We start from the raw sequence: 144,179 nt of genomic DNA, 5'->3' as shown, positions 1-144,179 counted from the left end.
CCCATGCGACTGGAAAAAAAGCACAGGTGCCTCCAATGTATAAGAAGGGTAAGAGAACGTATCCGCAAAATTACACACCAATATCCCTAACTTCTATTTGCTGCAGAATCCTTGAATATTCTCAGTTCCAATATAATAAGCTCTCTTGGGACTGAGAAGCTTATGTCAACGAATGAGCATGGTTTTAGAAAGCATCGCTCGTGCGAAACTCAGTTTGTCCTTTTCTCACATGGTATACTGAGAACTATTTTGATAAAGGGCATCATGCGGACTCCATATTTCTATATTTCTGGAAAGTATTTGGCATGGTGCCCCACAGCAGGCTGTTAACGAAAGTACGACCATAAGGAATAAGGTCACGGGCATGTGAGCGGTTCGAAGACTTCTTAAATAATGGAACCCAGTGTGCTGTCCTCAGTGGTGACTGTCCATCAGAGACAACGGTATCATCAGGAGTGCCCCAGGTAAGTGTGATAGGCTGATTTGGCGGACAGAGTGGGTAGCAATCTGCGGTTGTTTGATGATGATGCCGTGGTGTGCGGTAAGGTGTCGAAGTTGGGTGACTGTAGGAAGATACGAGACGACGAAGACAAGATCTCCAGTTGGTGTGATAAATGGCGGCTAGTCCTAAATGTGGAAAAATGTAAGTTAATGCGGATGAGTAGGAAGATCAAATCTGTAATATTCGGATGCAGTATTACTAGTCTCCTGCCTGATACGGTCACGTCCTTTAAGAATCTGGGTGTAACGTTGCCTTCCCTACCACAGTTCTCACATGCTAGTTCCGTGTCATATCGCTTTGCAGATTGTCGATTTCGGCTTACTGGGAGAATTTTAGGAAAGAGTTGTTCACCTGTAAAGGAAACAGCATATAGGACGCTGGTGCGACCTATTCTTCAGTACTGCTCGTGTGTCTCGGGTCCGTGCCAAGTCGGAATGAACGAAGGTATCGAAGCAGTTCAGCGGCGGGCTGCTAGATTTGTTACCGGTAGCTTTGAACAACATGCAAGTTTTACGGAGATGCTTCGGGAACTCAAATGAGAATCACCGGATGGATGGCGACGCTATTTTCGAGAAACACTATTGGGAAACTTTAGAGAATCGGCATTTGAAGCTGACTGCCGAACGATACTATTGCCGCCGACATACATTGCGCGTAACGACCACGAAGATAAGACACGAGTATTTAGGGCTCACACGGAGGCATGTACACTGAAGCGCCAAAGAAACTGGTATAGGCATGCGTATTCAAATGCAGAGATATGAAAACAGGCAGAATACGGCTCTGTGGTCGGCAATGTGTCTGACATAGTTGTTAGATCGATTACTGCTGCTACAATGGCAGGTTATCAAGATTTAAGTGAATTTGAACGTGGTGTTATAGTCGGCGCGTTAGCGATTGGACACAACATCTCCGAGGTAGTGGTGAAGTGGAGATTTCCCCATACGACCATTTCACGAGTGTACCGTGAATATCAGGAATTCGGTAAAACATTTAATCACCGACTTCGCTGCGGCCGGAGAAAGACGCAGCAAATACGGAACCAACGACTACTGAATAGGATCGTTCAACGTGACGGAAGTGCAACCCTTCTTCAAACTGCTGCAGATTTTAGAGCTGGGCCATCAACAAGTGTCAGCGTGCCAACCATTCAACGAAACATCATCGATATGGGCTTTCGGAGCCGAAGGCCCACTCGTGTACCCTTGATGACTGCACAACACAAAGCTTTACGGCTCGCCTGGGACAGTCATCACCGATATTGGACTGTTGATGACTGGAAACATGTTGCCTGGTCGGACGAGTCTCGTTTCAAATTGTATCGAGCGGATGAACGTGTACGGGTATGGAGACAACCTCATGAATCCAAGGACCCTGCATATCAGCAGGGGACAGTTCAAGCTCGTGGAGGCTCTGTAATGGTGTGGGACTTGTGCAGTTAGAGTGGTATGGGTCCCCTGAGACGTCTAGGTACGACTCTGACAGGAGACACGTTCTAAGCATCCTGTCTGATCACCTGCATTCATTCATGTTCTTTGTGCATTCCGACGGACTTGGAAAATTCCAGGAAGACAATGCACACCCCACACGTCCAGAATTGCTACAGAGTGGCTCCAGGAGCATTCTTTTGACTTTAGACAATTCCGCTGGCCACCAGACTCCACAGACAGGAACATTATTGAGCATATCTGGTATGTCTTGCAACGTGCTGTTCGGAAGAGATCTCCACCCCCTCGTACTCTTACGGTTTTATGGACAGCCCTGTAGGATTCATGGTGTCAGTTCCCTCCAGCACTACTTCAGAAATTAGTCAAGTCCACGCTACGTTGTGTTCCGGCACATCTGGGTGCTTCCGGGGTCGTGTTCCGGCACATCTGTGTGCTTCAGGGGGCCCTGCACGATATTAGGCAGGTGTACCAGTTTCTTTGGCTCTTCCTCGCTCTATTTGTGTGTGGCCCAGGAAAGGAAATGACAGGTAGTGGTACAGCATACCCTGCGCCACGCACCGTACGGTGGCTTGCGGAATGTCTTTGTAGATGTAAATGTAGACTGTAAGCAGTTATGAACTTCTGGAAGTACAGCTTTTAATCCTGCGAGCGCACAATTTTTTTGTTATTCGTTGCCGCCCCACTGCTGTTGCGTTGGGTGTGTCAGAGAGCTCGATTTGTAACCTCTAGCTGGTGCCACAGATGTCTTTGCTTCGAACATTTTTATGTTGCGATTCACACAAGTGCGGTGTAATTAAATGAGACAACTGAGTGTATCATTAAGGAAGTAGTGTAGCGCTGTTTAATTATTGACATCACTGTGGTACGTTATTATCTTTGGATTTTGACGCTAGCACTGTAAAAGTGAAGTAAATTTATAGAAGATGCGCCATTCTTCAACCGTGATGAAATTGTAAATCGAAGATCACTAAGTTCATTTTATAATAAATCTTCACTCGCTCCAGTTTATTCATGAGGGTGAGATATTAAGAACTCGTATTATTTACTATGTTTCAGGCAGAGTGACATGAGTTGTGGAACAAGATTTTAAAACACGCTGGGCAGATGAGTCCAGCTCCCTCCTCCACTTCCCTCGTCTTCAACATCATGCTAATACGAATGCTCTGGTTGTCACCACGACGTACCGCACATCGCGACCGGGCCTTAGGCGGCTGCTGTGGGGCGGAACGAGTGACAAACTACCTGTGCGTGCGAATGTTTCAAACCTGTCCTTTCGGAAGGTCGCAACTGTGCACTCTAATAATTACGCCCTAAATATTTACGTGGTGTCGATTGCTGGGGTCGATATCATGCAAGTGTGCCTTTTTGTCATTAAAATATGACGTCAAGTTGGTGACATTTCCTCATTAGACGACTTAGAAGATGTGTTGAACGGAAAGGATGACAGTATCATGAAAAAAATTATAAGACGAATATCAAGAAATGTAAAACAAAGTTAATGGAGTGTAGTTGAAATGAAGCTGGTGCTACTGAGCGAATTAGCTTAGCAAATGAGACACTGAGCGCAATAGGCGAGTTTTGCTATCTAGGTACCATAGCAAGTAAGGAGAGCGGAAGAGGATATATAGAATGCGGACTTGCAATAGAAAGAGAAGTTTTTCTTAAAATTCAACGTAAACGTTGGGAAGTATCTTCTGAAAGTATTTGTCGGGACTGTAGCCATGTTTGCGAGTAAACATGAACGACAATCAGTGCAGGCGTGAAGTGAATAGAAGCTTTTGAAATGTAGTATTGGAAAAGAATGAGGGATATGTCAGATAACCAACCTAATGGGCGAGAAGAGAGCTTTGAAGCCGTACTTGATTAAAAGAACGGATAGGTGGACATGCAGCAGGTAAAGGGTTCGACACTGGGTCGAGGCATATTTGATTTTATTTGCCAGTTTCATTCTGCCATTTAATACTGTAGTATAGACCGGTTCTTAAACCACATGCATCCGACATTTACATAGCAGCCGTTTGCAAATTATTTGCAAAGAATGTTGATGACGTAAGGCCTTAACGAAATGTAATGCACCTGAACGTGGCAAGAATAATAATTGGTACCAATCGATGGGATCTTAGGTGTAGGGTACACAGAAAACAGGGTCGGAATCTAGTAGATGCAGTGGTCTGAAACAATTCGCGAACAGGAGGTGCAAGAGGCTTACCAATAGAAACGGTTGTACATCCTACTTTTGTGTTCGTATTATTTAAGCGCAAATGTTTTGTAGAAGAGCCACTATAATAGTTGTATGACGATCAACACGACAGACACTGTGCCACGGTGACTACATTTAGCAAATAAAATCAAATACGTCCCGACTCAGAATCGAACCCTTGACCTCCTGCATGTTAACCCAAAACGCTATCCACTGCACCACCTGCATAGAACTGCTAACGTCCCCTGAGAGTATAATTAGCACACGTGTGATTACCGCGTTGTCAGATTGCCAAGTCCGGTTACTGCCGAAAATACGTGCAGGACGAAAACAGACACCGCACATTAATACAACTATTCACCTCGATGGGCAATGAATCCTACCACCTTCAGAGGCGGATTTACAATCACGTTCAGCCTCCTGAGTGAATCACAAAGTAGTGAGCATGGGGACATGGACATGCTGGTCTTTGGGAGGCGTACAGAAATAGTTCTCGCGGCCGCCAGAAATACTGTGTTCATGTGGCGCAGTCCTGTGCGTCACTGTGTAACAAACAGTGGATCGTGGGTTCGAATCTCAGTGTGGCACGCATTTTAACGCTTCGCCACTGAGTCACATAAAGTCCCGATGCAGCTGACATCAACAGTTCCTTTCCTTTCAATCCCCTGCACCTTTAGTTTACATTATGTCTCGTTGTGTTTCCCTAAAGACAAGAATGCTGGATTATTTTGTATATTGTCACTTCCTGTTGTCTTACGGAATTATATTTCAGGGAAGTGTACCTGAAGTAAATATACGACCAGTAAAAATATATTGTCTGAAATACGGAACTGCATATGTTGAGAAACCTTTTAATGAGCTTCAAATCCTTACAATTATTTCCCAATACATTTACTCATTAATTGTTTACGCACCTGAGATATATATCGGCTTCAGCTCTACCGTGATCTACACAATTACAATAAACGACAACAGAATAATTTTCATGTAGACTTTGCTTCCTTGTCTACATTTCAGATTGGAGTTAGGTTCTCTGGTTCAAAAATACCCAACAAGCTCCCGTCTGATATAAAGGAAGGAAACTGGAAATCCCACTTGGTTTATAAGAAAAATAAAAACATACCTCGTGAGCTACTGTTTCTGCAAATCACCAATTATGTAGATTCATAGATTGAAACTTTTTCTGAATTATATGGGAAGTAGCAGAGTTTGTTGTAAAGCAACGTGACAAGTATTGGCGTCTGTAAATAGGACTCACTGTACAGATGTAGATGAGTTTTCATAGCAATGTAATGAACATATTTAGGAACCAATAGTAGGCAAACAGAAACTGCTCAGTATTACTGAGGAGGCTGCAGCTTTTTCAAGCTAGCACTATTTTTCCTAATTTAGTTGATTAAATGTAGCTAGTACAACCACGGATACCATTAAGCACTGCAGTGATAGTTTATTATCGCTAATGCAGTATACAGTATACACATTATGTTACTACGATTTGTCTGTTTTTGTTAGTGAATACCTTGACTCATTTCAGAGTATTTAGCCCTTTGATACCCCAGCGTTAAACTTGGAACGGATATTTCGAAAGAGTGTTTCTTTACAACAATAAAATTCATAGAATGGTATATTAATGGTAAGAAATATTTATTTCATTTTTACAAAAATTTAAGATCCGCACCGTTGTGTCAGTCTTACAGCGATACTCGTGCAAGTAAATATTTTTTTATCACAAACGGGATAGATATTAAGTTTCACACACCTTGTTCTTGTCCTCTTCTAGCAATGAGCAGAGTGCATATCATCAACAGTAGGCCAGCGCTCGTACTGTGTAGCTTTTTATGATCACATGGTGCATTTATTGGTTTGAATAGACTGTTCGGTGGGCGTTCATCAGATACACTTAATCACTACAAGATGAAGAAGTTAGGGCTGCTCCAGTCAGCTGTCGGAAGACCGCTGAAGTCGTCAACTTTGTGATTCATCTAATAGAGCTACAATTTCCTCATTAGTAGCGCTAAAAATAAAAAAGAAACTAACGCACATTGACAGTAAAAATAAATAAATATGACAACATATTCCGTAATCTGCTGCGCATCCGAGTGGTTTGAGTAGTTTCACTTAATGCGAGAGCGCCAGCTGTTACTTCTGTCGGTTACTTCGGTTATATGAAAGTTTTTACTCACTTTCTGGGTTTGAGCTGTGTCATTTAAATACTTTCTCTGAAACTTTTCGTGGGGGCTTACGATGGAGGGTTGTTTGGTGAGGGGCGCGTGGCGCCTCCGCAGCACGTAGATTCACCCCGCTGCTGCCAGAGCAAGGGTAGCAGCCGGCGCGAGGAGGTGGCGAGATAGCCGGCGCGATTGCAGCGCGCGCCACCTCCTCGCTCCGGCTGCTACCCTGTCCCTCTCAGCACCGAGACGCTGACGTAGAGCGTGCGGGACGACGCAGGCGCATCATCAATCTATCACTCTTCTTGTAGTAAAACAGAATGGAAACAATTGCAAAAGTTGGAAAATGTACCTTTCTTCTTGTTTACAATGCCCTAAGGGAAATTTCTAAGTTGGTTGCTCAATTTATTAGTTACACATTGCACCTGGAACAAATTAAAAGCACAGCAGCAAGCAATCAGTTTTAAATGGTGAAGAGAATTGGTCTTTCATTACATAATTAAATGAATATGTATATTTCTTGTGTTAACTCCGGCGTACACACTGAAATATCTCTGCGTGCACCTGAGAGTCGGGCTACCCTCTGGGGGTATGTTTTGTATCCTACAGCCTTACATCACTTAGTGAAAAAGTACTAAAGACTGTTTTCTCTCAGAAGAATAACTGCATAGCTCCCTCAGGTAAACACAAAGAATTACAGACATTTTCTACAATTGGGCATTGATGTAAAATCAACAGGAAAAGTTAAAAATTTGTACCACACTGAGACGGGAACCCAGGTCTACTGCTTACTTAGGACATCAATGCTCTAATCACTAAGCTAGCCAGGAAATGGTCGGTTGTGGTGCACTGCTGCTAGTACAGCTAGTTCATTAGCTTCTTCATCAACACGTTTCCTTCGTGTCCTTTTGCCAGTCCATAACTTGCCATCCGACATAAAAGCCTACACAACCTCGTTAAAAGAACGAACGGCAGCTAGCTTTCTCTGGAAAACACCTACCATGCAAGGCAACAGCACCCTCAACATTTCTCCTACATTCTCCGTAAATCAGGATCATCTCAGTTTTTACTTCTGTGGTTGCTACATTCATCGTCCACTTGCACGTCGGTTCTCCAAATGATACCAGCACAGGAGTCAACGACATGGGGCAATAATATGACGCTACAACACAAATAAACCACACCCACACATTTGTGTGTACGAGATTCGAAAGGGTAGGAATCTATGGAACACGATGAGTGAATAAAAATAAATGAATGAACAACGATGTGGGAAAACTCTGAGCACAAGTCATTCCCTGCTCCAAGGGCTTCCTCAGTAGTGCTTGAAGGTAAACGCCTGACTGTAATGGTCATGCTGAGTTATGGAGTGGGGATTCAAGGTTGATTGATACTCTTCCGGAAAAAGTCATTCATAGAGTCTAGAGTTTGCGCTTAATTCACCCAGCCAGATCTTTAAATTACGGAATAACATTACGAGTTTCAAAGAGCTTTGATAAATGCAGAAAAAAGTAAAAATTGTTTTGAACCTGCCACTAAACAATAAAAAAATTGGACTTTAAAATAGGTCTACTTCAACGAGATATTAAATTATTCACTACCACAATGATATTTAGTGTTGCAAAATTCTAAATTTAGGAATCTGTGGTATAGCAATGAGTGAGAGTACTGTAGTATACTAGCAAGTAGGATGCTTTCTGGGTCCTACATCTGAATAATTGTCACAGGAACAGTCCATAGTTAGTAAACTAATTTCTTTTTGTAATAAGTAATTTACCTTATCTGTATTGTTTCTCTTAGATTCTAAATACTTTTCTTCGCAGATTTAACGTCCCACTGTGCCTTCCCGCACACCAACCCCTGATTAGTTAAAGAATGAATCTCCCATGTATAAAACATCTTCATCATTACTTTACAAATGAGTTAATATTTTCCATATTGTGCAAAATATTTAATGTAAGAATAGTGGTACATGCCTTAATGACTATATTATGGCAGCATTTTAAGTTACTTAAATATCTCAATAATTACACTAAATTTTCGTAATCAGTTTTTTGTGTATATTATGAGAATTTCCACGTGCAATGTACGTTGTATCTTAGAGCTAAAATAACTGACTAAAAATAATCAACAAATAAATAATGATAAGAGACTGCCATAACAATCGTTGCTCCTGCCATGTGACCCAATAACAGGTTCTTACTGCAGGCATTCAAAGTGCTAACTCCCTGTTACCTCTCTGCCCGAGAGTGTTTCACACATGACATGAATATGAGCCTATATGGTGATACATAATCTTTGGATAGTTAATTCCGATAGTAGGAAGCATAGTAAAGTATAATATTGACACCAAAGGGTTTTGAGAAAATACGAAGTTTTGAAGTATGCAAACAAAGAAATTATGGAGCAGAAAAAAAAATTGTGTGGGTTTAAGTCTTCTGTATTGATTCGACTATTCCTGCAGTGGCTGTTAAACTGACAGCCACCTTAAAAATATTACTTCCTTAAAATGTTACTTCCATCCTACGCTACATCAATTTCAGGCCATTTCATTTTTTATGTTTTGAACAATGTTTTTCTCGTTCATTACGAATCTTCAATTGTGAGACAGCCCAAACATTGTGCGTCATTTCTCCCAATCGCAATGTACATATCTGTCACCTCCGAGATGTTATTCCAGTGAGCACGAATACAGAGGAAGGCGCAATAAGAACTTTCAGACTGAAGTGCCGAGGCAAATGGACTACGTGTTCTTGTGAAATAGATTAGTGCTTCCATGGATAACAATATTCAATAACGAGTAGTAATGTGGCTTCTCCTCCTTTTTATAGTCTCTCGTGGGTGCTAAATTTGAGTTTACGTTTGCGGGCGACGATGTTTTGGTCAACTACAGCTTATCTCCGTCTGCTGAAGAGATAAAACGTAGTAGTCAAACAATTTTTTTTATTTACTAAAGCTCGAACACCAATCAACTGAAAGAACATAAGTCAATACAAAGAATACTTATAAGAATCAAAGAGTAAAGCAAATTGTCAGTGCACTCGTCGCCACAGAATAATGCTGAATTTCATTGTGCATTCACAGATGTGTTCTTCTGGCGACTCCTACAATGTCTTCGATCGCCAGGGACATGTTCAGTTTATTTTTATTTAAAACTGGGAGTACGTGTCAGAAAGTTCATTATAATCTGAAACTTCCTGGCAGATTAAAACTGTGTGCCAGACCGAGACTCGAACTCAGGAGCTTTGCCTTTCGTGGGCAAGTGCTCTACCAACTGAGCTACCCAAGCACGACTCACGCCCCGTCCTCGCAGCTTTACTTCCGCCAGTACCTCGTCTCCTACGTTCCCAGCTTTACAGATGCTCCCTGCGAACCTTGCAGAACTCTGCCGTGTCCTTTCTTTCAGGAGTGCTAGTTCTGCAAGGTTCGCAGGAGAGCATCTGTAAAGCTGGGAAGGTAGGAGACGAGGTACTGGCGGAAGTAAAGCTGTGAGGACGGGGCGTGAGTCGTGCTTGGGTTGCTCAGTTGGTAGAGCACTTGCCCACGAAAGGCAAAGTTCTCAAGTTCGAGTCTCGGTCGGGCACACAGTTTTAATCTGCCAGGAAGTTTCATATGAGCGCACACTCCGCTGCAGAGTGAAAATCTCATTCTGGCTTCATTATAATCTCTTGAAACAGTAATAGCAGACGTAAGGTAGCTTCAAATAAATGACAGTCAGCCGATCTCTGTGTGCTGCGATCGGAAGTTAACTTTTTCGTGAAACTTATTTAACTGCTGTTGAATTGAGAATGACTTCAAAATTATTGTAGATGAAGACTAGTATTTTTAAACCAAACAGCATCAGATGTAAAATCGTAGCACTTCAGTAAGGGCACATAATAAAATCCATAAACAACGAAGCTGAACCAGAGATTACTTTTGATTCTGTTTTATTTGTAACTCATACGCAACGAAACTGTCACAAATAACACTTTTCAACAACAAACTTAAATGTAACGGCAGTTCTAATTGGGAGAGAGCTAACAGAACAGAAGATATCGCCACAGCCTAAAACATACGCTTATACTACTAAAAACAAAACACTGAACAATGTAACACCTAATGGTTATTCTGAAGCCGTTAGCTTCGTTGAAAAATCTAAATTATTTTATTATATTAATAAACTTATTATGTCAATTTTTGTTTGGAATTTATAACTCATATAAGTAACTCACATTAAATGAAAATGAGTATTTCAGTTACTATACTATGAAACAGTGCCTTCAATAGCCCCCTTGAAGTAAGTGTTGCGAATTACATTAGCACACTTAGTTCAAGAGAGGCACAAAAAAATTAATATCACTAAGCGCTCTAAACTATATTACTCTAAAAATTCTGCTATTTGAAAATATTTAATATTATAAACTTTTAAGTAATTAATACCAATAACTATTTTTTGAAAGAAAATAAGTAAAATATTTTAGTGAAGAGCTGAACAGGAGGGCTCATTTATATAATTAAAAAATTATTCATGTAGTATTTTAAAGAAATTTGTGTAAGTAATTGCTCTGAACCTAACATAGTTGCTCAATTAATAAAATATCAAAATTTACATCATATCTTTTGACAAATTTTATTTTGTTGTCTTCAACATGACAGCTACAGCAGTCGAGCATGAAGGTGTTTTGATGCCACATGGCATGACCTACTAGGTTTGTAGCTGGTGGGTTGAAAAACCCTAATCCTAGCAGGACCATGTCTCGAGATTTGCCATGAAACATTATAAAGAACATATATAAGACACTTATTATAGACACATTGTTAATGGAAACACAAAGTAGGTGTTCATTAATTCCTCTGTGTTCCAGGTGTGTACTTCGCACTATTATGATTCGTCAAATTCATGTTTATATGACAATTGTTGTGTATCGTGAATTTATTTAATTTTTTTATATTACTATACTCAGTTTTGACAGACATTGTATCAATGTAATTACAGTTCATATATATCTGTCAATATAATAGTCCAATATTCTCTTTTGTGCAGATATTTCGACATTTTATCATCAGAGTTCCGTCACACAATCACGCTTCAAACATTAATTACAGTTCATTACATATCACGATTTCCTTGACATGATATCCATTATACATCAGTGGACACTTTTCACATAATCATATGGTGAGTACCCATTAGTAATAACGGTATTATAAGTATTTGATGAGAGCTTAGCAGTCACTGAAAATTGCGTCTGGCTCTTGCCTCAACCATGCAACAACCACTAATCTCGGTTTTTAAAAAGGAAATTTATTCCTGATGAAACCATGAGAGGCTGAAATATAACGCCTTTTTTTTTTTTTAGATAAGACTATTTCAACTTGATGTAATTGGGTCAGTTTACTGGATTTTCTGCCTTTTTTTAAAAAAACAGAACTAACTACATATGCGAATTTGGTGTTAATGCAACAATGGCTTTATGTGTGCACATATGGTTAATACTAAATCCAATAACACTATAATTACTAGCTACTTGAAGGAACAACATACAAGTGAAAAATTCCAGCACTCCAAGTAACTGCAACTGTTTAATAAATCTCGTTTCATTCTGCATATTGCAGCATTTTCGTTATGAATTGGTAAGAAAGATCTTTAACTGCGAGAATAATACCTCAATAATTGAAATTCTTAAATTGTTAGGAAATAAATCATTATAAGGAAGAATTTTAAATATTATTTAATCAGAAAAATTAAAAAATTAACTTCAAACAGCGTATTGCTGCCCTTTACGAATCCTGTTTTTCAACTGTGAGAATAACAACTTGCCAGACTATAACTTTAACTCACCGTGGAACATGACAAAATTGAAACATTACCTTACTTCTAACAGAACAAAACTTACATCTAATAAAACACATTAAAAGAAGACAAACTTAGATATTTATTACACACGAAAAACTAAACCCCCCACATAAAGATATTCACACAAAAATCTTCTATACTTTTACTGAATATAAAGCATCACTTATAGAACTTTTTCAGGTCGTTATGATAATATAAACCTTTCACGTTTCTATTTTCGGGGTGTTGCGATATATAGCTACCTCCATGTGGTATATTACTTATTATGTAAGACCCAAAATAAACTTCTTGACACTTCTTATTCTGTATCTTCATTAAAGATGAATTCAGGTCGTTTTTTAACATTATTTTATCCCAATACTATATACTAAAATGTTACCCATTTCAGTATTATCTTTTGCCTTTCTTTTTAGAGCAGCAGATCTTAATTTCTCTAAGACTAGTTGGGTAGTGTCTTCTTTGCGTCTTGCCACTTCAGGAACTACAGGTATGGGATTAATTCACTCTTTCTTTCCAGGTTCATTAAGCATCAGTTCAACAGGTGTATGATTTGTAAATAAATGCAGTAGGTTATTCAGTACGTTTTCGAATACAGACATGCTCTGTCCACTTATATTGTTGCCTGGGAGCATATGATCCAATAAATCGGTGATCTCTCTAAACACTCTCTAAACTCGGCTGGATTCTGAATGGAGTCAATTTATTAACATATGTTTGATCTTATTCCCTGTCATGCAGTGTTTCCATTTATTTCTAATGAAATATGAAGCATTATAAGATAATATTATGTGGAATAAGTGGTTTTCAGGAATACATGCCTACCATATCCTAATGTTGTTGTTCCTCTTATAATATAAGATATCATTATAAAACTTATATTTAACAGAGCAGCTTTCTCTTCATTTATCATTCGATCTCTTATTTGTTTCTAGTACGTGGCTCCCTTTTGTAACAGCCATAGATTTTTGCATATAGACAGATATTGACTTTTGAATGGAGAATTTTTAACTATCGCTATTCTAAAAGCAGATGATTGTTCAACAAGTTCATTTAAACCATTTAGGCCCTGTGGCACTCACGATAGAGGATCAGCCACTACATTATCTTTTCTGCTAAGGTGTATTAATTCTTTATCATAACTCTGAAGCACTAACGCCCATCTTGGAAGTCTAGCATGTAGTAATTTGCAGATCAATAGAACGCATACTGACTGGTGGTGTGTATATACTTTGCAATTATTTCATTTATAGAAATTACTTTACTTTTCCAATGCCCATTTTACAGCCAACACCTCCAGCTCTGTTACGGTATAATTATGTTCGCTGGATGATAAAACTTAACTCACAAATTCAATTACTCTAATTTCATTTTCATCCCCTATTTCCCAGAATAAAGATGCGCCTAACCCAGCTAAAGCTGCATCAGTGAATAAACTAAAGTCTTCAGTTATATTATGGTGGTACAAAATACGAGAGGTAGCCAAAACGTTTTTGATCTGTTTATATATTTCTGAACAATTTGTTTACCAGTACCAAGGAGTATTTTTCTGAAACAAATTTAATAAATTATCGTTATTGCCAGAACGAGGTCTTAAGTCTACGAAACTTAATCATTTTATACTATGAAATTTTTGTAATAACTCTTCTAAGTTCTCTAGTAATTTTCTAACAGGCACCATAATGTTATATATATCTCATACATCCATCATGAGTCTAATGCTACAGTCTGGTTTGCTACAGCTAACAAAGGACGGCTGTAAAGGGAATTTGATGGTTCTACAATATTCCATTCAAACATCTTACGAATTTCCTTGGATATAGCTTCTTTCTTAGACCAAGGTATGGAATATGATGACCTACAAAATGTTTTATAATATATTTCTAGATGACAAACATAACCTTTTATTACACATGATGTATTATGAACAAATCCTGGTAGACCTCATTAATAAATGACTTAACTAGATCTGTTGGTGTTCTGTAAGATAAGTAGACTCAGTGAACATATTAATAAAAAAGTAGCTGAGCTCTGTGTTCATTACATTAATGGGCTGAGTATGCATTTCATCACACCAATCTACACTATTAGGGATGATATATCTTATATTTATACAAATGCCATACTTTAAAAGATGATCCACATTGCTTACCAGATTTAATGTAATAATGTTACCACTATTATCTAATGTAATAGTATCGAAATATAGGTCTGTCACTGTTTTCATTTTATATAAGACTTCCGATACCCAGATTCACTGTACTGATAATTTCTTCATGACCAGGAAGTTTCACTGTAGTTCATACTTCTAGACTTTAATATCGACCATGATTTGGAACTTGATTAATTGAATTTGCCCCCCAAACGCCCTGGTAACATAACATTTCTAAATAGGCAATACTGGAATCTTTCTTAGCATATTCAATTGTTTCTATAGCTTATAATCTATCATGGACATAGTGGCACCGGTATGAACAGTAATGGCAACAGGTATATCATATATATGAGCTTTAATTGCACCTTGGATTGTCTTATTATCAGATTCATTCTCAACAGACTCTTTACCTAATCATCTTCAATTTTCTTGCCGGCATCTGTCTGACCACTAGCAACATGTTTTGTGAATTGCCTCCCTCTTTCTGTGCAGACAGCCTCAGATGGCTACGATTGGTCGTTATAACATTTGCAATTTGTTAGTACATTTGTTAGTTCATCGTTAATGTCTGTTATTCAAATAGAATGGTTTTGTCCTGACCACACCTATGATGTGATTCCCTTCAAATTTTGTACACCTGCATTTTTTCTTCTAGTTATTCCAGTCATTTATGTAGTGAATGAGGTTGATGATACTGGGGACTGCTTGTAGCTATAAATACGGAATCATGATTTGGACAGCATTGGGAATAAAGTTAGAAGAAAAAAGATTTTCCATACTTATGAGGGAAGAAACTAATTTTTAGTATTTAAGAACTGGAAGGTATTTAAGTAATATTTCAGTTCTGCAGGAAGAGAATCATTTTGAGACTTCACTTGTCATGTGATGAGTGTGTTACTTTAAAGTTTAAAATATGGATAGGTTTCTGGGACTATTTTATGCTTTGGGACATGGTGATTATTAAAACTCAACCAGGACAAGGAGGTTTTGTATTGAGTTAAGAAAATGTTGTGGCAGCAGGTTTGTTGGTACTGGGGTTGACTGACATAAACTGAACAACAGAGAAATTCTTTGTTTACACATTGCTGGGAAAGTAGCAAGCGCAAATGTCCATCATTAGCCCTACTGGCATTAGAGAAGACAAATTATCTTTCCAGACAGATTTACGTCAAGTGACTAGTGTTTATCATTAGCTAACATGACAACTGTTTTTTCACACAGCTTACATACACTGAGTTCTTAGCACATGTCAGACATTAGCCAGTAACATATATAATCTTGTGGCAATAAGCACATAGATTTGGTTGTTGTGTAATTTTCAATGGTGGTGTGCTTTACATACAAAGATAGTGATTAACTTTGCTATATCACAGACTATATAATTTCAAACCCAAATAATGCTATCTATGTTAACACATTATCTCGAGAAAGGAAAGTATTTCAACATGAAGCATGTAGAATAACATACGTGAAATTTACAATGAATATTTCTGGTTTGACCAGTTCGTTCAAAATAATGTATGGATGTTTCATCATATATATGAAACTTCCTATTTCATGTAAAATATTTAGCACATATCTTTTTTTATTGGTGGGTGGAACTGACAGACATTGTGTAATTTTACTAAACTTGTTGTTTTAACTGTTAGAAGATGAAGATAATTTCATGCCACTGAGATTCAGGTGTGGTATAAATATTGCTTTGGCAATTGCTTATGTCTGTTCTAATGTATATTTGCTTTTATCCCCCATATGTTAACTTATAAACACTCAGTCGAGTAAATTTACAGGACTGACCTAGAGAATGGCAAATTTGTGATCACATTATGTTGTGTATAACGATGTTTTTCTCTGACTTGTTTTTTTTTTTTTTTTGAGCTGTAAGTTTAATTTGCACTGCTATTTTTCCTCCACATAGGAAATATTTTCACTGGTCGACATAAAATTGGAACTTTAAATAAGAAGTGGAATATGGCAGGGACATGTCCAAAAAAGACTGTATGAAAAGAACGCTAAGGTTATTTGGCATAAAACACCATCCACATAGAAAGCTACCCAGAAAGTCTACTCCATTTTATTTGAAAAATGAACTTAAAGGAACATGTTGAATCCATCTTTACTTAAACTGTGGACCCAACCAAAAATAGATATGGAAGCAGCCCTATCAAACCCAAAGTAAAAAACGCATTAAACTTGCATTACTACCAAGTTTTATGTATGTTATTTTTGGTGTTTGCTTTCGGTGACAGAGTTGATTGTGTAAGCTAGGGTACACCATGTTTAGGGTTCCTCTTGTGAAACCACAGAACCCCATTTACTTATCTTTGTTTAAGGGTAATGATGGGCATGATAATTTAGCGCCATTAAGGTGAACATTTTCTAATTTCTCTGGGCACAAGTAGCCATACACCACAGCTGTAGAATCTATTTGTTCTGAGTGTAGGCGAGTTTGTCATCTCGATAGAAACTGTACTTAGTGCAACTCGTAGATGATTCGCTGGAAGAATTAATTTGTGGCTAGAGTCTGGTGTCTGGGATGGTTAAACGAGAATGTATGTTGTTGTGTACATAGTTACGCGTAGTCAGTGCGTACACAACTTTCTCAATAGAGTGCGTCCCGCTAAACACAACAGCACAGGCGCAGCGCTCGTCCATCTCCGCACTACAAGATGGCGCTGTCTTAGAGACGGACCAAATTCTGCTTCCGCCGATCCGCGTATTCATATGTAACGCAGCCAATGAGATTGCTGCTAACGTAGAACCTTTCCTCCTCGCGGATCACACTCGCGCAGTGGTACCTGAACGCTCGAGGTAATATAACGTGTGTACAGACCTCCGATTAGTCAGTCGGCATTAGTGTGCATTAGTCTGTAGTCAAGTTTCAGTCTGCGAATAATAAGATATTCACATTCCTGTACATAGCCATGAAGATAAATGTATAGGCACTTTTGTCAAGTATGAGAGATATGTGAGAATAAGATTAACGTACCAAGACCAAAGGAACTCCAGATAGTCAATTGTAAATAGCATCCAGAATCAAGTTAAGTAATTTTATGCTTGTTATTGTTTTAATAAATGTAAGTGAAAATTAATCACTTTCTGTTTATAGTTGGTCACCGTCAACCTGCTACTCTAAGCGTGCAAGTGGCATTTCTATCGCCTGACCTAACGGCAGAAGATAAACACGCCACGATAAGACCACGAGACACATTGCTGACACTCGCCTACTTCGTTAGAGCGACAAGTCAAATAATCTGATGGTGTGTGTACCGAAAGTCTTACAGTACGCACACCACATATGTGTTTTTCTAAACACTTGAATTAGGGTAGAAATACAGTACAAAAAATGACGGAAACACGAGCTACCACTAACACGAAAGCAGTTGTTACCTTAACTGAGCAAGTGCACACGTTAAGAGAGGAAATGGAGCACGAGAGGCAGAGAAATTTCGAACTTTATCGTGAGTTAGAAGCTGGGAACGCGATTCAGTTTCAATCGCAACTAGACAGAAACAGCTCCCAATTCTAAATTTAACGTATTTAAATAACACACTCACTCCACAACTCATGCACTCGTCAGATAAATTAATAGAGTCCCAGCATGGGAAATTTTCGATGGAACAAATGTGGCAACGTATTACGTTATTTCCCAGGTCTCGCGTCTGTCGGTCGTCGTAATTTAATATATTGTTTATTGGTAATGTTGATTGTTGCCGACTTACGTGGTGGGCCTTAATCAAAATAATACTTCACAAAATCGTTTAATTGTAAATCAAAATTGAATGAAGTTTGGCTCGCTGAATCTTAAAACAAGAGTTCAGGCCTAGCCTGCGATATCTGTAATTTTTGCATCTCGCCTGCTAAACTTTGCACAAGATCAGGTATTTCTTTGCAAGCGTCCCGCATCTCAGCAAGTTCGCTTTGGATACTGTCTAGTTTCCCTTGCTGCACTGCTCTTACTCACTGAGCTTAATTTTTTCTCATGTAGGATCTGAGTCAGTTTTTCGTCTCTTTGTTGCCCATGCTCATGGAGCATCTGAGCAAATTTCTGATCTCTCTTCCTATCTCTTTGTTCTAACCTGCGCAGAAATTCTGCAAATGGGTCTGCAATCGGTGAGCATGCCGGTCGATTGTGGCCGAGCGGTTCTAGGCGCTTCAGTCTGGAAGCGCGCGACCGCTACGTTCGCAGGTTCGAATCCTGCCTCGGGCATGGATGTGTGTGATGTCCTTAGGTTAGTTAGGTTTAAGTAGTTCTAAGTTCTAGGGGACTGATGAGCTGAGATGTTAAGTCCCATAGTGCTCAGAGCCAATCGGTGAGCACACTGGTGCCCCGCTTAATCTAGCACTCGATTGGCCCCCCTTCCCAGGCTGTGGAGCGTCATTCACTGTCCACAGATCTTCGCCCCCCACACTGGAAATTATGTTATCCGAGGCGGTGGCTTGGGATTCGTTTACGTTTTGCAAATGATCCTCACTTTCCATGTTAACAGAATTTTGTTCATCTGGTACAGATGCTTTAGGTTGTCTTATCTTACCCTTAATAAATTCACTTTAAGCCTCTGACAAATCTGTAACACTGACACACACGAATAATAATCCCCTCCAAAAACAAACACATAAATACACAAATACACGTAATTTAATTTGCACTCTACTTATTATTTTTTCACCGAAGGTATCTCATGTGCATATGGGTTCGATATTCCGCACAGAGCTACACAGGATACTTGCACAATAGGCCTTACCTTTGTTATTTCTCTTTCAGGTAATCCTTTCTCTTTCCTACACTTTTTCTTCTCCAGATCTCCTCAGGGTGTGGTTTTGTTGTTGTAGATGTAAAAGAATTCATATAGACATTAATATTTTACAAAAATTAGACACATACATAATTACATTCATTACAATAGAATCATATTCAATTCATCTCTCATTTCGTTGATCAGGCCCCAACGTTGCGGCGCCAATCTCGCGTCCGTCGGTCGTCGTAATTTAATATATTATTTATTGGATAATGTTGACTGTTGCGGACTTACGTGGTGTGCCTTAATCAAAATGATACGTCATTCAATTTTGATTTACAATTAAACGCTTTTGTGAAGTTCTCTTTTTTTAACAATATTGATCTACAGTGGAATTAGATACTCTTGTTTTAAGATTCAGCGAGCCTAAGTTGAACAATGGAATAAATTTTTCATATTAATTTCCTCGGCTAGTCAGTTCACTTTAGAGCAAAAAATCTTTAGTTATTAATTACAACTGCGGCCCACACACGCGCGAGAGTATTTTTTCTTACCTCCGTTAACCATTGCATTGTAGTCGCAGTCCTGGCTCTGGCCCTCGGCTGTGGTACTGGAAATAAGAATCTTAAAGCTACATATTTTCTGCAATGTCGGGCGGCTGTGGAGAAAAATATATATTATGTTAATAGCGGGCGAATTTTTCGCTTCCTCTATAAGTTAATATCGCCACGTAATGGCGTCGTTGGCTTCATCGGCCCCTACGATTGTTGCACTGTAAATTACTCGAATGCAGGAAGTCGGACATGAAATCGGGATCACCTCTTACAAATTAAAAGTGAACAGTAATATTAAATCAATATATTATCTGCTTAATTAGTACAACTATGATTACATTGGCCAGCACTTGCAAGATGTCCGTCTACACGCAACCAAGACAAGAGATGAAGTGAAGACGACAAAAAAATTAACAAAAGAGCCTATCTTGTGGTCTCTTTAGATCATTTTGTTATATTTCTTTGCCCTCTAAACTTACACAGAGAAATTAATATAATACGGATGCATGAGAAAAATGTATATTATTCAATTTTTAAATGTCTCTTCTTTATAAACACTGTTAAGTCTTTTCTTATTATTTTACTGGGGACGCTATACGGGACAACAGAAGCACGAAGTGCTAGTAGTAAGCCTTTCGACTGACATTTATGGCGTGTTTCTAGCAGGCCTTTGCGTAGTTCATTCCTGGATAATACGCAAGACGGCTTACTCTGAAGACACGCCAACACACTAATTACCTGAAGAATTGTTGACCAGCGTTGACTGGAGAAGCAGTTAGTTTTAAGCACTTATTAGTATGTAAGGGCATACTAGGGCTATTTGGCAGATAGTTAAGGATGGAATAGATGGGTGAGGAGGTGTTGAGTGTGGGGGACACTACACTGTAAATTGAGGAGGGTTGGTTCAAATGGCTCTGAGCACTATGCGATTTAACTTCTGAGGACATCAGTCACCTAGAACTTAGAACTAATTAAGCCTAACTAACCTATGGACATCACACACATCAATGCCCGAGGCAGGATTCGAACCTGCGACCGTAGCGGTCGGTCGGCTCCAGACTGTAGCGCCTAGAACCGGACGGCCAACTGGGGAGGGAATGTCCTCAACATATAAATAATTAGCTTTTAGGTAGTTTAGTGGCAGCCATTTGCTATATATTCGGGACGAATCTTCTCGGAAAGGACGAGGAATATTGCACCACGAATAAGTTTAGTCATGTATCTAGGGAGTTATTTAAAATTTGTGTCAGCCGTGGCCGGAAGGTATAGCTTACGGGAGCGACGGACACGTGAGGCAGGAGGCATTGGCAATGTTGTCATTAAGCAACCGGTTCTGCGAGACAGGTTTACGAGACCACTCACAGGCGAGGAAGCATTGTAGGCACTATAATCAAATGTGGAGGCAGGTGTGGAGTAATGAGGACCAACAAAATAAGAAACACACACGCATTCACACAAGCACAACCCATACAGACATGGCCACTGTCTCTAGGTGTTGGAGTACAGCTTAGCATTACTCAGGCCCCAGTCATCATGATTAGTGTTCTGTCAAAAGGCAGGTTTTCACATGGTAGTTCTCCAGGCTGTCTGGTTTTCTGTTATCCTCTTCAGGTCCGCATAATATCATCTTCCTTTATTGTCGTCTATCATCTTGTATCTGCTTCTTCCTCTCAGTCCTTCCAAAACATCGGCTAGCAAGCACTCCCTTCTCAGTGACTGTCCCAACCAGTTCTCTTTCCTCCAGCAGTCATCTTCTCTCACGAACCCTTTTCAAGACGCTTTCCTTACTGTTTCCATCCAGCTTCTCCTCTCCATTCTCCTCCAGATCCACATCTCAAATGCTTGTAACCTTTTTTCATCCTCTCGTCTTAGCGTGCATGTTTCTGCCCCATATAGTGCTATACTCCAGTCAAAACATTTGACAAGCATTTTCCTTAGACCTTTATCCAATTTGCCACGAAACAGTCTCCTCTTTCTGTTGAATTCCTCCTTCGCAATGGCAATTCACCTCCTGGTGACATCTCAAGTCTTCAGTTGTCGTGCTTCCAAGATGTTAATGGAACTTTCTTGGCTAATGGTAGTTTGTGCTATTTTAATACTGGACAGTCTGCGTCTTCTACTGATGACCATACTTTTTGTTTTTGCTGTGTTCATTTGCATCCCATATTCCACACAAGCTTCATTCAGATCTTTCAACATGTTATTCAGTGTCCGCTCACGTTCTGCAACAGTACCATGTCATCAGAAAATCGTATATATTCTACTCTTTTTCCAACAGTACATATTCCTCTTTTCCCATCTAAGCTTTTTCCAATAATCTCTTCAAGGTATTCACTAAACAACAGCGGGGACTAACACCTCGTCCAATGCTGCATCCTTCTGACAGTTGATTTCCAATCCTTATCTTTTTTTCTGGTATACGTAGAGATTCTGAATCAGTCGTCTCTCTTTCCTTTCTATTCCTTTCCTCTTCAATATATCCACCAACTTTTTCCACTGAAATCTGGCAAAAGCCTTTTCTAAATATGTAAAAACAGCAAAGATTTATCTACCTTTTTCCATATATCTTTCCCCTACAGTTCGTAACAGGCCAGTAGCATCTCTTGTTCCTTTTCCTCTTCTAAATCCGAACTGCTCCTCTGCAATCCCTCTATCCAGTGTGCCATATAGCCTTCTATTCTACACTCTCAGCAACACTTCAGTTGCATGAGAAATTAGACTGATGGTCCTATGCTCTTCACATTTTTTGGTGTTCCTCTTTCTCTCTGGTGGTATCAGAACCGTTGCCAGGTAGTCCTCAGGCCATTCCACTCCGTCATATATCTCATTACAGAGGTAGAATATTTCTTTTCCTGCATTGTTTCCCAGACTCTTCACCAGTTCCGCTGACTTATCGTCAATCCACATGCCTTCCTATTCTTCAACTCCTTCAGCGCCTTTTCTACTGCTGCTTCCAAGATGGTGAATCCCTTTCGATCTTCGGACACATATTGCTCCTCTTCAATTACGCTTCGCATTTCATCCCACTTATACAGACATTCAGTATATTCTTGCCATCTGTTCAAAAGCTCCTGTGGTTGTTCTGCTAGAGTACTATCCGCTCTTTCTATTTCCATGTTATTCCCCTTTCTTTTACGTTCATACACTATCTCACTAGCCAGCGTATACATCATTTCATAACTTCCCTCTTTCTCCATTTTCTCTCTTTCTGTTTCGTACATTTTCCCTCGCTTCTTTAGTTTCTCTTCTTAATTCATTATCCAGTTTCCTGGACCTCTTTTTGCCTTCTTCCGTTTCTACATTTTTGCACTTTCTCCGCTTTTGCATCTTCTTCAACATGTTTTCTGTTGAAACTTGTTTTTTGTTATCCACTCTTTCCTGGTACTTTGGGATACTCTAATTTCTAGTACTTCCTAGGCAGAGTTCATGAGTGCTTCCCTCATTTTTTTCCATTTGCCATTAACACTTTCATCAACACTACCTCATTCCCATTTTTCCATGGATGTGTTTTCCAAATCTGATGCCTTTCCTACCTCTTTGAGTCTTTCTATTTTTAGTCTATCTTTTGCTTTACCTCTCCAGACTTTTTTCGACTTTACTTCTATTTCACCCACTACTAGGCTGTGGTCTGGGTTTATATCCGCTCCTGGATAAGCTTTGGCATTCTTCCAGCAGTTCTTAAACCTTTTTTGTATCAGGACGTAGTCCAACTGATATCTTTCAATATTCAAATTTGATATCCAGGTGTAACGTCTCCTTTTGTGGTGTTCAAATAATGTGTTACCAATTGCTAATGAATTTTATTTGCAGGAAGTAATTAGTCATTCCCCTCTCTCATTTCCCCAGTGCCCAGAGTTAATGACCATGTCTGCGAGAGTTGTGCTTGTCTGAATACGTGTGAGGTTTCTATTTTGGAAGGAGGACTTTGTCTTATAGCTCAGCATTTAGGCTGGTTTTTCATTGAGCATGTACGAAGCTCAGTGCCTCCTCTATATGGTGAGTAGCAATCTGTTCTTCCCATATTGTTATTCCATTGTTTGAATTCACACAAAAATGTATTTACAATCGAGCTTGAACACCATAATAAAATACATATTTTCGTCTAACTTTCATAGCAAAAAATAGCAGAAAACGATTGCTACTATCCCACATTACACGAAACAACTTATATCAAACAGTTATACCTAAGTGGAAATAAAATAAAATAAAAGGCAGCATTACGTTAACATGGAAACATGACAACGGAAAAGCTCTGTCTACCGTCATCCCATATTGACAAAAAATTTTCCGACAAACTTTGAGTTACTAAACTCGTGTATGGTTGAAACGGAATATAAATTTCCATTTCGCCGCATGATTTAGATTTGCTTGGCTGAACTACATGATTGTCGACATTACTCCTTCAAGTGGCAATCATCACTTCTCTCTACAGCTGATTTCGTGCCCCCTCTGTAGCCGTCCCGGTAACGATCCAACATTTCCTCTTAACTTTTATTGTTTACTGCCTTATTTTTTTAATTTATTTTGTTTCTTTACCCAGAATGTTTAAATCTTTCTAGCTCTGTCTGAGATGTAAGCATGACTTCTTACAAATATTCGTAACAGTAAATTTTGCAATGAGCTTGATAGATGGCTTTTGCGAAGCAATAACAATGTTTGTAGTAATTAATTAATGTCTTATGGCAAGGTCAGATAACTCACTTTCTTAAATGAACATAAGAACTTATACGACCAAACAACCAAAATTTATCTACACATCATACTCAAAATTGAGAACTCGAATCACTCATAATTTCTTGACTATTCACGGTTTGTAGAGGTGTGGCAACTGTACTGGTTGGTCAAGTTCTGTTTTGTTATAATTGTTGCATCTTTGTACCGATTACAGATTTCGAAAAATAGAGGCTATGAAGGCGCTGTTTGATCATGCCTATGTTTACTCCGTGAATGAAGGAAAACTCTTTTGTCGTGGAAGTGCTATCCTGAGTGTACTCTGTTGATCAGTCACATGTCAATGTTTTCAGATTAATTCTCTTTCTAATGGAAGCGTCGTATTTGCTGTAAGTGGGGAAATTTTTTCTTTCATCACAGGTAACGAAGGTATCCTGGAGTTCCAGCCGATGTAGAAATGGCGAATAGAAGAGACCTCTTAAGATGAGTAGCACGATACCACGCCATCTGCAGGATTTTCGGGTTGACGCCGTTCACAGTGGACACTGAGAAGTGTGAGCTACAGAGGACACGTGCTGGTACACTGTACGCACCTGTTGTTCTCGTCATTAACGTGGCAATAACAGCACATGTGGTAAGCTGGTTGGAAGCTATAAACGCGAGAAAAACGGATTCCATCACCTTTGTGTGGTTGGTTGCCTATATGATGACATTTTATGCCACCACGGTGACGGCGGTCACCGCAGACGTGTTTCCAAACACCTAGAAGTACCAGAGGATCCTCAGTCTTTTGTCTTATCGGGACAGTGGTATCCTGGAGTCGCGCCATTTCTCCAGTGCGGCGGTGAGGATCTCCAGCAAAGTGGTGTTTGCAGGCTCTCTCGCGCTACGTGTAGCTGCTGTGACGTCGAAATTTCTGAGTTACGAAATGAAATGGACATACTTGTTAACGCTGCTTCCAAGTTGTATTGCACTTACCACTGTTGCCAGGTATGAGGCGCTCGTTTTTCTTGTCAAGAGTGAGTTACGCCAAGTCAACCAGTGTCTGAGAGCTACAGCGCAAGGGAGATGCCAGCGGCGACCACTTGCGGACCGCTACCGGAAGCTGAGCAGCGTCTACTCCGCACTGTGCAGCCTGTCCCAGGAGGTCCTATCGGCCCACCAGATATTCTTAGTTTTATTCATGGTGACAGCTCTGTGCAGTATATCTTGGAATACAGTTTCCGCTGTTTTATTACATCACCAGAAACGCCTAGTGGTGAGATATCTTTTGCTTATATCGTGGCAGTCGTCGCAGGCGTTAATGGTGTCAGCGGCTTCGCACGCGCCGTCCAGGGAGGAGGTGCAGACGGCTCCTGTCCTGTGCTGGCTACTCCCGGGTTCGTCTCTTCGCAGCTCAGAAACGGTAGAGCTGCGCCACTTCCGCCGACTCGCACGCAGCCAGACTCCCCCTCATCAACTTTACGGCGTCGTTCCTTTGGATACGTGGATGTTGGTGGCCTCCTTGCCATTCGTTACAACATGCATCGTGATTTTGTTAACTTTCTGGACAGTGTTCGAAAAGAGAAAATAAAAGAACAGTGAGCTGAATGTTATTACAACAGTATTGTGAACATGGGTTGTTCTGCAGTAAAATTCTATAACAGTTTTGCTATAATTACAAGCTTGTAGAATACATGCCTGTTACATGAATTTTTATCAGAATCTCCGGTAGTTATTAAAAGTGTGTAGTGTTGTAAATAAAGAAACCTTATTTGTTCAAAATTTTCCCTAGCTTCGTATTGCACAACACAGCACAGGGGTACAAAAATGGATGTTATCAAGTCTGTTATGCAGTATATCCAGGTATAGTGTCGCTACCTTCACTCAACCCAACATGTAGCATCCCATCGGTGGAAAGCATAGGAGACAAATCAAAACTGCTGCACTTTTTTCATTACAGTAGACTTATAGGTAATTGGTACTTATTAATAGCAAAACTGAAGTGATCTACTTAGACAAAGATATAAATTGCACCAATTTATAATTTTTCAATTACATAATGAGTTACCACATTTAACTGTAAAAGAAAAGTTCAGGAACTATAACTGGAATGTTTCTAGAGGGGAAAGAGTGTTGCAAGAGACGACAGAGAAGCTGTGTTCCTCAGACGAATACAGAAGATTAACAACGGGTTTCAAATGCTAAATGGAGGTTCAAAATGGGTCAACAGCAAAAGGCCACGATTAGTAGCTGACGTAGGTGAGTGTATACCATATTTCGTCACTGTCTTCAGATCGACGTCAAATATGGGTTGTTGCAGCTCGAATAACTTACCGCTTCAAAAATCATACTAGTGTTAATCGCGGACTACTAATTGCTTTGTTCCATAGAGAAACGGAACCAACACAATCTTAAACACCTCGTCAGTTGGAGAAACCGTAATTAAACATTATCAAGCAGCAGTGAAACTGAGTCCATATCGAGGCCTTAATCACAATTATTACTTCCTTTGATCCAACCCACCATGTCACACGCGACCCGAATGTATCATTGGAATGGAAGACAAAAGATGCACTGCCTCGTCAGGAGTGACCTTGACCTTGTTACACTCGTCATATGCTCAGTCAGTATAGGCCGCTGAGCGGTAAGATGGGAACCTCACTGCACATAAAATTCACTTTCATCCTCCAAACGTAGACTCTGTCTCAAATATCGAAGAAACGAGGCAAATAGCATCATATATGCATCTGACTCAGACGAAGAGACAACCATTGCAAATCAGAACTCACTTTTCAACATACTATGACAGAACCACTTCTTCATCCTGACAACTGTGGAATCCTACAGGTGTAATAGAAACTTTTGAAGAATATAAATATACACAACATGTCAGATCATGCCTGCACATATCTTCCATAAATACTGCTTTCTCTCAAAGAAGAATGTCACGCATTCAAGGAAACATCAAGTAAAATACCAAGTAAAGTCATAAATCCTAATACACATCATTCACAGCATGTACTGAACCTCAGAACATAGAAAATATACACTCATAATCAAATGACAGAGTTTCAGACTTACAACAACGCCAAGTTCTTATCTTGTATTTTCTCACTATACCATAGGTTATTCAGATAAATCCAGTATCACTACATCAAAACATTCACGAAAATCATATGATGAAGTTAGACAATCATCAAATATCATCACATATATCAAATTTTGTTACTCAATGACCATCTCTAATGACCTCAATATTAATGATGAGTTATTCAAGTCTTAGACCAAATATAATTTATCCAGGGTAAATCCAGACCTCAGTGTGTGGTACTTTGGACGTACCATATTTCCTGATGTTCAGGTGTCTAGTGTAACATATCTAGTGTTTGTGCTTATGTCCTAGTTAAGTTTCTTTGCGTAACCAGGCTGTTCTCTTTTGAGTATATTTTAACGTTTTAAAGGTTTCTTTGTATGAGTGAGGTATTAGTCAAGTGTCTAGATGGTTTCTTCCATATTGATAGCAATATATCCAACAGTCTTGCCACATTGGATCTCACGCAACCAACAAAGTTCAGCAATGTCAGGTCTCGTTAGTACTTGGGTGGGTTATTTTCTGGATATTCCAGGAGCTATTAGATTTGAAAGACTGGTATGTGGTTGTTGCACAATACGAGTATTATTACTGTAGTTGCAACATGTGATGAAGAATTTGGTACTCTTCAGTAATACTAGTGTTGAGTGTACTGTGATTTTCTTAATTATGAGGATGAGTGAGACAGTGTGCTGTGTTCTTACACATTATTTGATTGTAGATGTGGTAATCATATACAGGGTGGTGCATTGATCGTGATCGGGCCGAAATAAGCGTCAAACGAATAACCTACAAAGAACGAAACTCGTGTAACTTGAAGGGGGAAACCAAATGGTGCTATGGTTAGCCCGCTAGATCGCGCTGTCATCGGGCAAACGGATATCAACTGCGTTTTTTAAAATAGGAACCCCCATTTTTTATTACATATTCGTGTACTACTTAAAGAAATAGGAATGTTTTAGTTGGACCACTTTTTTCGCTTTGTGATAGATGACGCTGTAATAGTCACAAACATATGGCTCACAACCTTAGACGAACAGTTGGTTGCAGGTAGGTTTTTTAAATTAAAGTACAGAACGTAGGTACGTTTGAACATTTTATTTCGGTTGTACCTCTATGAACTTATCATTTCTATGAACGCATGCTGTTACAGCGTGATTACCTGTAAATACCACACTAATGCAACAAATGCTCAAAATGATGTCCGTCAACCTCAATGCATTTGGCAATACGTGTGACGACATTCCTCTCAACAGCGAGTAGTTCGCCTTCCGTAATGGTTCAAATGGCTCTGACCTCTATGGGACTTAACTTCTAAGGTCATCAGTCCCCTTGAACTTAGGTTAGTTACGTTTAAGTAGTTCTAAGGAAATCACACACATCCATGCCCGAGACAGGATTCGAACCTGCGACCGTAGCGGTCGCGCGGTTCCAGACTGTAGCGCCTAGAACCGCTCGGCTACTCGGGACGGCCTTCCGTAATGTTCGCGCACGCATTGACAATGCGCTGACGCATGTTGTCATGCGTTGTCGGTGAATCACAATAGCAAATATCCTTCAACTTTCCCCACAGAAAGAAATCCGAGGACGTCAGATCCGTTGAATGTGCTGGCCATGGTATGGTGCTTCGACGATCAATACACCTGTCATGAAATATGCTATTCAATACCGCTTCAACCGCACGCGAGCTATGTGCCGCACATCCATGATGTCGAAAGTACATCGCCATTCTGTCATGCAGTGAAACATCTTGTAGTAACATCGGTAGAACATTATGTAGGAAATCAGCATACATTGCACCATTTAGATTGCCATCGATAAAATGGGGGCCAATTATCCTTCCTCCCATAATGCCGGACCATACATTAACCCGCCAAAGTCTCTGATGTTCCACTTGTCGCAGCCATCGTGGATTTTTCATTGCCCAATAATGCATGTTATGTCGGTTTACGTTACAGCTGTTGAGGAATGCCGCTTCAGTGCTAAATAGAACGCGTGTAAAAAATCTGTCATCGTCCCGTAATTTCTCTTGTGCCCAGTGGCAGAACTGCACACGACGTTCAAAGTCGTCGCCATGCAATTCCTGGTGCATAGAAGTATGGTACGGGTGCAATCGATGTTGATGTAGCATTGTCAACGCCGAGGTTTCTGAAGTACCCGATTCTCGCGCAGTTTCTCTGCTACTGATGTGCGGATTAGCCGCGACAGCAGCTAAAACACCTACTTGGCCATCATCATTTGTTGCAGGTCGTGGTTGACGTTTCACATGTAGCTGAACACTTCCTGTTTCCTTAAATAACGTAACTATCCGGCGAACGGTCCGGACACTTGGATGATGTCGTCCAGGATACCGAGCAGCACACGTAGCACACGCCCGTTGGTCGTTTTGATCACAATAGCCATACATTAACACGATATCCATCATTGGTAAACGGTCTATTTTAACACAGGTAATGTTTCATGAAGCAAATACAGTCCGCACTGGCGGAATGTTACGTGATACCACGTTCTTATACGTTTGTGACTATTACAGCGCCATCTATCACAAAGCGAAAAAAGTGGTCCAACTAAAACATTCATATTTCTTTACGTACTACACGAATATGTAATAAAAAACGGGGGTTCCTATTTTAAAAAACGCAGTTGATATCCGTTTGACCCATGGTAGCGCCATCTAGCGGGCCAACCATAGCACCATCTGGTTTCCCCCTTCAAGTTAGACGAGTTTCGTGGTTTGTAGTTTTTTCTTTTGATGCTTATTTCGTGAGATATTTGGCCCAGTCACTATCAATGGACGATCCTGTATATCTGAGCTCTGCTTAAAACTAGCAGCCAGTTTGGCTGCAGCAGTAGAAAGTTCATCAAAATTCTCTGTTTCTTGAAACGTTATTTTCTGTACTGACTTTCAGTACATCTACTTCATGTTCAAGCTATTACAAAGATGTTGCATGACTACTTGTTTGTTAACCTGACTCACTATAGTCTGACTTGGAGCAGCTCCTAGCCAGTCATGTACCTCAGATTGTTCCCTTCTTCCACAAATATTGTCCTCCTGTTCTTGCACTTCTTTTAGACTAGTTATTGACAGTTATAATTGTCTAAGGTTTCCCTTCTCAAGTGCTATGAATCTTTTTAGTTTTATCATTTTCTTGTAATCCAGTGCAGTCTGTTGTTGTAACATGGAACTTTCATACCCTAAATATTTCCAAACAAACTTCTGAAGAGGGATAACTCAGGGAGTGAAGTAACATAAACCACACTAAGCTGAATGCTGTCCACTTACCCATAGCAAAACAATATCAGTTTCTCCGCAGGTGCACAGTAAAAGGCAGAGTAATAAATCAGCAAGACTTTAATATCAGACACACGCAGTATGCCATAAGTATTAGTAGTCTGAGACGCTTTGAATTTCTGACATTAATTGGCTCATTTGACAACACTTACAAAGTTCAGAATACAGTTCCTCTGGAGTAGAAAATTTAGTGAAGTCATTAAATCCATGTATCGCAATGTACGCATTTAGCATTCTTAAGAAATTTGAAAATTATGAAATCAACTTTTCAATATCACAGTTAATATCATCATGAGGCTGGGGAGGTGGGAGGGACAAATGATTGAAGGGTGGGGACTGGTCCAAATCTGCACTCTACTATGCTGAAACATTTACCACTGCAAAGTAAAACGATGAAATTGGCAGTCAGACTTACTCCTAGTGCTCAATTCTAATTACACTGGTGTGTTGCGACGGTCAACAGAAAGCTAGTAAAAAGTTTCATTACATGTACTAAAATCACCAACAGGCAACAGATGAACTGCAGCTCCATAAGAAAGCTCAGTGGCACAGACACACTTCCAGTGAATTAGGTTGGAAACTTTTTAGGATAGGATCCCATACAGTTGGGTACATCTCAGAGATAGCAATACTTCATACAATTTCGAGAAACAAGTTTTTGCACTCAGAACATCAATATAGAACTCCAATGAAGCGTGCGTTTCCTGAAATATTTACCAGAAACTTTTTCTTAATGTGGAACTAAGTTAGTAGTGAATTCACAAGTTCAGAAAGTATAATCCAATGTCAGTAGTATCATTCGGCGAGTTCCACCTACCGAAACATCACTATCTGACGAACTTCACCTGCCAGTATCACTAACTTTGCTAATCCTGATAAATTTCTTGAGCCATTCACAGTTCCAAAATGTCACTTTCGTACTAAACATTCAAAAAATCTTAAATTCCACCAACCTGACAAAGAATCTCTGCAGGACGTAGTGAGCTAGCAACTCACATGTGACCATTCAGTACAACTACAAGTTCCTTTTGCAGCAAGGCACAGTAACATTTGCCCATCACAACTGAACGCAAGTAGAAAGTATAAAAATATACCAGTACACACTTACCACTTCAATACTGTTATGCACAACCCTCGTTTCATGAAATCAACCTAACACATTAATATGTCAGCCCTACTGGACAGTAATTTTTCTATACATAAAAAATATGGTATCACAAAGGAAGAGAAAGACAGTACCTTAGCAATAAGCAACGCAATTGCACTTCGTCAAATGTGAATGTAACATTCCCCTTAGCGCGCACTCAAAAGACTCCTCTAACAACTTGATAACATGGGTCCATGCACATGTGTATCAGTCATTGTGTCAGTATTTAATAAGCAACATAGCAATAAAGACATAACTAACATGAGAAGTTGTGTAAGGGTCGAATTAAGATGCTTGAATGTAACAGTTATTGACTAGAGTATATTTCAAAATGTATAAATTACCTTTCATTAACACAGACCAACTAAAATGAAGTTCAAACATCAGATGGTAAAAGAATGCACTGTTAGAGAAAAGCTATATTGTAAACTATGTATTGCATCGAATAAACGGGACATGTTCTGCGATATTTTTTCACAAAAATTGTTCTGCTTCTAGGCACAGAATCATTGTATTTTAAAATATTATTACGCATGTTTAGTAGGTTACACTAATTGTTTAGCGAATAGATCGACGTCTACACTAGAGGCTGCAATCTTCCGATTATTATTTCTAACTCAAATTACAAGAAAAAAGAGAATGAATAACAACGGTAATCGTCAACTCGGCGAAATTGTATCACGCATTGTTATTCACGTAAATACATCCCCAATTTCAGAGACAAAAATTAGATAGAGTTACTTTGCTTTTACGTATAGGCTTTTAAATTTTATCACTAACAGTAAATTCCAAAGTATTCAAATAATTTAACAATAGCACGATGTTACTACAGTAAGTTCTACAAATTTTCTTTGTGTTATTATATGCCTTATATTTGTGATGTTCATGTTTCCTTGTCTGACGCAGTGGAAATATTGAGTGGAAAATACCAGATGATTATAACTAAAGTACAGCTGCCCGTAAAAGTGCAGTGTGGACTGTAATTATCGTACGGCAGTGAAACTTGGTAGGTATTTTAATGCGTTTACTTGGAAGTGACTGACGTCGGAAGAAATAATAGTTCCACTTTTCGTCTCCAGGTGCAAATCTGGGACTGTGAATACGAGAAAGACCTATAGAAACGTTTCCATATTTCATGGAGTAGTGAAACTGGCAATGCCTCACAACTCACAATTGCTAAATGGAATGACTGTGATTGGGACAGGTCAACACACAATACTGTGGAGTGGGAGGGTTAACCCAGCAACAGCATTATCATTGACAGTTTGCATGATGAAAATTTATTTGTACCAGTTTAACCAGTGAGTGCATGGACACAAAAAAAGCAAATTTCTTCCTGTGTGAAATACATGAATGAAATTCTAATTAGACAGTAAACATATTTTAGCTAAGAAAAATACGTCACGACACACTATAAAACAGATGTTAGTAAGAATTTCAGTAAACTTTAGATTTAAGAAGGCATGTAGATAGCGCTTACTGAACTATCTGTCACTAACAACTTACTTTTTTAAAACAGTGTGAATAATATTTTCAACTTAGAAAAAATTGCGCCTCGCGCTTAGCAAACTACTGATAACTTTGCAATTGTAATTAGGGATCATGTTCCAAAGCGCTCACTGAGTCTTTAATTGACAGCAACTCAGGTAACAAAGTATTTAAGATCAAAACGCGCCATGGCGCTCATTAAATGATTACTTCGCACAAACCTGTTGGTATTTAATCAATCTCCCAACTTAAAAGGCAACAGCCATTAGAATAAAGCCAGATGTGTTTAAGAAAGTGAGATACATACATAAAGTTATTACTGTTTTACAGCTCCGACCTCAAAGTGTGAGCAGACCGACATGAGGTGGTTCGGCCTTTTCCAACACCGACACGGCGGTCGGTCGGTCGCTAAGACGGCAGCGCCATACCCGCGGCCGACCAGGGCAGCGGAAACCTGGCCTGAACTCTCGCCTGTGAACTGGGGAGATGACACAGGAGAAAATTCTAAATCAACAAACTGTTAAACACAAGGATGAACAATTACAAATGGGCAGCAAACCAGTGGCACTTGATCTAAATGAGAGTGACGTTCCTTTGTTGGTCCGCATAAATAGTGTCAGTGCAGAACAGTAATGGTTTGAATTTAAGTTACAAGAAACTGAGAACTCAGCCACACGTCAGGCAGTTAATATTGTTTGCGGAACATCAATATCGCCCCTAAACTCAAGGGAGAATATGAGGCTTAGACGGTGCAGCATCTGGCTAACAGTACGAAATATATAACATTTTCGCTATCACATATTATACTGCTTCACATATTATACTACTTTAAGTGTCTCATTTCCTAATCTAATTCCCTCAGCATCACCCGATTTAATTCGACTACATTCCATTATCCTCGTTTTGCTTTTGTTGATGTTCATCTTATACCCTCCTTTCGAGACACTATCCATTCCATTCAACTGCTCTTCCAAGTCCCTTGCTGTCTCTGAGGTTCGACGATGACATTGTAATTCTGTCAAAGTTTTTATTTCTTCTCCATGGATTTTAATACCTACTCCGAATTTTCCTTTTGTTTCCTTCACTGCTTGCTAAATATAGAGATTGAATAACATCGGGGAGAGACTACAACCTTGTCTCACTCCCTTCCCAACCACTGCTTCCCTGTCATACCTCTCGACTCTTATAACTGCCATCTGATTTCTGTCCAAATTGTAAATAGCCTTTCGCTCCCTGTATTTTACCCCTGCCACCTTTAGAATTTGAAAGAGCGTATTCCAGTCAACATTGTCAAAAGCTTTCTCTAAGTCTACAAATGCTAGAAACGTAGGTTTGCCTTTCCTTAATCTAGCTTCTAAGATAAGTCGTAGGGTCAGTATTGCCTCACGTGTTCCAACATTTCTACGGAATCCAAACTGATCTTCCCCGAGGTCGGCTTCTACTAGTTTTTCCATTCGTCTGTAAAGAATCCACGTTAGTATTTTCAGCCGTGACTTATTAAACTGATAGTTCGGTAATTTTCACATATGTCAACACTTGCTTTCTATGGGATTGGAATTATTATATTCTTCTTGAAGTCTGAGGGTATTCCGCCTGTCTCATACATCTTGCTCACCGTATGGTAATGTTTCGTCAGGACTGGCTCTCCGAAGGCTGTCAGTAGTTCTAATGGAATGTTGTTTACTCCCGGGGCCTTGTTTCGACTCAGGTCTTTCAGTGCTCAGTCAAACTCTCCACGCAGTATTATATCTCCCATTTCATCTTCATCTACATCCTCTTTCATTTCCATAATGTCCTCAAGTGCATCGCCCTTGTATAGACCCTCTATATACTCCTTCCACCTTTCTACTTTCCCTTCTTCGCTTAGAACTGCGTTTCCATCTGAGCTTTTGATATTCATACAAGTGGCTCTCTTTTCTCCAAAGGTCTCTTTAATTTTCCTGTAGGCTGTATCTATCTTACCCCTAGTGAGATAAGCCTCTACATCCTTACATTTGTCCTCTAGCCAACGCAGCTTAGCCATTTTGCACTTCCTGTCGATCTCAATTTTGAGACGTTTGTATTCCTTTTTGCCTGCTTCATTTACTGCATTTTTATATTTTCTCCTTTCATCGATTGAATTCAGTATTTCTTCTGTCACCCAAGGGTTTCTACTAGCCCTCGTCTTTTTACCTATTTGATCCTCTGGGTAGCTTTGAGGGATGAAATAGTGATGGCAGCATTCTTCTTCTACTGTATTTCTTTCCCCCATTCCTGTCAATTGTTCCCTTATGCTGTCCCTGAAACTCTGTGCAATCTCTGGTTCTCTCAGTTTATCCAAGTCCCATCTCCTTAAATTCCCTCCTTTTTGCAGTTTCTTTAGTTTTAATCTACAGTTCATAACTAATAGATTGTCGGCAGAGTCCACATCTGCCCCTGGAAATGTCTTACAGTTTAAAACCTGGTTTCTGAATCTCTGTCTTACCATTATATAATCTATCTGAAACCTGTCAGTATCTCCTGGGTTCTTCTATGTATACAACCTTCTTTCATGATTCTTAAACGAAGTATTAGTTATGATTAAGTTATGCTCTGTGCAAAATTCTACCGGGTGGCTTCCTCTTTCATTTCTTAGCCCCAATCCATATTGACCCACTATGTTTCCTTCTCTCCCTTTTCCTACTGACGAATTCCAGTCACCCATGACTATTAAATTTTCGCCTGCCTTCACTACCTGAATAATTTTTTTTATATCATCATACATTTCTTCAATTTCTTCGGCATCTGCAGAGCTAGTTGGCATATAAACTTCTACTACTGTAGTAGGCGTGGGCTTCGTATCTATCTTTACCACAATAATGCGTTCACTATGCTATTTGTAGTAGCTTACCCACATTCCTATTTTCCTATTCATTATTAAACCTACTGGTGCATTACCCCTATTTGATTTTGTGTTTATAACCCTGTAGTCACCTGACCAGAAGTCTTGTTCCTCCTGCCACCGATCTTCACTAATTCCCACTACATCTAACTTTGCTTTCTCCTGATAACAACGTTCTGTTGAGTAGTCCCCGTCCGGAGATCCGAATGGGGGACTATTTTACCTCCGGAATATTTTACCCAAGAGGACGCCATCATCTTTTAATCATACAGTAAAGCTGCATGCCCTCGGGAAAAGTTGCGGCTGTAGTTTCCCCTTGGTTTCAGCCGTTCGCAGTACCACAACAGCAAGGCCATTTTGGGTAGTGTTACAAGGCCAGATCAGTCAATCATCCGGACTGTTGCCCCTGCAACTACTGAAAAGGCTGCTGCCCCTCTTCAGGAACCACACGTTTGTCTGGCCTCTCAACAGATACCCCTCCGTTGTGGTTGCACCTACGGTACGGCTATCTGTATCGTTGAGGCACGCAAGCCTCCCCACCAACGGCAAGGTCCATGGTTCATGGGGGGACGGGGGGACGTTATAATAAGTATATAAAGTATATATTAAAATAAGATAAATAGTAATAAATTATACCCAGAGCGGTGGACGGGCACTGCTCGATGAGTTCTGTCGGCCCTCGACGCTGGGTGTAACTGCTGGCTGTGTATGAATCACCACTCACCACACAGGAACTACAGAAAGAGAGACTAATACTGAAGCAGATTTCCAGTGTAAATGATTTCAATCCCAATGACATTGACTTCATGTTTAATAATATACAGGAAACACACAGTGCACCTGAATCCGGTCATCTAAAATACTCCAAAATTACATACATGGGGCATATCTCCGGTAAAATAAATAAATTATTTAAAAATACCGAGCTCACAATAGCATTCGGTACCAACAGTCAGCTTCAAAACAGACTCAGGCACAGTATTAATAAAAAACAACACTAAATATCAAAATTCAAGAGTGTATAAAATACAATGTGACGACTGCGAAAAACAATATATTGGACAAACTGTCCGTAACTTTTCTATTCGTTGTAAAGAACATGTGGCTGGTACCAGCCGTAGTAAATCCTTGTTTAGCCAACATTTGAATGACTGCAACCATTTCGAAGGATTAATTCATACGAATTTAAAAATCCTTCACTCTGCCCCAAAAGGACCGTTACTTAATGCATTAAGGAAAATTGAAATCTATGCGCATCGTAAAAGTAAACCCCTAGGACTACTCAATGAACAGATAGACTTTAGGGAAAAACATTTTTATAATCTTTTTGAAGACCTATTATAAAGAACTGCTCTTTCGTTTTCGTATTATTACGTTTTATATATTTTTATATTATGCTGACGCTTGCTTCATAATTGGTATTTTACAACTATGTTTTAACTATAATTACCATTTTTATATTGGTTCTTATTTTAAAAACGACAACACAACAACTTGTAATCTATCACTTCACACTTTTCTTATTTTTTATTTTGTTATCCATATTTTTCCATCAAAGGATGCTAGTCGTCCCTTGTTTTTGATATCCGCTTTGTACTTTGCCATAGCGGGATCAGGCACCTGGTTCCCATCAATCACCATACACGTGACTATACTATGTGCTACCTGACAGACAATTTCTTGTGAACAGATTTTAGAAGAAAACGTAATTTTAAGCTGATTATAAATCTATAATTTTATCCTATTATGACGTATAATTTTGTCATAATGACGTATACTACGCTAATAGTGAAAAAGGCGTCGGATCCCGGCAATTATAACCTTGTTACAGCACCATAGACTGTCGCAGTGAGAATAAGACACTATTTCCAAGGCAACCGCCGACATATCTATGCAAACACTGTTTACGTGGTCGAATTGTCAACCCTTGAGACATCTTTCGCAGTACCCAATAATCTGTGATCATCCGATGACTGCCTAATCGGGCTAGGAGGCCGTTTCCACGGCAACTATCGATGCACTTTAGTAACATCGTGCCGCTGTTACTACAGAAATGTTGGTGTGGCTCCGCCATAGTACAGTTATTTTCCATGGCGCTGACATCAGAAAAGAGCAAAAATCCACATAAACGCTGGGGCAACGACAATCTGTGGTGCAGATTTTGTAGTTCTGTGTTTAGAAGGCAGCATACTCGATGCCTTATTTCATACCAAAGATCCATTTTAATAGTATAATTTATATTCACTGACGATTAATGATCAATAATTGACATTACGATGTACTCCAACTGTAACTGTTTCTTTGTAGTTATCTTTTAAGTTATGTAATCATGAACGTGTTTTCTGATTGGCTACTTATGATGTCACACACAGAACTGCGGGTGTGACCAGCCCAATTAACACCCGTTCCCTCCATGCACAGTCAGCAGTTACACGAGCGTCGAGGGTCCACAGAACATATCGAGCAGTGTCCATCCACCGCTCTGGGTATAATTTATTATTATTTATCTTGTTTTTATATATATTTTTATATGCTTATTATAACGTCTGTACTACTTTGGCAATATACCTTTACAGAGTCTGAAGATGATTCTTTCATAGAGTCGAAATTGGTCACTCACTCCAATAAAAAAAAAAAATTAACAATATTGCAATCAATACTGTTGTAAATTTTAATTTTAACTACTTTTAAGATCGCTGCCTGTGTTTTCAAAAATCTTACCATGAATCTTGCAGGGATGTCCCTAAATCCGTAAGAGTAAGAGGGGATGGAGATGATCTCTGAACAGCACGTTGCAAGAATCCCAGATATGCTCAATAATGTTCTTGTCTGCCGTGTCTGGTGGGCAGTAGAAGTGTTTAAACTCACAAGACTGTTCCTGGAGCCACTCTGTAGTAATTCTGCAGATGTGGAATGTCGCATTGTCCTGTTGGAACTGAAGAAGTTCATGGGGATGCACAATGGACACGAATTGATGTAGGTGATCAGACAGGATGTTTACGTACGTTCCACCTATTAGAGACGTATCTTGACCGATCAGGTGTCCCATATCACTCAAACTACAGACGCCCCGCACCATTACAGACCCTCCAATAGTCTGAACAGTCCCTTGCTGACATGCAGGGTCCATGGATTGACGAGGTTGTCTCCATACCTGTACACATCCATTTGCTCGATGAAATTTGTAACGAGACTAGTCCGATTAGACAACATGTTTCCAGTCATCAACAGTCCAATATCAGTGCTGACGGTCCCAGGCGAGGCGTACAGCTTTGTGTTGTGCAGTCATCAAGGTACGACTGGACCTTCGACTCCGAATGCCCATATCGATGATGTTTCGTTGAGTGGTTCGCACTCTGACACTTCTTGATGGCCCAGCACTGAAATCTGCAGCAACATCCGGAAGGGTTGCACTTCTGTCACGTTGAACGAGTCTCTTCAGTCGTCGTCGTCCCATTCTTGCAAGATCTTTTTCCAGCCACAGCGATAACGAAGATTTGATATTTTACTACATTCCTGGTATTCACGGTACCCTCGTGAAATGGTCGTACGGGGAAATCCTCACTTCGTAGTTACCTCGGAGATGCTGTGTCCCATCGCTCGTGCGCCAACTATAATACCACGTTCAAACTCACTTAAATCTTGATAACCTGCCATTGCAGCAGCAGTAACAGATCTAACAACTGCGCCGGACACTTGTTCTCATATATAGCGTTGCCGACCACAGTGCAGTATTCTGCCTGTTTACATATCTCTGTAATTGAGTACAAATACCTACGCGAGTTTCTTTGGCGCTTCAGTGTGACATTCCTTAAGAGTATCGCCACTAATAGGTCGCTATAATGCAGCAGAGCATTTCGCAATGGTGGATGGAACACATTACATGCGGTAGCTTGGGGCATGTTGTGTCGAGTTAGTGGATTTTATTTTGGGGAGCACTATGGGACTTAACTGCTGAGGTCATCAGTCCCCTAGAACTTAGAACTACTTAAACCTACCTAATATAAGGACAACACATTCATCCATGTCCGAGTCAGGATTCGAACCTGCGACCGTAGCGGTCGCGCGATTCCAGACTGTAGCGCCTAGAACCGCTCCGCCACTCCGGCCGGCTGGAGAGCATAATTAAACAATTTAGTGAAATATGACTTCAGAACCGTCTCGTCAATAGGCGAGCGCTATCACCTAACTTCGGCATGGAACCCTGTAATGGCACCATCACGTCAAGAATGCATCCAGCAGTTTACGCCAGTCGAGTGTGGGCAAGACTGAACGCACAGAGGGTCGAATGGCGGGCCGCGCAACCCACCACGCGCCACACCTGGGGAGAGTCGACCACCTCTCAGGTATATACAGCATATAAGGGATGCAAGTGCAGATATCCCTACTGTTGACTGAGAACGGTGTATTGAACGACATTAAGTGAGTATTCACGTCATTTGCAGTCACATAATTGTAGCTGTCACTAGTCGTATGGTTGTAGTTTGGTTAATCTCTCCTAGTAAGTGTGGCACGAGCTAGCAATTAATGCTTATTTATCACTAGGCAGCAGCAGCTCAGATAATAAAATATGGACTTGTGGACGCAAAACGGTTAGTATATACCGAAATGTGTAGTTCACTCAGTGGTGTGGTTAAGACCGTGCAGAAAACATCAAGTCGCAAAGCTTGTTACATCTTTGTGAGAAGACAGTCGGATAGAGAGAAAAAACTAGCAACAAATTGACGAGTGTACTTATTGAGGTACCACTGCACTTACATCCACTACAACCTGTGTGTGAGACACCCATGAAATCTCGACGTGCCTGTAACGTACAGTCTTAGTCTCTGTGGCGGCGGTCAGTTTTTATGTCTAAGTCCGAGTCGTTCACTTAAGGTGGCCAATAAAACTGACCGCCCCTGACAACTCTAAGTCCGGCCATCTGCACAATCTGGGAACACTGTAAGATGCGGAAGTGTTAGGAGGAAGTTTTGCCTACTTCAGAGATACTGTCGGGTCTTGTGAGCACGTGGTCTAGTGGTAATCGTCGTGCATTCCAAATGCAAAGACGCGCGTTCGCGTCCAACTGTAAGGTTTTTTTTTTTTTTTTTACCACATTACGGTCTAAAGTGATGAGTCTGATTGAACATCGAAGATAATTCGCTTAACACTATACCCACCAGAAATAACAAGTATTCCAGAAACAATTCCGCAGGACAGCTCGTGGCTGCCTCGCAATCGTAACAGCTCACGCTCGAGCGTTTCCACGCGCTGCAGCGGCTACCGGCCATCGGCCAGACGCCACCTGCCGCTTGAAATCCGGCGACGCCCATGTGTGCTTTTGGGAAAAATCGCCAGAAAAAGATATTCTTTTTTTCAGCAAAGATCGTTCTGGCATGAATGATTTTCCACATTAATGAAGTCTCGACTACTGAAATATGTGATAGATTACCATTTTACCATCATGCGACATTTGAGTTCAACAGCAAAAGTTCAGAAGTCTGGCGTAGAAGTACTGCATGCTCCAATTCGAAGCAACAAAAATCAACGGAGTGACTATTATTGAACGTCATCAGGTCGCTCATTGAGCATTCCTATGCAGCACTGTTACTGGTGACGTGTTATGATGCCTTTATCGTTAACTTCTTATGAAGAAATGAATGGATGAGCCCCACCAAAAGACCAAAAGACGTAAACTCGAGCAAAGAGTAGTGTGAACATAATATTTTACGTCTGATAGCTCCAAAAGTGTGTTTTGGGCTACGAATTCTGCACCACGGGCTGTGTGCAACACAGCTGGAATTTGTTGCCAACAACTGAGACACCTATCGGTCACAGTGTAAGAAAATCGAGCAACAAAACTACATCACCTGTGCTACTGCATGATAACGCACTCTGTTGATTTGAGAAATAAAACTATCCAGGAGGTTGATAGGAAAGTCGTCTCTCAGACGCTTGTATTGATAGGGAAGTCCTCTCTCAAGCACTTGTCCCTCTCTTCATATATTCGTAAAATTTAACCTTTCCCGCTCTTGATCGATCAACCGTCAAGGCAATGCATTTCTAGACGAAACACTCTTAAAACTACTCTGGTTTAATGACATCGCTAGAACCAGTAGGTTTCTACTGGCGTAGAATTTGTAAACAACTTTAGCATTGTCAGATCGCTTTAGATATCGTGTAAGAATATTCTGCTGCAGATTAATTTCTCTTTGATGATTACTGTTGCGTTTAGCAAACTAATGGAAAATGTAACTAAGATATTCACTGTACTAATACAAATTAAATTCAGCTTACTACAGAAACATCACGACGCCAGTCTATCTTGATGAAGCATTAAGTGTCTGTAAGACGATTGAGCCTATTTTGACAAGAATTAGTAGGATATTACCGACTTTTGACTTGGAAAAGATCTGTTTTTACTTCATTTCCTGTATCATACGCAAGTATTACGAAAATGTGGCATTTCATGGATAAAATTACGTATTCACAACTACAAAACATATGTCGGCAGAAAACAAAAGTGGCATTATGAATCTGGCAGTACCATAAGGTTTTCGCTCTGACACTAAGGGTTTCTGAAAGTAGCAAGAAGAATTTTGCTCGAGTGTTGTCTTACGGTTCCCTCATTGAGTTTGTATCTATCTGAATGTAGCTCTGCTACAAAAGAATTAAAAATCTGGTTTGAGTGAGACTCGTAAGGCGAACGAAAGCAGCTTGCACCTGGTAGCCAAGCATTTTTGTTACCTGGGAACTGGTTTTTTCCTAAAGTGGGAAGACATCCTTTGGTGGTTGAATTGTTGGCAAATGTCAGTCAGACGTATGCCGTTGGTCTAAGGCTTTCGGTGTGTTGAATTTGTACCAATGACTTTTCTACAGGTTTTTTCTGTCCCAAATAGAGATCTGAAGTCTCCCATTAGTATTTTCATGTCGTCTTGGTGAATTTTGCTCATAGTACTTTCGAGTGTGTTCCAGAATTTTTGGACAGTTTCGGTGTTTCCCTTATTTTCGATGTTGCTGGGGACATGTGCATTGATGAGTGTACATTTTTTACTGGGGCCCTGCATGAGCATATTCATAAGTCGATTGTTGATGGGCGTGATTTATTGACAGAGTTGATGATAGATCTGTGTTCAAGAAATGCAATGCCGGAGATTGATACGCCTTTCGCTACCTTTTGTTGTATTTTGCTCTTGAAGATGCAATGGTTTCCATAATGCAAGGTTTCATTGCCAAGTAGTCTTGGTTCTTGAAGAGCAAGGATGAGAAATTTTTGTCTGTCGATTTCTTTTGCGAGATTATTTAGTTTTCGTGTTTGGATCAATGTATCGACGTTTAGTTTTCAAATGCATGTTTTCTGCTTGTAGGGAAATTTACCAGAGATCTTCGATATTCTCTGCCGTGCTAACCTGGACTCCCCAGAATCCGAAAATCCAACTACCGCCTGTCGACAGGCGGGTTGTGTACCACCTGGGGTAAAGTTGACTTTGCTTGCTGAGTTCATGTTTGCTTGTGTTTCTTTGGTTTGGCCAGGGTTATTCCAGGACCGGGCGGGACCAGAGGGTGTTGAAGCCTTTGGAAGCAAATATTTTCAGCCGAGCTCATTGAGCTAACCGACGGTGACCAGAGTAGCGGTGATTTTCATTCAGACGTGTCTGGATTTTGGGTTCAGCGAATTGAGTAGCCGTTCAGGATTGTGTTAGTATTTGGTTCACGCCAAGTATTTGATTTCCTCGGTACCACAAATATGGCGGAAGGTTTCCCCTATCGGCCCCACGGGATTATTATTATTATTATTATTATTATTATTGTCATTATGTCATCAGCAAATCCGATATGGTGTATCTTCCTACCACTGAAAGACGTTCCACTTATCCGATTTCTGTAATTTCATTTCGGTACCAGATCGTTATAATCGGATTCAGTCAGTCGGTCTTAATGTGGATATCCGACTACGACTCTCATCATGTGATAGACTGGGTAAACCACATTCTTAATTGGACTGTTAAATCTAGGTCACTTACCTATGACAGGGCCTGAATTCTTAATCACTGTCGAAAATAATAATCCAATGTGCGTATTACAAATACGTTAATTAAATATAAATATATGAACTAACGAGATAATAGTTTGTTTACAAGAGCAGAGCCCCATTCATCATTGCAGAGCAGTGCGAGATTGGTTTCAGGGCTCAGAGAGGATAAAGCTGTTGCCGTTTGTTTCACGATCACCGAACATCAACCAGATAGAGAATATGTGGGCAGAGGTAACAAGGTAATTGCCATGTGGCCCTTCAAATGCAAGCGACCTTTGGACGAATATAGAAAACGTATGGTGGAAAGTAAATCATCACGTTACACTGTCGACGACTTAATGAAATCAATGCCCCTACGCCTTCGAGAAATCTTACATAATGATCGTGGGTGGGTTGGTTGTTAAAAGTATATTCGTCCACAAAACCCATGTGGACAATTATCTGACATCGGTGAAGCTTTGCTTTGTCGCAGCTCTTTAGCATACGAGTCCATTTACTTTCAGTCTCCTCCTTACAATTCTTGCAATGCAAGGTAATTGAAAAATCTCATCCACTCGACGCCAACTGAGGAACTGACTGTTGCATGTGTTGTTCAACACACAGTAGTTGTCACCCTCACTGGAATCAATGACTGTTTGCGTGCGTGCGTGTGTGTGTGTGTGTGCGTTTTCGTGTTCACGCACAATCTGAATCAATACTATTAACATTAGAGAGAGAGAACCAACAATAAATAATTCATCAAATATAACTGTAAAGTATTTTAATGCGATGGGAAGTTACAAACGGAATTTTTACCCAACCCACGTCTTGCATATTACGTTAAGTAAGATGAATTAACTCCATAGTATCGTTAGCAGAGACAGTGCGCTGTTGTTGTCGAGGCTCGCGACAAGTGCAGCGATTAGCAGTGCCCAATGCCGCCGCGATTTGTTTATGTCAGCTGAGCGTGGACACTGCAGCAGACGCTTCGCCATAAACCGAAAGAAATCACCTTGGCTCTGACTGCAGTGAGCGGATATCACTGCCTGCATGTTCTTATCGTAACCAACGTGAGACTCTACTTACAGGTGCCACGGAGCAATTGCAACGGGGATCATGTCATTAGTCATCAGAATATTAACCAGTGATGAAATGTCCACTCTATTTGAATCCCAAGAAAATAGGATCCTTCTCACAAAGGAATGTGAGGTGATATCAACATTTATCAAAAAAATGGTTCAAATGGCTCTGAGCACTATGGGACTCAACTGCTGTGGTCATCAGAGCCCTAGAACTTAGAACTACTAAAACCTAACTAACCTAAGGAGATCACACACATCCATGCCCGAGGCAGGATTCGAACCTGCGACCGTAGCAGTCGCACGGTTCCGGACTGCGCGCCTTGAACCGCGAGACCACCGCGGCCGGCAAAGTTTATCCAACATACAAAAATTAACTGCAGGGCCTTCATGTATGCAATAGTAGCACATGAGGAAATATTATGTCTTGGAAGCGTATATTTCATTTCCTTATAGTGCTCAGAGCCATTTGAACCATTTTTGAAGTATACAAGTATTTACGAACAGTAGAAGCAGGTTGCAGCGAACTGATCACTTAACCAAGTGCAACATTGAGTACCTGTGTAATGAGTCATTCCAGTTGCATAGCTGATGGTATTAATTGTTAAGTAATTCATTGCAGAATTAATGTAATACCCGCACAATGATCTCTGTAGTCATACTGTATGATTAGCAGACCGCGAATGGAGTACTAAGTTCGTTAAATCGGATTACTCAAGATGAGGCCAAATAAAGACAAGCGACGTCGCCACAACACTATCTTTACTTCAGTAGGTAGTCAGCGCTAAATTACGTGCGCCACCATTAACGTTACTGTAAGCAGTTTGACAACATAACACCACCAGAACTACTGACAAACTGAACCATGATCATCACGCAGTTGTCGCTCGCAGTGATTGCAAGTTGCTGATGTTTGACAAGAATAGCGGAAAGCGCCTCTGAAGTTCCATTTGCATTACGACTAGGACGGAGAGAATCCTAAATAACAGTAATAGGTCACCCAGCGAAGAGAAGAGTCCACGTATTGTCTCAAGTTCTTGCAGTCTGATATTAATGCAGTTCCCGATGGTTTCACACTAACGGGTTCTTTTAAATATCGGAGTACTCATATGGGAATTACAAAAGTGTAATTTCTAGAACGCTCAGCTACCTCAACAACACCACATTCTGGATTGAATACGACTCGGGAAGCGACGTTAATTTGACGTTTCCATCCATCCCCTGATGTCTTACTGAATGAAGTCTGAAGTGCACCCATAGTTGTGTTGCCTGCCGCAAGGATTCTGTGAAGTGTTGTGGCAGCTGGCAGTCATTGCTGAATACAGACATATGCAAATATCCTCACTGCTCTAGGGGAACTTGCCTTTGTTGCATTTTTTCCGTACCTTAATTAGCACAATAACATAAGGCTTGTTCTGCTGAAGACATTGAAGCCCGCAAGTCCTTAAATAAGAATCTCCTAGCGGGAGTAATGCATGAAAGGAAACAGACTGCTTGACAAAAGAATGGACAGCTCCCTGCTTTTTGCGTTTCCGATAGCGCCAACGATAAGAATCTGGTGTCATATTGTGCTTCAGAACCCTAAACTGTTTACTGCTTTACTTCATAATAAAATAAAAGTTATGATACGAAAAGAGGAAATAACTGATATGCTTCTCAGGAACTTTAGTTTTTCGTGTTTATTTTCTCATTTCATACTAAAACAAGGGAGTTAATATGAAAAGAGGAAATGAAATATACGCTTCCAAGACATAACATTTGCTCGTGTGCTACTACTGCATACATGAAAGTCCTGCAGTTAATTTTTGTATGTTGGATAAATTTTGATATCACCTCACATTCCTTTGTGAGAAGGATCCTATTTTCTTACGATTCAAATAGAGTGGACATTTCATCACTGGTTAATATTCTGATGACTAATGACATGATCCCCGTTGCAATTGCTCCGTGGCACCTGTGAGTAGAGTCTCACGTTGGTTACGATAAGAACACGCAGGCAGTGATATCCGCTCACTGCAGTCAGAGCCAAGGTGATTTCTTTCGGTTTATGGCGAAGCGTCTGCTGCAGTGTCCACGCTCAGCCAACATAAACAAATCGCGGCGGCATTGGGCACTGCTAATCGCTGCACTTGTCGCGAGCCTCGACAACAAGAGCGCACTGTCTCTGCTAACGATACTATGGAGTTAATTCATCTTACTTAACGTAATATGCAAGACGTGGGTTGGGTAAAAATTCCGTTTGTAACTTCCCATCGCATTAAAATACTTTACAGTTATATTTGATGAATTATTTATTGTTGGTTCTCTCTCTAATGTTAATAGTATTGATTCAGATTGTGCGTGAACACGAAAACGCACACACACACACACACACACACACACACACACACACACACACACGCACGCACGCACGCACGCAAACATTCATTGATTCCAGTGAGGGTGACAACTACTGTGTGTTGAACAACACATGCAACAGTCAGTTCCTCAGTTGGCGTCGAGTGGATGAGATTTTTCATTTACCTTGCATTGCAAGAATTGTAAGGAGGAGACTGAAAGTAAATGGACTTGTATGCTAAAGAGCTGCGACAAAGCAAAGCTTGACCGATGTCAGATAATTGTCCACATGGGTTTTGTGGACGAATATACTTTTAAGAACCAACCCACCCACGATCATTATGTAAGATATCTCCAAGGTGTAGGGGCATTGATTTCATTAAGTCGTCGACAGTGTAACGTGATGATTTACTTTCCACCATACGTTTTCTATATTCGTCCAAAGGTCACTTGCATTTGAAGGTCCACATGGCAATTACCTTGTTGCCTCTGCCCACATATTCTCTATCTGGTTGATGTTCGGTGATCGTGAAACAAACGGCAACAGCTTTATCCTCTCTGAGCCCTGAAACCAATCTCGCACTGCTCTGCAATGATGAATGGGGCTCTGCTCTTGTAAATAAACTATTATCTCGTTAGTTCATATATTTATATTTAAGTAACGTATTTGTAATACGCACATTGGATTATTATTTTCGACAGTGATTAAGAATTCAGGCCCTGTCATAGGTAAGCGACCTAGATTTAACAGTCCAATTAAGAATGTGGTTTACCCAGTCTATCACATGATGAGAGTCGTAGTCGGATATCCACATTAAGACCGACTGACTGAATCCGATTATAACGATCTGGTACCGAAATGAAATTACAGAAATCGGATAAGTGGAACGTCTGTATTGCAACAATGCTGCGCACATAAATTCCTATGATGGAGTAACAGGTAGCAACTGTCTAAGAAAAGGTGAGAAATATATCTTCTAGCAGCAATGTAACGCAATTATAACCCATATTTATGTGATGGAAATACTGAATCGAACAATACACATCTATTTCAGTGGTGGGAAGATACACCATATCGGATTTGCTGATGACATAATGACAATAATAATAATAATAATAATAATAATAATAATAATCCCGTGGGGCCGATAGGGGAAACCTTCCCCCATATGGGTGGTACGGAGGAAATCAAATACTTGGCGTGAACCAAATACTAACACAATCCTGAACGGCTACTCAATCCGCTGAACCCAAAATCCAGACACGTCTGAATGAAAATCACCGCTACTCTGGTCACCGTCGGTTAGCTCAATGAGCTCGGCTGAAAATATTTGCTTCCAAAGGCTTCAACACCCTCTGGTCCCGCCCGGTCCTGGAATAACCCTGGCCAAACCAAAGAAACACAAGCAAACATGAACTCAGCAAGCAAAGTCAACTTTACCCCAGGTGGTACACAACCCGCCTGTCGACAGGCGGTAGTTGGATTTTCGGATTCTGGGGAGTCCAGGTTAGCACGGCAGAGAATATCGAAGATCTCTGGTAAATTTCCCTACAAGCAGAAAACATGCATTTGAAAACTAAACGTCGATACATTGATCCAAACACGAAAACTAAATAATCTCACAAAAGAAATCGACAGACAAAAATTTCTCATCCTTGCTCTTCAAGAACCAAGACTACTTGGCAATGAAACCTTGCATTATGGAAACCATTGCATCTTCAAGAGCAAAGTACAACAAAAGGTAGCGAAAGGCGTATCAATCTTCGGCATTGCATTCCTTGAACACAGATCTATCATCAACTCTGTCAATAAATCACGCCCATCAACAATCGACTTATGAATATGCTCATGCAGGGCCCCAGTAAAAAATGTACACTCATCAATGCACATGTCCCCAGCAACATCGAAAATAAGGGAAACACCGAAAATGTCCAAAAATTCTGGAACACACTCGAAAGTACTATGAGCAAAATTCACCAAGACGACATGAAAATACTAATGGGAGACTTCAGATCTCTATTTGGGACAGAAAAAACCTGTAGAAAAGTCATTGGTACAAATTCAACACACCGAAAGCCTTAGACCAACGGCATACGTCTGACTGACATTTGCCAACAATTCAACCATCAAACGATGTCTTCCCACTTTAGGAAAAAACCAGTTCCCAGGTAACAAAAATGCTTGGCTACCAGGTGCAAGCTGCTTTCGTTCGCCTTACGAGTCTCACTCAAACCAGATTTTTAATTCTTTTGTAGCAGAGCTACATTCAGATAGATACAAACTCAATAAGGGAACCGTAAGACAACACTCGAGCAAAATTCTTCTTGCTACTTTTAGAAACCCTTAGTGTCAGAGCGAAAACCTTATGGTACTGCCAGATTCATAATGCCACTTTTGTTTTCTGCCGACATATGTTTTGTAGTTGTGAATACGTAATTTTATCCATGAAATGCCACATTTTCGTAATACTTGCGTATGATACAGGAAATGAAGTAAAAACAGATCTTTTCCAAGTCAAAAGTCGGTAATATCCTACTAATTCTTGTCAAAATAGGCTCAATCGTCTTACAGACACTTAATGCTTCATCAAGATAGACTGGCGTCGTGATGTTTCTGTAGTAAGCTGAATTTAATTTGTATTAGTACAGTGAATATCTTAGTTACATTTTCCATTAGTTTGCTAAACGCAACAGTAATCATCAAAGAGAAATTAATCTGCAGCAGAATATTCTTACACGATATCTAAAGCGATCTGACAATGCTAAAGTTGTTTACAAATTCTACGCCAGTAGAAACCTACTGGTTCTAGCGATGTCATTAAACCAGAGTAGTTTTAAGAGTGTTTCGTCTAGAAATGCATTGCCTTGACGGTTGATCGATCAAGAGCGGGAAAGGTTAAATTTTACGAATATATGAAGAGAGGGACAAGTGCTTGAGAGAGGACTTCCCTATCAATACAAGCGTCTGAGAGACGACTTTCCTATCAACCTCCTGGATAGTTTTATTTCTCAAATCAACAGAGTGCGTTATCATGCAGTAGCACAGGTGATGTAGTTTTGTTGCTCGATTTTCTTACACTGTGACCGATAGGTGTCTCAGTTGTTGGCAACAAATTCCAGCTGTGTTGCACACAGCCCGTGGTGCAGAATTCGTAGCCCAAAACACACTTTTGGAGCTATCAGACGTAAAATATTATGTTCACACTACTCTTTGCTCGAGTTTACGTCTTTTGGTCTTTTGGTGGGGCTCATCCATTCATTTCTTCATAAGAAGTTAACGATAAAGGCATCATAACACGTCACCAGTAACAGTACTGCATAGGAATGCTCAATGAGCGACCTGATGACGTTCAATAATAGTCACTCCGTTGATTTTTGTTGCTTCGAATTGGAGCATGCAGTACTTCTACGCCAGACTTCTGAACTTTTGCTGTTGAACTCAAATGTCGCATGATGGTAAAATGGTAATCTATCACATATTTCAGTAGTCGAGACTTCATTAATGTGGAAAATCATTCATGCCAGAACGATCTTTGCTGAAAAAAAGAATATCTTTTTCTGGCGATTTTTCCCAAAAGCACACATGGGCGTCGCCGGATTTCAAGCGGCGGGTGGCGTCTGGCCGATGGCCGGTAGCCGCTGCAGCGCGTGGAAACGCTCGAGCGTGAGCTGTTACGATTGCGAGGCAGCCACGAGCTGTCCTGCGGAATTGTTTCTGGAATACTTGTTATGTCTGGTGGGTATAGTGTTAAGCGAATTATCTTCGATGTTCAATCAGACTCATCACTTTAGACCGTAATGTGGTAAAAAAAAAAAAAACTTACAGTTGGACGCGAACGCGCGTCTTTCCATTTGGAATGCACGACGATTACCACTTTTTTTTTTTCTTACAAATTTCTCTTTTTCAAAAATGCTTTTCTTACCAGTCTGCATTCCACATCATTACGAAATGACGTATTTTTTTTTTTTTTTTTTTTTTTTTCTAATGAACCGCTGCAGGAGCAGGACGAAGGGCAGGGGTCGACACCCGAAGCCTGGCCATCCCGCCGCCACGCCCAAGCAACGTGTTCGAGTTCGAGGATCGAAGGATCAGGAAGAGGATGGAGTGGGTTTGTCGATGTTGTTCTTTTTATTTATTTATTTAATTTTTTTATAATATTTTTTGTGTATTATAGATTTATTTTTGTTTCATTACAAAGAAAGATCCTACAACTGCCGTAGCCGAGCGTCCGAGTTGTCTTCTCGTCTGTTGGGAGGGGTTCCCCCCTATTCCGTCCGTAGAGGATCAATATGCTCCAGGATTCTTCTTCATTTTCAGCGTCTCATACCCGGAACGCCCCAGTGAGCAGGAGGATCCGCAAATAATGAACCTAAATAATTTGCGAAACGAGTTCTGTACTTCGGGTGGCGGCTGAAAGCTGCATGTGTCGTCATCAATAGGGACCAAAAGTCGAGTGTGCCTTTGGGAGCATCGCAAAATATGTAGTGAACGGCCATGCCTTTTAGCCAGTTAACGGCGTTCGTTCTGGTTGATGGAAAGTATACGACGTCGGGGCGCAATACGTCATCAGGGGAGATAGACTCCGGCAATCGCCGCAAGAGTAATGCCAGCATGCGCTGCGTCAGTAGCCAGCACTCGCCGGTCGCGGCACACGTCAGACGGTGTGGATCCGAGTCAGCGACTGAGCATGTCGGACACAAGGGGTCGTCCGTCAGATGTATGGAATGTAACCTCTGACGAGTAGCGAACTTCCCATTCACAACTACGTACCACAATGAACGCACCGTCGTAGGTAGAAAAGGCGTGTGTACCGCTCGCCACACCGTGTTCCAGGCAACTTCAGGGTGTCTGTGGGTGACCGTATTTACAGGTTGCCGCTGCTGATAGAGGCGATAATAGTCTTTTGTGCTGGGCTTCCGTGTCGTCGGAGGTTCTGACCGTAAGTAGCTGAAGTCAATAAAGAAGTCTCTGATGTGGGTGAGTGCCGGTGAAATGTGTCCTACAGAAACCGGGGGATGCAGAGAGTGTGGTGCCACTTCCGCTATCAGGGTGCCCGTCAGAGTGGCGTGGGCAGAGGTCCACGTGCGACGCATAGTGTGGAGATAAAGCGATCGCGCACGGTTATATACGTGAATTAAACCGATACCGCCCGCCCGCTGCGGCAGTGTCAGGGTGGCGTATCGGACTCTAAAAACCATACCGGTGCTTACGAAATGTCCATATGCTGCTTGAAATCTGTCGGCCATCGTAGCTGTCAAGGGAAGGATATGCGCAAAATAGTTCAGCTTTGAGACAAGATAGGTGTTGACATAACGTGTTCTGAGGAGCATTTCCAAGCGACGCAGTTTGTTGTCCTGCAGCAGAGCACGTGTCTGGTGTAGGAGCCGGCGGTACGTAGCCGCCGCCGTGCGGCGGACATTGCTATAGAATTGCACTCCTAAATACTTGAGTACGGGCACCTTCTCAAAGGGCACCGCCGTTGTGTGGGAAATCCCCCCTCCGACATCCATGTATTTTGTCTTCTTCACGTTGATGACGCTCCCAGCGACCGCCCCGTACTGGCGTAGCCACTGTAGCGCCATATGCATTTCATCCTCTGATCTGGCCAGGAACACCACGTCATCGGCGAATGCACCACAACAAAAGATCACGTCCCGCAAGGAGATACCAGTTAATCGCTGCCGTAGACCATGTAAAGCTGGTTCAAGTGCTGCAGCAAATAATATGCACGACAGGGGGCACCCTTGTCGCACTGACCGTCCAACAGCAATGTGACCAGACTGATAACCGTTGACCATCATGCGGGAGCGCGCTCCGTGGACCAGTCGAAGGACCACCTGTACAGACTCCGGAGAGAGGCCCATGCGATGCAAAACTGCGCGTAAGAAGCCGTGATCGACGCGGTCGAATGCGTGGTCAAAATCTACGGCGACAAGGGCGCCTCGTATTTTGCAGGCCGCCGTCAAAGCAATTACGTCGCGGTATGCTCCTAACGCCGTATGAATGTTGCTGACACCACCTAAACATGTCTGATCGGTGTGGATGGCTTTCCTGATAGCGGTGTGGAGACGCGCGCGGAGGATACGGGCGAAGATCTTGTAGTCGTTGTTGAGGAGTGTGAGTGGGCGAAAATCCTGCCACCTACAACCACCATTCGGTTTCGGAACTGGGATCAAGATGCCTTCTGTGAATTCTGTGGGGACAGTGAAATCAGGGCGGATCCGGTCTTGAAACATTTGGAGCCACTTGTCACCCATAAGGTGGTAAAAAGTGCGGTAGAATTCCAGGGGTAAACCGTTCGGTCCAGGCGACTTGTTCGGTGCTCCACGTGCCAAGGCCGATGTCAGCTCGTCGGGTGTAATGGGCAACAGCAGACTATCATCGGGTGCCACGTCCCGAGGGGCGGGAAAATCGTGCAACAGCCCGTCATAATCACGTACATTTCGCGGATCTTCCATGTACAAGGTCCCATAGTGTCTGGCGAACGTGTGCGCGATGTCCGCTTGTGTCACTGCGCGCCCGCCGTCCTCCGTGTTTACCGCCGTAATGAGCTGACGTTTGCGGTGGCGCCTCTCGCGCACAATGTGATACACCGACGCTGTTTCGTTGGGGATACAGTCTTGCACTCGCGGACGGATGCGGACACCGTCTAGCTGCTCTGTCCTGATGCGAAGTAGACGAGCTTTGATGCGTTGTACGGACATCTGACGTTCGGGAGACGGCGGTTGCGTCGCCAGCTCACGTAACGCTATATAGTAAAATTCCGATGTTGCCCTTTGCCAGTTCGATCTGTCACGCCCGTAGGCCATCAAGGTCTTTCGGAGGGCAGGTTTCACACATCCCAGCCACCACAGCAACGTGGAAGCATACATGGGCAGGCGCCTGATACATCGACGCCACTTGTCAGTGACTGCTCGCCGACACGCTTCCTCTCGAAGGAGGAAGACGTTCAGCGTCCACGGGCCCCTGCTGCGTCTTGTGAGTTGTCGGGGCAAGGGGACAGTGCAGATGTACGCGAGATGGTCCGTGAAGGCCGTCGGCCAGAGTTCTGCATCACGGGTTGCTGTGCGGAGGGCACGCGAGACGTATATCCGGTCCAGACGACTGGCAGAATGGCTGATAAAGTGCGTATATCCACTCTGGGTCCCATGATGCAAGAGCCATGTGTCGTGGAGCGCGAGGTCACGTATCAATGTTTGTAGAGCGGGGCATGGGACGTAATGCGGTATCTGGTCCTCGGGCCGCAGAACACTGTTAAAATCGCCGCCCACTATGTAATGGTCCATATTTCCTTGCAAAAGTGGGGCCAACTCCTCCGAATAGAAGACATGCCTGTCACCGCGGTGCGAATTACCGGAGGGAGCGTAGACGTTAATGAGGCGCACTGCGCCAAGTGTGAGTGCGATGCCTCGCCCGTTCGGCAAGTACGTCGCGTCCGTCGCGTCTATGCCATCTCGGAGAAGGATGGCCGTTCCTCCTGCGCCATCACCTACGGGTAGGCTGTACGTGGTGTAGCCATATAGGTCTAAACACAGCTCGGGACGGACCTCCTGGAGAAGGGCAATGTCCAAGTCTGCCGCTCTGATCATGTCGTGTAACATGCTGGTCTTGACAGTGGAGTGGACACCATTTACGTTGACTGTTCCCACACTGTATGACTGAGACATATCAAGTGGCGGAGGCAGTGTGCCGGTGCAATCCCACAGTGATTTCACACACCACACACCACACAGCCATCCACCTGCATGCTGTGCATTACTGTGCCGTAGGAGTCCCTGACTGGCAGAGCCCTCCGGGCTCATTGTCAGCCATGGGCTCTAGTGGAGATATCGATGTTTGCTGTGCATCATCTGATTCCATATCGTCTGCCCAATCACCAAGAGACGATTGTGATGTCATTGGGGGCTGGACGCTTTCACAGGAGCCCACATTTTGGGAGTCGACGCAGTGCGCCTCGTTTTATGGGCCACCAGATTTAGGAAAGTGTTCCTTGTCTTCAGGCACCTTCTGGTGAATGATGCCACTGGAGTCCGTTGCAATTGTGGGCGAGTCAACGAAGTCGATGTCTTCCGCCGGCTTCACATTCCTGTCCTGTTCGTCAGCTGACAATCGCCTCTTCTTGTGTCGCTTGGGTGATTTTTGCTTTCGGGTCCGAGATTCGACATCCACTGGAGGGCGGGGCTCGACACAGTCTCGGTCGCTAGGAACCCCTGTGTCTGATCCCGACAGTGACGGTGGCTGGGTGCCCACGACGCTGCGGTGGGCGGAGGCTGTAGGAACCTCTGCACCGTTGGGCTGCGGCGTCGTCGACGGCGCTGACTCTCCAACGGAGCTGGCAGCGGCTTGAGTAGGTAGCAGGTTTTGATCATCCATCACATCATGTCGTGCCGCCTCCACATATGTGAGCGGGAGAGAGGTCATAGTGGATCGTTGGGGAAGTTCATTGCGGGGCACCTGAACGAGGCGGCGCTGCAGACACTTAGTTCTAACATGGCCCTCCTGGCAGCAGCCCGAGCAGGTCCTCGGTTGTCCATCATATATAACAATTGCGCGGCAGCCACCAACGAAAACATACGATGGAACGTGCTTCTTAAGTTCTATGCGCACTTGTCGTACCCCGTTAAGGACAGGGTACGTTTCGAATGTGTTCCATTTCTCCTCTGTGTGGCTCAGAACTGTGCCGTATGGCCGCAGCGCATCAACGACTAGGTTGGCAGGGACTTCGAACGGTAGTTCAAAGATGTGCACGGTACGCATCCCCAGACCAGCATGGTCAACTCCTACCACGCTCACGTTACCGTCTGCGTGACAGAAGCGAAAGCCGTTTGCAGATCGTTGGAGTAATCTGTCGCAGGCCGCATCGTCAATCAGTTTGAGGTACACTGTGCTGGTTACAATAGACAAATGAATTCCTATCAGTTCTTGTGGTTCGATGTGCATGATGTCTCGTAGAAACCGTTCAATTTCATGGGCCTTCGGTCTCGTGTACGATGCGTTGAACGTTAGTTTGATTGTAGCTTTTCGATATGAGAACGCCATGTCGGGTCGGTACAGGTACTATACGGCAAGACAACGACGCGACCGCGCGCTAGCGGGTAAACAACACCTGCGGAGCACTGCCCGGCGCGCCGAGCCCGTCCGCACGGTAACACGGCTGAAAGCCGACTGTCCACTAGACCACGTGCTCACACGACCCGACAGTATCTCGGAAGTAGACAAAACTTCCTCCTAACACTTCCGCATCTTACAGTGTTGCCAGATTGTGCAGATGGCCGGACTTAAGAGTTGTCAGGGGCGGTCAGTTTTATTGGCCACCTTAAGTGAACGACTCGGACATAATCCCTGTGGCGGCCGGCCGGCGGTCAGTTTTTATGTCTAGCACTAGCAACGCACATTTAAAAGGTCAAGAGATAAAAATTACAAGAAGTGTTATTATTTTCAGACAGATCTTTGACTTCAGTAATGTTGTTTTGTTATATAAAGAGCTTTGATAAATTCAGAAGAAAGTAGAAATTGTTTTGAACATGCCAAAAAACAATAAAAAAATATGATTTTAAAATACGTCTGCATCAACAAGTTATTAAATTACTCACTACAGCAGTGTCGTTTACGTTGCAGAATTATAAATTTAGAAATCTGTGGTTTAGCAGAGGGGAAGAATTTTGTTGTGTGCTGGCACATAGTGCGCGTTCTGAGTTCTATATCTGAATAATTGCGTGTAACAGGAACAATCCGTAGTAAGTAAACTAATTTATTTCCATAACAAGAAATTTATCTTATTCCCTTTGATCTTCTTCGATTCTCACTACTTGCCTTTATTTTTTTTTTTTTATATAAGTAACGCCCATCTGCTATTTTCGCTATTCCGAAAAAATCGTTATTGGCTTAAGAATCAGTCTCCCATGTATAAAACATCTTCAGCATTACTTTAAATGTTTAGCACAATACGTCAAATATTAACTCATTTGTAAAGTAAGAATAGTTGTATACTTCGTAATGGCTCAAATATGGCAGTACTGCTTAAGTATGTCAATAATTACACTAAATACTGGTAATTAATTTTTTTTGTCGCCCCTGGAAGCCCTTGAATAGGTGGGCTGCATTTGTGGCCAGGTCACTTTCTGCTGTTTTGTGATATATTACGAAGCTTAATATATTATCCAAATATAGTACGTGTTATATGAGAATTTTCACATGCAACGTATGTGATACCTTAAGGCTAAAATAAATGACTAAATATGCTCAACAAGTAAATGATGATTAAAAAAGCCGTAGCTCCAGCTGTGTGACTCAGTAACAGGTTCTCACAGAACGCATTCAGAGAACCTGTTTGTTCCCTGCGCGAGTGCTTCTCTCTCGTCAGATGACTATGAGCCTACATGGTGTTACGCAATTGTTGTGTAACTAATGCCGATAGTATGAAGCATGACAAAATATATCATCGACACCACAGGTCTTCAGAAAATACGAAATACTGATGAAGACAAACAAATAAATTAAGGAGCAGAAAAGGAACGTGTGGCTTTTAGTCTTCTGTATTGATTCGACAGTTCCTGCAGTGGCTGTTAAAATGACAGCCACGGGGCAGAAAAGGAACGTGTGGCTTTTAGTCTTCTCTATTGATTCGACATTTCCTGCAGTGGCTATTAAAATGACAGCCACTTTAAGATATATTACTTCCTTAAAATATATCTTCCTTCCCACACTATATCAGTTTCACAGCATTTCATTTTTCATGTTTTAATCAATGTGTTTCTCTTTCATCTTGAAAGTACAATTGAGAGACAGCCCAACCCTTCAGCGTCGTTTCTCACCTCCCAGTTATTTCAGCGATCACAAAGACCGAGGACGACACAGTAGTAACTCTCAACCGTAACTGCCAAGGCCTGCGGATTGCATACTCCTGGGAAACAGGTTAGTGCTTTCGTATATAATAATATTCCGTGACGAATAACTGCTACACACGTGGTTTGTAATTTATGGGGAAGAAAGAGATGTTCACCGATAGCCATTAAAAATTACAGGAGCATGATCAGGAAGGCGACATGCAACAAACGGCAAATTGGCTCAAGTTCATTACATGCTCTTTCACGCAGATGGGCAGCATTTCAGCACAAACAAACGACGTGGGTGGAAATAACGCCTCCTATGAATATAACTGAAGAACGAGCATGGAGTCCCTCACTCACAAACCGTGATTCCACGTTCTTTGTTTGTGAAATGACTGAGATATGCCTCATGTAAGAAGTAGAAATACCAGTGCCTGCCAAATGTCGACAGCCTCAGAATCTTGTTTTAAGAAGACTGCGTCTTATTGTTCCAGGATACTGCTGTTTGCGTTAATCATAATCGCTCGACTGTCATGAGACTATGGAACCGAAAGGATCAGCAGGTTCATACCCGACGTCATGCGGGGTATCCTGGACAGTAAGAGGGCGCTGCAGTTTCAGGGAGCAGATAAAGTGGTAGAATGGGAAAAACCAGGTGCACTTAGTCACTGGAGAGAAACGTGACGTTCTAGTCACCATGGTGGAAACGGGACACTATTATACTTACTAAATAGACCAGTATTCTATAAAACCTCATCTAAGAAAACTGTGACATAACTAAACACATTTACAGAACGGAAAGACTGATGGGTGCTTTTAAACATGCCCTCAAGCAGACAAGTAGTTTATAATGTATGAATTATCCAAGTTTTACAATAATAGGATATTTAAAAATTGATACTCATATCTGATCAACGTTTTGGGCGTGATGGATAAACGAAGTCTCAATGGCTAGAACTGGAAGAGCTCCTTCAGAAATTATCAATAGAATTCTTGCACATACAAGATAATTTAAACGATATGACAGAAAATGCATTCTATACTATAGAAAGATAAATTTTACACAAAACAAGTAACAATATGAGGAAAGTAGTCGCAGAGAGATAAACTAGGATACTGATTTTTCTGCAAATGTATTGTTTCCCATATACTTATAATTTTGACACAGTAAAATATTGTAAGCTAATGATTACATAGGTAATACTGTAGATTAAGAGAAATGTAAAAAACCAAGTACGTTATGTTAAAGGTGAAAAATATTATGTCTAGTCTGGTATGTAGTATGTTCATGTGTAATATGTGATATGTGTTAGGTAAAATGTAAGGATAACTTTGTATGAGATCTTTTGGAACGGCGGTCTAAGAGCTTAAGTAGTCGGTGACTGTCTAGGTTTGGAACAGTCGTTCTGGAGCTCTCGAGCAGTGCAGACGTACGTATATACACTCCTGGAAATTGAAATAAGAACACCGTGAACTCATTGTCCCAGGAAGGGGAAACTTTATTGACACATTCCTGGGGTCAGATACATCACATGATCACACTGACAGAACCACAGGCACATAGACACAGGCAACAGAGCATGCACAATGTCGGCACTAGTACAGTGTATATCCACCTTTCGCAGCAATGCAGGCTGCTATTCTCCCATGGAGACGATCGTAGAGATGCTGGATGTAGTCCTGTGGAACGGCTTGCCATGCCATTTCCACCTGGCGCTTCAGTTGGACCAGCGTTCGTGCTGGACGTGCAGACCGCGTGAGACGACGCTTCATCCAGTCCCAAACATGCTCAATGGGGGACAGATCCGGAGATCTTGCTGGCCAGGGTAGTTGACTTACACCATCTAGAGCACGTTGGGTGGCACGGGATACATGCGGACGTGCATTGTCCTGTTGGAACAGCAAGTTCCCTTGCCGGTCTAGGAATGGTAGAACGATGGGTTCGATGACGGTTTGGATGTACCGTGCACTATTCAGTGTCCCCTCGACGATCACCAGTGGTGTACGGCCAGTGTAGGAGATCGCTCCCCACACCATGATGCCGGGTGTTGGCCCTGTATGCCTCGGTCGTATGCAGTCCTGATTGTGGCGCTCACCTGCACGGCGCCAAACACGCATACGACCATCATTGGCACCAAGGCAGAATCGACTCACATCCCTGAAGACGACACGTCTCCATTCGTCCCTCCATTCACGCCTGTCGCGACACCACTGGAGGCGGGCTGCACGATGTTGGGGCGTGAGCGGAAGACGGCCTAACGGTGTGCGGGACCGTAGCCCAGCTTCATTAGGAGACGGTTGCGAATGGTCCTCGCCGATACCCCAGGAGCAACAGTGTCCCTAATTTGCTGGGAAGTGGCGGTGCGGTCCCCTACGGCACTGCGTAGGATCCTACGGTCTTGGCGTGCACCCGTGCGTCGCTGTGGTCCGGTCCCAGGTCGACGGGCACGTGCACCTTCCGCCGACCACTGGCGACAACATCGATGTACTGTGGAGACCTCACGCCCCACGTGTTGAGAAATTCGGCGGTACGTCCACCCGGCCTCCCGCATGCCCACTATACGCCCTCGCTCAAAGTCCGTCAACTGCACATACGGTTCACGTCCACGCTGTCGTGGCATGCTACCAGTGTTAAAGACTGCGATGGAGCTCCGTATGCCACGGCAAACTGGCTGACACTGACGGCGGCGGTGCACAAATGCTGCGCAGCTAGCGCCATTCGACGGCCAACACCGCGGTTTCTGGTGTGTCGTACAGCCCTCTCGCAGTGTCCGGAGCAAGTATGGTGCGTCTGACACACCGGTGTCAATGTGTTCTTTTTTCCATTTCCAGGAGTGTATGAGCCGTGAGTAAGTCGCGATCTGAATTCAGTGTAGCCTTCTAAGTAAAACTTTGTCGACTTCTGACATTATCGGCGCGTTGATTACAGAAAACACAGCAAATTTTTGGGGAACAAATCATGTGCATTTACACTACTGGCCATTAAAATTGCTACACCAAGAAGAAATGCAGATGATGAACGGGTATTCATTGGACAAATGTATTACACTAGAGCTGACATGTGATTACACTTTCACGCAATTTGGGTGCATAGATCCTGAGAAATCAATACCCAGAACAACCACCTCTGGCCGTAATAACGGCCTTGATACGCCTGGGCATTGAGCCAATCAGAGCTTGGATGGCGTGTACAGGTACAGCTGCCCATGCAGCATCAACACGATAGCACAGTTCATCAAGAGTAGTGTCTGGCATATTGTGATGAGCCAGTTGCTCGGCCACCGTTGACCAGACGTTTTCAATTGGTGAGAGATCTGGGGAATGTGCTGGCCAGGGCAGCAGTAGAAAACGTTTTTGTATCCAGAAAGTCCCGTACAGGACCTGCAACATGTGGTCGTGCATTATCCTGCTGAAATGTAAGGTTTCGCCAAGATCGAATGAAGGGCAGAGGCTCGGATCGTAGCACATCTGAAATGTAACGTCCACTGTTTAAAGTGCTGTCAATGCGAACAAGAGGTGACCGAGACGTGTAACCAATGGCATCCCATACCATCACGCCGGGTGATACGCCAGTATGGCGATGACGAATACACGCTTCCAATGTGCGTTCACCGCGATGTCTCCAAACGCTGATGGGACCATCATAATGCTGGAAACAGAATCTGAAGTCATCTGAAAAAATGACGTTTTGCCATTCGTCCACACAGGTTCGTCGTTGAATACACCATCGAAGGCGCTCCTGTCTGTGATGCAGCGTTAAGGGTAACCGCAGCCATGATCTCCGAGCTGATAGTCCATGCTGCTGCAAACTTCGTCGAACTGTTCGTGCAGATGGTTGCTGTCTAGCAAACGTCCCCATCTGTTGACTCAGGGATCGAGACGTGGCTGCACGATCCGTTACAGTCATGCAGATAACATGTCTCTCATCTCGACTGCTAATGATACGAGGCCGTTGGGATCCAGCACGGCGTTCCGTATTACCCTCCTGAACCCACCGATTCCATATTTTGCTAACAGGCATTGGATCTCGACCAACGAGAGCAGCAATTTCGCGATACGATAAACCGCAATCACGATAGGATACAATCCGACGTTCATCAAAGTCGGAAACGTGATGGCACGCATTTCTCCTCCTTCACGAGGCATCACAACAACGTTTCACCAGGCAACGCCGGTCAACTGCTGTTTGTGTATGAGAAATCGGTTGGAAACTTTCCACATATCAGCACGTTGTAGGTGTCGCCACCGGCGTCAACCTTGTGTGAATGCTCTGAAAAGCTAATCATTTGCATATCACAGCATCATCTTCCTGTCGGTTAAATTTCAAGTCTGTAGCACGTCATCTTCGTGGTGTAGCAATTTTAATGGCCAGTAGCGTAGAATACTTGCGTGAGTTAGCGAGTGTTTTGAACTTGCAATAATTCATGCAAGTTAGACACTTTGAAATTAGCATATTTTTTATTAATCTGTATGCGTTTTGAAGTTGTAAGAATACTTGCAAGTTGGGCAGGTGCAACAGAGAATATTTTTATGAATCAATCTTCGCATATTGGACAGACTGAGCATAAGCTGAACTTAAAATAATATCATGAAGTTTAGCTATAGCAGGACTTTTTAATATCCAACACAAATTGTAGGACTTAAAGAAAGATTTTGTAGTTTACTGGGAGTACATGCTAGTTAATGTGGTGCACAGTTTGGTCAATATTTTCAAGACGCGTTAGTCCTACCGCTTCGATAATTCAAACACAAAGGTTAATCAATGAATTATACCTACGTTAAACCAAACCGAAAGAGTGTTGAGAATAATGTTTGAAATTTTGGCATCACGTAATTAAATTCTCCCCCCCCCCCCCCCCCCCCCCATGATCCTAAGACCTAGCCGTTGGTAGGGAGGCTTGCGTGCCTCAGCGATATAGATAGCCGTACCGTAGGTGCAACCACAGCGGAGGGATATCTGTTGAGGGGCCGGACAAACGTGTCGTTCCTGAAGAGGGATCAGCAGCCTTTTCAGTAGTTGCAGGGGCAACAGTCTGGATGATTGACTGATCTGGCCTTGTAACACTAACCAAAACGGCCTTGCTGTGCTGGTACTGCGAACGGCTGAAAGCAAGGGGAAACTACAGCCGTAATTTTTCCCGAGGGCATGCAGCTTTTCGGTATGGTTAAATGATGATGGCGTCCTCTTGGGTAAAACCTTCCGGAGGTAAAATAGTCCCCCATTCGGATCGCTGGGCGGGGACTACTCAGGAGGACGTCGTTATCAGGAGAAGGAAAACTAGTGTTCTACGAATCGGAGCGTGGAATGTCAGATCCCTTAATCGGGCAGGTAGGTTAGAAAATTTAAAAAGGGAAATGGATAAGCTAAAGTTAGATTTAGTGGGAATTAGCGAAGTTCGGTGGCAAGAGGAACAAGACTTTTGGTCAGGTGAATACAGGGTTATAAATACGAAATCAAATAGGCGTAATGCAGGAGTAGGTTTAATAATGAGTAAAAAAAAATAGGAGTGCGGGTAGGCTACTACAAACAGCATAGTGAACGCATTATTGTGGCCAAGATAGACACGAAGCCCACGCCTACTACAGTAGTACAAGTTTATATGCCAACTCGCTCCGCAGATGACGAAGAAAGTGGAGAAATGTATGATGAGATAAAAGAAATTATTCAGATAGTGAAGGGAGACGAAAATTTAATAGTCGTGGGTCACTGGAATTCGGTAGTAGGAAAAGGAAGAGAAGGAAACGTAGTAGGTGAATATGGATCGGGGGGAAGAAATGAAAGAGGAAGCTGCCTGGTAGAATTTTGCACAGAGCGTAACTTAATCATAGCTAACACTTGGTTCAAGAATCACAAAGGAAGATTGAATATGTGGTGTCACCGCCAGACACCACACTTGCTAGGTGGTAGCTTAAATCCGCCGCGGTCCATTTAGTACATGCCGGACCCGCGTGTCGCCACTGTGTGATCGCAGACCGAGCGCCACCACAAGGCAGGTCCCGAGATACGATATAGCACTCGCCCCAGTTGTACGACGACTTTGCTGGCGACTCCACTGACGAAGCCTTCTCTCATTTGCCGAGAGACAGTTAGAATAGCCTTCAGCTAAGTCCATGGCTACGACCTAGCAAGGCGCCATTTGCCTTACATAGTTTGATAGTTATCGTATGAAATGTCTCAACAAGAAGAACGATGTATACAACAAGGTTAAATAAAAGTTAAGTATTCGAGGAGCTGCATACTTTTCTTATTAGCATTCAATACTTATCCTGTTCCAGAATTCACGCCCGTCTGCGTTAGATAGCGTGCATTTCGGCTTCCTCCATCTACAAGGTGTTGGCACATTTACCAACACATCATTGGCGACGATTTAACGGAAAGGGTCTTGTTCTTTCTAATTGCTTACATTTACTTGTGTCATGGCTTCGCCACAATCTCCAGATGTACTGTCCGAATTTTATCGCTTGCAGAATCAGCAGACGCAGGCGTTATTGAATGCCCTTGGACAGCTCGTCCAGGGTCAACGTGCACTGCAACACGATGCGGCAGCCGCCGCTTCACCGCTACCGCAGCCACAACTCGCAGTTACACCGCCTTTTAGGCACTACGACCCGGCGCACGAATCCTGGACCGAGTGGTCCCGCCAGTTTGGATTTCATCTCGCCGCCTACAGAATTCAAGGTAACGAGCGGCAGCCTCATTTATTGTCGTGTGTAGGGGTGCAAACGTACCGTGTGATAGTGAAATTATTTCCCCGCCGCGACGTAGCAACTCAGGCGTCCAATGCCGTCAAAATTTCCTCGTAAGACAATTTCAAAGAAACAGTTAATGTAGTTGCAAAAAGGTATACTTTCTTTCGTACAAAACGTACGGCCGGTCAAACTAAAAGGGAGTGGGTTGCAACTTTGCAAGGCCTTACTAGGGATTGTGCGTTTGAATGTGACTGTGGCTTTCCTTATTCAGATACTATGGTATGTGATGCGATTGCACAGAACGTTTCTGATGTTCGCATATGGGAGCAAATTTTGAAACTAGTTAATCCCTCCCTTCAACAAGTGATAGACATATTGGATAGGCAAGACACACTTGACTTTGCTCAGGCATCATTTGAAGCTTCGCCAGCCGTGTGTCACATTAACCGGCCTGCCGGGCGCGCTACGCGGCCCGGTAAACTGCCGTCGCACACGTCCGCACAGCTGCCGCCACGCTTTAAACCAGGTGTGCCGCGCCAGCATACAAATGCAGTGAAATCATGCCCGCGGTGTGCAACTAGACATTCGCGTGACAATTGCCCGTCACGCCAAGCTATTTGCTTTTTCTGTAATAAGAAAGGACATGTTCAAAGTGTTTGCCAGAAAAAGCTCAGATCAGACACTCTTAATCATTCCAGGCCCTTTGCTTCGCGCCGGAATCGAACCAAGGACACTCAGGCTCGTGGACCTTCACCCATGGACATTCGTGTAGTTAATTCCACTTCGTCCAGTGCCACTTTCTCTAACAGTGACTGTGTTCGTCCCACAAATACTGTGCGTCGACGTCGCCGGAAATCGCGTCAATTAGCAAGTGATGCTGTACCTGTATCAGTTCAAATTGCACGAGACAGTCGCTCTTGTCGTCAACAGGACAATAAACTTTTTGTAGATTTGGACTTTAATGGCAAGGTCACACCATTCCTGCTCGATACCGGAGCTGCCGTTTCATTGCTCAATCACGACACGTACAAACGACTGGGCAAACCTCCGTTGCGTGCCGCAAATGTTCAGTTAAAAAGTTATTCAGGACAGCTTATCCCTGTGTTAGGACAGTGCACCCTTCTTGCAACATACAAGGGACAAACAAAACTTGTGACATTTTACGTTCTTCGTTCTTCTACTGCAGTGAACTTGTTTGGTTTAGATTTAATTCAGTTGTTTAACATGTCTATAGTAAATCAGGTCCTATCAGTGAATCAGACTGTGCCTTCAGACAGTGTTTCTCGTCTGTGTGAAGAATTTGCAGACAATTTTGCCCCGGGCCTGGGTTGCGCTAAAAACTATGAAGCACATTTGGAACTGAAAGTAAACGCGCAACCGAAATATTTCCGAGAGCGCAATGTTCCTCACGCATTGCGTGTTGAGGTCGCCAGAACATTACACGATTTAGCATCACAAGGTGTGAGTGAATGTGCGCAATGCCTTTTCCATTTCAGCTCCGCTTCATCGCTTACGCCGTACAGGTGTTCCGTTTCTCTGGACGACGGAATGCGAACGCGCTGTTCGCCAGTTGAAATCGGCGTTGCTTTCTAATACTTGCCTTACGCCATTCGATCCCCAGAAACCCCTTTTGTTGATGGTCGATGCATCGGATTTCGGGATCGGTGCTGTGCTTGCGCACAAAGTTGGCTCGCATGATCGCCCTATTGCCTTTGCGACAAAATTGCTCTCGTCTGCGTAAAGAAATTACTCACAGATAGAGAAAGAAGCTTTGGCTCTCGTGTTTGGTGTTACTAAGTTCCATGATTTCTTGTATGGTCGTCACTTTACCATCATCACAGACCACAAGCCTTTGACATCGCTTTTTCATCCGAACAAGCCTGTACCTCCACGTACAGTGCAGAAATTCATTCCCTGGACTATTTTCCTCTTGCAGTACCGCTACGATATCTTGTATCGGTCCACTGCTAAGCACGGAAACGCCGATGCGTTGTCCCGTTTGCCTGTTGCTGAGGATAAAGCATTCGATTCTTCCGAACTTGCTTGCATGTTCATTGATGCGGAAACCGATGACGTGGTCGAATCATTTCCGATTAATTTTCGTCGTGTAGCTACAGCCACAGCTGCTGACCCGGTCCTTGCTACCGTTTTGCGTTTTGTTGCTACGCAATGGCCTTTGTCAAAGTCTCGGATCGAGGATCCGTTGGTTCGCCGATTTTTTGCTCACAAGGAGAGACTTTATGTTCGACGTGGTGTTTTGTTGTTGCGTTCTGATAATGATCAGTCCAGAGTCGTGGTCCCACGTTCGTTACAGTCCACTGTTTTACGGCTTCTTCACCAAGGACATTGGGGTATAGTGCGAACGAAACAACTTGCTCGTCAGCGCTGTACTTGGTTCGGAATCGATGCTGCGATTACGAATATGTGTTCTTCTTGCATGGCGTGTGCCGAACAACAATCCGCACCGCCGCGGAAAGTCTTTGCATGGCCAAAAGCCACTTCCCCTTGGCAACGCTTGCACATCGATTTTGCTGGTCCATTCTGGAATGCTCGGTGGTTGGTTCTGGTAGATGCCTTCAGTAATTTTCCTTTTGTTGTCCGGATGTCATCCACGACGTCCTCTGCCACCATCCAAGCATTGTCTGCTATCTTTTGCATTGAAGGTCTTCCGCAGACTATTGTTTCCGACAATGGCCCACAATTCATGTCCGCAGAATTTCAGTCATTCTGCCAGGCCAATGGTATTCAACATCTGACATCCGCGCCGTTTTCGCCTCAGTCAAACGGTGCCGCTGAACGATTGGTCCGGACTTTTAAGTCACAGATGTTGAAGTTGAATGAGTCGCATTCTCGGAAGGACGCGTTGTTGATCTTTTTGTCATCGTATCGCTCTCAGCCCCGAGATGGTCGCTCGCCGGCTGAGTTGCTCCACGGTCGTCCTCATCGAACCTTGATATCTTTGCTGCATCCGCTGCATCAGGTTCCTGTGCAGAAGCAGACTTCTGCTTTTGCTCCAGGCGACGTTGTATTCTATCGCAACTATCGAGGTTCACGACGTTGGCTCGCAGGGCGCATTCTTCGCTGCCTCGGCCGCGCGATGTATTTGGTTTTGGGGGCCTCTGGTGAGGTGCGTCGGCATCTCAATCAGCTGCGCCTCTGTCGTCGCACGGGTTCTGCCGCTCCCCGTCTGCTTTCAGCGATGGTGCCGTCCGGTCAGCGCCCTGGGGACCCATCTACTGGCTCGCCTCATCCCCAGGTGTTACCGACGATGCCTTCCATTTTGCCCCATGGCGACGCGCCGCCGCAGCCGCCGCAGCCGCCGCCGTCGCCACCGCCGCCGCCGCCTGTTCTCCAGCCGGCGCCGCCCGCATTCGACGCTTCGCTGCAGCCGCCAAGCGCCTCCCTGGGTCACGCGTCGCCGATCGCTTCCCGTGACCAGCTGTCATCCGCCATGGAACTCTTGCCCGCTCCGGACCACATGGTGTCTTCGCGCGTCGGGTACCCCGACGCAATGGAGGTCGACCCTTCGGCCCCTCCTGTCTCTTTACGGGCGCGTACACCGCATGTTGACGTGCACCCTGGACTAGGTTTTCAGGCGTTTCCTAGCTCCCCTCGGACCGAATGGCCGGGTGCGGGTGACACTGCCTCGCCTGTTGTTGGGCTTCCGACCTCATCGCATACGTCAACATGGGGTCCTCCCCACGGCGGGCGGAAGCCTTATAATACGACTGTTCGCCGATTTGCAGGGGAGGAATGTGGTGTCACCGCCAGACACCACACTTGCTAGGTGGTGGCTTAAATCGGCCGCGGTCCATTTAGTACATGTCGGACCCGCGTGTCGCCACTGTGTGATCGCAGACCGAGCGCCACCACAAGGCAGGTCTCGAGATACGATATAGCACTCGCCCCAGTTGTACGACGACTTTGCTAGCGTCTCCACTGACGAAGCCTTCTCTCATTTGCCGAGAGACTGTTAGAATAGCCTTCAGCTAAGTCCATGGCTACGACCTAGCAAGGCGCCATTTGCCTTACATAGTTTGATAGTTATCGTATGAAATGTCTCAACAAGAAGAACGATGTATACAACAAGGATAAATAAAAGTTAAGTATTCGAGGAGCTGCATACTTTTCTTATTAGCATTCAATACTTAACCTGTTCCAGAATTCACGCCCGTCTGCGTTAGATAGCGTGCATTTCGGCTTCCTCCATCTACAAGGTGTTGGCACATTTACCAACACATCAGAATACATGGAAGAAGCCTGGAGATACTGACAGGTTTCAGATAGATTATACACTCCTGGAAATGGAGAAAAGAACACATTGACACCGGTGTGTCAGACCCACCATACTTGCTCCGGACACTGCGAGAGGGCTGTACAAGCAATGATCACACGCACGGCACAGGGGACACACCAGGAACCGCGGTGTTGGCCGTCGAATGGCGCTAGCTGCGCAGCATTTGTGCACCGCCGCCGTCAGTGTCAGCCAGTTTGCCGTGGCATACGGAGCTCCATCGCAGTCTTTAACACTGGTAGCATGCCGCGACAGCGTGGACGTGAACCTTATGTGCAGTTGACGGACTTTGAGCGAAGGCGTATAGTGGGCATGCGGGAGGCCGGATGGACGTACCGCCGAATTGCTCAACACGTGGGGCGTGAGGTCTCCACAGTACATTGATGCTGTCGCCAGTGGTCGGCGGAAGGTGCACGTGCCCGTCGACCTGGGACCGGACCGCAGCGAAGCACGGATGCACGCCAAGACCGTAGGATCCTACGCAGTGCCGTAGGGGACCGCACCGCCACTTCCCAGCAAATTAGGGACACTGTTGCTCCTGGGGTATCGGCGAGGACCATTCGCAACCGTCTCCATGAAGCTGGGCTACGGTCCCGCACACCGTTAGGCCGTCTTCCGCTCACGCCCCAACATCGTGCAGCCCGCCTCCAGTGGTGTCGCGACAGGCGTGAATGGAGGGACGAATGGAGACGTGTCGTCTTCAGCGATGAGAGTCGATTTTGCCTTGGTGCCAATGATGGTCGTATGCGTGTTTGGCGCCGTGCAGGTGAGCGCCACAATCAGGACTGCATACGACCGAGGCACACAGGGCCAACACCCAGCATAATGGTGTGGGGAGCGATCTCCTACACTGGCCGTACACCACTGGTGATCGTCGAGGGGACACTGAATAGTGCACGGTACATCCAAACCGTCGTCGAACCCATCGTTCTACCATTCCTAGACCGGCAAGGGAACTTGCTGTTCCAACAGGACAATGCACGTCCGCATATATCTCGGGCCACCCAACATGCTCTAGAAGGTGTAAATCAAATACCCCGGCCAGCAAGATCTCCGGATCTGTCCCACATTGAGCATGTTTGGGACTGGATGAAGCGTCGTCTCACGCGGTCTGCACGTCCAGCACGAACGCTGGTCCAACTGAGGCACCAGGTGGAAATGACATGGCAAGCCGTTCCACAGGACTACATCCAGCATCTCTACGATCGTCTCCATGGGAGAATAGCAGCCTGCATTGCTGCGAGAGGTGGATATACACTGTACTAGTGCCGACATTGTGCATGCTCTGTTGCCTGTGTCTATGTGCCTGTGGTTCTGTCAGTGTGATCATGTGATGTATCTGACCCCAGGAATGTGTCAATAAAGTTTCCCCTTCCTGGGACAATGAATTCACGGTGTTCTTATTTCAATTTACAGGAGTGTATAATGGTAAGACAGAGATTTAGGAACCAGGTTTTAAATTGCAGTACATTTCCAGCGGATGAAATAGTGTAGGCAGCAGAGGATCAAGTAGGTAAAAAGACGAGGGCTTTTAGAAACCCTTGGTTGACAGAAGAAATATTGAATTTAATTGATGAAAGAAGAAAATATAGAAATGCAGTAAATGAGGCAGGCAAAAAGGAATAAAAACGTCTAAAAAAGGATATCGACAGGAAGTGCAAAATGGGTAATCAGGCACGGCTAGAGGAAAAAAATAAGGATGTAGAGGCTTATCTCACTAGGGGTGAGATAGATACTGCCTACAGGAAAATTAAGCAGACCTTTGGAGAAAAGAGAACCACTTGCATGAATATCAAGAGCTCAGATGGAAACCCAGTTCTAAGCAAAGAAGGGAAAGCAGAAAGGTGGATCAGTATATAGGGTGTCTATACAAGGGCGATGTACTTCAGGGCAATATTATGGAAATGGAAGAGGATGTAGATGAAGATGAAGTGGGAGATATGATACTACATGAAGAGTTTGACAGACCACTGAAAGACCTAGGTCGAATGAAGTTCAAATGGCTCTGACCACTATGGGACTTAACTTCTGCGGTCATTAGCCTCACAGAACTCAGAACTACTTAAATCTAACTAACCTAAGGATATCACACACATCCATGACCGAGGCAGGATTCGAACCTGCGACCGTAGTGGTCGCGCGCTTCCAGACTGTAGCGCCTAGAACCGCTCGGCCACTCCGGCCGGCGTCGAATAAGGCCCCGGGAGTAGACAACATTCCATTAGAACTACTGACAGCCTTGGGAGAGTCAGTCCTGACAAAACTGTACCATATGGTGAGTAAAATGTATGAGACAGGCGCAATACCCTCAGACGTCAAGAATAATTTAATAATTCCAATCCCAAAGAAAGCAGGTGTTGAGAGATGTGAAAATTACTGAACTATCAGTTTAATAAGTCACGGCAGAAAAATACTAACGCCAATTCATTACAGACGAATGGAGAAACTGGCAGAAGCCGACCTCGGGGAAGGTCAGTTTGGATTCCGTAGAAATATTGGAACACGTGAGGCAATACTGATCCTACGACTTATCTTAGAATCTAGATTAAGAAAGGCACACCTACGTTTCTAGCATTTGTAGACTTAGAGAAAACTTTTGACAATGTTGACTGGAATACTCTCTTTCAAAATCTAAAGATGGCAGGGGTTATATACAGGGAGCGAAAAGCTATTTACAATTTGTACAGAAACCACATGGCAGTTATAAGAGTCGAGGGGCACGAAAGGGAAGCAGTGGTTGGGAAGGGAGTGAGACAGGGTTGATTCCTCTCCCCAATGTTGTTCAATCTGTATATTGAGCAAGCAGTAAAGGAAACAATGAAAGATTCGGAGTAGGTATTAAAATCCATGGAGAAGAAATAAAAATTGTAATTCTGTCAGAGACAGAAAAGGACTTCGAACAGCAGTTGAACGATATGGATAGTGTCTTGAAAGGAGGATATAAGATGAACATCAACAAAAGCAAAACGAGGATAATGGAATGTAGTCGAATTAAATCGGGTGATGCTGAGGGAATTGGATTAGGAAAGTAGTAGAGGAGTTTTGCTATTTGGGGAGCAAAATAACTGATGATGGTCGAAGTAGAGAGGATATAAAATGTAGACTTGCAATGGGAAGGAAAGCGTTTCTGAAAAAGAGAAATTTGTTAACATCGAGTATAGATTTAAGTCACAGGAAGTCGTTTCTGAAAGTATTTGTACGGAGTGTAGTCATGTATGGAAGTGAGACATGGACAATAAATAGTTTGGACAAGAAGAGAGTAGAAGCAATCGAAATGTAGTACTACAGAAGAATGCTGAAAATTAGATGGGTAGATCATATAACTAATCAGGAGGTATTGAATAAAATTGGGGAGAAGAGGGGTTTGTCGCACAACTTTGCTAGAAGAAGGGATCGGTGGGTAGGACAAGTTCTGAGGCATCAAGGGATCGCCAATTTAGTATTGGTGGGCAGCGTGGACGGTAAAAATCGTAGAAGGACACCTAGAGATGAATGCACTAATCAGATTCAGAAGGATGTTGGCTGCAGTACGTACTGGGAGATGAATCAGCTCGCACAGGATAGAGTAGCATGGAGAGCTGCATCAAACCAGTCTCAGGACTGAAGACCACAACAACAACAACATATTTAAAACCCGCCAGCATTTATCGGCTATATAATCTAGAAAATAGTTAGCATGCAGATTGAAAGTATGTTGCTGAAAACGAAGTCCAAACATTTAAAAACCAACTGGTACATATAATCTATTTACTGAAAGTCCCAATGTGCACTAATGGTAATTAGAACTGGGACTCTCTGTACGTGAGATACAGTTATGACACAGTGAGTTATTAACATTCTGACCTCACCTTCTTCGCCACGGAACAACGGTATTGTCTCATTTATTTCTCTTATACTATTACTGAAAAACAGTTGTTATTAAAAATCTTAGTTGCCGAAACTTAAGGACCATCATTACTTTACACGACAGTATATCTTCTGTTTTTCGAATTTTTTTTTCTAGTCCACAGGTTTTGTATTGACGTAACTTTCTGCCACTGCCAGTTTCCTGATGTTGTTATGCCTGGCACTGTGATGTGCTGCTAGCTGTCAGAAGTGGCGGTTTTATGTCCACCTTTTTTAGCGGTAGTTAATTACACGGATCACTATCAAAATTGAATTTTGTTGCTTCTGAACACCAGGATCTGGATTGGAGCAAGTGACTGTTAAGTAAATACACCATCATAGCTATAGTGTATTATATTAACAGCGCTGGACGCCTTAACCGCCAAATGCTTGATGACAGCGACATCGACGTTGGAATACCAGTACAAATTTAAGTGACTTATTGTAAACAACAGGGAATCATGCCTGATTTGATCCTCAGAATGTATACGAATGAGGACGGAATTAATATGAATCGTTCTTTACTTGATAATATAAGATTGCTTTCAGATAAAAAAAGTAGCTATTGTCGATGGACCTCTATTGAAGGCACTGGATTTGTCAATTACTATATTCTGGGTTTGCAGCAGAATTCATGGAATCTTACCTGATTCCCATCTAAGACTGAAAAAACCTTTTTCTAGCCAAAAAATTCGTTAGATGTAGAAATTGTTAGTATTCGAAATCGATAAATCTACCGACCTGGAAAGGTTTCCATCAATTTTCGCTTTGATTTTTTATGTTGCTTAAACGTCTATTGTGGTATGTGCATTACTCAGAATCAAGCATAGTTTTGTACTGCTTTCAGATCTTGTACACCTACATTTTCTCTTCTAGTTATTCCATTCATTTACGTAGTGAATGAAGTTGGTGATACTGGGGACTGCTCGTTGCTACAAGTATGAACCATAATCAGGACAGCATTGGGAATAAATCAAGAAGAAAAAAGATTTTCTGTACTTGTGAGAGAAGGAACTAATTTTTTGGCATATAAGAACTAGGAGGTACATAATATTTAAGTTGGGCAGGACGGGAATCATTCCGAGCTTCCACTTGTGGTGAGCCGAGTGTGCTACATTAAAGTCTGACAGATGGGCAGTTCTGTGGGATTACTTTGTGCATTCGGAAATGGTGATCATTAAAACTGAACTGGGAAATGAAGGTTTTGTACTGGGCTACGGAAAGTATGTGGCTGTGGATACTGGGGTTGACTGACGTATACTGAACAACAGAGAATTTATTTATCTACACATTGCTGATATAGTAACAACCGCAAATATCCATCATTAGCACTACTAACATAACGGAACACAAAATATCTCTTTACGTCGTGTGTCTAGTGTTCCTTATTAGTTCACATGACAACTATTTTTTTTATAAACATACATATATTGATTTCTCAGGACATGTCAGAGACATTAGCCAGTAACATATCTAGTTAACTGACTGTAAGCAAGTGGGTAATCAGCATATCGATATGGTTATTGTGCAATTTGGAATCACAGTGCTTTACATCCAAAAATAATGATTAACGTAGCTAAGTCCCAGAGTATATAATTACACTTCTAATTAATATTATCTATGCTACCACGTTATGTAAGGAAAGGAATGTATTTCAGTATGAAACATTTAGGACAACATTGGTGAAATTTTCAATGAAATTTTTGGCTCGGCTTGTTCGTTAAAAATAATGTCTGGATATTTCATTATACATATGAAACTTTCTATTTCTTTGTAGAATATTTGGCACACATCCTTTACCATTGGTGGGTGGAACTGACAAGCATTGTGTAATGTCACTAAACTTCTTGTTTCAACTGTGATCCAGTGAAAAGAATTTCATGCCAATGAGATTCAGATGTGGTATAAATATAGTTTTGAAAATTCCTTCTGTCTATTCTAAAGTATACTTTCTTTTAGCTCCCATATGTCAACTTATAAACTCCTGGTCGAGTAAATTTACAGGACTGAGGTAGAGGATGATATATTTGTGATCATATTATGTTGTGTATAATGTTTTTACTCGAACTGGATTTTTTTGAGGTGTAAGTTCAATTTGAAATGCTATTTTTCCTCAATATTTGAAATATTTTCACTATTTGACTATAAACAGGAATTGTAAGCGATAAATTAGTAGACCTAACAAATGGGCTACGGCAGTAATCATGTCCAAAATGGACTTTATGAAAATAACGTTAAGCTTATTCAGCAAGATACATCGTTCACATAGGAAGACACCCAAAAAATCGATTCCCTGCCCTTTCCTAGTTAAAACTGAAATTTTAGGTGATAAAGAAACTTCATGATGAATCCATCTTCACCTGAACTCTGGAGCCAACCAAAATCTCAAAGAAAGCAGCCCTATCAAACCAAAAGTAAGCAACTGACTAAATTTGCATTCCTATAAAGTTTTATTTATGTTACTTTTAGTGTTTGCCTTCGGTGTCAGGGTTAATGTGAGAGCTAGGGTACATAGTGTTTAGATTAACTTTTGTGAAACCAGAAAGCCCGTGCAGGGATAATGATGGAGAGGTTTGTTTAGGGGTAATGATGGACACGATGATTTCGTGCCACTGGGGTGTCGATTTTGTAATCTGTCTGGGCATGAATTGCCGTATACCACAGCTGTAGACTCTACTTGTTCTTAGTGTAGGCGAATCTGTCACCTCGATAGTAACTACGAAGTGCAAATGGTAGATGATTCGATGGAAGAATTACTTTGTGGTTAGATTATTGCGTCTGGGATGGTTAAACGAGAATGTGTGTGTTTATCTAAACACTTGAATTAGGATAGAACCACAGTACAGAAAATGGTGGAAACACGTGCTACCAGTAACATGAAAGTGAGTGCATGCGTAAAGAGAGGAAATAGAGCACGAGAGTCAGAGAAATTTTGAACTTTATCGTGAGTTAGAAGCTCGGAAAGTGATTCAGGTTCTGTCGCAAATTGACGAAAATAGCTCCGAATTCAGAATTTAACCTATTTAAGCAACACTTTCAATCCTCAACTTATGCACTCCTCGGAGAAATTAAGAGTCCCAGTTGCCGGCTGTTGTGGCCGAGCGGTTCTAAGCGCTTCAGTCTGGAACCGTTCGACCGCTACGGTCGCAGGTTAGATTCCTGCCTCGGGCATGGATGTGTGTGTTGTCCTTAGGTTAGTTAGGTTTAAGTAGTTCTAAGTTCTAGGGGACTGATGACCTCAGATGTTAAGTGCCATAGCACTCAGAGCCATTTGAACCATTTGAGTCTAAGCAAAGGAGAATTCCGATGGGACAGATGTGGCAGGATATTACACCATTTCCTGGAACAACAGAAGCACGAAGTGTTACTAGTAAGCGTTTCGGATACCATTTGTGGCGTGCTTCTGGCAGGATTTTGCGTGCTTCATTTCTGGGTAACACGCAAGCAGGCACACGCTGTAGTCGTGACAACACACAAATTACCTGTCGAGTTATTGACCAGCATTGGCCGCGGAAGCAGTTAGTTTTAAGGACTTGATTAGTATGTAGGAATATAAGTATGTTTCGTGTCACTTAGTTCAGGGTGGAATACAAAAGACTAGAGAAGTTCACGGAGGGGACTAAATTGTGAAAGGGGGGGGGGGGGTTTGCCCTCAACATGTTAATTATTAGAGATCAGATAGGACGGCCGCTGTGCCCGAGCGGTTCTAGGCGTTTCAGTCCGGAACCGCGCTGTTGCTACGGTCTCAGGATCGAATCCTGCCTCGGGCGTGGATGTGTGTGATGTCCTTAGGTTGAATATAATAAGCACAATTGTATCAGCCGTTAACTGACACTACTGATGACAGCGATTTTCTGGTTCATACATGGCCACCGCTACACTACTGGCCTAGCCTGTATCTGTCATTGAAGCTCAGTTCGACTCGTTTAGAGCCAGTGTTGCTCTCAGAGGCTACAGTTGTGTCTTCTACATGTCATATGTTACATTTTCCCAAATCACAGAGCTATAATCACATATACTTCTCCTACACTGCACACACTCATTAAGTACACTTAAATTATTTGCTATTCTTCGTCATTGTATGTTTAATGTCCAGTCATGTTCGCTTTGCACGTGGAATACAGTCATGGGACAATGACTCTCTGACCTTCGCAAAACTCTTTCTAGTCACAAAATTCATTAGATGATGAAATTGATGGAATTCCGAAGTGACAAATCTTAGATTTTCACACTGCCAAATTATTTTTTTTTCTACCTCTTATTTCTGAATATTTGCATTATGAGCTGGTGATAGTGGGGATTGCTGGAAGTTATGAACAAGCAACCATGATGCAGAAAGTGTTCGAATGAATGTTGGCTGAAAAAGGATGTGTAATATCTATGCTGGCAATAACAGATATCTAGCGTAATATACCCGGACATCGTATGAAGAACGCAATAGTTGTAGAGGAATTTTATTACTTTATATAGAATTACAACTCTCCCATAACTATACTAATTTCAGTAACCAACTACATGTACTAGAATACACTTCAGTAATGTGAAACTGTCCTGCTCTTACACTAGATAATATTTTACTACACCATATTAAGAACTAATTTCCGTACAACCATCCGAAACGGATGAAAAAATTATTTACTTCTATCAAGATGTAGACGGCACACTAATATTATAAGACCTATGAGATAAATAAAGAGCTATACTCCACTGAATGGAATAAATAACACAAAAATATAAACGATATGGAAAGGATACATTGTTACTCACCACATGAGGAGTCGTTGAGTCACAGAGAGGTTTCATCGGAAAAACTGCTAAAATACTGAACTCTTCGACAAAATTCTTGTTTTGTAATAGAAATCAGACACAAGCACAACTCATAGAGTCATGTACACTGTCTCCAGGTGCTGGAGCACGACTTAGCATTAGTCTGGCTCCAGTACCCAAAGACTATGGCCATATTTATGTGGGCTGTGTTTGTGTGAGTATGTGTGTGTTTCCTGTTTCTGGGGAGGGGCTTTGTCCTCAAGCTCGGCATGTACGTTATTATTTCATTGTGTCTGCCTGTAACTCAACGCATTCTCTATGTGGTGACTAGCAGTCTCTTCTTCCCATATTGTTGTCAGTTCATTATTTGATTTTACTCAGAAACATATTTACAGGTGAGCATGAACACCGTAATAAAATAATAGTTTTAGATCTAACGTAAATAACAAAAAATAGCGAGAAACGATAGCTATAATCTCACTTTAGACGACTAAACTTATATTAAAAAGCTACACGTAAGCAAAAATAAAATAAAAGACAGTATTATGCCAACAAGGAAACATGATGACAGAAAAGCTCAGATAAAATTTGAGTTGCTAAACTTTTATATGGGAGGAACGGAAAACGAATTTCTATCCTGCCAGATGATTTAGGCTTGCCTGGTTTATCTTGATGACTGTTGACACTACTCCTTCAAATGGCAACCGCCATTTCTATCTCTAAGTGACTTAATGGGAGATCTGTAATGTTCCTGATAATGACCCAATATGTCCTCTTAACTTTCCTTGTTTACTGTCTTACTTATTTTCATTTATATAGTAACTTTACCCACTATGCTTAAAGTCTTGACGCTCTGTCAGAGATGTAAGCAATTCTCCTTAAATATATTCATAACAGTAGACTTTGTAATGTGCTTGATAGGTGGTTTCTACGTGATAATAATAATACTTGCAGTAATGAAGAAAGGTGTTATGGAGAGGCTATTGTTATTACTTTTGTTAAATGAACATAAGAACTTTACGGTAAAACAAGCAATACTTACCTATACATCATACTCAACAATTTTAGGGTGATTCGACTTCTCAATTCCCACAATCTGTGCAGAGATGCGGCAACTGTACTGGATGGTCAACTTTTTGCTTTGTTATAACTGTTGTATATTTGTATCGATTTCAGACGTAGGAAACTAATGTCTATGAAGGTTTTTATTAAGTATGCCTATGCTTACTGTAATATTCTCCTAATGGTTTGTGAAAACAAGAGCTAAGTGAAACTGATTTGTCGTGGAAGTGTTTATGGCTGAGTTTACTCTAGTTCTATTTCGAGAATCTTAGATTAATTCTCTATGTAATGCAAGCATCTTACCTACTCTAACTGCAGAACTTTTTCTTTCATCACTGGTAACTATGGTATCCTGGAATGCTAGCCGATGTTGACATGCCGAATAGAAGAGACCTCTTAAGATCTGCAGCACCATACCACACCGTCTGCAGGGTGTTCGGGCTGACGCCGTTGACAGCGGACACTGAGAGGTGTGAGCTACGGAGGACAAGTGCTGGTACACTGTACGCAGCTGTTGTTCTCGCCATGAGGCTAGTAATAACAGCGCTTGTGGGAAAACGGTTGCAAGGTGTGAACGCGAGAAAAAAGGATTCCATCACCTTTGTGTGGTTGGTTGCCTATATCACGACATGCTCAGCTACCACCGTGATGACTGTCGTCGCAGTTCTTTTTCTGAACATCCGCAAATACCAGAGGATCCTCACTCTGCTGTCTCATTGCGACAGCGGCGTCTTGGAGTGTCATCGTTCCTCCAGTGGGGCAGTACAGACCGCCTGCGTTGCAGATTACGTCGTGTCTCTTGCTATGATTATAGCTGTTGTTACGGTGGATCGTCCGAGCAACGGCACTGTCTGGGCGTTTTTCCCCATATTCTTCACAAATAGTATTGTACCAACAGCTGTTTTCAGGTACGTGGGACTTGTTCTTCTGGTGATGGACGACTTAAGTGTCTGGGAGCTTCGGAGCAAATGAGATGCCAGCGGCGACCACTTGCAGACCGCTACCGGAAACTGAGGAGAGTCTACTCAGCACTGTGCCACCTGTCCCAGGAGGTTCTTTCGGCACATGAGACGTTCTTGGTTTCATTCATTGTGGCAGTAGCATGAAATATCTCCTGGAACGTTGTTGCGATATTCTTATCACTGCGGCATAGACGGCCAGAGGTGGTACGTATTTTGGTTCTGTCGTGGCAGTCGTTGCAGATGTTAATGGTGATAGCGGCCTCGCACGCGCTATCCAGGGATGTGGCGCAGACAGCTCCTGCCCTATGCCGGCTACTCCTGGGTTCGACTCTCCGCAGCTCAGAAACTGTAGAGCTGCGCCACTTCTGCCGCCAGGCCCGCAGCCAGAGTCCCACTCATCAACTTCACGGTGTCGTTCCTTTGGACATGAGGATGTTGGTGGCCTCCTTGTCTTTCGTTACAACTTATACCGTGGTTTTGTTAACTTTCTGGGAAGCGTTCTGAAAAAGAAAACAGTGTGCTATAATTATTACAGCAGTGTTGATGAATATGGACTGTTCTGCACTAAGGTCGATGTCTGTGTTGCTGTGATTACCACCTTGTAGAATTCATGACTTATTAAATTTTTACCTTAACCATAGATAGCTATTAAAACTCTGTAGTACTGTAAATGGCGAGTCCTCTATGCTTGAAAATTTTTCCTCGCTTATTATTGCACAACACAGCCTAGGGGTATGAGGATGCAGGTATTCAAGTCTGTTGCGCAGTTAAATCCTCCCAACGGTGGAAATTGAAGGAGACAAAACTGCAACATTTTCTTCACTACGTTTAACCTTTACGCAAGGGAAGACAAATGATTTTATTAGATCAAGATAAAAAATGCACGAATTTTTAGTTCTTGAGGCGTAAAAAGTAGTTGCATTTATGTGAAAGAGAAAATAGTTCAGGAGCAACAACTGGAATGTTTTTAGTGGGCACAGAATGTTGCAAGAGAAGCTATGTTCCTCTGAACAAGGCGGATGTTTGACAAAAAGGTTGCAACGCGACACAGAGCTATAGGAAACAACAACAGGAAGCGGCAACACAAGAGTGCCACAAACACTACCTGACGGAGGCGAATGTAAACGGTGTTTCGTCGCTGTCTTCTATCGCACGTCAATTATGAGTTACTGCAGCTCGAAATATCTACCGCTACAAAATTTATAGAAGTGTTAATCTCGGACATAAAGATGACAACTACTTGCTTTGTTCCATAGAGAAATGGGACCAACACAGTTTGAAACACCACGACGGCCTGCAGAAACTGTCGTAAATCATAGTCAAGTATCAGTGTAACGGCGTCAATATCGAGACCTTAATCACAGTTATTACTTCCCTTGATACAACCCGATGTGCCTCACGCACCCGAATGAACCATTGTACTTTTGTATAATGTGGATGTAAAAATTTTCTCTTAGATGTCCAACCTTTTTAAACAGTGATTGTAATAGAGCTGCACTCACTTAAACATGGGGCAGAACAAGAGCAGGAAACAGCACAGAAAATGAATGCCGAAACGTGCACTGGCTTGGCAGGAGTGACTTTGAGCTTGCTACACTCATCATGCACACAGTCCGAGTGAGCCGCTGGGCGCTAAGGTGATAACGTCAGTACACATTACATTCACTTTCATCCTCAGAGCATATCGACCAAACGAGGCATTTTTCATATCATATACTAATTTCACAGACCAAGACACAACCACTGCAAATCAAAACTCACTTTCCAGCCTACTAGGACTGTACCATCTCTTCATGCTGACAACTGTGGAATCACACAGCTATAATTGAAACTTTTGAAAAATATAAGATCCAGAACATATCAGATCGTGCATACACATGTCTTGCATATGGATTGGATTCTATGAAAGAAGAAAGTCACTCATTCAAGGAAAACATCAATAAATAAAACATCATTTAAAAGCTAAACATAACTTGCTTAAATCCTCTTACATATCATTCACATCATGTACTGGAGCTGCTCACTAATAGAAAACATCCACTCATAAACAAGTGCCACAGTTTCAGCCTCACAACAAACAAAAGTTGTTACCCTGCATCATCTCATTATAGCATACATTATTTATTTAAATCTAATACTACTATATCACAATATTCATAAAAATCATATGATGTAACTTGGGATTCATCAAATCAGATCTGACAATCAAAGAAGAAACTGCACAATGTATGTAGAAAATTACCCCATTAGTGTATAAACGAAATGTAAGAAAATATATGTGTATTTGTATTACATATGGTAACTACATCTCTAACGAAATCGTCATCGCCGGCTGGGTTGGCCGAGCGGTTCTAGGCGCTGCAGTCTGGATCCGCGCGACCGCTACGGTCGCAGGTTCGAATCCTGCCTCAGGCATGGATGTGTGTGATGTCCTTAGGTTATTTAGGTTTAAGTAGTTCTAAGTTCTAGGGTACTGATGACCTCAGCAGTTAAGTCCCATAGTGCTCAGAGCCATTTTTTTGAAATCGTCATCGGTTCGAGCGCTGCACACTATCTCACTCGTCCTCATAATTAACATCTTTGTACACTCTTACCAATAGTACTCCTCAAGAATACTAAATTCCTCATTTCATATTGCACTATAATAACAATAGTCACATTGTGCAACAGACGAGTCCAAGAGCGCCAGGAATACCACAAGACAATCCATCCTAATACTAACCAGGCATGATATTGTTTAACGTTGTTGATAGTGCGAGATCCAAAACGGGAAGGCTATTGACACGTGACTAATGCCTCACTCATGCAAAAAATTCTATAAAGCGTGAAAATATACTCAAAAGAGAACACATGGAAGCTGCTGGGTTGCTCAAAGAAACTTAACTGGCACAATAGAAGGAACACTAGATATATTACACTAGAAAATATGGTACTTCCACAATACCACACACTGAGGTCTGCACTTTACCCTGCGCAAGTTCTATATATTCTAACACTGGTGTCTAACTTTCCACTGACATTGAGGTCATCGGAGATGGTTATCTAGTTTGCAGGCACAAAATTTCGTGTTTGAAGTTTTACTCCATGTTGGGACAGCATTCACAAAACCACGGTAGTTGGGGAGTCGCTTCTCCTTACTGAACTTTGGACTGCCAGCTCCTAATTTACTAATGATCCACTTTCAACGAGGACACTGACATTTCAGTGCCAATGAACTTCACTAACAGCCGTATACTTTAAGACATTTTATTGTATTCTGAAATCAACCAGTCTTAGCAAATAATTTTGCCATCTTCAGGACCCACACGCTTTTATCCAAATAAACGAAGTTATCGTATAGCGCAATAACATACTGGATATCGTGAATTACAATCGTTATACAAATGGTTCATACAAAGACGTGACATGAACCTGAGGTAAGATTATTTTCAGTATATATACAACATGTACATCTCTCAGCCCTGGTTTGACATGTGCCTTGTGGTCGGCAGGTGCTCCCAACACACTGTGAGCTCAGTCACAAACACTGGATTACAGATTACTGGGCTATCCAAGCTCTGCTTACAGCAAGTAGCCAGTTGGGCTATAACAGTAACAACTTCATCAGCCGTTTCTGTTCCTTCAAACATTATTTTCTCTGTTAAATTTCAGTACTTCTACTCCCTCCTCATGATTTGCCATAATTGTTGTATGACTAGCTACTTGCTCCTTGACCTGACTCTCAAGAGTCTGTCTTGGAGCAGTTTCTAGCCTATCATGCAACTCAGATAGTTCCCTTCTTCTATAGACTCTGTCTATTGTAGTTGGCAGAAGAGCCAACACCGTGTTACTACAGGAGGCCGAAATGCACGCGTTTTAGCTCACGCAGGCTGGTGTGAAGAGGGAAGAACTATACTGACGTGAGGTCTGGAACATGACAAGGAGTGAGAATTCTGAAAGCGGACGTAATTAGTTTCATACTTAACTTTAATCCATTAATGATGAACGTCGCTCTTGACGATACATGATTCACAATATCAGTATTAATAGCAACTGAATATGGCGCCTTGCTAGGTCGTAGCAAATGACGTAGCTGAAGGTTATGCTATACTGTCGTCTCGGCAAATGAGAACGTATGTAGTCAGTGAACCATCGCTAGCAAAGTACAACTGGGCGAGTGTTAGGAAGTCTAGGCCAGACCTGCGCTTGGCGCTCGGTCTGCAATCACTGATAGTGGCGACACGCGGGTCCGACGTGTACTAACGGACCGCGGCCGATTTAAAGGCTATCACATAGCAAGTGTGGTGTCTGGCGGTGACACCACACTACCTTCATCGTCTTTCACTTCGTATCTACTAGTCTATGACAGTTATAATTGCCTAAGATTATCCTCCTCAAGTGCTATAAATCTGTCTGATTGTAGCACTTCCGTGTATTCTCTGTTGTAACAGGGGAATGTCATCCCCCGTGGAATGCAGAAATTTTGCAAAGAAAGTTCTAATGAGGGATAGCTTGGTGACTGAAGTAACATTACGTACATTGAGCTGAATCCAACCCAACGTCCCACAACAACATAAATCAGTTCCACTGCAAGTTCGCACTAAAGCACAGTGTAATAATTCAGCAAGGCGTTAATATTAAACACAAGCTGTAGACAATCAGTATTAGAAATCTTAAACAATTCAGTTTCGTGGCTTTAAGTTGCTCATGCGACAACATTTACAAAGTCCAGTATACACTTTCTCCAAGCAAATGAATCCAGTAAAGTCATCAGATCCATGGATTGCAAAGCGTTTTGTATTCTTAAGAAATATGAAAATGATTATAAACTCCACTCTGTCAAAATTACAGTTAACATAATCGTGAGGGGAGGGTGGTGGGAAGACGAGAGGATTGAAGGATGGGGACTGGTCCACTATTCTAGCTACGACTTGTCATCACTGCAAAGTATAACGATGAAATTGGCAATCAGAGTTACTCTTAATATTCCATTCTAATTAAACTGCCTATTACGACAGCCCACAGAAACCCATTAATAAGATTCATTACAGATACTAAAGCCACCAACCGGGAAAAACATATCTTCAGTCAATAATCGTCGACAAATTCAGACTAAGATTCCGCACAATTATAAACATTTACTCCACAGTAATAGTTCATATAATTAGCAGAAGAAAAGATTTTGCAAACAGAACAGCCGGCACGGTAACTCAACGTGTTCGGTCAGAGGGTTAGCTACCCTCTGTAATAAAAAAACTGAGTTAATGGATCAACGACGAACTGATACGGGTGTCTTGCGACATCCGCCCCGAGCACATACAACGAACGAAAAGGAACAAAATGAAATTAAAAAAAAAAAAAAAAAAGGTGGTCAGCGCGACAGGATGTCAACCCTAAGGACCCGGGTTCGATTTCCAGTTGGGTCGGAGATTTTCTCCGCTCAGGGACTGGGTGTTGTGTTATCCTAATTATCATTATTTCATCCCGATTGACGCATAAGTCGCCGAAGTGGCGTCAAATCGAAAAACTTGCACCAGGCGAGCGGTCTATCAAACGGGAGGCCCTCGTCACACGTCATTTATTTATTTATTTATTTGAACAGAAATGCTTTTTTAATGTATAACTCAGTTACTACTGATTCCACAAGATCGAAATATCACACTCATAATAACATTCAAAAGCTTTTTAAATGCCACCAACCTGACGAAGGATTTATCTACGGGAACAAGTAGCCTAGCAACTCACAGTTGACCACTTAATAGAACTACGAGTTCCTTTTGCAGGGAAGCACACGAAGATTTGCCTCTCCCAATTAAACACAAATAGAAAGCATAAAAATATCCCAGTACACACTTATCACTTCAGTACGATCCACAAAACTGGTTTCATGAAATCAACCCAATGTGTTAATATGTCATCCCTGATAGATAGTAATTTATCTACTGCTATACGTATGGTACCACAAAAGAACAGAAAGACAGTAGTTTAGCAATAAGCGGCGTAATTGCACTTCGCCAAATGCGAATGTAACATTCCACGTACAGTTTACTCAACAGACTAGACTAACAGCGGTGACCAGAAGTGGGTACGCATGTTTATCAATTAATGTGTCAGTATTTAATGAGCAATAGAGAAAAAAGTCAGTAACATCAGAAGTTGTGCAAGGATAAAATCAAAAAAACGCGAATTCAACTGTTAATGTCGGTTGAAAAAACTTGGTTCCAGTTTTGTTCACCAGGTGCAGATCTGGCACTGTGAATGCGAGAATGACGTACAGATGTGGTTACAAATTTAGTGCCCTAGTGAACCCGGCAATTCTTCACAAGTGCTAAATGAAAGGACGGTCATAGGTTTGCTTTGCTTTATTTTAGGGTGCAAAAACAACTAAGGTCATACGCGACTATGTCAGAATCTTAGAACACAAATACGAAAAAGGTGTTAAAAACGACCACACGTTAGGCCCAATCTATTGGAGGAAAGAGCGTTAAGAAGAAGGACTTACTCTTGGAGAAAGGTCCATAAAATACGCAGTAGAGAAAATGGAGGTTCGGAACTAGGGATTAAATGTGCTTCGCCATACTGCTACGACGGATAGAAAGCAATACGTAGGTGGCAGCTAGCGCGTCGCTCGGTTGAACGTCCGGTAATTCAGACGGCATACATACATTCGAACGAAAGTGGTTTAAAAGGGGGGCATTCGGTCAGGAAATGGCGAACTGTCAATGGCTGATGACAACAAGCACAGAGTGGTGGGGGATCACCACTTAACCAATGGCGATGGTTAAAACGACAGAGTTCGATGCGAAATCTGGCCAAATTGATCTCCTCGCAGCGAGAGGGCCGAGAGGACGTCGGCCGAGCCCGTTGGGATGTTTTTTATTCCCCGGAGCTTGCTACCATGGAGATGGTGATGCCAAAGTGACACCAACAGCTGACAGATGGCAACACGGATATCATCGGAAGGAATGGAAGAGCTAGCGGGGTGGGGTAGGGGGACTGCAGGCTTGGCAGCAGCGTCAGCCGCCTCTTTTCCCGTCAGACCGACGCACCAGGAACCCACATAAACATCACGGTGGTTCCCTCAACAGGGAGCAAGTGGAAGCTCTCTTGGACCTGTTGCACTAAAGGGTGGATGGTGGACAGCACGCAGAAGCTATGAAGGGCACACAGAGTCAGAGCAGATGGCACAACTGAGAAGTCTGTGTCGCCTGATGTATTGTGTGGCCTGATACAGGGCGAAGGGGCCTGCTGTAAGTAGTGAGCAGTGTTCCGGAAGCCGATACCGAAAATCGTCGGTGCCAATGAGAAACGCACACCCGACACCATGGTCGGTACGAGAGCCATCAGTGTATACAAATGTACTATCTGTAAGTTCTATAAAAGTGTTGAGAAACTTACAGCGATAGATCGAATCTGGAATAGTTTCCTTATGAAGTGAATTAAGTACGCGGTGAACACGCGTTGCCGTGCGAAGGCAAAGTGGTGAAGGGCTCACTCCAATCGGGAAAGTGGCAAGTAGTGTGATGTTGAGCTGCTGGAGCAATAGCCGAGAGCGAACTCCAGGAGGCAGCAGAGAGAAGGGGCGTGCTGCATACTGGCAGTCAAAGGAGTCATCGAAGGAGGAGGCGTAGGATGGGTGGCCATGCACGGCACACAAACGGCATGCGTATCTGCATAGGAGAAGTCACGGTGGTAGAACAATGGTAGTTTAGCAGATTCTGCATGGAGACTCTCAACCACGCTAGTGTGAAAGCCCAAACGGATTCCCCGATTATGGATTGTAATTAGATGTGTAAGATGGAGAGAGGTGTACATGCGTAGGCTAAACACCTATAATCTAGTTTTGAACGGACAATGGATCGATACAAATGGAGGTTGGTGGTCCCACACGCTCCCTAGGAAGTAGCGCTTGCGACATGAAGGACACTGCGGGGCCGGGTGCAGTGGGCGGCCGGATAAGATACGTGAGAGGACCAACAACGTTTCCTATCACGAATGAGTTCAAGGAATTTCGTAATTTCAGCGAACGTAAGAGCAATGGGCCCAAGATGTAAAGACGGTGGAAGAAACCCGTTGCGCCGCCAGAAATTCATACAAACTGTTTTGTCAACAGAAAAGCGAAAACCGTAGTCGATACTCTACGAGTAAAGGTACGTGGAGAAATGCAGCAGATCGCAATATGGTCGACGGGAAGGGTGCCAGAGATGTCCGGTGGGAGACTGTAGTAGGGTTAATGGCTGCAACAAAAGGGACGACGCTCAGGACAGAGTCTTGAAGCACCCAATTATCCTGGATGAAGGGGTCTAACAAGGCAGAATCCACCCAGACCTTGAAAACTCCGTCTTTTAAAAATTCCTGACGGAGACAGGACAGGCAACGTCGGAAACCCCAAGTGTATGGAGTACGGAGGATTTCAGTCGCCCAGCAGGTCCCGTAGGCTTTCTCCAAATCAAAAAACACATCCACAGTCCGGTGTATCAGCAGAAAACTGTTAATGAAATATATTGACTGAGAGACGAGATTGTCGAATGCAGAACGACTCGCTCGGAATCCACACTGGGCAGTGGTTAATAAATTGCGAGATACGAGAAACAATACGAGCTGGTCGTGAATCATGCGTTCCATCACGTTGCAAACACACCTGGTGAGGGAAATGGGACGGTAAGTAGGAGGAAGGTGTTTGTCCTTACAGGGATTAGGTATGGGTATGACAGAGGCTTCACGCCACTGTCTGGGAAACGTGCCATCTGCTCAAATGCGGTTTTATGTATGAAGGAGAAAGTTCTTGCCCACAACAGAAAGGTGCTGCAACGTCTGAATGTGAACATCGTCCAGTCCTGAGGCAGAAGATTCCGATGAAGTGAGAGCATGGTTTGTGTGATGTCCTTAGGTTAGTTAGGTTTAAGTAGTTCTGAGTTCTAGGGGACTGATGACCTTAGAAGTTAAGTCCAATAGTGCTCAGAGCCATTTGAACCATTTGAGAGTATGGTTTAGCTTCTTCGTAGTAAAGGCAGCATTGTAGTGTTCACTATTCTGAGAGGAAAAGGGTCCAGCGTCGTAAGGTGTTACAGATAGCGATGTGGTCCACAATGAGATCCGTTACGGTCAGGCCGGAAATTGGGGAATGGGCCTTGGTCCCAGAGAGCCGCCGGAGGTTGGCCCACACGACAGGAGAGGGAGTGGAACTGCCAAAAGACCTAGTAAATGAAATACAGCTAGCTTTTTTGCTCTCTCTAAGTATAGCATGACACTGCGCACGTAACTGTTTATAAAGGATGCAGTTCGCCGTTGTGCGATGAGGATCAGAAAAGCAGAGAGCACGTCTCTGCGCGCAAATGGCGTCGTGACACACCTCAGTCCAACAAGGGACCGGGACACGGTGAGTTAAAGACAAAGTGTAAGGAATAGAGCATTCTGTGGCGATAAGGGTAGCGATTGTAAGGTATTGTACCTGGTCATGACATCTGGGAAAATATTGATCGGCGAAGATCGCTAGGGAGGAGTAAAGCCTCCATTTAGCCTTAGAAAGCCGCCAATTGGTGGGGTAGGTGGAGTAAATGGGTAACACACGAGAAATGATCGCTCGAGTACACGTCAGAGAGAACAGACCATTCGAGACGACAGGCAAGCTGGTCGTGCAGAGCGAGAGGTTCAAATGGGAATAAGTGTACGTGGAGTCTGAAGCAGCGTGGGTGCATTAGTTTTAAGGCAGATGAGGTTGAGTTAATGGAGAAGGTCAGCCAAGAGGACTCCTCTCGGACAGTTCTGGAAGAGCCCCAGAGGAGCTGGTGTGCACTAAAGTCACTGAGCAGCACAAGGGGTGGGAGACCTGACCAATAAGCTGGAGGAAGTCTTCCCCGGTGACATCTGATACCGGTATTACCTCCGCGTATTACAAAACGCCCAAAGTACTAAGTGGGAGGACTGGACTTCAGGGCACGGAGGCATTCACCTTTTATTGTTTACAATATTTATTGAAGTCAATCAACAGAAAAAACAATTCTCATAAACTTCAAGTGGGAGAACATTTGTACATGAAGCCCCTCAGTTGGCTTTCAGTACCAAAGATAGTATAACAATTTTTCAAATGAGGAAGGTAATCCTCTTTTTATGGAAAATAGAATAAACTGAACGCCTAAAGGGCTACGGTAAGTTCACTTACAGACAGTTTTAAAACCTGTTTTAAAAAGAATTGGTTACTATATTTGTATTCAGAAACTAGTGAAGAAATAACATTTATAATAATAAACTCCCAGTGGGAGAACATTGTACGTGAAGCCCCTCAGTTGGCTTTAAATACCAAAGAACGTATAACAACTTTTCAAATGAGGAAGGTAATACCCTTTTTATAGAAAATAGAAAACACTGCACGCTCAAAGGGCCATCGTAAATTCACTCGCAGAGATTTTTTAAAACCTTTCCGAAATATATTCGTTTAAAACAAACAGTAACCTTACATACGGGCTCCAAACTAGACAGGAAATAATATATATGAGACACTTCTCTTAAAAATAGTTCCCAGCTCACGGTATCGACCAAGTGCCGGTATGAACGTCCGTCGGAGCAGCTAACGCGGGCCACACCTGGTTGTGCCGCTCGGGCCCGATAAATCGGCCCCACCGAGGGCACGAAGTACAGTAGGTGCGTCCAACTTCACTTTCTTCCTGAGGGCCCCCTCACCCACCCCCCCCCCCCCCCCCCCCCTCCCGCCTAAAACGGTTAACTCAGACGGATCTCATTGGGTGCACCTGGGTCTTAACGGAACGTTCAATTCCGTCAGATGCGAGAACAAGCGACGACCCGGAGGTGTAGCCCAGACCCACCACCTAGGCACAGATGTACAACAAACTGTTGACAATTATAGTCCCAAGCAATCGCGTCTGCTGATGCAGCAACTACACGCTACAACCAAATGTCTGAAACAGTGCTATGTTAATAAAACCAAAATCAATCACTTAAAACAACTTTAAATAAAAAGGCACAGTAGCAGTATCGCAAGAATTAAAGCAAATTGCTACTGTTAAACATAGCTTACAAGAAACAAAGAAGACTCAGGAGTGAGACATTTGAAGTAACCGATTGAGCTTACTTCCACACGTGATGCCCCCAAGAAATACCAAATGATATTCTAACCTTACGATAATCGACCCCTGGTTGGTGCCAACATTCAAACCTCCACACAAGTATCTCACGGAGTTAGCGTACTTTGGTACATCATACAGTTCAAGATCTACAATACTGTCCGGAACAAACTAAACACTCAGTTTTAAAACATTATACACAATAAGCCCGACGGCTTGGGTGGTAAAGCAGAATGCCGACGTTACTAGACACCAAGCAATAACAGTTCGATCAGAATGGAGCAACAAATTGCGTAGTGTCCGACCACAACAGATTTTCATAACTGAACACTTGCAATACGGAAGGCAGAAAGTGCACGGTTAGTGAAAGACATGAATAGAATGTTGTAACCTTATCACACCAGTGAAATAATAGTCAGAGAAGTAGGTCGCCAGTACAATCTCCCAATAAAATGTAATCAGTTAACGGCCACCAACTGCTTGGCTGTGCAGACCATCTCAAGACACAAGCTTCACAACTGTGGCCTGTACAGTGCCGTTTCAAAACACCTCTTCACCGACAGGGCTACCTCCCCTCCTCGGGCAGTCGCCCCGCCTTCTCCCCACCTCCACCAAACCTCTCTCGCTCGCCCGCCGATCCGCTCACCGCCATGCCACCTTGCGGCCGACCCACAAGCGCCGAAAAGTCAGCAGCTCTGAACGGATATCGATAGCTGCAAAACCGGCATGGCCCACCACCTGATGATGGAGGGATGCAGACATTACAAACAGAAAAGATGAAACGAGGAAGGAAAATGTGTACTGCAACAGCATGCAACTGGGTGTTCACCGAGACGGTTTGACTATAAATGTAATCCTGGATGAGCAGCATGACTTCCGTATGAGACAGAATGCCGTCATTGGGGGAAGGTGTAAGCCAACTGCAAAGGAATGCGAGAGGTCAAAGCAGTCGCGAGGACGCAATTTTGTTTTCTGGAGGCAGAAAAGAAGTGCACAATTGTGATTTCAAGAGCAGCCGTAATTGCTACTTGTTGGATCTACTGCTGTGAACATTCCATTGGGGAAGAATCACGACAGGGAAAGCGGAGGAGGGGAAAAAAATGAAGGGTTGTCACCTCTGCAGTCACCGAGTACCAGCCTTCCGAGACTCACTGCTACAGGGTTCGGAGGCTGGAGGATCCTGTTCCACGAGATCTACAAAGACATCAGCATCCTAACTGGGACGGCCTGCGGATTCCAGGGCGGAAAAACGGTCGGCGGTGCGCTCCATCGACACCGTTGTAGACGATAGTTTATTTGGCAAAAGAGACCATTCACCTCTATATGATTTCTGGGAGCCTTTGCGGTTCGTGGAGGAAGACTCGCATGTTTGTTGGCCAGAAGGATGTAAAAAGTGTTCATAAGAGAGTTCCTTCTGTTCATTCCAGGCCTGCCGGTTGTGTAGCAGTGATTTCTCCCCGAAAGGTGAAGGTATAGTTACTTGTTGGACGACTGGAGGAGAATGAGATTGGGATGCTACCATGACACTGGATGATTTTACAACTCTGGTACAGAATTTGAGGTCTCAGGCCGGCGTGGCTGTGTCTTTCGTGGAGCGAGGTGTAGCACGAACAGTAGTGTAACTGCCGGATGGTAAAACGCAGGGCTTTCTAGTAACCAGCAGCTTGGGAGAGACAGATCTCCCTGACGGTCCCCTCGTCGACACACACGGGACATCCTTGGGATAATGCTGCATGATTGCCATTGCAGTTGATATAGTGGGAAGGAGGAGGTGGGCGATCGCCCTCATGAGCATCCCTAACACGAGTAACACATTTGGTTCTGTTTCGACAGGACCTTCGAGTGCGGTTGTAACGTTGGCGATGTTACTACCGCATCGGATTTGGAATGTGCAGTTGGACTTTTATGACTTCACAGGCTGATTTCATCACTGATGGGAGCACTATCACATCAAACGTGAGAAAAAGAGTGTATTTAGCCAATAAGGTTGCATCAACCTTTCACATTACCCGATGGACTTCATTGACATCGGTCACATCATCGAACAACCGAGTGCAAATAACAACATGCGAAAAAATTCATCTTTCGATGGGCCTCAACATGGACAGGTTAGTCATGGAGGAGAGAAGCTGCCACCAGTCTTTGGGCTTGAGTATCACTATTAGTCTTCTTAAACAAATTGCCATTACATAAACGATAGCAGGATTTCACAGGGCTGGTAACTGCATCAGCATCTCTCTGAATGATAAACGGATTTACTGACCTTCTTCGGTATATGACACCACAAGGACCCGAGCTGCAACTGAGAGTGTGGTGTCACCGCCAGACACCACACTTGCTAGGTGGTAGCCCTTAAATCGGCCGCGGTCCGTTGGTATACGTCGGACCCGCGTGTCGCCACTATTAGTGATTGCAGACCGAGCGCCGCCACATGGCAGGTCTAGTCTAGAGAGACTCCCTAGCTCTCGCCCCAGTTGTACAGCCGACTTTGCTAGCGATGGTTCACTGTCTACATACGCTCTCATTTGCCGAGACGACAGTTTAGCATAGCCTTCAGCTACGTCATTTGCTACGACCTAGCAAGGCGCCATATTCAGTTACTATGTCTTAGTATGAACAGATAATATTGTGAATCATGTACCGTCAAGAGCGACGTTCATCATTAATGGATTAAAGTTAAGTATCAAAGTAATTACGTCCGCTGTCTGAATTCTAATTCCCTGTCATGTTCTAGACCTCACGTCAGTATAGTTCTTCCCTCCTCACGCCAGCCTGCGTGAGCTAAAACGCGTGCATTTCGGCCTCCACTCGTAACACGGTGTTGCTGTTCTGCTAACACCACAGAGAGAGTCAGGGAATGTTTATGTTCATTCCATCTGCATTCAGTACATATAGACTGAGATGGTGATTGGCTTATTTTGAGAAAATCCTCCCTGATTGCCAGGGTCTCAAATGCAACGGCGTGCTCCTTGCAACTGGGGTTCCTCAGACGGGTGGCATCGTTCACACCTCATGTCACACCTCCCAAACTCCTGACAGAGGGGCCAGTTGGATATTTGGGAAGGTAATAGCTCAGGCAGTCAGTCACATCTCCCTGGGTCTGTCCTGTACCAGGGGGTACATGCGGACCCTACCTTTCTACCCAGAGCTGGGAGTTACGTGTTACCCAGTCACCTGTTACGTGGCAGATGCATGGTCTTGGTTTCAGGAGCGCCCAGGGGGGAGGAGAAACAAATAAAGAGGAACCTCAAGCGTTGAAGCGGATGAATAATAGGAGACTGAGTACGAAGTGGAGAGAAAGAAACGAAATTGTGGGGCCTGTTCTGATGTCAGGCCACTGAAAATTCAGAAGATATTCCCAAAAATATCCCAGACAAGTTCTCCAAGGGAGCGGAAAAAGGATAGCAGGAGCATGGACGTGCAGCACAGAAGGTAAAAGATGCTGCAAAGACTGAGACCCCATGGTAGTCAAGAACGAACTGACCAAAGAGTGGTGTGCCCTGTTTGCAGGGAGGGGGTGGGGGCGGTCATAGGGACAGTTCAGCATACAAGGTTGTGGAGTGCGATGGTTAGCGCAGCAACGGCAATATCTTTCAAAGTTTGCACTATAATTCATTTGTACAAGTTTAACCGGTGAGTGTGCGGACCAATGCAGCAAATTTCTTCATGCATGAAATACACCAATGAAGTACTGATTACACAGTAAACAGTTTGTAGTTAATACACGATACAATACTCCAAAATGCTAATGTTCGTAAGAATATAAGTAAATTTTAGACTCAAAAAAATATGCACCTAGCGCTTGCTAAACTACCTGTAAATAAATATTTATGTTTTCAAAACAACTTGAATAATATTTGCAACTTTTGAAAAATACCCGCCTGACTTTTACTACACTGTGTTAATAACCCTCCCATTAGCAGCTGCAATTAAGGCACATGCGCCACTGTGTTCACGAAGTCTAAGATATTTAAGACCAAACGCGCCAAGGAGCTCAACAAATGATTCATTAAACACCAAGAGATCAGTGCGAAATAACGTCCGAATTTAAACGTTAGCAGCCATCTGAATAAATCCATAAGTGTATAAGAAAGTAAGGTACATGCAGAAAACTCTTTACTGTTTCGCAACTCCCACCTCCAACTGCCAGCAGGCAGACATGAGATGGCTCGGCCTTTTCTAACACCGGCACCTCGGTGCGTCAGTCACTAAGGGAGCTGCACCAGACCCGTGACCGGCCATGGCAGCGAGGATCTGCCCTGAACTCCCGCCTGTCAACTACCCAGATCACCAGGCCCCCAGATGGACTCAACTACGGCACACTAAAATTCTAAATGAACATATTGTTGCACACAAGGATGAAAAATTGCAAAGGGGGAACAAACCAATTCCACCAAAGGAAAGTTAGAGTAACGTTCCTACATTAGTCTATACAAATAGGCCGGTCGGAGTGGGCGAGCGGGTCTAGGCGCTACAGTCTGGAACCGCAAGACCGCTACGGTCGCAGGTTCGAATCCTACCTCGGGCATGGATGTGTGTGATGTCCTTAGGTTAGTTAGGTCTAAGTAGTTCCAAGTTGTAGGGGACTGATGACCTCAGAAGTTGAGTCCCATAGTGCTCTGAGCCATTTGAACCAATCTATAGAAACACTGCCTGTTCACATTAGCAGTTGCTTTGAATTGAAGCTGCAACAAACTGGGAACTCAACGACAGTCAGGCAATGAATATTATTACTGGAACATCAATAATAGCCACCAAACTCAAGGTATAATATTGGGCTAATAAGAGCAAAGCGATCTGTCTAATAGTCACAACTATATAACATTTTGACTATCACATATTACACTACTTCAGAACATCGGCTATCTTAAGTGGAGCCTAATTACGCCTCAATAAATGCTGCAACTCTTGTCCATAAGTTTCACTATAACTTTGAAGAAGCGCAGGACGTTGTCCTTTACATGTGAACATGCAATTATCAGGAGAAGTGTCTTACCACATTCAGAAACTGGAATTGGTCACATGGGTCACCGAGAGGTTCTGGATGAAAATCAGCAGCTGAAGGTCTTCACTCCTCCCAGCAATGAGACGGGCGTCCAAACAGCACACAGGCAGGCAGCCTCACCGACCAGGGCACAGCCCCTCTCCTTGACTCCACACACGCCACTCGCGGCATCATCTCCAAGTTCGTAACTGCTGCTGCTCTCCATAGCGCAGTTGCCCCTCTATACTCTGTGGACTCACCCGATGCAGAAATACCACTCGCGTCATCTCTGGGGCTTGGTTCGTACCACCAGCCAGACAATTTTACATGTAAGGATCGGAAACTGGCCCACTAGTGATGTATCGAATCAACCACCACAGCTCATTCTTCCCCATCAAAAACTCCACAAAGCCCATCCGATAATTTATGTCAATCGAGGAACAGAGAATTTAGCTCCATCCCTTGACCTTGGAGACATGTACTCCAGAAAACTTCCCAGTAGCAATGTTACGTACCAACTGGGTGACTGGGTTAAGAAACTGGATAACCTCACAAGGTGCCACAAAGCACAGTGCCAATTTATGAGAAATTGGGGCCGTATCTTCACACCCAGCAGAATGGTTGGGATGAAACCTTATCACCAAAGGCACCTTTAATTCTGTTTGGCCCTGACTGTAACGACCCACCTGCCTCTAGTGTGTGATACAAATATTTTGTCACGCTTGTTTCCAGTTCTCTTAAATTAAGTCACGTGTCCATTTCTCAGGGAGCAGGGCATTAACAGACCACAGATTAGCCAAGGGGAGTCGAGACCATGAGCAAACATCAAGGAAGTGGGGTGGTTTTAAGGGCTTCCTGTTAGGTGTAATTAACCGCCAAATTAAACCATGGTACAGAAGGAATCCACTTGTAGAGTGAATGAGAATGGAAAATATTAGTGGTGGCCTGCAGATTGTAGTTCACTCTCTCAACAAATCAAGGTTTCGGGCAGTATGGTATAGTTGTCGAATGAGATAGTGCGTTGTCAAAGCAGAATCTTTAACCTGCTGTAGAGAAGAAGACAGGTGCATTGCATGGCAATGGTACAGGGAGTGACAACTACGAAAAATATCGGTGGCAAGTGAAGAACAGTTCACCCAACTGTCACCCTACTTCTGGATACCAACCAGACTAATCTGAGCAGGCATCAACACATGACCGGTTGCTGTAAGTATTACATGGAAGGGGCCGACATAAACAACAGAGAGCGTACTCATAGGGGATTTTTACAATCTTCAAGTGATCACTTTCTCATAAGTATTGGAACTGGGTTTAGCAATTTTAGATTCATACCACTGTGCCACCAAATGCTATATATCTTGATACAAGGTAGGTCAACTAAGAAATTCCCTAACCCTGCCAAGGATCCAACAGACTGCTAAATGCCTTCCAATCACAGACTTATGAAAGCAATGGAAAATTGTAGCAACCAAGTCTTGCGTAACACAAATCTTGGTCTGCTTATCCCCCTTGCTCTAATAACATAATTTCCCTTTTTCTTGTTATATCCGGCACTGATTTGCGGCTTAATAAATTTTGTTTAATTTTACACAGAGCAGGGTCTTGGTCTTGATGGTGCTCCAAATTACAAAATGGCTTATAGGCCATGCTTAATACCTCAGCAACCCAACCTTGTTCCCTTATTTCCTGTTCCTTATTGTGGTGACTGCACCCCTGCTCGAACATTAGACTCAGTGCTTATGCCATAGCGTTGTCGGTTCGTCTATTATGCCTGATGGTAAAGCAAACCGCAGAAATGCCCACGGCCCACTGGACAATTTGTCCCGTCTCCCTGGGCCTGGCGAGTACCCAACTTAAGGCTTAGTTATCAGTTTCAAGACAAAGTTCCCGGTGATCGACGTCGAACAAACTTTTCGAGGGGGAACACTACCGCCAGGGCCTCACACTCGTAAACATAATATTGAAGTCGTACTGGCGAAAGGGACCTCGAAGCGTGCGCATTTGGTCTACGTTCTCCCTTTCCTGGAAGAGTACCGCAGCGATACCCAATTTTGAACCATTGGTCTGCACGGAAAAACAGACGTGCGAAGTCAGTAACGGCTAGCACTGGAGGGTTAATCAAGGGGACGGCTGTGACACCCTGCACTCAAATGTCTGATTCTTCTTACGCAGCTGGTTCAAGGGGGGCCGCTATCTGGGCAAAATTAGGGATGAACTTTCGATAGAAGTTCACTGTCATAATGGACCGGACAACACCCCTCTTGGTCTTAGGTGGGGGAAATATCTGTAAGTACGTGCTCCTTTTTTGATCTTCTCGGATCCGGCGAGCAGAAGCCAAATGATCAGGGGAAGAAGTCTCGTGCTTAGCTAAATTAGTTCTGGAAGACTCTACAGTAAGACAAGTGGCAAGAAAGCGGCTTAAAACCTCCTCCAGGTATTGCAAGTGTCGTTGGAACGCAGTACTATAAATTGCCATGTCATCTGAGTAATAACAACCTGATTGTATTTTCCATCCCCCAATATTATGTCCGAAGTCTGGAGAGAACAGCAGCCCCAATCCATAAGCCAAATGGTACACGGTTCAATTAGAGTATGCTCAATTCGGACGAAATGCTGTCACATGTCTACAATTTTCAGTCAGTGGGATCTGTTGTGTCTAGACAAGACAGCCTAGACACAATGTGAGGAAGCCGAAAGGCACGCGCTTAAACTCACGCAGGCTGGCGTGAGGTCTGAAACAGGATACGTAATGAATGCTATAAAGAAAAGTACGTAGCTTCTGGAATAGTTAACTTTAATCCACATTTGTAGAACATCGCTCTTGATGTTACATTAATAGAATCTCAATATCAATTGAATACGGCGCTTTGCTAGGTCGTAGCAAATGTAGCTGAAGGCTATGCTAACTATCGTCTCGGCAAATGAGAGCATATTTGTCAGTGAACCGTTCCTTGCAAAGTCGGCTGTACAACTGGGGCGAGTGCCAGTCCGTCTCTCTAGACCTGCCGTGTGGTGGCGCTCGGTCTGCAATTACTGACAGTGGCGACACGCGGGTCCGACATATACTAAAGGACCGCGGCCGATTTAAATCTACCACCTAGCAAGTGTGGTGTCTGGCGGTGACACCACAGGATCTGGTGGTAAGCCTGATTCAGATCGAGAATAGAAAAAAGAATGAAAACCAGAAAACCAGATGAAACAGTGCTGCAAGCCGGACAGCGGCACAGATTCAAAGACAAACTTCTTATTTGATAGCCTATAGTCAACCACAGGCTGACACCGGAATCCCTGACTCTTCGGAACTAAAAGGATAGGGAAGTCATAAGGAGAGATAGACGGCCTCATAACCCCATCACGAAGCATCTGCTCAACATGGGTGGTGTTAACCTAGAAGTGGGCTGACGGACTGAAGCTCGTCATTACGGCGGATCCTCTTTTGTATACTGTGAGTATCACCTAATTTGTCAGTTAAGACATCCAGGAAATCGCCCAGAAGGAGCAGCATCGTCCCAACCTCTGGATCACAAACATGACCTACCTTACACTTACATCATGCACAGTAACGGCGTTTTCCCCTGTGGCCGGAGTACACTGGCACAATTCGTAGCTCTTTTTGGGGCAAAATGTAAAAGAAAACATCCTACCCACGAAATTCAAGATAAAACTACTACGCTGAATCCTGTCGCAGAACAAGACCATTAACGCAAAAATTCTTGACAATGGCGAATTGGGAGGCCAAGAAAACTTTTGCACAGAGATTGACGCCTCATAGCGACCAATAAGAGGCAACACCCGCCCATTGGCAGTACGACATCCCTGCAAGGCCGGTTTTAGGCTAGGAAACTCACAACTGCTGCGACTGAAAATATACCACTAATAATTAAGCAATTAAAGGCTACTGCCTGAATCAATTAAAGCACACATGAATTCATGATTTACTGCAGCACAAACAAGGGGCAAAAGCGAATTTACAGAAGGTCGAATGCGGCTGTAGCATTAAATAAGAGATTTAAACTTCAACGCAACCGCAAGCTTTTGCTATCAGCTGACCGGACGCGCGTTACGTGGCGCAAGACACTGGCTCACCAACTGTACAGTATCACCGCAATGGAGACACCACTTGGTCTTAACTATCCCGACTACTCTCCGCTCCGTGTCCAACGCTCGGTTGTCCTGAAAAGCACCTCACACCTCCCCTCTTCTTATCGGCGAAACGAATCGAACCAATGTGAAGCACTAATCTGTGCAATTCGGCCAAACTGACCGGCTTATTACAAAATACCAAGCGCGATCGGTCTTCGGGCATAGCCCCTTGCAGGATACACGAGTTTCGATTGCTTACTGGCTACTGAACCTCTAAAGCCATAACGGCGTTACGAACCCCTTCTATATATTCCTGCAAGGTGTGTGTGTGTGTGTTTTGGGATCTAATGAGCGCCCAACAGCGCCCTGACATTTATTGAAACAAACGAATGTGGATAAGAACTAAAACTGTCGTACAAACGTGCCCTCGAAATGACCACACAATCTCCCTATCGCACAGGCAATCTCACATGCACTAAAACCAGTGAGGAGGGAAGATAAAGAAAGCCCTGACATTTATTGAAACAAACGAATGTGGATAAGAACTAAAACTGTCGTACAAACGTGCCCTCGAAATGACCACACAATCTCCCTATCGCACAGGCAATCTCACATGCACTAAAACCAGTGAAGAGGGAAGATAAAGAAAGATAAAGAAAGTAAAATAGAGTGAAAACAAAACACAGAAGAGCAACACAGGGAAATGTAACTGGCTGACCACTTACAAAAATGTCGGGTGAGCCAGCCACCCTGTGGACACATTAAAAACATCTCCCCAAAATTCTGCAAGGTTTCACTCTCTCCGTGAACGTAAAGGTAGTATATGTTGGTCAATTCATTTTTCGTATGTGGAGACATTTATCTCTAACAATATTCTTCCTCAAATCCTGCACGGATCCTTGATTCTGTAATGCTTCCGCAAGATTAGAACTTGACCGCTCTTTGGCCAGAGGATATTATAATTGCAGAAAAACTGACCACTACACGTTGATGCAGGCTCACGTTTAGTTTTCAAGCAAGACGCCAATAAAGCAAGGTTTATTATCTTCATTATAGAATCACCTCAAAATGTGTGCATACAGCAGCTTGGGAGTTGAAATAAACTTATTGTTTACATCCTAACCACAGCCAGCCACACGGTTCAGGTTCGCAAAACTGCCATTGATATACCGTCTGTAATCAAAAAGGGTTGCTGTTGTCTTCTTCAGCTCATAAACGACGCCGTTTGTAATTTCTGATGCATTTATTTTTACATGGTGACCACGACCTAGGTCTAGACATGGCGCTGTATTTCTTCGTCATACATTAGCTTATGAAAGAGTGTCCACAAGGATAAAATATTACACCGGCGTAAAGCCCTGTGAGAAAATATGCATATGGAACTCTTTATATGAATGTATAAAAAGTATATGATGGAATGACACCTGGAATATTCTCGTACATCATGCTAATGATTATTGCTTTCTATTGCATCGTGAAGCTCGAATCAATAAGCGGCTGGGCATTGATTATTTAGTCGCTGGATGGTTAGTAAACGACAGTCGCCTTTATTCAGATAACCTTTCTCTACCACCGTAGTTTAATTCTTCACACATTCATAATGCACTTTTGTTTGTGCTTCCTTAACTACGCACAAAGCCACCTACCCGCAGTCTCTCTGTGGCAGCTTCTGCGACCACAGCGGCCGAGTAGCGTATATTTAGAACTTACAACAGGATCTACGAACTCTCCGTAGAAAGGTTAGTGCTTGCTGGGCCAAATGGTGTAGAAAGACAAACGATGTCTGTGCAACAAGATATTTTGAACGGAAGAAATGAACGTACGTGTTTCTGCGCCTCTAAAAGTTCTGGCGTGCGAAATGTAATTATTTTTTTAAGTTTTTGCGAGCTACACCTAGGCAGTGGGGACCAGCACAACCGGTTTGCCAAAACGCTATGGACAGATGAGGTTTGCGACAACAGTCACGGCTGAGGTACATAGAACCGCTAACACAGCGACAAAGTGTGCCCCGGCGTGAAGTAGCTAGCTCAGCTGTGCTTCATTCCCCAACATCTCTCCTGCCATTTACCAAGAAATCTGAGGAAAGTATTAAAACAAGACATCCTGTTAACACCCTCCCCTGCCATCTCCCCTCACCACTGCATCGTATCTCCTTCCGACCACAGCACAGTACTCCTTACCTCCATCACAATATTAAAATTCCAAGACGACGGAAACAGAACAATTCTCTAATCTTTCCAACCAGTGAGAGAGTAATATTTAAATGTCCGCCTGCTTAGCTGGCTTGCTATCGGGCCCGGGTTAGAATCCCGGCCGAATTGGAGATTTTTCAGCGCTCGTGAACTGGGTATAGTGTTGTCCTCATCATCATTCCATTCTCGTCACCAGCGTGCACGTCACCCAGTGTGGCTTCTACTGAAATACGACTCGCACTTGGCGGTCGAACGTCGCCAGATGGGGCCTCCCGGCCAACGGTGCCATACGCTCATTCCCATTCTTTGTAATATCTAAATGACGTGTCAGAGATGTAGCAAAATCATGAAGCCTACACTTGCAAGTCAAAATTACTCGTTATGTATTTGAAAGAGGAATATATGCATTATTTCCAATATAAAAATGGCGTCAACTTACATACCTTACGTAAAGAGCGATCGTATGCTTTACAATTAACCTCTATTTCTTCGGACCAGTCATAGAGAAGTAACAAAATTCCAAGATGGCGGAAACAGATGAGTTTTGTCCTTTATACCACACATAGCCTCCAATGAATGGTAAAAGGTAGACATAAAACATATAATGGTAAAGGGTAAATGTGATACGATAAACACTAAACAGTAAACACTACCATAAGTGGTAAACGCTAAAGAGTAAATGCTAAAAGCTAAACGTAAAATCTAAATGCTTGACTTTAAACACTAAACAGCTAACACTAAAAGCTAAATGCTAGACACTTAATGGTAACTACTATATGGTAGACAGTAAACGCTGAACAGCTAACGGTAAGCACCAAATAATAAACGCTAAACAATAAACGCTAAATGGTGAAAGTTAAATGGTGAACGCTAAGCGCTGTTGCTATATGCAGTAATAATTACAGATCTCTAGAAATTTACGACAGATAAAAATGGTGTTTTAATTATTTCTGTGAGACTCAGTGTTGACTGTATACATTAGAATACCTCCGTAATAATGTGGAAAAGTGATTCTAGGATTAAAATTATGCATCATTTATGTACAGAAGTATTTGTATATCTGAACCTCTAATCTCAAAAATACTGTACACCCTTGTATTGTCTCTTATCCAAAGTAATAATTTCTTCTCTTCCCCCCCCCCCCCCTCTCTCTCTCTCTCTGTCTCTGTCACACACATATACACACACGCACACACGCATACAGACACGAACGCAATCTGTATCGTAATTACCTAATTATTTTATAATATATTACTGAGGAATAAACCATACATTGAAAAGTATCAATTTTACAATATAAAAAGTTTATCAGATAATTACTGCAGTTTATGTGTCCTCGGAGTTTTTCGCGATGGCATACATGAATAAAACGTTCTCGGTTTTCAAGCCGCGTCAGTTCGAATAAAATCCTCGAGCTTTCGATGACCATCCCTGCCATCGTCATCATGCCTACATAAGCGAGAAACCATAGCAGCCCCGGCAGTCAGTGAACTCCTGTCGACGATGGCGGAGATGATTTTACTCCAATTGACTCGGCTTGAAAACCGAGAACGTTATACTGCAATTTATACTGTGGAGACATACCAATGTCATGCACATTCTACATCGCTTTCCACATCTTTCTCAGCACTGACGGTTGTATACAGTATTTTTTTCAATTTGAGATCACATTTGAAACAATCTCATTAGACAACCATGATTTCACTCCTGAATCTGCCTTAATAAAATTGTAACAACGCGGAACAGCAGTTTACGGGCAAACTATGCACATCGCGAATAACATATCTTAATGTAGCTATCAACCAGTTATTTATACTGGAAGAGAAACACTTCTGTGATTCGTAACTACCGCACACTTCTAAAACAACATAGTGTTTGGGATCGGTAAAGCACTCTCTCTGAAGTTATTGTCTTACGTACTAATTAACTTCTCTAAGAACTTTTAGGCCACCAATGACTTTATATGTGAGAAGCTATTGCGAATATAGCAAGAAGTCACATAAATCTCTTTAGAGACTTGATATCAACACCTCTTACTCTTCCATTGTGTGATACCTTGTGATTGGAAAATGTCATTTTTCACAAAAAAAAATATTAAGAAGAGTTTCAAAATGGACTGTGTCAGTGTTATTATCTCTTCCACGATACGCTTTGCACACTTTACCACCGTTGGGAAAGTGTAGTTAAGCGGGCCTGATGGTCGAAATTCTTGATGGGAGATATATAGCTTGTAGTCCTTCAGATGAACCAGCACCATCGCTCTGGGTGTTGAGACGTCCGGAGTTCTGTGCCGAATTTCGGGTGCCGCCGAACTTACACTCGTGCTGACAGTGTTACAGTGTGAACTACACTCCTCGGACTCTTCAAGTTCTCCAGTGTTGGTTTTCATGTATTACGATAAATAGTAGATAAGCAAAATTTATAAATTCGTAATAGTAGCAATAAGGTTCAGCATCAACTGATAGGCTCTTAATGAGTTTTTTATCTAAGTCTATCTGCTGAATTAGCAGGCAAAATGTGATTATGAGGCAACAACCGGCAAGTTATTTTCATATCATGCCCACAGCAACCATTTCCCAAGGAAAGAGGAACGCTTCTTCAGATATTCCCAGAAACAGATTCTCTCTCCTTCTCTCTTTACGGTGTGTGGGAGAGGAAAGCAGGTTGAGTAGAGGGACCTTGCTGCTCCAAAACAAAACTTAGTATTAAAAAAGAAATTTCTGTAGGAATATTTATTAACGTTGAAGTGGCAGTGGGTTTGTCACAGGTGCGATGGTAATGTGAGCTTCCTCAGCACTCGCTGCAACCCTGTGACAGGTAATTCTGCGACGTTACCTCTGACAGATGTCTGTTACCTGTGCTTGGTCACTTATCTTACACTGTACAAGGTAGACGTAAACCTGTCTCAGTTATTTGATTACCATTTTCAATTCTTTTGCGGAAGCAAATACTATCTGTCACATGTTATCCAATCTACGTCTTCATCTATATCGACGAATCACTTTTAGGTCCATTGTAGGGAGTCTGTCCCATTGTGCCAATTGTTAGGGGTTCTTCCCATTCCGCTCACGTATGGAAAGTGCGATGAATGATTGTTTAATTGCCTCTAACAGTACAGTAATTAATTGTCGTCACAATTCCTATGGGAGTGATATGTAGGGTGTATTAGTAGATTCCTATATTCATCAGATAAAGCAGTTTTTTAAACTTTCTAAGTAGGCTTTCGTGGGATACTTTAGGTGTATCTTCAAGAGTTGGCCAGTTCACTTCCCTCGGCATCTCTGTAACACTAAAACGGCTAAAACTAACCTGTGACAATTATTGCAGTTCTTCGCAATATTTTAAATATTCTCTCTTTGTCTTATTTGGTACATGTTCCACAGATGAGTAATATTCCTGAATTGGTTGAACAAGTGCTTTACAAGCAGTCTCCTTTGTAGATTGATTGCATTTCCCCAATATTCTGCAAAGAAACGGAAGTCTGCCACCAGCTATAAAAATGTCTGAGCCTATGTCAGCATTTCATTTCAGAGCTCTAGAAAGTGTTACGCGCAGGTATACGTATGAGTTTTCCAGTTCCAACTGTGACTCATTGCTATTGCAGTCATAGCATTCTACATTTTCTCGGTTTGTGAGGAACACAGTTTTACATTTCTGAAAAATTAAAACAAGCTGCCAGTTTCTGGATCACTTTGAAATCCTATCAAGATCTGACTGAATATTTATGCCCCTTCCTTCAGACAATACTTTATTATACATAACTACATCATCTGCAAAAAGCCAGAAGTTAGTACTAATATTTTCTGCAAGGTCATTAACAAACAACATGAAGAAGAAGGTACCCAACAGACGTGTCTGGGGCACAACCGAAGTTGCTTGAAAAGCTGACAATGACAAGCTATCCAAGAGAACACACTGTGTCGTCCCTACTCATTCTACTCAAAAATTTCTCTTGTATCCCACGTGATCGTAATTTTGATAATAGGTGCAGATGTCGTACTGAGTCAAATAGTTTTCGGAAATCAGGATATAATGCATCTATCAGACTGCTTTGGTCAAAACTCTGACTATATCACGTGATTAATGTGTGAGCTGGGTCTCCCATGTTCGATGTTTGCGGAATCCATGCTGGCTGGCATGAAGTAAGTCATTTTGTCATTTTGTTCGAGATATCTCATTATATATTGACTCAGGGTATGTTGTACGTAGTATGAAAATTGAAGTGGGGTAATTGTTCTGGTTTTTCCTTTGTAGAGGAAGATTTGAAATCGGTGTTAAGCATTTCGGCTTTTTTCGAGTGGACCTGGTCCAGTATTTATGCCTATGGCCTTCCCCCTCCACCAACGGCTGCAGGCGCTTCCTGTGTGGTCCGCGCCCATTCCCTGCGACCTGCTGGAGCGTTGCTGCTCGGTTTTCCGTCCTCTGCGGTTCTAGGTGTTCCCTCTACGGTCCACGCCCACCAAACCCGCTCCTGGGGGTTTCATCTACGTTCTGGGGTACCAAGCGTTCCCTCTGCGGTCCGCGCCCGCTCACCACGACCTGTTGGAGCGGTGCCGCTCCGTTTCTCGTCCGCTGCGGCTCTGGATGTTCCCTCTGCGGTCCGCGCCCACCAGTCCCACTTCTGGGTGTTCCATATTCGGTCTGGTGCGCCTGGCAGTCCGTCAGGGGCTCGTTTTTGATCTCCATGTCTCTGGTTCTTCTGTTTGTGTAGTGTTTCAGCTGGCCCCGTTGCTCCTTTAACAATTCCAGAGCCGGATCCCAGGCTCTGCTTAGCTGGTACCCTGTGTCACGGTTCATAAGATCGTCAGCCATTTTAATTTCTATCGTTCTCTTATAACACTGTCCCAAAATCTGGGTGTTAGTGCTAGAATCTTGGTATCCTCATACTTCATGGCATGATCTAGTTCTAGACAGTGTTCAGCAATGGCTGGTGTGCCTCCGATGTTCTTTGCACCTGATCTCCACAGTTCTTGTCGTCTGGCCAATGTAGGACATGCCACATTGACAAGGTATATTGTAAATCCCTGGTTTTCGTAACCCCAGGTCGTCTTTGACACTCCCCAGCAGTCCCACGATCTTGTTGGATGGACAGAAAGCAGCAGATCGCTGGGAATGGGCGCGGACCACAGAGGAAGCGCATGCAGCCGTTGGTGGAGGGGGAAGGCCATAGGCATAAATACTGGACCAGGTCCACTCGAGGAGCAGTCTCAGGTCGCACCTGATGAAGGTTACGAGCTACGTGACCAAAATATCGTGCAAGTACGACGCTGATATCCGGCAGAACACCCGACAATCCAAGATGTCATTAGATCGCCGGGAAAGCCTGAAGAGTTACATTGCGGCTTTTGTTTCGCTACCCGAAATTACAGTTGCTGTATCGCTCACGAGTGGCTGAACAGCAACGTTGGTGTCATTAACTGTCTCTGGGTACGAACAGGCTTCCTTTGCGTCTGACGAAAGATAATTTTACAGTATTCTACTATGGTAGTCATTGAAGACTTTATGCGTTGCTATCCTGGCAAGTAAACGGGTTCCATTCGGCATCTCTTCATCTACGGCCTTATCATTTGTTTTACAGCTATTTTGCACTGATCTCTGTTTCTTTAGAAGCTGCTTTACAGTGACTATATACCATGGAAGGTTCATCCTATTACGATCTGTTTTACACGTTACATACCTATCGAATACATGGTCAAATATCCTTTCAACTCAAGCCATATCTGCAACCAGTGACGGCTATAGGCAGAGCATGACACGGCGGTCAAAAAAATGGTTCAAATGGCTCTGAGGGCTATGGGACTTAACTTCTGAGATCATCAGTCCCCTGGAACTTAGAACTACTTAAAACTAACTAACCTAAGGACATCACACACACCCGTACCTGAGGCAGGATTCGAACCTGCGACCGTAGCGGTCGCGCGGCTCCAGACTGCAGCGGCTAGAACCGCTCGGCCACCCCGGCAGGCACACGGCGGTCAGTAGGTACTTGGGCCTTATGAGGTCTGTTCGGACATAGTTTCATAGTTCCTATAGATGCCCCTGTCCTGTGCTGGAAGTTTAAATTTTTATCTAGTTTACTGAAAATGTACACTTTTCCACTTGCTTTTGTTGTTCTTTATATTTTAATTGTTGCAACACTCATCTCATGGCTATTGTTACCAGGATCGATGCGGGCATTCTCAAAGAGATGAGGTCTACTTTTTACCATTGCCCCTAACACATTTCCACCAAGAGTGTGTTTCCAATCTTTACTATCTAAGTATTTTTCGAAGAAGGGATTGGATAACATTTCCAAACATGATTTGTCATGATCGTTACTACCAAAATTGTAATTTTGCCATTGGGTTGCTGCATGACCAAAATCTCCATAAATGATTCCAGTATGATTTGGGAACTTACGTGCAATCAAATGAGGTTTTCTCTAAACTTTTCGTTTACATTAAGAGGTGAGTCTGATGGTCGACCGAATGATTCAATTACCATTTTGCCCAAAGAGTCTTGTGCAAAGAAGCCTCAAATTCTGTCTGGGTGGGTCTGAGTATCTTGTTTACTACGACAAATACACCAATCGCATTTCCCAGTACCTTATCTTTTTTTATACAAAGTTAAATTTTCCCCAAAACATGATAGCTATCAATGTCAGGCGCAACCATCTTTCTGTTCCTCGGATTTTGTACGCTTCATTGCTCTCCAGGTTCACATCGATCTCTGGCACTTTGTTGCAAATGCCTCAGCAGTTAACTATTTGGATTTCAATACTCACGTCTACTTCTGGGTCTCTTACATCACATGTGATCCTGATTGCATGTAGAGGCGCTAATTTAAACAAAAAAGCATCGCGTGCACTCTCACACGGTAGGTACCTGGGTAGGAGCCACTGATCTATAATGCAAACCTGTTCCATTTAGAGGGACTCTGCAGGTCACAACCCTGTGGCATAGATCCAGCAAGTTGCAGCCTTACCTGCCACAGAACGTTCAAAGTCTCTTTTTCAGTTTCTCCACTACTCAGACTTAAGGAAGCACAATGTTTTGGGATCAGTGCTGGTGTTGTGAGCTTCCTTCAAACTCTGTGAGCAAGGCTGGTCTCTTCAACATTCTCTGCCAGTCACCATAACGATCCAAGTACGACCTCAGCGCGCAGACGACATTCATCGTTTGTTCCAAAGTGCACCATAATTTGCAGTTGGCTGCACCGTGCTCCCTGAATTGTTGCTGGAATAGCCTCTTCAACATGCTGAATGAGATCTCATTGCAAAGAAAGTGAGTGAACCTGGTGTTCCTTTCTGACGACAGCTGACATTTCCCTAAGAGGTACGTTTGAACGTTGTACGTTTGAACTACCGACGATTAATAGAACGTCTACGTTTTTGTATTTGTGTGTTCCTGACAAAGGACAAAGCATGTTTCCCAGCAGGTGAGGTGAGTACCAGTGTCTCTGATTCAGTGGAAGACAACACCTCGAAGTTGTTGCTTATGGGGATCGGTATAACACCCTGAGCCCCCTTGCTCCCTGTCTACGCTAAGATCTACCACTGACAGGGCACTCGGAATCAAGTGGACGAGTAACGACTGATGCCGTACTTCCTGCAGGGGACCCACGACTCACAGGGGGAGAAAGTACTCCAAGTACCTTTGGTACATCACGTACTGATACATGACTCCTGGGAGAACTTCCAAAATACCGATTCGCAGCAGCTGGCAATCGTTTGACAGTAGTATGGGCGATTTCCAGCTGATTAGGAATGCAAATTAACTCACCCCAAGTATAAGAATAGTACTCACGGTTGGATTGGATTGCGGCTGGTGCAGTGCTTTAATGGTAAGTGAACAAATAGTTCTTAACTAAGCCTGCTGGCTATTTTCTAATCTGTCGAGCTAGAGAATCATAATTCCCTGTAAGAATTGAAGAAAATACGCAAAACGAGATATGTGTTAATGGAACAGAGAACGCTGTCTTAAAAATTGTTTCCTAAGAGCTTATGAGAATAAGTACAATCGCTAACGAATTGAAAAATTGAGTTAATTTATCATATATATATATATATATATATATATATATATATATATTGTATCGTGGGTGGTCACAATAGCAATTCGTAGACTAGGAAACATGAGACAGACCGCGATAGCTGGGGCACCACAGAATATCAACAGACATTGCTATTACTGCAGAATGAAACACATTTACTTATCTTTTGTGAAGCAGTCATGTAGAACATAATAAGCATTTCCAATCTCTGGATAAACTCTTTTGGCAACTCAACAGTAAACTACATTTCTAGCTGTACTGGTCCTCGCAGACCCATGGAGCTGAGCTAACGAAGTGAAAAGACGATCTACGCTGACAAACTGGCCCATGAGCGCTACAGTCGGCGCCCCCTATGCCAGCACGGAGAAGGCACAGTTGCCGTGTAGACTTTCTGGAGAGAGGAGGTGTGGCGCCAGATTTGCGTACACTGTCAAGCTGTCGCACTCTTCAGAGTCTGCAGATACTGTCGTTTGCTCAGGTGGTGCCAGCACACGAGTGGTGTGTTATGATGGCATCACATCTCTCCGTCCAAAAATCTCCGTACGGGCGTCGAGTATGGACCAGTACCATAACGTCGACGGGAAGGAGGTCACTGTATGTCCATCTACTCAGAGATGGTTCCAGAACTTGGCTGTTCAATAAAAGATGTCAAATCAAACATATTTCAGCCGCCTAGTTTCTAGACTTATTTGGCTACTAGTTTCGTCGACTTATGACTTGACGGACCTGACGATGGCGTAGTAACTCGCTTAAACTGGAAGCCAAGTGAAATAAGTTTGGAAACTAGACTGCTGAAAGGTGTTTGATTTGACCTCCTGGAAGGAGGGCAGGATGCGGCAGGTGGTGAGGAGGCGGGGCGGGAGCTGCGGCGGCCGCCGTCACCCCCAACCACTCTCTGGCGTCCGGCGTCTGCCCTGAGCCTGGTCGGTAACCAGAGGGCGCACCCCCGCACCCTGATGCGGTGCACCCATCGTGGCCGGCGGAGCTGATGCGACGTCAGGAGCGGAAGCCGCGCCCTTGGGAACCACCGGAGGAGACTCACGGACCGACGACAGACGCGGAGACGAAGGCGAAGAAGTTTTGAGGTGGGGCCGCCTGGCTTTCGGCACAAATGTTGCAGCTGTGCAGCTTGTTGATCGATACCATGAGATGTCCAGTGACGAAGTGCTGACTGTTTCGAGTGAACAACACAAAGTACCCTCGATGGACAAGACGGAGCACTGGGTGCTGAAGAAGAGAAGGAAACAACGTACGTGACGAATTCGAGTCCGTGGGAAACGAAATTACACCATGGTGGACCGTGAGATCGTTCCAGCTAGCAAAGTAGTGGCGAACCGACGAGTTCTGGATTTGGCACGCCGAACGGGCCCAGCTATTAAGAGTGATATACAACAAAACGCGCAAAGCAGGGTCAGGGTATGGGGCACGAGCAATTTGGTGATAATCAGGAGGAATGTCCTGCAGCGTATCCGAGTCTAGAACATCCGAGTCTAGAACATCCGAGAAGCAAAAAGCAGCTGAAGGGTCAAAATCAGAAGCTGGGCCGACGAGAAGACAGGAGAGTATGTCGGCGTTGGCAGATGTAGCCGTAGGCGGTGGGCTGTTATCGCATTGACAATCGGATCAAAGAAGAGCCAAGCACTCTAGCTTTTCTGCGGAGGACTGTTAAATAGGCTTGGATGGACTAAACAGGGTTTGGAGAGGTTTGTGGTCTGTCAGCAAGAATAATTTACGACCTAGCAAGTACTGCTGAAATTTGTTCCATCATGCAATATGGCAATACTTTCCTTTAAATTTGAGAGTAATTCCGTTGTGGGTGTGCCAACTGTTTGGAAGCAAACGCAATCGGACGGTCGTGAGAACCGTATCTGCGAGACAAAATGGCCCCACTATCGTGAGAACAGGGATCAACAGCCAAAACAGCATGCGTTGTTGGGTTAAAATGTGGAAGACAACGATCATGAAGCAAAGGGTCTTTCCAATTTGGAAGGGGCCATGACAGTTTTGAAACCAAACAAAAGAAGTGTTCTTTCCGTGGACCCGATGTAAGGGGGAAGGTGTTCGGAACGAAATGCATGTAATACGTTAATTTGCCCAGCACACACTGCAGCTGCCGTACACAGTGCGGTGGTGGAAGCTCTCGAATGGACTGCAAATGAGGTTGGAGGGGACGAACACCCAGCAAATTCATGACAGGACCAGTGTACACAAGTTCTGACTGAGAGAACACACATTTGTCTTTATTAAACTTGAACCCTGTGTCAGACAATACACGGAGCAGGGTTCGAAGGTTTTGCAAATGTTGATCATGCGTGCGACGAGACACGACAATATCGTCGAGGCGGCGGTACTGTCGCGTACACAAAGCATAAAAAGGCAGTGCATTAGCGGAGCTGTCATTTGTACCCAGGTGATTAATTTGGAAAGGCTTGCGACGTTATTATGGCCGCAGGACTGCAATTAAAAGACTGAACACGGTATGGTTGTTGGAACTAGACGAATTTCAAATTGATAGGAAATTCAATATCCCGAGATCAACATATCAAGAGTGTGCTGAAATTACCAAATTTTAGGCATTGCCTCTCACCACGGACAACGCAGTGTCCCGCGGCCTTCGCTTAGCGGCTGAGACAGCGGTGTTTGCGTAGAGTCGACAGTGCTAATATACAAGCAACAGTGCGTGAAATTACCACAGAAATTAATGTGGGACGTACTGGTTAGGACAGTACGACGAACTTTGGCATTAACGGATGACGGCAGCAGACGTACGGCGCGAGTGCCTTTGCCAACAGCACGACATCGCCTGCAGCGCCTCTCCTCGGCTCGCAAACATATCAGTTGGACGCTAGGCGATTGAAAACTATGGCCTGGTCATATGAGCCCCGAGTTCACTTGGTAAGAGCTGCTGATAGGGATCAAGCGTGGCGCAGACCCCACGAAGCAATGGATACAAATTGTTGACAAGACAGTGTAAAAGCTGGTGGTGGCCACACAATGGTACGGTCTGTGTTTGCATGAAATGAACAGGATTCTGTGGTCCAGCTGAACCGATAATTGCCTGGAGACGGTTATGTTTGGTTAATTGGAGATAATTTGCAGACATCCATGGCCTCCATGTTCAGAAACAACGATGGAATGTTTATGAAAGACAATGCGCCATGTCACTGTTCAACAAATGCCCACGACTTGTTTCATTATGGACATTCGAGCGAATGGTTGGGCCACACACGTTGCCTGATGTGGATCCCGTTTATGCGACATAATCAAGGGGTCAGTTCGAGCACAAAATCCTACATCGGCAACACTTTGGCAATTGCGGAGGACTGTAGAGACAGCATGGCTCAATATTTTTGCAGCGGACTTCCAACAACCAGCAGAGTCAATGCTACATAGACCTGCTGCACTCCCCTGGGGAAAAGGACGCCCTGCACGATACTGGGAGGTTCCCCATGACTTTTGTCGCCTCACTGTATACTGTAAGTGGCGAGACTGTCGTATAGCCGGAATCTGGGAGGCAGACGGGAGGACCAAACACTCTGAGACTATGAGTTCGGAAACAGTCGTGTTTAGGCTGGACATGACGCCAACGCAACCAGCAATGCGTTCGTTTGTCCTCATTATCCGGAGTTGGCAGTGGACCTGTCCCATGCCATTGTGTCTCAGTTATCGTCATTTCCCGTTGCCATCGAAATTTCCATCCGTGCCAGAACGCCATCGACCAGCTGAACTCAGAGGTTAAATGTTATGGCTCCGTAGAGCAAGACTCGCAGAACAAACCATTATGTGGTGTCTACAGTTCTCGATTACAGCTCGGCTCGGTGTGGAAAAGTATTGTGGTTTGTGCTCTGCCTTCTGCAGCACTGCAGTCCTTCCGTGTCCCAGATCTGCTTCTCTGGTATCTGTACCAACTAATATTGTACACACATTCGATTATTGAATTTCATGGCACCTGTATTCGCCCTATAGTTTGTTTCCAAACAACGTTAGCGAATGGGTCTCTCTCTGAGCCGGACTTTGTCTTATCAGGATTGGTAAGATGTTCAGAGGTGTCTCAGTTTGGGGTGGGGTGCTGTCTATCTGGCAGTGGCGGGTAAAGAGCTGAACTGACGCTAAGTAACATGTGTACTGTGGCTTACTGACGAGAAAAATAGCCTAAGAGGTCTAGTATTCATAATTTTTGCAAAAAAAGTAAGCTGATATATAATGGTGAGGCGCATGTGCACAACCCACGTAAGAGATCAGATTTTATGAGGAAATTAAATAACAAGACCATACAGAGGATAATTTCGTGGAAAATTTGTTGCAGCTTCTGGGATAACTGACCAGGACTGATTACTGATCACATATGTGTTGAAGGAGTATAGGTACGTCTGATGTATGAAATACTGAGATATTTGTGAGCAAGACGGAGGGAAAAGAAGGGAAAGAGAAGTTACTTCTAGAGATCGCAACGTTCGACAGATTAAGCACAGTGATATGTGTGTTATGTATCTAACGGCTGTCTTTGATCTTCGAGGCATTTTAATATTAAGCCAGAGTTATGTACCAGTAGGTAAATAATGCATAACTTTGACATTGACGTCGCTTTGGTATTATGTAACAGAAATATCTGTATATGTAAAAAATGCAATATGACACCATTTTTATGGCGGAATTAATAAATGTCTTTGACTCTCAAGGATACAATGAAAATCTTTGAGTTTCAAGTGGAGGTCACATAATTTTTATTACATTATTGATACAATCTTTACACATCATCCTCGTAGTTAGGGAGGAGGGGAGAAGAAAATGTACTTCCAAAATAACGCAATCTGACACCATTTTTCACAATAAATTAAATACTAGACTGTGACTCCGATTCTTTATTCCTCTGTAACCGTTAACGTTTAGCATTTACCATTTAAAATTAGGCTTCTGGCGTTCATCGTTTAGAAGCTGCTGTTAGGCGATTTCTATTAGGCGTTTAGGATTTGTTGTTAGTATTTACCGTTAGGCACTCGACGCTCCGCGTTTATCGTCTACCGTATACCGTTCACTGTTTGGTGTTCAGCATATATCATTAGGTGTGTGGCCAATCACTGTCTGGTGTTTAGCATTTACCACTAGGCATAGACATAGACAGTTAACCAATTATCATTAAGCGTTTGTGATTTAGCAGTTAACATTTTCCATTAAGCGCTTAACGGTTACCGCTTACTGTTAACTGTTTAGCATCTGGCGTTATGCGTTCAGTGTTTCTCGATAAGCTTTACCATTCATTATTTATCACTTAGCATTTACCTTTCACCATTATGTTTTTACCATTTACTGCTTATCTTTAACTGAAGGTGTGGGGGGTTTAGAGCCCACAGGTTGTTCATTTCCATCGTCACGGATTGTTAATATTGCTCTATGAGTGTCTAAAAAAGCTTTACGATCATAAATAGCACAATTGCTTTGTACGTTAATTATGTATCATGACAGCATTTTATGCTAGAAATAAGACTTCTTTGACTTTCAAGGTAATAATGAATATCTGTGGCTCTCAAGTGGAGGATGCATAAATTTTACTACTTACTTGTCACACCATTTGAATACTACACTGAAATTGGTTGGGAAGATGAGACAGAGGGGTGTATAAAGCACACAATTGGCGTGTTTTCTTCGTTTTGATTGGATGGACATAAGAAAAGGAAGAGGCTTGACTGGATTTGTATGTCGGAGCTAATGTAGTTTGATGGTATTTTTGTACTCCACTTTGATTCGTTGGAGACAGAGAGGAGGGTCGTGGGATACAAATCAAACAATTGGTCTGTTTCCATCACTTTTGACTCTTAATACTGCACTATGATTGATTCAAAATCTGAGTGGTTGGCAAGTTGCTGGGAAGGAGAGGTTATAAGCCACACAACTAACTTGTTTTCGTCATCCTGGACTTTTGACATTGCGCTTCATATTAGGAGCACTGTACGGCGATTGGTTGGAAATAAGAGGGGGAGGCTGAGGGGTGAGGGACGGGAGACGTGAGAGTTTTTTAACTCTCCATTAACAATATGCCTTATTTAAATACATTGCTGCGATTGGTTGGGAAATAGAAGTAGGAGGGATTTGGCCATAATACATAACTGAAATAGTTGGATTTCTTAAATTTTCTGCGAACTATTTTTCAATTTCTCACCAACGCCAACTTTGGCTTTAAATCTCCCTTCTTTTGTACGCAGAACAGTGGGGCTTACTTTGAATTTTGTGCCATTTTTTATGTTTTCCACTTTCTGTCATCATGGAATAACTTTTTTTTTAATTCCCCCCAAAAGGGACTGCAGTGCAAGAACAGTGGTGGCACCTAGCATCAGAAACCTAGCCTAGCAATCGTATTTAAATTTTATTCATAATCCGCCTTAAATGTTTCATTCTCTGCCCACCAATTTAGATATGAAACTCATTCTCGCAATTACTCAACTTCCTCTTGCAATGCCAAAATGTTTGGAAAAAACTTGGGACTTGTATAAACCAGATAAACATCACAAACCCATCTAGTGACATGATCCATGAGTGCTTGTAAGCGAAAAATTTGCATGTAGTATTGAATGGTGTCAACTAACATTGTAAAACCATGTTGCACATCTGATAGCAATATGTGGAAAGTGGACCATGCAGCACTTATCCCAACAACTGCCCATGTGGGGATGTTTTGAGGGCGACTCAGTGCCGCCTGCAACCACTGACAGGGCCCACTGACACTGCTGGCCTCAGATTCATTACGGACCCTTAACTAGCTCTCCGAACAAGCCTTTTGTGAGCGCAGTAGTCGTAGAACTGTTTTTCCACTGATGACCCTGTACGCTGCAAAACAACTAAAACAATAGTTACAAAGAGTAAGCACTTTCTCACTACAAGTGTGTGCAACTACACGTCCAATGTATAACCACACAAGCTGTTACCATTGAAATGGTTGGTATCTGGGAGTCGTGGAGTGCTAATCAGGTCGACCCAGACCAATCAGAAACATGTTTAAAGTTTTACTACAGCACAAACAAATTTACATAAGGCACATGCTGGCAACCCGATGACAGCTGATAAAGTTCCATAGAATTGTGGCATCAAAGCAGTTTAACATCAGGTACTTTTTAAAACTGCCACCAAGTATGGTCAATGTTAGAGGATTAAAAAATTTAAGGAGACAATAACCATTAACATTAAAAATTATTTCAAGCACCAATATCAGCATAGTTTAGCATCAAAAACCCTTACAAACACCAATGACTCAATTAAACACTATGATAGACAAAATTTGTGTTAGAGGTGTCAACGCTAAGATGTCAATATGATTGCTACGTCAAACCAACAATAACGTATTCATATTACTGGTTGTTGGATTCAGTGGCTGCGGTTTATGTTATTTTAAGAAACACAGCATCCAGACGCATTTTATGTTGAAATTTATTCCTCAAATTTAACTTAATTGTAACAGGTATAGATGTACTACCTAAATAAAAGTTCGTCATCAAATGTAAATACTTTTCATGTTTTTATTTATGCCAATAACTGTTTTGGGTTTTTACTCGTCTTTAATTGACTCAATAAATACTTCACTCTACGTTCGTAAGTCTTTAAACATCGACAGCAATATGAGTGCTGCAGGTGACCTTTGTATGTTGACAGTTTTGTATAGGTGCTATCTTTTGCCAGCTGTATACACCACTGGCCATTAATACTGCTACACCAAGAAGAAACGCAGATGATAAACGGGTATTCATTGGACAAATATATTATACTAGAACTGACATGTGATTACATTTCCACGAAAATTTGGGTGCACAGATCCTAAGAAATCAGTAACCGCAACAACCACCTCCGGCCGTAACAACGGCCTTGATACGCCTGACTATTGTGTCAAACAGAGCTTGGATGGCGTGCACAGGTACAGCTGCCCATGCACCTTCAACACGATACCACAGTTCATCAAGAGTAGTGACTGGCGTACTGTGACGAGCCAGTTGCTCGGCCACCATTGACCAGACATTTTCAATTGGTGAGAGACCTGGAGGATGTGCTGGCCAGGGCAGCAGTCGAACATTTTCTGTATCCAGAAAGGCCAGCACAGGACCTGCAACTTGCGGTCATGCATTATCCTGCTGAAATGTAGGGTTTCGCAGTGATCGAATGAAGGGTAGAACCACGGGTCGTAACATATCAGAAATGTAACGTCCAATGTTCAAAGTGTCGTCAATGCGAACAATAGGTGACCGCGACGTGTAACTAATGGCACCCCATACCATCACGCCAGGTGATACGCCAGTATGGCGATGACGAATACACGCTTCCAATGTGCGTTCACCGTGATGTCACCAAACACAAATGCGACCATCGTGATGCTGTAAACAGAACCTGGATTCATCCGAAAAATGACGTTTTGCCATTCGTGCACCCAGGTTCGTCGATGAGTACACCATCGCAAGCGCTCCTGTCTGTGATGCAGCGTCAAGGGTAACCGCAGCCATGGTCTCCGAGCTGATAGTCCAACTGTTCGTACAGATGGTTGTTGTCTTGCAAACGACCCCATCTGTTGACTCAGGGATCGAGACGTGGCTGCACGATCCGTTACAGCCATGCGGATAAGATGCCCGTCATCTCGACTGCTAGTGATGCAAGGGCGTTGGGATCCAGCAAGGCGTTCCGTATTAGCTTCCTAAACCCACCGATTCCATATTCTGCTCACATTGGATCACGAGCAACGCGAGCAGCAATGTCGCGATACGATAAACCGCTATCGCGTTAGGCTACAATCCGACCCTTATCAAAGTCGGAAACGTGATGGTACACGTTTCTCCTCCTTACACGAGGCATCACAACAACGTTTCACCAGGCAACGCTGGTCAACTGCTGTGTGTATGAGAAATCGATTGGAAACTTTCCTCATGTCAGCACGTTGTAGGCGTCGCCAACGGCGCCAACCTTGTGTGAATGCTCTGAAAAGCTAATCATTTGCATATCACAGCATCTTCTTCCTCTCGGTGAAATTTCGCGTCTGTAGCACGTCATCTTCGTGGTGTAGAAATTTTAATGGCCAGTAGTGTATTTACGATACAAGACTGGGCAGATTTACGTGCTTTCTACTTTGCATTTGTTGCTCCGATTTTCGCATTTGTAATCGTGGCACAAGCATTTTTTTCACTTCAGTCTCTTCTCTTCTCATACAGAAGCTTTAACTAGAAGTACTGCTTTCAGGAGCTGTAAGTAAACTGGAACTCTGACTATAAATATAATTTTCAGATGTAAACAGAGATGTCGGTCGGCAACGTGATGGGGACTGTGCTGCTTTTGTGCAAGATGAAAGAGAAAACGGTTTGTGCTACTATTGAAAAGGCGAAAATCGGAACAACAAAAAGCAGAATATAAAAGTAAGTCCATCTACCCACGAACATGTCGTAAATATACGACTCGCTAAACAAAACTGCTAATTTAAACGAGCCAGCTGCAGCATCCAAATCGTTTCGACGTTGTAACGACGTTTAGCTAAAGATTGTTGCCTAATATGTATTACGCGAATCGAAAATGAGTGAAAACCCAATGATTGGCTCTAGTTACTGTAGTTCTTAAAACAAAGCCAAAAAATTCACACGAAAAGTGGTCAACAGCTGTATACTTAAGTCCAGCATGCTGGGCAATGATTACACGTTGAGGGATGAGTTTCGTGTTTGACTTGAGGAAAAAATTTTGCCGCATGTTGTTGTGAATAACCTGTGACCCCGTCACCTTCACCCCGAGGCAAATGATGAAGCAGAACGTATGAACCATAAAATCTAAAGGATGTTAAGTTACTATGTGAACTATCATCATACTGACTAGGACATATATCTCTGAATATCTCTCATGTGTCATTGCATCATACAGTTCGAAGGTTCACACTGGTACTGCGTGAGATAATATTAGGGAGCAAAATCCCATTTACTTTCGATATGACAAAAGAAGAATGTATCAAGCACATAGTTTATGTCCGTAATTACACTTAAACTGTAAAAGAGTGGAGACAGACGCAGAAAGCGACCATGAATGCATTAGAGAGGAAGGAAGCAGCTGCGGAATGCGGAAGGAACTTACCGCATAATAGGGTGGGGCAGTCGTTAATGTTATCCAACCCGTACATGCTGAAGGAAAAAAAAAATCCGTCACGAGATATCAGGGACCTTACCAGGTGATTAAGACTGCGTTACCAGCCAACGTTAGGCTACAGCTGCGGACGTGGTCCACACTAGCTCATATTGGATAGCTGTGGCCATTCTGCCGGCGCTCCGATTTACACCCAGGACTAGTAGATGTAAGTCTGTGAAGAGGCAGAAACAGTTGTGGGCATGAGAATGTGGTCGGATCCGTGCTAAAGATACCGTCTGCACTGAGTTCAGGTATTTTTTTTTACGTTTGTTGGAAATTGCTTAGGGACTTACGAACGGAGTGATGGGTTGTAAGGAATTGTGGGCAAGGAGGAATTTTCGTGCATAATAATGATTAGAGTAAGGGATTTTTTAAATTCACTTTGCATGAGAATGCTGACCAGCGACAGCTGTCCTCCTGAAGTGGGAGAGGGGGTGAAAGTGGTCCCTGTCCTCGTGTTGCAGCACACCGAGGGTGAGGGAGGAAGAGCTGCTGGCTGTGTCTGTGCTGCAGGTGTTCGCCTGGAGTGAAATGGAGGCCCCACAATGTCAGCACCTGGAAGGAGGACATCTTCTTGCCAGGGGAGAGCACGTGGTGGTCATCAGCCGTCAGTGCTCGCTATGATTAGTTTTCAAGGCTTGGGAACTGAAGAATAAAGTGAGGAGGCTGGATGATATGTTTCCTGTCTTAAACGAAAAACCGAGACCAGGGGTGTGCTCGGCAAGGTGGGGAATGCGAAAAGCTACAGAAATATTATGGACGATTACGGGAACACATGCAGCAAGCAGTCAAAGTTGTACCGCATTCGGTACGTCGACAATATAGAGGTTGGATATTTGCTTGGTGGAGAATTTTGAAGAGTGTGTTCACTACAGAATACGCCACTAACGTCTGAGAGTTGAACGGGAGTGTAGAGGCAGTGAAGAAATCGGCAGAGGATGGCACGTCACTGGTGGAGTGGCATGCTGTGCAGATAACACCCCAGGAGCTTGAATTCTTGAACAATGCACTTACGTTACGGCGGCTGAGGAACGAAGTGATAGAATGTAGAAAGACATCAGGGGACACCATAAATCGAGACACAGGAATCCTGCTAGCTCTGGTAGATGTCTTGGCTGTGAGAGTAACAAGGCGGTTCTAACCACTAGTGGATTGTATTTGGGACACGTGGGTGACGATGATGAGCTTACTGGAAGCTCTTGACCATTAGTCCAGTTCTATTATGACCAGAGCAATACTTGTTGCAGTGATGAAAGCTGTGATGGTAACTGCCGCTAGAGCTGAGTGCCGAAGTTCACTGCTTTGTTATTATGTGTAACTCTGTACAAAGAAGGACAGTTCATGCGTCGTTAATCTGAGAATGTGGGGGTAGATGTGTATTGATGATGGAGGAGGATCTCAAACTGTGCCAGAAGGAGATGATTACAGCTTGATTAAAGAGGACAGATTCTCAATGGAGGAGACACGTGTGTGGTGCAATTACTCCTGGGCAAAGGAGACGGCCAGGATCGCACAAGGGATATTACGGAACCTAAATCTTACTTGCAGCAAACAGGATTACGTTGGATTTATTTCGTATACAGAATTATGATAGTGCTGGCAGACTGCTACAAGCAAGGTAGGCTCACAGGGACAAGGCGAGTGGAACTGAAAGGTAGTGGGTTCTTGATTAGTGGGGCACAACAATGCAAACATTCCATCTAACAAGCACAGCGTAACGCAGCACAGTTGTACCGGCAGACGAACCACTGAAGGTGCTTCCGATGTGGAGTTTAACAGTCCTCGGTAACACACTGAAACTATAATTTATCCATTCCCTGAACCGACTCACAGCTGTGCAAGACGATGGATTTTAGAAGAGCAGTTGATGTGGCAATTGCAGCAGCATGGGGAAGAGCAATGACGGAGGACTGTGACCTTGCATTTTACGACACCTTGTACTGTAATGATTCGGATGCTACTGTTTGTAGTTTGTAGCCTTCATCTATCTATGTGTAAACCCACCCACCAACGCGATTTAACAGGAGTACAGATTACATAAATGGAATTCCTAGAGCATGAGGGTGATCGTAGGAGCGTAGCCGCTCAAGAAATATGTTCTCTAGAGCTTAGAAGGATACAAGGCCCAAAATATGCTGTGAGGGTAACGTGAGAGAATTGTCAAGGGCACATGGATAACAGGATTACAAAGGAGAGGCAGAAGGTGATCAGCGTTCCCTGTTAAGTGGAGTAGTAACAAAGAGTAAGTATAATGAGTTAGTATAGTAGGTTAAATTCAGTCTCTGAATCAATGTTCTGTAAGCCACCAGTAACTCCTGTGATGAAAATTAGTTCTGTAAACTGTGATATCGCATTCACTCGATGTGGGAATCTCAGTTGTAGATCGGTTCTATGCGGGAACCCAGGAGCCAGATCTAATGGTACGAGGGTCAGCAAATCGCCACAGTTATTCTGTGTGCAGATCTATCGGATGAAGTGGCAGAAACTTTACATTAGCTGCTTGCTGGTGTTCACATGTGGTATTATTCAGAATACGAATGGAAATGACACATTGGTGCTACAAGTGCGCTGCTATCATGTAAAAGTAGCTGTCATTTTGAGCGCAGCGGTAGTAATACGACATGCGAGTTACACTGGATGAGGGCAGACGGCGAAGCCGCCAGCAGCAGTCTCAAGATCGGGCCTCCATCGCCGTAACTGGGTGCCACGGTGCGACGGGGCCACCTTAAGCCCAGCCCACCGGCGAGATTCCAGGGGGCAGCGGGTCGTGTCCCGAGCCACTTCTGATGCCGTCAGAGCGGGCGCCATCAATTCTGGATGCACATATCACAGCCACCAAGACGGCTGCTAGCTGTCACCGCGCCGGCAACGCAGTCCACACCAGTTTCTGAGGGTGTTGTGGTCGTTACCACGCTTCTACAGAGTTCAAATGTCTGAGTATAGTAATGTGGCTGTTTTCGTTGCTGTGTTTCCCAGGGCAGCTACACACCTGCGACGTCGCCACATGTCTCCGTTGTACACCGTCCTCCTCCGAAGACACCACACCTCTCATGGGGTTGACTTCTATACATGCAAGAATACATTTTAGAAATGGGTAATTATCTTGCTTGGACACTAGCTAATAATTTACTACACAATACTGAGAACTAATTTTTTTAGAACCATCATGAATGGGCAAATAAAATTCGTTATTTCTACAGATATGCAAATGATACACTAGCTTTACTTATTGGATGTGGAAAATAAAGACATATATTTCCATTGGTAAGGGAAGAAATTACTGAAAAATATCACATTTATCATCGGACATGAACAAATACCCCCCCCCCCCCCCCCCCATGAACCATGGACCTTGCCGTTGGTGGGGAGGCTTGCGTGCCTCAGCGATACAGATAGCCGTACCGTAGGTACAACCACAACGGAGGGGTATCTGTTGAGAGGCCAGACAAACGTGTGGTTCCTGAAGAGGGGCAGCAGCCTTTTCAGTAGTTGCAAGGGCAACAGTCTGGATGATTGACTGATCTGGCCTTGTAACAATAACCAAAACGGCCTTGCTGTGCTGGTACTGCGAACGGCTGAAAGCAAGGGGAAACTACGGCCGTAATTTTTCCCGAGGGCATGCAGCTTTACTGTATGATTAAATGATGATGGCGTCCTCTTGGGTAAAATATTCCGGAGGTAAAATAGTCCCCCATTCGGATCTCCGGGCGGGGACTACTCAAGAGGATGTCGTTATCAGGAGAAAGAAAACTGGCGTTCTACGGATCGGAGCGTGGAATGTCAGATCCCTTAATCGGGTAGGGAGGTTAGAAAATTTAAAAAGGGAAATGGATAGGTTAAAGTTAGATATTGTGGGAATTAGTGAAGTTCGGTGGCAGGAGGAACAAGACTTTTGGTCAGGTGACTACAGGGTTATAAACACAAAATCAAATAGGGGTAATGCAGGAGTAGGTTTAATAATGAATAGGAAAATAGGAATTCGGGTAAGCTACTACAAACAGCATAGTGAACGCATAATTGTGGCCAAGATAGATACGAAGCCCACACCTACTACAGTAGTACAAGTTTACATGCCAACTAGCTCTGCAGATGACGAAGAAATTGAAGAAATGTATGATGAAATAAAAGAAATTATTCAGATAGTGAAGGGAGACGAAAATTTAATAGTCATGGGTGACTGGAATTCGAGTGTAGGAAAAGGGAGAGAAGGAAACGTAGTAGGTGAATATGGATTGGGGCTAAGAAATGAAAGAGGAAGCCGCCTGATAGAATTTTGCACAGAGCACAACTTAATCATAGCCAACACTTGGTTTAAGAATCATGATAGAAGGTTGTATACATGGAAGAACCCTGGAGATACTAAAAGGTATCAGATAGATTATATAATGGTAAGACAGAGATTTAGGAACCAGGTTTTAAATTGTAAGACATTTCCAGGGGCAGATGTGGACTCTGACCACAATCTATTGGTTATGACCTGTAGATTAAAACTGAAGAAACTGCAAAAAGGTGGGAATTTAAGGAGATGGGACCTGGATAAACTGAAAGAACCAGAGGTTGTACAGAGTTTCAGGGAGAGCATAAGGGAACAATTGAAAGGAATGGGGGAAAGAAATACAGTAGAAGAAGAATGGGTAGCTCTGAGGGATGAAGTAGTGAAGGCAGCAGACGATCAAGTAGGTAAAAAGAAGAGGGTTAGTAGAAATCCTTGGGTAACAGAAGAAATATTGAATTTAATTGATGAAAGGAGAAAATATAAAAATGCAGTAAATGAAGCAGGCAAAAAGGAATACAAACGTCTCAAAAATGAGATCGACAGGAAGTGCAAAATGGCTAAGCAGGGATGGCTAGAGGACAAATGTAAGGATGTAGAGGCCTATCTCACTAGGGGTAAGATAGATACCGCCTATAGGAAAATTAAAGAGACCTTTGGAGATAAGAGAACGACTTGTATGAATATCAAGAGCTCAGATGGAAACCCAGTTCTAAGCAAAGAAGGGAAAGCAGAAAGGTGGAAGGAGTATATAGAGGGTCTATACAAGGGCGATGTACTTGAGGACAATATTATGGAAAGGGAAGAGGATGTAGATGAAGATGAAATGGGAGATACGATACTGCGTGAAGAGTTTGACAGAGCACTGAAGGACCTGAGTCGAAACAAGGCCCCCGGAGTAGACAACATTCCATTGGAACTACTGACGGCCTTGGGAGAGCCAGTCCTGACAAAACTCTACCATCTGGTGAGCAAGATGTATGAAACAGGCGAAATACCCTCAGACTTCAAGAAGAATATAATAATTCCAATCCCAAAGAAAGCAGGTGTTGACAGATGTGAAAATTACCGAACAATCAGTTTAACAAGCCACAGCTGCAAAGTACTAACACGAATTCTTTACAGACGAATAGAAAAACTAGTAGAAGCTGACCTCGGGGAAGATCAGTTTGGATTCCGTAGAAATACTGGAACACGTGAGGCAATACTGACCTTACGACTTATCTTAGAAGAAAGATTAAGGAAAGGCAAACCTACGTTTCTAGCATTTGTAGACTTAGAGAAAGCTTTTGACAATGTTGACTGGAATACTCTCTTTCAAATTCTAAAGGTGGCAGGGGTAAAATACAGGGAGCGAAAGGCTATTTACAACTTGTACAAAAACCAGATGGCAGTTATAAGAGTTGAGGGACATGAAAGGGAAGCTGTGGTTGGGAAGGGAGTAAGACAGGGTTGTAGCCTCTCCCCGATGTTATTCAATCTCTATATTGAGCAAGCAGTAAAGGAAACAAAAGAAAAATTTGGAGTAGGTATTAAAATCCATGGAGAAGAAATAAAAACTTTGAGGTTCGCCGATGACATTGTAATTCTGTCAGAGACAGCAAAGGACTTGGAAGAGCAGTTGAACGGAATGGATGGTGTCTTGAAGGGAGGATATAAAATGAACATCAACAAAAGCAAAACGAGGATAATGGAATGTAGTCGAGTTAAGTCGGGTGATGCTGAGGGTATTAGATTAGGAAATGAGACACTTAAAGTAGTAAAGGAGTTTTGCTATTTGGGGAGCAAAATAACTGATGATGGACGAAGTAGAGAGGATATAAAATGTAGACTGGCAATGGCAAGGAAAGCGTTTCTGAAGAAGAGAAATTTGTTAACATCGAGTATAGATTTAAGTGTCAGGAAGTCATTTCTGAAAGTATTTGTATGGAGTGTAGCCATGTATGGAAGTGAAACATGGACGGTAAATAGTTTGGACAAGAAGAGAATAGAAGCTTTTGAAATGTGGTGCTACAGAAGAATGCTGAAGATTAGATGGGTAGATCACATAACTAATGAGGAAGTATTGAATAGGATTGGGGAGAAGAGAAGTTTGTGGCACAACTTGACCAGAAGAAGGGATCGGTTGGCAGGACATGTTCTGAGGCATCAAGGGATCACCAATTTAGTATTTGAGGGCAGCGTGGAGGGTAAAAATCATAGGGGGAGACCAAGAGATGAATACACTAAGCAGATTCAGAAGGATGTAGGTTGCAGTAGGTACTGGGAGATGAAGAAGCTTGCACAGGATAGAGTAGCATGGAGAGCTGCATCAAACCAGTCTCAGGACTGAAGACCACAACAACAAACATGAACAAATAATAAAATAAACTTGCTTGATTCAATTGAAAAAGCAAAAATAATTAAAGACAACAGATAAGCATGTATTTTAGTCAACCAAATTTCTATGAAACATGTACACTTCATTGAAACTAAAATAAAGGACAGTGTTACGCTAAGAAAAACACATGCAAACGAAACAGGTTTGTAAATGTCACAGCATACTGGGGAAAAGTTTCGGGTAAAATCAAAGGTGCACTTCAAATATTCACCTTGTAAATAAGTGTCAGATCACATAACACAGTACAATCACGAATTTGTCAGTCTTTAGTATAATCTCACAAATTTCTCTGTTCCGGTGTTTAAAACTCAAAATGCTACAACCTCGAGAAAATATTCATGGCAAGCAGGAAGAAATTTCAAAGCAATTTTCATAAAAGATCTGCCTGCCTCTCACTGGCATCACACTATCTTAATTTGGCTCACACCTAAAACAACAAAAGCTCAGCCATTGACATAACACAATGCCCATCAATCATCACCACCATCGAAAAACGTAGTTCGCCAAATATTTTAGAAAAACCAGAGAATTTAATGAATATCATGAAACATTATGATATTTTTTGGAGCAGAAAGAGTGGCATAAAAGTAAAGAAATTTACCGAAATTTCCACCAACGTTATTTTAAATGTTGAATGTGGAAATACAAACCTTGTGTTTAGATATTACATTAACATAACCATGCGGTATAACAGAGAAGTAATATCACAGACAGATTTGGGAGTGACATATGATGTAAGAGAAGAGTATTTGGTGACAAAAACTGGGCAGTTATATGCAGAACGCAACAGCACACATCCTGAGGAATACACTGCGGTACCTACGGAAGTAAAAGGATATTCGCCAATGCAGGAAGTGTTACAAGCATCGAGAAGGGGAGTACATTACTTTTCCTATACCTCATTTCGTAGACAGGATCAACCTTAAAGCGGACAATCTGCCAACAGAAGTGGAGAAACTGGAGAAGTTATTGAAGCAGGCTTCTGCCAGAAGAAATGCATCATTCCCCTTAGATACTTCGTACAAGTACTTTGTGATGACGCATGGTTGTATAGAGTTCGGTTACAGGCGAGTAGTCCAAGGCTGTCCAATATATACCCCTCACGCCTAACGGAGGTAATGATAGGACATGAGACGTGTCAGCGTATTGTCTGATGGCAAAAGAGTCGCAGAGGAGTTTCAGTTAGACGTATTGAGCCTCCAAGAACCGTACACGAAGGCAGGAAACATCTCCAGTGTGCCAGTAACTGCGCAAATAGTCAGACAAGGGCAGCGGCCTATGGCAACAATAGCAGTACTAAACAAGGCCATAAGAGTGACAAAAATATTACAGTACTACAGTACTGTTCAGAACACGTAATATGTATGTAAATGTTAACCGAGAGGAAGAGTTGCATCCTGGTTTACGTGTATTTTCAGTTTAGTCATGAGATCTACGAGTATCTACTAAAATTAAAGATTATTAATCAACTAGGATGAACTAAGCCTATTGTGTACTCCACTGATTCAAATGCGAAGTCAGTATTTTGGCATAGCCCTGTGACTGATGGCGAAAGTTGGGAACAGTCAGCTGCTCTGCTAATGGAAACACTATTTTCTGGCGATGGAGAAGAAGGCGACACTGATGATCAGCGTAGGTTACGGGAAATGTTACAGAAAGAACATGGGAACAATAAACTTGTGTACCCTTTCACATGAGAAGAAAGAAGGTATATAATTTTAAGACGGAAAAAGAAAATATCTGCAGGACCGGACGGGATCCCTGCTGAAGTAATACAAGCCTCATGTGAGCAATTAGATAGTTACTTGTGCGATCTGTACAATGAGTGTCTGTTGCAAGGAATGTCTTCTGCACCGTCGAAGAACGCTGAAGTGGTAATAATAAGTAGAAGGCAAGATAAAGATCCAATTACAGCCGAACCCTACAGACCTATTTGTCTTTTGAATGTTCTCGTCAAGATATTTGAAAAACTATTATGCAAAAGTCTACAACGTCACGGACTGCTACACGGGATGAGGCGTCACCAGTATGGGTTTAGAAGAGGCAAATCAGCTGAAGACGCAATAAAGAAGGCGATTTCGTTGGTGACAGACACTCATTCTACGTACACTGTAGCGGTGGTGATTGATATTGCTGGTGCTTTCGATAACCTATGGTGGCCATCTTTCTTTGGTCGCACTTGGGGTTTGGTGTGTCCAGAAGCGCTGTATAATTACCTGAGAGATTATTGCCACGGGCAACATGCTTCTATAAAATGCTCAGGAAAGAAAACAACGAAGACAATAACAAAAGGCTGTCCACACGGATCAATATGTGGTCCAGAGTTTTGCGATGTGGCACTGGGGCCCATAGTACAGAAGTTACACGGCAGCGGTACATAAGCAGTCTGCTGGCATTTACAGATAGGCTAATGTGCTGCTCTTTGTAAGTGGTGAATCCACAGGAATTGTAGAAGACAAATGTAATGTGGGCTGGTGTTGAAGTGCACCTGACAAAACAACATGCCTCCTGCTGAAAAGGAATCTAATAAGAAACCCTAAAATAAAATTAAATGACGTAACGCGATATCTAGGGGAAGTTTTGGATGAATGTCGTAGCTTCGCACATCAAGTAGAGGGAGCAGGCAGGAAAGGTACCAAAGAAATGAATAAATTTGTAACCATTGCAAACAGGCAGTTTCGAATTCCCTTGAAGACAATCAGAATATACCACCAATCTACATTAAGATCAGTCGTAGGATACGATGCGAGCCTCTGGGCTCAGACTGCAGCTAGAGAAGCCAGCCTCAATAGTGCTAAGATTTCAACGAGGTGTGCTACTAAGATTAACGGGACCTACAGCACTACCCCGAATGATGCTTTGCTAGTAATTCTAGGAATACTCCCATTGAACTTGGACATTAGAGAATGGGAAGTCTGTTCCTGATTAAAGAAAGGCAATCAAATTACAACTGTGGCAAAATGAACGGGACACCTCGGCCACTGGCAGGAGATCATACGAATTTCCCTCTAATACCAGGGAGAGTTTAAAAATGAGAGTTCTTTTTTCATCGAGTGGACTGATACTTTACCTGACTGGCCATGGCCCTTACGCCGCGTACCTGTACAAAATCAGAAGACAGACGAATGACAGCTGCGCCTGCGGCAGTCTGGGCACACCAGATCACACATTGTGGGGCTGCACGCTCTCTGTAGATGCGGCGGGTATGGGCGTCAAGTATTAAGGATGTTGGATCCCAAAGCAGCACCAAGGAGCGAGTCGACCTGGCGCATCTTGGACGTTACTGGAAGCGCAGTGTCCAGGGTGGCCTAAGAAGACTTCACGAGACATTCAACCACAACACATCATGCTTCCATCCAGGCTAGACAATATAATCTTCAGATGGAGAGAAGATGACTCAGGTTGGCGACCAACCGGTGAAATACTGTCCCAAGAATTTATATTGCGTTGGTGCAAGTGATTATGGTAGTGTTGACTTTAACCAGTAACAGTGACAGTCGGAATTACTCGCTACAGTGGAAACACTGCTGACGTGCCGACCGACGCCGAAGGAATCCAGCGGACGATGGCTGTTGACTGGAGTGCCATTAGGGCGGATCCAGCAGCGGAAACAGTCATGTACAAGTTAAATGCACCAAAATAAATGAACAAACAGAGGACAAATTCTAGTGTTTGTTGGAAATTAGTAGTTGGATAATTGGTTCATGGTTCATGGTTTTAATGTAGTTTTGCAATAATAGAAGTAGTTTCTTTCATTTTTAATCTCACTTTTTCAAAATTATCTATAAGAAACATATAGTTAATATATAACTTATAGCTATCCAGAGAAATATGGTTTTTATGGCCTATTTAAGCTTTTTAGACAATAGACAGTAATTATGAAGAATAAAAAAAATAATTCCATTAATACAGATAAAACAATTTAAAAATGGAATTATGTAATTCGGATACAAACAGCTCAATCCTTATGTTTTGGTATACAGTAGACAGTTCGGCAGTCAGTGACAGTAACACAGTATCCGAATCTACAGCTAATTACCGCTGGCATCGAACAAGACAATCGTATGTTTATGGCTAAGAAAACAGTATATATAAGATAAATTACATTACTTGCAGAAACAGTGGTTACATTAACGAAGACAGAACCCTATCACTTCCCGTTAATGTACTCTGAAAGGTGTTTAGTTCTCTGTAGTACAAAGTGGCAAGCTGCAGAGCACTACAAGACATTAAATGGGGTTTTGGAAGGGACAGAGGCGGATTCCTTTCTTCTTATTCTTCTGTATTCGGGAATGAATTTGTAGTCGTCATTAATATTTTTCCCTTACAGTTGTAAAACAATATATTACTAGAGAAGTACAATATTTAAACTAATAAATAATTATTAAAACTTGTAAAGAAATTATTCTTTTGGTGTAAAACGTATGATGAACCTCGAACCGTAATATGAATGGTGTGCTATCCACCTCATGTTCAGTCTTTGTGCGAGCTCCTACATGTTTCTGTGTTACTTTTCTGATATTTAAAACTAAACACAACGTTAAAATTGTTGTCATATGAAATTCATCAATTTTAGCTGCACGCTGCTCACTACTACGGCAATACTCTGTATTGGATGCCAAGTGAAATACAAGATCGCTAGAATAATAAGTGAGATATATGACATCCTCAAATGGTATTAGGCCCGTTTCATTATTGCCACATAGTAACTGAATTAAAGATAATTACATCTGTCCAAGGTTCTCTGGTTTGTTCACATGTACAAACAAGAATACTAATTGCGCTGGATTCGACACAGGAATACACTCCTGGAAATTGAAATAAGAACACCGTGAATTCATTGTCCCAGGAAGGGGAAACTTTATTGACACATTCCTGGGGTCAGATACATCACATGATCACACTGACAGAACCACAGGCACATAGACACAGGCAACAGAGCATGCACAATGTCGGCACTAGTACAGTGTATATCCACCTTTCGCAGCAATGCAGGCTGCTATTCTCCCATGGAGACGATCGTAGAGATGCTGGATGTAGTCCTGTGGAACGGCTTGCCATGCCATTTCCACCTGGCGCCTCAGTTGGACCAGCGTTCGTGCTGGACGTGCAGACCGCGTGAGACGACGCTTCATCCAGTCCCAAACATGCTCAATGGGGGACAGATCCGGAGATCTTGCTGGCCAGGGTAGTTGACTTACACCATCTAGAGCACGTTGGGTGGCACGGGATACATGCGGACGTGCATTGTCCTGTTGGAACAGCAAGTTCCCTTGCCGGTCTAGGAATGGTAGAACGATGGGTTCGATGACGGTTTGGATGTACCGTGCACTATTCAGTGTCCCCTCGATGATCACCAGTGGTGTACGGCCAGTGTAGGAGATCGCTCCCAACACCATGATGCCGGGTGTTGGCCCTGTGTGCATCGGTCGTATGCAGTCCTGATTGTGGCGCTCACCTGCACGGCGCCAAACACGCATACGACCATCATTGGCACCAAGGCAGAAGCGACTCTCATCGCTGAAGACGACACGTCTCCATTCGTCCCTCCATTCACGCCTGTCGCGACACCACTGGAGGCGGGCTGCACGATGTTTGGGGCGTGAGCGGAAGACGGCCTAACGGTGTGCGGGACCGTAGCCCAGCTTCATGGAGACGGTTGCGAATGGTCCTCGCCGATACCCCAGGAGCAACAGTGTCCCTAATTTGCTGGGAAGTGGCGTTGCGGTCCCCTACGGCACTGCGTAGGATCCTACGGTCTTGGCGTGCATCCGTGCGTCGCTGCGGTCCGGTCCCAGGTCGACGGGCACGTGCACCTTCCGCCGACCACTGGCGACAACATCGATGTACTGTGGAGACCTCACGCCCCACGTGTTGAGCAATTCGGCGGTACGTCCACCCGGCCTCCCGCATGCCCACTATACGGCCTCGCTCAAAGTCCGTCAACTGCACATACGGTTCACGTCCACGCTGTCGCGGCATGCTACCAGTGTTAAAGACTGCGATGGAGCTCCGTATGCCATGGCAAACTGGCTGACACTGACGGCGGCGGTGCACAAATGCTGCGCAGCTAGCGCCATTCGACGGCCAACACCGCGGTTCCTGGTGTGTCCGCTGCGCCGTGCGTGCGATCATTGCTTGTACAGCCCTCTCGCAGTGTCCGGAGCAAGTATGGTGGGTCTGACACACCGGTGTCAATGTGTTCTATTTTACATTTCCAGGAGTGTATATTACTTCCTTCCTGTACCATGCCAATTTCAGACCACTTGATTTTTCATGTATTAATCATTATCTTCCTTTTCCATTACGAAGGTACAATTCAGAGATAGCCAAAACCACCTGCGTCGTTTCTCACAGAGCCCACGTACACTATGTGACCAAAAGTATCCGGACACACTCCAACATAAGTTTTTCATATTAGGTGCATTGTGCTGCCACCCACTGCTAGGTAATAAATATCAGCGACCTTATTAATCATTAGACATCGTGAGGGAGCAGAATGGGGGTGCTCCGCAGAACTCACGTACTTTGAACGTCGAGACTGATGACCATAGCTGTTAAGTCCCATAGTGCACAGAGCCATTTTTTTGAACGTCGTCCGGTGATTTTGTGTCACTTGTGTCATACGTCTGTAAGCGAGATTTCCACACTCCTGAACATCCCTAGGTCCTCGGCCGAAGTGGCCGTGCGGTTAAAGGCGCTGCAGTCTGGAACCGCAAGACCGCTACGGTCGCAGGTTCGAATCCTGCTTCGGGCATGGATGTTTGTGATGTCCTTAGGTTAGTTAGGTTTAACTAGTTCTAAGTTCTAGGGGACTAATGACCTCAGCAGTTGAGTCCCATAGTGCTCAGAGCCATTTGAGCCATCCCTAGGTCCACTGTTTCCGATGTGATAGTGAAGTAGAAATTTGAAGGGGCATATGCTGTGGCCTTCTCAACCAGACATCAGGCACACCGAAGCATTACACAACCGACAGGCAACATTGATGAACGGCCACAACAACAACAACAACAACAACAACACAGCACAGACACAGACACCAGCGGCCACCAGGAAGAGGTCGCTGCAGATCCCGGAACTATTTTGACACGTCAAACCACGTGATGGAAAATAGTTCCGAGGTACTAATCCGCCGAAGCGCTATAAAGGCCAGTGCTCGGCCGCACATCGGCAGTTCATCGACCGCCAGCAGACGGGGATAGCTGCCGCCCCGGGAACTCGGCTAGGATCTTCTCGCTGATCTCTGGATTAGGCTTGGTATATCGGAGAAGTCTCTGACGGAGAGTAGTAGGAAATTATTTCAGTTGTTTTCTATGTTATTCTTGTATGTAGTTGTCATTCGAAGACGGATCACTATTTCGTGTTGGTGTTATACTTGGAGAATTTGTTTTGGTTAATTGAACAGTCCAATGAATTGTTTCCGGACTTTGATCGTTAGTTTACGCAGACATATCAGCATGTACAGCACAAAAGCGCACAGACCGACCTCGTCTGTTAAGTGACAGAGACCGCCGACAGGTGAAGCGGTCGTAATGTGTAATAGGCAGACTACTAACCACATCATCACACAGGAATTTCCAAACTGCATCAGGACCCACTGCAAGTACTACGACAGTCAGGCGGGGGGTGAGAAAACTTGGTTTTCATGGTTGAGCGGCTGCTCGTAAGCCAAACATCACGCCGATAAATGCCAAACGACGCCTCGCTTGATGTAAGGGGCGTAAACATTGGACGATTGAACAGTGGAAAAACGTTGTGTGGAGTGACGGATCACAGTACACAATGTGCGATACGATGGCAGGGTATAGGTATGACGAATGCCCAGTGTACATCATCTGCTAGCGTCTTTAGTGCCAACAGTAAAATTCGGAGGCTTTGGTGTTATGGTGCGATCGTGTTTTTCATGAAGGGGGCTTGCACCCCTTGTTGTTTTGAGTGGCGCTATCACAGCACAGGCCTACATCGATGTTTTAAGCACCTTCTTGCTTCCCGCTGTTGAAGAGCAATTCGGGGATGGTGACTGCATCTTTCAGCACGATCGAGCACCTGTTCATAATGCACGGCCTGTGGCCGAGTTGTTACACAACAATAACATCACTGTACTGGACCGGTCTGCAGAGAGTCCTGACCTGACTCCTATAAAACACTTTTGGGATGTTTTGGAACGCCGACTTTGTGCCAGGCCTCAACTACCGACATCAATACCTCTCCTCAGTGCAACATTCCTTGAAGAATGGGCTACCATTCCCCAAGAAACCATCCAGCACCAGTTTGAACTTATTCCTGCGAGAGTGGAAGCTGTCATCAAGGCTAAGGGTGGGACAACACCATATTTAATTCCAGCATTACCAATGGAGGGAGCCACGAACTTGTAAGTCATTTTCAGCGTCGTGTCCAGATACTTTTGATCATATTGTGTACATATCTGTCACCAGCCAGTTATTATTTCTGCAATCACAACTGCAGAGGAAGGTGCGGCAAGAAGGCTCAGCCATAACTGCCAAGGCAAAGCGACTATGTGCTCTTGGGAAGGACGCTAGTGGTTTCGTACGTAATAATATTCAATGACGAATGACAGTCAACCACGTAGGCTATAATTTAATACGGAAGAAACAAATGTACACCGATAGCTATTAAAAACTGCAGAATCTCGACCATGAAGGTGGCAAACAACAAACGGCAAACTGGCTCAAGTGCACTATATGCTTTTACCTCGAGACGGTTGGCATATCAGCACAAACACACTTACGTAGGTGGCAATATCACCAGCTAAATATTGAATATAACTGACGAGCACTCAGGGAGTTTCTCATTCGCAAACCGTATTCACAAGTTGTTTGTCTAAGATGACTGAGTTATGCCTCGTGTAACAAGTAGAAATGTCTGCCAGTACCTGCTGAATGTCGAGAGCATCACGATATGGTTCATCGAGATTGCATCTTATGGCTCCAGGTAATTGCTGTTTGAGCTATTCAGAATCCCTCGACCATCATGAGGCTATGGAACTGAGAGGATCAGGATATTCATATCATGCGGGACACACGGAGGTAAAATACTCGTAGTAGATGAAGGGTTTTCTTGAAAAATGTCGCTGTTAAAGCAATTTTGCAGCTAGAGCTACGAAAATTGGTATTCGGCTTCTCTGTCAGAAATAAATACGTTTTTGAGAATGTTTGGGAATCTAATCCTATTGTGGTGAAATAGTTGTTGAACATTTTTGGAAATATGTCATTATTAAAGAATTACTAAAGTATTTTTAAATCTATGTCTACGAACATGGGTGTTTGACTTCTCGGTTACAAATAAGAGAATACGTAGTTCATTGTTTTTGGAAACTGAATCCCTAAGAGAGTGAAGTCACTGTTTTTGGAAATTCAACCCCAAAGGGAGTGAAATAGGGATGAGAATTTTTAAGAAATTGTTCCTTACATTAAAAAATTTTAAGGCTAAATTTATGACAGTTAGTATTTCACTTCATGTGATGTTTAAAGCTTTCCTGGGGTACTGATTGTTCCATAAAAACACGAGAGAACTGCCGGATATCAGTAACGTCCTGCCACGATATTTCGGCACAGAGTCTTCTGGCTATCTACAGGTGAGTACCACTGTAGTAGTACTGGCGAGTACCCGAGTTTTTTTTCCTTTATTGATTTTCAATTCCCCCGAAGGGGGCGGGCTGGCAGCAGCTTAGTACGCTGCTCTACAGCCTACAGACTTTTATTTTAAGAAGAAAAGAAACAAGAAAAACAGGCGAAAAAACGGTGACATCAAGTGTAAAATGGCGGAAAAATGCGGAAAGTTAAAACAGAAAGCAAAAGGGGTTGGCAACGTTAATGAAAGGCACAGGAATCAGACAAGTAACGTAGTACACACACAATTAAAAAACACGGCGACAGTCCGGTTTCTGTTCGCAAGAGATAAAAGGCACACCCAGCGACAGTATGATGGCTGTTCGCAACACTTCCCAAAAAACACAACACGGAACACTCACTGTAGAACACTCACTGTAGAACATTGCACGAAAGTGGCGTCGCAAAGATGACACTCCCGAGACAAAGGCAGATGGGGGGAAGCAGGAGGAGGGGGAAGAACAAGGAGGGAGGAAGGAAAAAAACGAAGAAGGGGGGTGAACCAAGGAGGGAGAGGACTAATAAAGGGGAAGAAGGGCAGACGCGAGAGGGAATGAGAGGAGGCAGAGGAGGGAAATGTAAAAGGACTCGGGGGAGAGAAGGGGGCAAAGAGAGGGGAGGTGGGGAAGAAAGAGGATGGAAGGGGGGAGAGGGAGCCTGGGAAAAGGACAGAGGAAAGGAGGGGGAGTGAGGATCAGAGTTGATAGGAGGTATAAATGAAGGGAGAGAGGGCATCATCTGGGAGGGGGAGTTGATGGAAGCCACCTTGGGAAAGGAGATGTAGGGTGTAGAGATGGAGGGTAGGGGGTACACAACAGTGAAGGCGTGGCAGGGGGCGGGGATGGGAGAGGAGAGGAGCAACCAGGAGGTGAGGGGGTTCAAGGCGGTGAGTACCCGCTGAGCTCCGCTATTTAAAGCCGTACTGAGGTGACATTGCGCACGCGCTGCTCAGCGTGCGCGTTCATAACGGCTCCGCGCGCTGCGCCTCGCGCCCTCCACTGTGAAAGCCTGGCGTATCGGTATCAGGTCGATTTCCATCATTATGCAGATAACTACGTCGACTTCGAAGTTTCTCTATAACAGGATTCCAAGCAGAGCTTAACTGATAACCGCTATTTCGATTGATGATGGTCTCGTTGTCAAACAATCTTATTTCCACAGATTCATTGATAATCGAGCTCCAAAAGTTTGATGTATGGGCCAAAATTTTTGTGTCGTTGTAATTCATGGAATTGTCTGTGGAAATACAATGTTCGGCGATTGCGGACTTGGTGGGTTGGAGAAGGCGAGTATGCTGTTGGTGTTCCACAATGCGTTCCTGCACAGTTCGTGTTGTTTGCCCTATCTGTGATTTGCCACATTCACACGGAATTTTGTAAACACCTGGTTTACACAGGCCCAGGTCGTGTTTGACGGATCCCACCAGTGATGAAATTTTGGAAGGAGGGCCAAAGATGACTTTCACTTGATACTTTCTCAATATTCTGCCTATCTGTGAAGAAATATTCCCAATTAATGGTAGATAAACAGTTTACCTGTAGGCCTCTTCCTCTTCCTTGTTCCGTCGTTTGTAGTTCTTCATCACTCTGTTCACTTGCCTATGTGAAGAGCCATTCTTCAAAAATACTTTTTTCAGGTGTTCCAGTTCCACTTGAAGACTGTCGGCGTCAGAGATAGTATGGGGACGGTGGATCAAGGTTGTGAGAACGCCCACTGTTTGTGCTGGATGGTGGCAACTAGTAGCTTGTAGATACAGGTCTGTATGAGTGGGCTTTCTGTACACCGAGTGACCAAGTGTGCCATCACTCTTCCGTCGCACCAAGACGTCCAAAAATGGCAGACAACCATCTTTCTCTATCTCCATGGTAAAGTTCATCTTTCGCCCTCCTTCCAAAATTTCATCACTGGTGGGATCCGTTAAAGACAACCTGGGCCTGCGTAAACCAGGTGTTTACAAAATTCCGTGTGAATGCGGCAAATCACATATAGGGCAAACAACACGAACTGTGCAGGAACGCATTGTGGAACACCAACAGCATACTCGCCTTCTCCAACCCACCAAGTCCTGCATGCTGCATTCATGAGACACTGCCGCTGTCTCTGGTTATGGCCGCTGTTTGGTAGTTGACAATGGTATCGTCTTCACAACTTAATATCAATTCCTCCTAATTCAGACAGTATGTATGAGATGTATGTAAACTACATACAAAAACCTTCCTCAAGACTCAGCGTATCTGTTAGTAAAAGTCGGGTAAAAAGCACCACAGAATTTCCTGAGACTAGCCTGCCTATACAGACGGACGCGAGCAAGCGACTTAAAGTCATGGCGTACCTCCTAATATCGTGTCGGAGCTGTTTTTCTTCGGCGTAGTGCAGCAACTCAACGTAGCACCGACTCAACAAGTCGTTGGAGGTCCGCAGCAGAAAGAGACATGCTAACTCTATAGCCGCCTACAATTGCGAAAGTGTTGCCGATGCAGGGTTTTGTGCATGAACTGATCTCTCGATTATATACCATAAGTGTTCTATGGAGTTTATGTCGGGCTATCTGGTTGGGCAAAACGTTTGTTTGAATTGCCCAGAATATTCTTCAAACCAATCGCAAACAACTGTCAACCATTGACATGGCGTACTGTCAACCATAAAAATTACATAGCTGCTTGGGAACATGAAGTTCATGAAAGGCTGCTAATGTTTTCCAAGTAGCCGAACATAACCGAGTAGCCAGTCGATTCCATATAAACACAAACCACACTATTATGGAGTCACCAACAGCTAACACTGTGTCTTGTTGACACCTTGGGTCCACGGATTCGTAGGGTCTGCACCACACTCGAACTCTACCATGAGCGCTTACCAACTGCTTATTTATTTCTAAGCTTTTCTTATTAAGAACAAATCGCTGCATGTATGGAAATAGGTTATGTTTTCATTATCCAACATTAACTTCAAACTGCAAACAAATGTAAGAAGTATATGACAACTTTTGTAAGCGCAAGCAAAACACGGAACTTAACAAACATTTTAAGCTATCAACGTATATTACTAGTATAGCGCACCATTACAACTCTCTCTTTAAGACAGAAGCTCTCCATTTCAATACAAGGCAAAGTGTAGTGTAGGAATTATGTTACGTTTGTATGAAACAAATGGAGGACTGGTTTTAAGGCGTTTCTACCTAAATACTGTACTTTGCTGATCTATCTGGTTCTGGATGTTTCAGTTGCTTCTGTACGACTATAGCTCCTGAGTTCAATAATAAAAATCATATTACAGTCATTTAAGAATATTCTCACCTCAGACTCGTTTGCACTGAGGTGACAAAACTGGCGTAGCGGTATACATATATACAGATGGCCGTAATATCAAGTACACAGGGTATAAAAGGGCAATGCTTTGACGGAGCTGTCAGTTTTAGTCACGTGATTCACCTGAAAAGGCTTCCGCCGTGATTATGGCCGCGCGACGGGAATTAAGAGACTCTGAACGCTGGAGCTAGAAACACGGGACATTCCATTTCGGAAACTGTTAGGGAATTTAATATTCCGTGACCCTCAGTGTCAAGAGTGTGCCGAGACTACCAAATCTCAGACTATTGAATATGATTTCTGAAAACTGTCTTGAGAACCTACTTCGGCAGATCACACGTGATGGAGATCTCTCAGACCCAGTAGGTACAAATAGGCCGGACATTGTCGATGGCGTTAGTATAGAGACGGGGATCATGATGACATAACGACTATGGCTACGGAAGTTATTTCATCAGTCAAGAAGGCTAGGAGAGTATTTCTGCTACAAAGAGCAAATAAACAGTCGTTAGCATCTCACTTAGTCAGTGATCTGACATCATGTAGTTCCAGTAAGATCGATGTAAAGGTTTTATGGACAAATTGTAAGCGGACTGTAAATCGTGGTCTGGAGAACTATGAACGTAGTAGGTGGATTGAGGACGGAAAAGACCAACAATTTTTTAAGAACGAACTTCTGAAAATGATGTAGAGGCAGAGGCTGTTGCACTCTAGGTTCAAAATGGAATGCGCAATGACGACACTAAAGGTAGTACAGATTCGGAGAAGCTGTCGAAGTCGATTGATTGTAAAAGGATACGAGATGACTAAGACAAAATTTCTAGCTGGTGTGATGGAAGGCAGCTGGCTCTAAATGAGGAAAAATGTGAGTTAATGCGGATGAAAGGAAAAATTAACATGTAGTGTTCGGGTACAGCATTAGCAGGGTACTGCTTGACGCAATCCCATTGTTTAAATATACAGGAGTAAAGTTGGAAAGCGACATGAAATGGAACGATTATGTGATAGGGAAGGTGAATGGTAAACTTTGGTTAAATGGCAGAATTTTGGGAAAGTGTGATTCATTTGTAAAGGAAACCGCATATAGGACACTAGTGCTTCGTATTTTTGAATACTGCTAGAGTGGTTTGGATACGTACCAGATCAGATTAAAGGAATACATCGAAGCAATTAGGAGGCACGCTGCTAGATTTGATATCGATAGGTACGAAAAACACGCAAGTATTACGGAGATGCTTCGGTAACTCAAATGGGAATTAGTCATAACATGCAAGCTTTCACGGCCGGCGTCTTCATTAGTTACAACTTCCGGGCTGAATTGCCGTGGTCCATATATAAAACTTCTTCTCCTTCCTAACGTTTCGTTGCCTACTGCAGGCAACATCTTCCGAGGTGAGTCGGCGACTGGCTGCTAGGAGCTGGAGATCCCGCTTATATAGAGCGCCTAGATAGCGCCACCACTCATCACGTGCTTTCGAATTTAAAACGATCTCTGGCTAGTGCCATCTCTCTCGATTCCAGGTAGTAGATTGTCACTTCATTGGTGCAAAGTCGACGGCCATATCTTGTCTAGTTTCAATCTTTCTTCTTTTTTATTAAAATTATTTTCATGCTTGTAGATCTCTATAGCTTCTCTATACATGCGGGTATAATAATGTGAGGTCCTAGCTGTCACGTTTGTCTCAATAAATTTTATTTCGTGATAACCGTTTTTGAAAACGTGTTCTGCTACAGCTGGTTTGTCAATTTGTCCCAATCTACAGTTCCTTTTGTGTTCCGTTAGGCGGGTATTAACACTCCTTTTAGTTGTTCCAATATAAACCATGCCACGGCTACACGGAATTGTCATCCTAGGCAGAAGAGGGGAGTCATAAAAACTTTTGTGGAGACGGTATAACACTACCGTCTGGTACTGCTGTACCATAACCTTAAAGTTGTAGGCAGGTCGTGAAATAAAACTATCTTGTTAACGCAATTATGGTATAAAGCAACAGAGCAGTGTTACCCTCTGAGAGGAATTTTGTTATGTTGACGGTGTTGTTGCCAACGGAGGTGGCTTATCGGAAATAAAAGTCCGAATTACGTAAATATTTGAACAGTAACAAACAAAATTTTGCCTATCTGCACTGATTAACGGATAAAGAAAACGGTCGCCAGCCTAACTAGGCAAGAGAATGATTAACGTTCTCGTTCAAGAAAAAAGTTATTAGTAACTTTAATGGATAAACACAACCTATACTTTGTCACACGCGAGGGCAGTGAACTCTGACACATACGTATGTTTATGGTAAGATTGAAACTATTAGTTAGAGCAGCACAAACTATTTGCAAATTTATAACAGATACCGAAACACACTATTACTTTCAGGGATTATACAAACTGAATGGTCTTTATAACGTTATTATTGCTATTCACTGCAGAATCATTAATTGGATATAGGTTAAGTCTCTCTCAGTTAAACACTTCACTATTTAAAATAAAAGTTAATTGGAATCCACTAGCAGGTTGCTTCTCGCCATCATTTGAATAAAGAAATCATGGTTTTCATAATTAATGGTCTTTCCGTTACTTGTTACCGAACATTAACACAATAGACAAACTGTGGATCCTGTTATACTATTAACATGCACTTCCAATACACAAGAGAGACAAACACTTTGCAAACATGAGTATATAACGTTTCACAACGGCAGTTTTCCACTTTTACTACAGTGAGAGACAAAATTAACATATATGTAAGATACTGACTCATCTTCTGCGATTTACAACAGGCAGTAATTCAAGAGAAATGGGTACACTGACAACGAGATAGATCGAGCACTCCACCCTATAAGAAAAGTGTCCGAAAATACACGACAACAACAACCGTCGGCTGGAAAAGTTTTTCTTCCATTTATTCACAACATCACGGACCGTATTGGCAAAGTTTTGGCCAAGTTTCAAGCGGAGACAACCTTTAGACCTACCAAGAAAATTTGTGAAAGTTTAAGATCGGTGAAAGAGATCGGTGAAAGACGCAAGACACCCCTTAGCTACCCCAGCTGTGTATAAAATTCCGTGTAGCTGTGGCACGGTTTATATTGGAACAACTGCTTCACCACCCCCCAGGAGGCAGCAAGAGTCGGGTGTGCCACCGAGAGCCTCGCCGACCGCACTGCAAGAGTTTGCGGGCCCGGCGGCTGCGGCCTCGGTGGGTTTGCGCCACTGGACTCGACCATTCGAGAGGTCGATGTGCCCCCCGTCGCTCCTCTGGCCCCAGAGACACAGGAAGAGCCCGTGCCTGCGCTAATTATGCCCCGTCCTGCGCTAGGGGAAACCCCGCGGTCTGGACGGGGGCACAGTCTGCTGGCCGCCATCGAACTGAGGGACGCCAATCTTGCTGAGGCGATTCCCGAGGCAGAGCATCGCGACATCGACCCTGACGATGCCCGCGCCACCAGAAAGCGCCGGGCTGTGACGCACGACGATTCTGACAATTGCTCCCTGATTTCTGACACCACGAGGTCGCGGAAGAAGGCATCTAGGACTTCCCGCGCCTCCACCACAGAGGCTGTGAAGACGGTCGCCTGACGCGCGGGATGCCGCCCCGCCCAGGCGTCGCCGGCGCGCGGGCCGGACCACCCCTGCCGCTGCGCAACGGACTGCCGCCGACACTGTGCCGCGGCAGCAGCCGGCAACTCGTGCTGCGCCGCCACTGCAACTGGCTGCCGATGTTCCACGGCAGTCGCCTTCTACGGAGCGGTCGCAACGAGCAGGCCGGTAGCGGAGGCCGCCCCAGCGGCACCCTCGGCTCCCGACGCAGCCGACCTCCGATTGCTTTTGCGGTGCTCGTCACCGCGGTTACGACGGCCCTCCAGGGCGGCGTTGCTGCTTCTGCCCGCCACGGATAACCGCCACATCCGTGACCTCACCGTTTGCGCGTTCAACGCGAACAGCTCGCCCCCCAGCAAGGGGAATTCAGGGCGTCCTTGCGCGACGAGGCAGTTGACATTTACCTCGTGTGCGAGACACATCTGCTGCCGGGAATTCATGTGAAGGCGGCCAACTATCGGTGCTACCGCACCGACAGGCTGAC

The sequence above is a fragment of the Schistocerca americana genome, chromosome 5, assembly GCF_021461395.2.
Source record: "Schistocerca americana isolate TAMUIC-IGC-003095 chromosome 5, iqSchAmer2.1, whole genome shotgun sequence".
NCBI classification, from domain to species: Eukaryota; Metazoa; Arthropoda; class Insecta; order Orthoptera; family Acrididae; genus Schistocerca; species Schistocerca americana.
Note: the sequence above shows the minus strand (reverse complement) of the source record.